The sequence below is a fragment of the Stigmatopora argus genome, chromosome 11, assembly GCF_051989625.1.
Source record: "Stigmatopora argus isolate UIUO_Sarg chromosome 11, RoL_Sarg_1.0, whole genome shotgun sequence".
Taxonomy (NCBI): domain Eukaryota; kingdom Metazoa; phylum Chordata; class Actinopteri; order Syngnathiformes; family Syngnathidae; genus Stigmatopora; species Stigmatopora argus.
Window position 1 is genome coordinate 16,028,648 of NC_135397.1, and position 124,400 is coordinate 16,153,047.

Consider the following 124,400-nt stretch of genomic DNA (forward strand, 5'->3'; position numbering starts at 1 on the left):
TAGTGTGCTGCTTACGAGTAGACATGACACATGCTAGTCAGAAGGCCTGTTGCAAACAGCACACTATACACAACACTACACACCACAAATGTGCTCCAACTGTGTATCCCTGCACTTCATCAGGAGCGAGTTTGTGGCTAAACGCGCAGACATAAAAAAAGGAACACAAATACATAGACTTGCACACACGTACAGAAATACATAATAGGGGTCACTACTGTCACCACACAATGACTTTGGAGCTTGAGACTAAGCAGGCATATTGATAGTTGCAGTTATATATAAAGGTGGGTGCAACACAGTAGTAAAATGAAAACAACCAAAAGGTTGTTTGCTTATTTTTCACAACTGTATTTCTGCTTTTGCATTGATTGTAGGATATAAATATATTGAATTAAATGCTTTTATTGTCATTATACAAGTATAATGAGATTTAAAGCTTGCACCGCGTAGTGCACAAATAACAACAACAAACAGACAAGTAAATAATCAATAATTAACAAATAAATAAATAAGCCTTCCAAGTGATATCAGCAGAGCGGAGCGGCCTTGTTCCGCCTGAAGTCCAGGATGTGTTCCATGGTTTGAAGACGTTCAGCGCCAAATTGTTGAGAGCACTACTCGCTGAGTTTCTGGACTAAACAACAAACTAACACATCAATAATCAATATATAGTAATGATAAATAAATAATCAAAAAAATAGCAATAGATAAATAAGTGCTTTACATTATGAACTAGTAGTATAAGTAGTAGTAATAAGTCTTGATTAAGTCCTAAGTGCAGAACTCGAGTTCAGTATGGTGGAAGCCGGGATGCGTATTGTCTTTTATGATGCTTTCTGCCCTTTTAAGGCACCGGGATTTGCAGATGCTGGATAGGGTAGGTCGGGGGTGTTGATGATCTTTTGAGCTGTGTTGATCACCGTCTGCAGTCTTTTCCTCTCGGCTTTTGTGCAGCTTGAGTGCCACACTGACACAACGTAGGTCAGCATGCTCTCAATAGCAGACAGGTAGAAGGTCATCAGCAGGTTGGTGTTTAGTCGCTCCTTCCTGAGTACTCTCACAAAATGTAGCCTCTGCTGGGCCTTCTTAACAAGTGTTGTGGTGTTTACCGCCCAAGTGAGATCAACAGAGATGTGGACTTCTAGGAATGTGTGCAAGAGTATACTTCATCAATTTGAAAGTCTCCACTCTTGAGTTTCCAGTTATTTCTACAACTCAGATTTTTCTCTGATAGAGTGATTGGAACAGATACTTCTTTGTCACAAAAAAACATTCATGAAGTTTGGTTCTTTTATGACTTTATTATGGGTGACCAGAAAAAAAGTGATCAAATCTGCTGGGTCAAAAATATACATACAGCAGCGCTAATATTGTGTAACATGTCCCTTGGCCATTTTCACTTCAATTAGGCGCTTTTGGTAGCCATCCACAAGCTTCTGCCAAGCTTCTGGTTGAATCTTTGACCACTCTTCTTGATAGAATTGGTGCAGTTCAGTTAAATTTGATGGCTTTCAGACATGGACTTGTTTCTTCAGCATTGTCCACAAGTTCTCAATCGGGTATAAGTCAGGACTTTGGGAAGGCCATTCGAAAACCTTAATTCTAGCCTGATTTAGCCATTCCATTATCACTTTTTATGTGTGTTTGGGGTCATTGTCCTGTTGGAACACCCAACTGCGCCCAAGACCCAATCTTCGGGCTGATGACTTTAGGTTATCTTGAAGAATTTGAAGGTAATCCTCCTTCTTCATTATCCTATTTACTCTTTCTAAAGCACCAGTTCCATTGGCAGAAAAACAGCCCCACAGCATAATACTACCACCACCGTGCTTGACGGTAGGCATGGTGTACTTGGGGTTAAAGGCCTCACCTTTTCTCCTCCAAACATATTGCTGGGCATTGTGGCCAAACAGCTCGATTTTTGTTTCGTCTGACCACAGCACTTTCCTCCAGAAGGTCTTATCTTTGTCCATGTGGTCAGCAGCAAACTTCAGTCGAGCCTTAAGGTGCCGCTTTTGGAGCAAGGGCTTCCTTCTTGCATGGCAGCCTCTCAGTCCATGGAGATGCAAAACACGCTTGACTGTGGACACTGACACCTGTGTTCCAGCAGCTTCTAATTCTTGGAAGATCTGCTTTTTGGTGATTCTCGGTTGAATCTTCACCCTCCTGACCAATTTTCTCTCAGCAGCAGGTGATAGCTTGTGTTTTCTTCCTGATCATAGTAGTGACAAAACAGTGCCATGCACTTTATACTTACAAACAATTGTTTGCACTGTTGCTCTTGGGACCTGCAGTTGCTTCGAAATGGCTCCAAGTGACTTTCCTGACTTGTTCAAGTCAAGAGTTCGCTTTTTCAGATCCATGCGGAGCTCCTTTGACTTTCCCATTGTAGCGTTTGTGGGCATTTGCATCCAATGATCCCTATTTAAATGGCCTCAGAGAAGTCACCAGCTGTAGTCACTCATAATCACTCACAAGAAGTTAAGAGGCCATGCTATGAAGCTCATTTCACTGGCACAACTTTCTAAGTCACTAAAATTGCAAATTTGTGTTGCTGTATGTATATTTTTGACCCAGCAGATTTGATCACTTTTTGTGTTAACCCATAATAAAGTCATAAAAGAACCAAACTTCTTGAATGTTTTTTGTGACAAAGTTGTAGAAATAACTGGAAACTCAAAAGAGCCATGATTCTTCACAAGTGTATGTAAACTTTTGACCACAACTGTATCATACTTTGAAATCTTTAAAAAAATAGATTTTGTGACCTCTCTTTCATTAACATGAAACCTAAGTTGTCATGCCTTAGACTAAGATAAAAGTACTGATGTACAGTAAGTGTCCAGTAGATAAGGAGTGCTTGTAATGACAGTAATTCCATAGAATCAACTGCAGCACCTGTCACCAGGCTCTAAACAGTCCATGTTGGCATTTCGCTTCTAGTGAGACCGAGTGCTGCTACACTTAGGACTACTTGCATGCTCAGGGGCAAATCAAAGACAACATTTCAACCAACGATCACACTCATGAAATTGGGATATATAATTCTCTACCCAAAAAGTAATATAAAAAGAAGATGAGCAGGTTAAAGCTTTTAGGGAAATTATGTTGAATTACAAAACTGTTTCATGTTATCACAGTCTTTTTTTGTGTGAAGGTGCACTAACAAAAATTTCAAGGTTCTCAAAATAACAAGGACTTAAAAACCAAAGAACAAAACCAAACCTGAAGAGGAAGACGCGGAGAAACGACAGGTGAATAAATGGGCAATCACAAGAACAGGTCACACAGGGGAAAAAAACTAGAACAAAACCTGACCAATCTCATATGTAATTGTAAATCTTTTAGGTCCATTCAATATCACAAGTTCAAATCTAAAGCAAAGTGATTGTCAGAAAGAACATGTCTGATAGACTACATAAATGTCTTCTCTATTTGTTGTTATTTGCTTCTTGAAAACGTTGAATTAATTCATTATTTATCCTTTTTCCACTTGCAGAAGCTTGCAGCACGATTACCAAAGACACGAGAAGTGAGGGAGGCTCCTTCTAGCTGCTTATGTCCACCAGGTATGGTTCCCTCAATAGGGTAAAATCTTCTCAATAAATGAGCTGGTGATAACCATCAGTTTAAACATGTACATTGATATGAGACAAATATTTACACAATTTTGAGTGTATCCCTTCTGTTCAGGCACAATCTCTGGTGCCTGCACAATCTTCTGTGCACGTTTATGGCGAAAACACTACAACAAAATATCAGTGGCGGGCCGTCAGGGTCTTCAAGGCCTTCTCTGCTGGCCTAAGAAATATCTGAATCATATTATATTTTGTCCATCAATACGTACTTATTATTCCAAATGGTCTGTTAGCTTCCTTTCATTGCTTTTCCCCCTGGTTGCACTGCTTCCAGATGTGTGTTTTCATATTGAAGCATTTAACCAATCACATTTCAGCCATTATTTGTTGCCAGATCAGATCTGCCTCAAAGCCTGCACAATCAGTTCTTGCGGGCTCTGCTGCATTAAACTAGACTGTTGCTTTTAACCAATCAGATTTCGAGTTGGCAACCCCACAATGATTTTTCATAGGCGTTAGCATTTTGCTGGCTGGGACATGTCATTGCTTTCACAAACTATGATTGGCTAGTAGGCGGGCCAAAGCAGTACCGAGGCAGCCGAGATCGCAAACTCCACCCACTATGGCCGACAGAACCAAAACAAATAGATTCTGTTTGCTCACAAAGCTATTTTTCAGACGGACTTTTTCAGGAAAAAAATTGACATCATTAAGAAAGGGCGGTCAACTCCGAAGCTAGCAAGCCTGTTACAGCCGGGAAAATGGTGTGTGGGGCACTTTCAGCGCGCTAACTTAGCTCCACAAGCAAATAGTATATTGTTGTGTTGATTAAAAGCTATTTTCAAAACGGACTATGCCGGAAATATGACAGGACAGGCTCGACTTTCATCATTAGCTTCGATGGCGATAGGAAAGAAGGAAGAAAGAAAGGAGGATGGATATTGTGTAAAAAGGATTTTTGGTGAGTAAAATTACAAATATGGCTATATACCTAAATAATATTTCAATTGTGGGTCAAGTTCTGATATCTGATAAGCTCCAGTGTTTGTATTTAAGCTCCAGTGTTTGTATTTAATCACAAAATGCTGCTAGGAAGTGGATTTTACCCCATTTTTGTGCATTAATTTGTTGATTATTTTTTATGTGTCGCAGCTGTAGCTGCAGTAGAGGTTTTATAGCCATAAAATAGTTTTTGAGGGTTGGATTGATACGTTGAAGGCGCTACCAGAAAATGCACCGCCCGCCACTGCAAAATATAGTTGTTTGCCTTCACCAACACAGCATGTATCTGGTAAATCATTATTCTATATACACTTAAATATCATCTTACTTTAGCTAAGCGATAGCTGTGACTGAAGAAACATACTTTTTGCCGGACTAGAATAAAGTGTCAATGCACATTCACTTGGTAGATAGCTGTGATGCTCACTGTCAGAGTTTGCTTAGGGAGTAGGGTACCAAAGAAAAACAAAAAGCGCAGAGCAGAACTATTGGGCGAATAAGCGTCACCATGGGGAAGTGTTTTGCAGGGATGGTAAGAAAGGCAGAGAGCAATGCAAATACTGAGTCAAACAAAAGTCACCCCAAAGTCAAAAGGTGGAAATATGACAATGAATATGTAACGCTTGGATTCACTGTTATTTTGGTAGGAGACGAGGGAAAAAAATGCAGCATGAAGCCAAAAAAATTAGTACAGTCATTTAAATACATTACACCCCAATCATGTTGATTATCAGCTAGAGTTTTTTTTCAGCAAAAACATGCCAAATATTTGCAACAATCCTCAAGCTTTCTAAGAGCTACTACAGTAAATCAGCGAGCACTGTTAGCATCATATAACGTGGCATAATAAAAAAATTGATGCACTTTGTCTTTTTTGTTTCAGAAAAAAACGTTAAATGTTGTATGGGATAAGAAAATTCTATTGCTGTTCTACACTCTCTTTTTCATTCATTCATTCATTCATTCATTCGTTCATTCGTTCGTTCGTTCGTTCGTTCGTTCGTTCATTCGTTCATTCATTCATTCATTCATTCATTCATTCATTCATTCACCGCTTTCAATATTACTGGAACAATTTGACAGGTTTATTTGGCACCTTCTCATCTAGAGAGCACTCTTGCACTTTGATGTTTTATTTCTGCAAATTTTTCTAGTAGGAATTTGATGAATATTGTGTAATTTCTGCGGCCAATTTTGTCCAAGGGCGGCCCATCGGCCCCACAGTGGGGGCCTGGTTTCCAATCAAGGTCGGTCCACCTGTGTGGAGTTTGCATGTTCTGCCTGGCCTGCGTGGGTTTTCTCCTGGGACTCCGGTTTCCTCCCACATTCCAAAGACCTGCATGGTAGGCTGATTGGACAATCTAAATTGCCCCTAGGTATGAGTGTGAGCCTGGGTAGTTGTTTGACTCCTTGTGCCCTGCGATCTGGCCAATCCAGAGTGTCCCCCGCCTCCGGCCCGAAGTCAGCTGGAATAGGCTCCAGCACCACCCGCAACCCTAGTGAGGATGAAGCGGCTCAGAAAATGAGATGAGATGAGATGAGAATGTTGGCCATGTAATTGGTTTTAGTGCAGTATAATAATAACAGTTTATATGGATTAAGTTGTGCTGAGAAAAAAAGCATTGCCCAAATTTAATCTGACATCTCTTGTGAGGATAAGCAGTTCAGAAAATGAATGCATGATTGAATGAATTGTAAGCATTTTTTATTTTATATGAGTAAATTTTCTCCTTTTACTTGAGTAGTATTATTTTGAAATTACGATATTCTTACTTGAGTAAGTTCTTTGGCTACTCAATCCACCTCTGATTGTGACACGATTATTACAGTTGTAACTTGGTCTGTAGCACTCAGAATTATCATCTCATTTTCTGAACCGCTTTATCCTCACTAGGGTCGCGGCGCGTGCTGGAGGCTATCCTAGCTGACTTTGGGCCAGAGGAATTACATTCATGAGCACCATGTTGGACTCCACCTGGGATGCCCTATGTCCCCCATTCTGTTCGTATCTCTTATGGACAGAATATCTAGACGCAGCCATAGCGTTGGGTGGGTTCAGTTTTGTGGCCTCAATATTATATCCTTGCTTTTTGCAGATGTGGTTCTGTTGGCTTCATTAAGCCATAATTTCAAATTTTCACTGGAACGATTTGCAACCGAGTGTGAAGCGGTCGGGATGAGAATCATCTCTCATCTCTCATTCTCTGAACCGCTTTATCCTCACTAGGGTCGCGGGGTGTGCTGGAGGCTATCCCAGCTGACTTCGGGCCAGAGGCGGGAGACACCCTGAACTGTTGGCCAGCCAATCGCAGGGCACAAAGAGACAAACAACCATTCACAATCACACTCATACCTAAGGGTAATTTATAGTGTCCAATCAGCCTAACATGCATGTTTTTGGAATGTGGGAGGAAACCGGAGTACCCAGAGAAAACCCACGCAGGCCCGTGTAGAACACGCAAACTCCACACAGGTGGTCTGACTTAGATTTGAACCCAGGTCCCCCACTGTGAGGCCCGCGCTTAGCCATACGGCTTCCCCGCACTCAGAATTATCTATAATTCTTATAAAGCGTGATTTATGGGTGTGTGTATGTTAAGATTCTCTCGCTAGGTTTGTCCAAACCGTGCATCGTAGAGAGTTGACATTTTTTATGGTAGCCAGAAACGGCTGTCGGATACTAATAGTTGATTGAATTTCTTCACCTTCTCTAAATGTGTAAACTCAACTTTTATTTGTTACAGCTGAAAGGAGAGTTGATGTATGAATCGTTTATGAGTCTTTTCGTAATGACAGGAAAAAAAGTGTTTCGGGGAGCAGGAATAGATAAATCGTGATTTATGGATGGGTGGATTTTGTTGTTGTTTTTTCTCACGCTACTTTTGTCCAAACCCTGCATCGTAGAGAGTTGACATTATGGTGGCCAGAAACGGCTGTCGGATCCAAACCATGCATGGTACAGAGTTGACATTATGGTGGCCAGAAACGGCTGTCGAATCCTAATAGACGAGTGATGGAATTTCTTTACCTTTTTTAAGTGTGTAAACTTTGAGCATTTGCAAGTATTATCGATGAGTATACCTGAGCGGAAATATGTTAGCTTGCTGCTCTCTTGCGGTGGTTTTAATTATGACACTCTGTGACTATTCCAAAATCCATACTTTCTTCAGTGCACACTGGTGTTACAATCGGGGATGGAGGACCCCAAAGCAGGCAAGGGCTGCGAGTCTGGTTCTCGACTATTTATTGAAATCGTCCAAGAGACGGGCAAAGGCACAAGAGGGGATAGCATAGGCGAGTCGTTAGTCATAGAAGGAAGGTTGGTAGCCGTGAAGTCCGTCGTGAAGTCCAGAGTGGAGGGTACAAAGGGCGAAGGCGAAGTCGTTGTCCGTGGTCGTGGGGCTGACCGTGGTCGGAATCCTGGGAGCAAAACAAGAGGTTGTAGATCAATAAATGCAGGCAAGGAGAACACACGAGAGGGTACCTAACAGTGAACTGATAAGACGATCCAGCGGCGTGGTCATGTTCTTGGTGGCTTTAAATACTCCTCACTGGATAATGACTCACACCTGGAAGCGCTTGAGCCATTTGGCCTGTGATTGGATGGCAGGCACAACCAGCTACCAGTCTAGTCTTGGGCCTGACAACTGGAGTGCTTCTTAGTCATTTCCGCTTGAAGTTATATAGAGTATTTTTTTCGTCATATTTTCACTTTGGTTTACAATGTTTTACCAAAAATAACACCCAAACATTGCTTAAATAGGTCAAATTCGTCAGTCTTTCTTTTGAAATTGACTGTTATTTTTCGCTTACTTTACTACGTGGATTTCTAAGTGACGCCTTCAATTCTATATCTGAATCAATCCAACCCTCAAAAACTATTTCATGGCTATAAAACCTTCACTGCAGCTACAGCTGCGACACATAAAAACATCAGTAATAATACATTAATACATTCATACATTTGAAATATTATTTAGGAATATAGCCATATTTTACTCACCAAAAATCTTTTTTTATTTGTACACAAAATCCATCGTCCTTTATTTCCTCCTTCTTTTCTATCACCATCAACGCTAATGCTGAAAGTCGAGCCTGTCCTGTCGTATTTCTGGCATACGTTTTTATTCGATTTAGTGCTGAAAATGTTCGTTTCCGGATGTGACAGGCTTGCTTGCTTGCTTCGGAGTTGTCCGACCTTTCTTAATGATGTCCAGCTTTTTTTCTTGAAAAGTCCGTCTTGAAAATGGCTTTGACAGTAAATCTGCAAACAAATCTATTTCTTCTCCTCCTTAAGCAATTGCGGGTTGACAAAACCACTATTAAATCAACACAGCAATATATTTGCTTGTGCAGCTCGCTCCAGATAGAGTTTAGTAGCTCTGACTAGTCTACTCTATCACTAGCCAATCATAGTTGGTGAAAGCAATGACGTACCCCTACGCCTGCGAGAAGGCAATGACGTATTCCTATGCCTGCGAGAAGGCATTGGTGTCGCCAACTCGAAATCTGATTGGTTAAAGCAACAGTTTTATCGACACTTGTTTTATGCTGCACAGCCTACAGAAGTGATTGTGAAGGCTTCAATGCAGATTTCTGACCTTGGCAAAAAATAATAGCTGATATGTGATTGGTTAGATGCTTGAATATGAAAACACATCTGGAAGCAGCGGAACCTGGAGAAAAGCAATGAAAGGAAGCTAACAGACAATTTGGAATTAAGTATTTGTGGACAAAATATATTTAAGATCAGTCTGTGATTCAGATATTTTTTTAGGCCAGAAGAGAAGGCCTTGCAGGCCCTGACGGTCCACCACTGGATATTAGTGTATGTCTTATTGTTTCTATGCTGCTTTCTAGTCTTTAGTGCTGTTTTCTTTCTTTTCCTCCCTACTATTATTTTCTTGTGCTTTTTATATTTTAACATCAACCTGCACAAAGTTGGAAATTAGCCTTTGGCTATAATCTTAAATATTTGCCTTTATATGTTCATATTGTACATTGAATTAATCAAACTCAAACACAAGTAATCATTTTTTCCCCAAACATAAATAAAGTAACTAAGTAAAGTAAATGAGAGACTAAATAAATTAAATACTTCTTTTTATTCTTACGTGGTGGAGTGAATTATAGGAAGCATAGACCACCTGGCTACTGCCAGTCATCACCAGACGCAGACTCTGTTCACTTGAATGCCATGCTTTTGATTCTTAGCATTGCCTGGTGACTGAGAGGGCAGAACTGTGGTGCCTTGATGGAGACAGGATCCTCAATGAATATGTTGAGTGCAAAGGAAAGAAGTACTTCCAGTGATAGATGATCAAACGGGGTAACATCATCTAGTACTATAAATGTCGCACCATGCAAAAACACACCACTTGTGCATACAACACTGTAAATTTGATATTATTCAAGACATATAGTAATACATAGTGCTATGCAGTGGCGGGCAGTGCATTTTCTGGTAGCGCCTTCAACGTATCAATCCAACCCTCAAAAACTATTTTATGGCTATAAAACCTCTACTGCAGCTACAGCTGCGACACATAAAAAAAATCAATAAATTAATGCACAAAAATTGGGTAAAATCCACTTCCTAGCAGCATTTCATGATTAAATACAAATACTGGAGCTTTTCAGACATTAAAACCAGGCCAGGGGGTGATTTTCCCGGGAAAAGACAGCGATGAACGTCAATGGCGTACGGGCAAACATTGCCCGAAAATGGGGTAAAATCCAGCCGAAAACAGCATTTATTGATTAAATACAAATACTGGAGCTTTTTAGACATCAGAACCGGGCCCGGAGTATCATTTCCCCGGTAAAAAGACAGCGATGAACGTTGATACGTCCATACGTGAAATGACAAAAAATGCACTAAAATTAGGTAAAATCCACTTCCTAGCATCATTTATTGATTGAATACAAATACTGGAGCTTTTGAGACATTACAACCAGGCCAGGGGGGGTGATTTTTCCCGGGAAAGGACAGCGATGGACGTCAATGGTGAAACGCCAAAAATTAAACTGGGGTAAAATCCACTTCCTAGCAGCATTTTGTGATTAAATACAAACACTGGAGCTTAAATACAAACACTGGAGCTTTTCAGATATCAGAACTTGGCCCACAATTGAAATATTATTTAGGAACATAGCCATATTTTACTCACCAAAAATCCTTTTTACACATTATCCATCCTCCTTTCTTTCTTCCTTCTTTCCTATCGCCATCAAAGCTAATGATGAAAGTCGAGCCTGTCCTGTCATATTTCCGGCATAGTCCGTTTAGAAAATAGCTTTAAATCTACACAACAATATACTATTTGCTTGTGGAGCTAAGTTAGCGCGCTGAAAGTTCCGCACACACCATTTTCCCGGCTGTATCAGGCTTGCTAGCTTCGGAGTTGACCGCCCTTTCTTAATGATGTCCATTTTTTTCTGGAAAAGTCCGTCTGGAAAATAGCTTTGTGAGCAAACAGAATCAATTTGTTTTTGCTTCTATCGGCCATTGTGGGTGGGTGGAGTTTGCGATCTCGGCTGCCTCGGGTACTGCTTTGGCCCGCTTACTAGCCAATCATAGTTTGTGAAAGCAATGACATGTCCCAGCCAGCAAAATGCTAATGCCTATGAAAAATCATTGTGGGGTTGCCAACTGGAAATCTGATTGGTTAAAAGCAACAGTCTAGTTTAATGCAGCTGAGCCCGCAAGAACTGATTGTGAAGGCTTTGAGGCAGATCTGATCTGGCAACAAATAATGGCTGAAATGTGATTGGTTAAATGCTTCAATATGAAAACACACATCTGGAAGCAGTGCAACCAGGGGGAAAAGTAATGAAAGGAAGCTAACAGACCATTTGGAATAATAAGTATTGATGGACAAAATATAATATGATTCAGATATTTCTTAGGCCAGCAGAGAAGGCCTTGAAGGCCCTGACGGCCCGCCACTGGTGCTATGCTAATTTACTCAGTAGAAACGTCTTTATTTGGATCCTCACCAATATGTGAATGCCTTTATTTTGTATTGAAAATGGATGGATGAATATATGGACAAATTGATGAAAAAATGACCAAACCAGAATTTTGTGGTAAAACAGATGAAGCCATTTTTACTTACTGTAGTAGTATAGTACATTGGAAATTTTACCATGCACATTTTCTACTGTTTATGCAAAAGTGAACTGCATATAAATTGTAGCACATGAATCTAGTAACACAGAGAGACGTCATTCCAAGGAGACTAAAAAAATAAACCAAAACCGAAAGAGCCAAGTAGCCACTCTGGGTCTCAAAGGTGCCGCAGTGTCTTGTTATTAAAATGTTTACCATGACCATAAAGCAGCGCCATAGAAACCATACATGATGCTTCTAAAGGATAGATATGAATCAATGGGCACATTTCTTATAGCGAAGTGGGTCTCATACCAACTGTTTGAAAATGCGGTCCATATTGGTCTCCCGACGGCTTTGACGGGTAGTGATGGCATTGCTTAGATTCAGCTGTTGATTCTCATCTAATTTTCTAAGCTACATGTACAGACAGATAGATAGTTTCAGTGGATTTGACTTGTGTTTGACATTTAGCTCGAGGAGAAGAGAAACCACAATACTCAAACGACTGCATGACTAAAACTATGCTGCAAATGTGTGACCGCTACCTCATATGCAGCCCAGTGGCTCCATAATTTAATCAGCCCCTTATTCACACATAATCAGTCCTTGACAGCAGCATTGGATTTAGCAGTATTTGCAAAGACATGTTCATCAATGGATATACGATCTCTCATCTCTCTCTAACAAACAAAAAAATAACGTCTCACCTCCTGGGTTGGTACCTCATTCACAAGCTAAGATCTTCAACAGGAGGCCTGAGAGTTTAAGGGCACTGCAAAGTGCTTAATTTGTAAATCATAAAGTGCCAGATTGAAATGTGGATACGATATCCCAGGGATGGCAAGTAGGACAGTAACTCCTATACACCCCTCAGATTGTTTGGAAACCTCATATTCACTCGCCATGCTGAGAGACCAACAAGCTTCAATTTTCAGAAAATATCTGTGGTACATGTTGATGACAATACAAATAAAATGATTTAGGCTAATGTATATTCATAGGTCACATCACTAAGGATGCAAAGTTTGCAGTCAGCAGTTAATCTGTCAATAGGTTTAACTGGTGAACCAAAATAAACCATAGAAATGAAATAAAAATACAATTTTACACAAAGAATATACAAATTGTGAGTTCTTGGAAAAAATATTCTTTTGATGGAACAATTTCTAATTCAGAGATTGAGATGGGCATCTGTTTTTAGTGAATGCACACTAATATACAGAGACACAGTATGAAATATAACAGTATAAATTTATAAAGTTCACACGACAGTGCACAAAAGGAAAATAGACAATGTTCATTGTACTCGCTTTATTAATGTGTGGCAACACAAAGCACAAAATATGATGAGCTAATATTGGCCATAAAGAAACCAACAAGCCCAGTGACTGCTGCCCACTCTCATAATAAATTCTCATAAAGGCAACACACATTATTTACAGATATTGCGATATATAATGTTACATAATGCAACAACACCACTCAGTGGCCACAGCTAATAACAACTATTGTTGAATGTAATACTCCACAATGGTGGCAAAGTCTGCGAGTGAATAATGACTGTCAGATAAGTTAAAAAAAATTAAGTACCAGAACACAGTGAAGCCAAAATAAAGAAGTTTAAGTTGAAATGAATCCCTCGTTCTGTGCTATATCTTGGCTGTTTCTAACACAACATACCTCTGGTGACACACATGATTTCAGGTGTTGTTTTTGGCATATATAGGAGCCACACACCAAATTCTAGAGTCACTGCCCTCAACTAAACCTCACACATTGTTCTAACCAAAATCAAACTCCTTGGAGGAATACTTTTGCTGAACATGACCCATACAACACTATCTGCACTGTCAAGCATGGCGGTGATAGCATATGCTTGGGGGTGTTTCCCTAATAAGAGGACATCTTTCATACAAATTTGGGACACTTTGACCAATTTTAAAGGATTTGTTGGTAGTTGTGTGAGGACCGTGGAACAAATTAGAGAATTTATATATAAAGAACACCTCTACTTATGAAATTTTCAACTTACGAAAAAAGTTCTGGAACCAATTAATTTTGTAAGTAGAGGTATGACTGTATTATTTGCCTGCTCTTCTTGCCGCACCGTGTGAGTGATGAGAAAGAAGGATAGAGAGCAAATGTGCTAAAGAGCTGGACTTTCGGGTTTGTTTTTGTTTTGTTTGGTGTTCTGGTGTCAGTTTAATGGCCTCTTTTTTGCTTACATAGTTCTTACAAAATTGGTATACTTGTATACATTTTCTCAGGGTCAGAGGGTAGTATTAAAGATTGCGGAACGGCTTTTACTAATTCAATGTAAAATATTACTCTACTCACGAAAAATTAAGTTACGAAAAAACTTCTGAAACGCGTTTCCTTTTTCATCCCCCAAAAATGCATGGTAGGCTGGGTGAACACTCCAAATTGCCCTTAGGTATGAGTGTGAGCGCAAATGGTTGTCTCTCAGCACCCCCACGACCCTTGTGAGGATGAGCGGTACAGAAAATGAATGAATGAATCACTAAAATCAGACAGCATCTTACGGAAGTTGCTAGCACGTCTGCCTAACAGTTCACAGAGAGTTCATGCCTGGTGGGATCTGGCCTTCCTGTGTGCATTGTCTCATCATAAAAATAAAAAATAAAAAATCCAACATTTCTGTGCATGGAAATACATTTTCAGATCTAGCAAGAAAAGTAGGAGAGTTATTAGACTCGTAAGCCATTGAATGTGATCAGTGAGTACCTTAAATCTTGCGTAGTGAGTACTACAAATGTTTATTTTTTTATTTTATTTTTGATTACGCAATTTCAGACAGGTGTGGCAATGAGACAAATGTTCTTTCATGCTCTGTGTTAGGTGCTCGAAAGCTAACCATGCTAAAAATAACTGTTTATTCCTTACCATCTTCTTCTACAGAATGTTGGTCTGGAATTATTGTTCACGTTGGATCGGCGCCTCCGTTCTTTGTGTTGTTAGCCTGGAGTAATTGCAATTGAAATATATCAAATTTTATCAAAGGTTTTTTGTTATTATTGTTGACAAAAAAATATTGGACAATAACTATAGTCATCGTTCTATCGCCCACACTAGAATTTATTTTTTTCTTAAAAGCAACACAACATTGGAAACAATATTTTGACTATTGTGTTATGGAGTGAATGAAAAGAGTTTCACATTTAAAATAGGTAATCTTACGTTTGACATTGCTTCAAAATTGTCAAATCTATTGGTCGTCTTCATATTTGATGAATGAGATTTGAATCCAAGTTAGGGAAGTCCCAATCAGAAATCGTATCGGATTTTATTGGAAATTGGGCCCTATTGCATCTTCTTCAGGGGATATAAATGGTGCATAAAAAGGTCTTTTTTCAAATGTTTTGATTTGGCAGTTAATGAGATAAGGTACATTTTGAGACACAAAATGTAAATGTCCAACAAATCACAAATAAAATAGCTCAATTTATGCCTTGGTTGACCAAGTTTATTCGCTCTGTGTTTATTTCTGTAAAATAAATTATTTAAATAATTTATTTGCAACATTATTTTGGTGCTGCACAACTGAAAAGGGGGATTTGTGAGGTTTTTTTTCTTCTGCTTTGTTGAACTCACCCTGGGCGGGCCAGTGACCGCATTGGCCTCACAGTTCTGAGATTGAGGTTTCGATCCAAGGTCCGGATTTTCCTGTGTGGGCTTCGCATGTTTTATTCTTGTGTGGGTTTTCTCTGAACACTCCAGTTTCTTTCCAGATCCCAAAACATGCAGGGTATGCTGGTTGAACACTTTAATTTTCCTCCAGGTATCAGTGTGAGCATGAATGGTTGTCGGTCTCCTTGTACCCTGAGATTGGCTGGCCCCCAATTCAGGGTGTCCCCTGCCTGGTGCCAGAAGTCAGCTGGGATAGGCTCTAGCACCTCCCATGACCTTGGTGAGGATAAGCAGTACAGAAAATGAATGAATGTTAGAATGGAATCACCCTTTTATATCATTATAATTTTGCGCTAGCTCTATTCAAACTGGCTATACAGAAGACATTTGGATATAGCACTTTTACCCCTATATAATATATTTCCTGTTTTTTGGATTGGAACACAGTATCGGCAGATGCTCCAAATCAGGTTACTTGGACTCGGTTTAACATTCAAATATATGTGATCGGTACATACCTAATGAAAATAGTAGTATAGAATAATAATTGTCATTGCCATTAAAAACATCTGAAAAAAAGTTAAACTAATAATCTACAGGGATACTCAATCTTGTACCAATATTGCCTTTTTGTAAAATTGGTGGGAGGCAAAAGAATTAGAATAATGATGACTTTATTATACATGAGGCTTCCTCTAATCTATGCAGCTGACATGGAGCCAGGGGGTCTAAGGGTCATAGTGTTGGTTATTTAAGGAGTCCCCCAAGTTCACCTTGACATGCGTGCTGACAGTAAGGGAGGAACACAGATCCCCTTTCTTTCCTCATGATAAGTTTACAGTGCAGCTGCCAGTGTGTGGCCATAATTAGAGGAATGCAGCAGCCAGAACCAGTGCAAAAGAGGAGACTGGACAGTTAGACGGACAAAGGAGGCCGAAGGTCATTCAATGAAATAAAAATGATCATGCACCAAAGCCTGACCTTTCATTAATTTCTGTTCAGTGCATTGTATTACATAATGTAGTCATTCATTCACTTCATGTAAGATAAAGGGCGCAGGGGGTGGTGTAACCTATCCCTGCCAAGTATGGGAAGCAGGTGGGGAACACACCTAATTGGTTGCCAGCCAACTGGAGGGCAGAATGAAACAGATAATCAGACTGAGTGGGAATCGTACCCAGACTGAACCACTACACCATCAGGTGGCCACATAATTTGTTCCACCAATTAATATTGTCTCTCAAAAATTGTAGAACTTGGTAGTTCGGTATAACTTACATGTACTGTACCAAATTTCCATTCCCCTCTGTTACTGATGCCAGTTACACTGAAATGCCAAATAGTCAGATGTCAGCTAGCTTTGCTACGCTCCACGCTTCCTGCAATTTACAATGCCCACTCCATACGTCTCTACTCTGGTCCACATAGAAATGCATGCACAAAATGTCGTAGATCACACTATTTGATTAGTAAATGAATTCACAAACACAAAATGAGAAATCTACACCGATTCAGCAAAATGACAACAAATGACTAGTAAAGTTTTTTGTTATTATCATTTTTAAATTAAGGGCTGTGCTAAACTGACATCCATGGCTGCCCTCCAAGATATTAAAAAAAATTAGGCAGGCTTTTTGCATTTTGATATTGTTGGGGCTATTCAAAAGATTTTTGTTGCAGTCTTTTCAGAAAAAAAGCAAATATATGGGCCAGAAATGCACAAACGCGTCTGGTAGAATTTGGTTACAGTTCATTCAAAATTGTCATCAGGGCCTAATAATTTATTCATTTCTTTTGTATAAGGTTATATTCATGAATTTCTGACTTGTTAGTGCCTGTGTTTATTGTTGGTTACAGGTTAGCCAGTAGAGATGATTTGTGCACTGCCTTTAGTCTATAGCAGGGGTGGGCAAACTATTCCACAAAGGGCCGCAGTGGGTGTGGGTTTTTATTCCAACCCATTGAGAGGGCACCTTTTCACCAATCTGGTTTCCTACAAGTGCAATCGGTGAATTGCAGTTCCCCCCACTAACTGTTTCCACTAAGCGCCATTGTTGGCTGCTGGACTCGTTGAGAATAAATGGATGAAGAAGTTGCCACTTGGTTCTTGTTTTCTGTAGAAATCTCATTGGTTAAACTGTATGTGCTATATCGGTTGGGACAAAAATCAGCACCCACAGCGACCCTCGAGGACCGGTTTGCCCATCCCTGGTCTATCGTGACCGGACGTTTCGTCGACGGATGTTTGGTCGACGGACACTTGGTCCCCGGACGTTTGGTCCAACGGACGTTTGGTCGACGGACAGTTCGTTGAAGGGACGTTTCGTCGAACGGACGTTTGGTCGAACGGAGTCGCCGCCGGACATTTTGTCGAACGGACGTTTCGTTGCCGGATTCGCTCACTCTCAAAATTATAATCATGAGAGAGAGAGTGAGTTTGTAATTGCATTGACAATGTAAGAGCATTAATATCTAAATATCTAATATCAAAATTAACAATAAATTGTGTATTATTGGAGTGCGTGTACATATTATTCGTCGCCGGATTCACTTTGCTCGCTCTCAAAATTATAATCATGAGAGAGAGAGAGACTTTGTAAATGTCAGAGCATTAATGTCTAAATATTTAATATCAAAATTATCAATAAGTTGCGTATTATTGGCGTGCGTGTACATGTTATTTGTCGCCGGATTCGGTCGCTCGCTCCTGAATTCGCTCGTATTGGCGCGTGTGTACAAGTTTTTCAAACTACGGCCCGCGGGCCATATATGGCCCGTCAGGCTTTTTAATCCGGCCCGCCGACGTTGTCCAAATTATGGTAAAAATCAATGACCTCATTCATTTCCCTTTGCCCCTACCCTTGTTTCCCCAATAGATGACGCACTAGTCTAGACCTTTGTTGGAGTGTAACTTGGAGAACAACATGCCGCTCATCACTCTCAATTTAAAGACTGCTTTTTTTCGTTGAATAATAATGTTCTTAATGTTGAAAGTAAATTTGAAAATAAATTTTAACCTTCAATTGTGTCTTTTTTTCTTACATTTCAATCCCCAGGTTTGATAAATTACATTGCGTGTCCAAATGCTCCTGGCCTGGCCGGCCCCTCTTCCAAATTTTAGTATCCAAAAGTTTGCCCACCCCTGGTATAGACAAACTTTCCTCTATTATACTATTATTGTCCCAAATTAAACACATTGTCAATAAGCTGCCATTGACGGCAGTAGACGTCTGATTCAAGTTGACTTGATGGAGCTCTAATAACAGAAATAGCATCTGCACCTCAGTCAACATGAATCGGACGTCTATCGCCGTCAATGGCAGCTTATTGATAATGTGTTTAATTTGGGACAATAATAGTACAAAAGAGGCAAGTTTGTCTATACCAGGGGTGGGCAAACTTTTTGACTTGCGGGCCAGAATGGATACTAAAATTTGACAGAGGGGCCGGCCGGGCCAGGAGCATTTGGACACGCAATGTAATTTATTTACAAAGTCTCTCTCTCTCATGATTATAATTTTGAGAGCGAGCGAAGCGAATCCGGGAGCGAGCGAGCGAATCCGACGACGAATAACATGTACACACACGCCAATAATACGCAATTTATTGATAATTTTGATATGAGATATTTAGATATTAATGCTCTTACATTGTCAATACAATTACAAACTCACTCCCTCTCTCTCTCATGATTATAATTTTGAGAGCGAGAGATTTCCTGGTTGATCGCTTTCAACAGTAAACTCTCTGTCTCTCTCTCTCCCTCATGATTATAATTTGGAGAGCGAGCGAATCCGGCGACGAAACGTCCGTTCGACGAAATGTCCGGCGGAGAATCCGTCGACGAAACGTCCGTTCGACGAACTGTCCGTCGACCAGACGTCCGTTCGACCAAACGTCCGGGCACCAAGTGTCCGTCGACCAAACGTCTGTCGACCAAACGTCCGTCGACCAAATGTCCGTCGACCAAACGTCCGGGTACCCAGGTCTATAGTGTGCGGAGCACATTCATGCTTGTTTAACGAATTTTTTCTTAGTTATTATTTTTAAAGTCTCTCGCATGAAACTCAATTTACTTGTTAAATGCAGAGCTTGCTTTAAATGTGAACAGGAGTGAGAGTAGTATATCTTTTTCCATCTTCTAAAGTTTGTTTCGAAGCAACATTTTGCACAGTTTAAAAAGCGAGGAAGAGCTTCTGTGCAAAAATTAGAATACAAAGAGGACCTAGTTCTCCCTACCGTAGCTGTTTCGCAAATGCTATGATAGTGACATTTAATATGAGCCCCTAATGAACATATCGAGTAATAGACAGCACTTTTGGGCAACTTTATTGTGAATGATGGACGTTTTGTTTAAAAGCTTACCGTAAAAAATCTATATGAATTGTAATGTGGACATGGTGCAAATACAAAGAGAATGATGGTAGTGGAGGAGGTGAGCTTCACCATACTAGTGAGGAAAACACACCATCTGGTTTCCTCATGTAAAATGTTGTAGTGAGCATTCCACCATTTGATCTCTTGCCTCCACTATTACAGATCTCCTAAACACGTCACACCATTAAGCCTCTTAGTATCTTGTTTGGACAGTGTTCACAGCCAACTAAAGAGAAAATGTTTTTATAAACCCTCATGGGCACTGTCTCACATGTTAATCGTAGGAAACGCAAATCAGCATAACACACAGTGAATTTTCTGAAATATTTTTCTCTTTCCTGCTGAACAAATGAGTGCGTGCTTATTCAAATGCAGCTCTGAAAAAGTAAATGAGTAAATATTTAGCAGTCTGAAAGAAAATTGACATTCTGCTGTTCCAAATAAAAAGCATGACAATGAATAAGTCAAGGTGAAATTATAGCTAATTAAACATGACATGCCCTGGTGCACAACACTTGCTACTGTCCAATTGCAGATCTTATGGGACAAGTGGTTCCAAATGGAGACCAGCTGGATTGCAGTCCTACAAAATTTCAATTCTACTGACATAATTTTGTGTCAGTGGTCTCAACTACATAAATATCCTTATCCTCAAGCCTCAGCTGGCTACTTGAGAGTAGTAGTCATAGTTGTTAAAATTGCAGTCGCTCGTTTGCTGGTCATGTATAACCGTCAGCGATCAAAAGGAAATTAAGCCCCCTTAGTAATTGAGAGAACAACTCATCCACAAGACACTGTGCATGTTCATATTTGATTGGCTGTATACAAGCTTGGGTCTCTGAAATGCCTGCCAGCCTCTGAAGAGAATCTGTTTTTCTGGCGAATTGTGATGAACAATGATGAAGGTTTACATTAGAATGGCTTTAGCGAAACTTCTTATGTTACCAGAAAACGCTCTTGTACCTTGCCTCATGAGGTGATGATTCGTTAGTAACTGGTAAAAGTACATTAAATTGGGTAGCTTCATATCTGGTGCATGCAGCAGACACATCACTAAATTGTTCATGTGTACATGTGGGTCTGCCCTGACAGTACTCCTCCTCTGAGCAAGGCACTAGGCATGTGATGGAGACAATCTGGTTGGGCCCGATGGAAGACAAGGGATCGGTAGAGGTTATGGCACAGTGGGAGCCAACTGCGCTCCTCTGATCAATTGTTTGATCTTGAAGGGACGATGAAGCTTAGGGACAGCTTCGTGGAGTGACTATTGAGATGGAGGTCTCAGGAAGACAACCAGATCTTCTGCCCAACTGCATAGATGGGTGCTGGTGCATAGTGGTGGTTGAACTGTCTCTGGGTGCGCATAGAAGAGCGAGTAATTGCAGTCTGGGCTTGGCAGGAGGCCCATCTCTCTCTCCAAGGATAGGAAAACATTCTGATAGAATGTCAACAGGAATTCCATACGGGCGACATGTGCTGAAGCAAAAAGTCTACAATTTCTTTCTCTGACAGGAGCTATGGTTTGATCAACTATGATGGTGTTGCCTCGAGATAGCGGAAGACCGGTGACAAAGTCAATAGTGATGTAGGAAAAAGAGCGACTAGGTATTGGCAGTGCTAGGAGCAGGCCTGAGCTTGGCTTGGTTGATGACTTGCTACAGGCACACGCATGGCAGGCAGACACAAAGGATCGAGAATCCTCCTTCACTATCAGCCACCAGTAACCATAACACGACACTGGCAGCTTATGGGGATTCTAAGGTGAGTAAGGTAAGTTAGGTGAGATGTGTGGCCCCATTCCAGCACCTTAGGGTCAGGTTACGCATTTTGTGCTTCAAGGACCTTGAGTTCAAAGTCTGTCATTATGTCCGTCACCACACAGGTTCCTATGTGGAGTATGAGGGTTAAAATAATCGAGACAAGACTTTGGGTTTCCAATGTGAAATCTAACCTGCTCAAAAACATGGCCCCCCTGGCTTGCAGAGGGTTCAGTTGGTGGGGCAATTGGAGATACTGAATTGGCCCGAATGTATGTAGTTGTTTTTTGCATTGAAATAAGACTGAAAAAGTGTCAGTCAGGCGGATGAGTGGTTAGCGCGAGGGCCTCACAGTGGGGGACCGGGTTTCAAATCCACGTCGGTCCACCTGTGTGGAGTTTCCATTCCCCCCGGCCTGTGTGGTTTCCTCCCACATTCCAAAGACATGCATGGTAGGCTGATTGGACATTCTAAATTGACCCTAGGTATGAGTGAGAGCGTGAATGGTTGTTTGTGTCCTTGTGCCCTATGATTGGCTGGCCACCAATTCAGGGTGTCCTCCACCTCTGGCCTGAAGTTAGCTGGGATAGGCTCCAGCACCCCCCATGACCATAGTGAGGATAAAGCGGTTCAGAAAATGAGAAGTGTCAGTCACCTTAAATTTGACAACGAATCACAGGGGACATTTAGAGAAACAACCTATCACACCTATGGGGAATTTAGAGTGTTGAATCACCCTACAATCAGTTTTTTTTGGATGTGGGATGAAGCTGGAATACCAGGAGAAAACTCACACATGCATGAGGAGAACATGCAAACTTCATGGAGGCATGGTGCCAACTTGGTTTTCTTTTGAAGTGTATGCCAATGTTATTGAATTTCTACAGACAACTACTTCATGTTTATATTTGGTTACTGGAAGAGGGCTCTACATATTTGGCTTTGTAAAAGGACTGAGGAATCCTGAAAGATGAAACCGACAACCTTGACTATAGGAGAAGTCGTGTGCCAAAAATCAATTCAATGCGATCTTGTATTCTTGAGTTTATGAAACTAATTTTTTAGAGGGGAGATGTTGTCAATGATGGTGTTTTCACGTTCATTCTTGGGAACGATGGAATGTTTTTCATAATTAATGAATGAATGAGTGGGAGGAATCACAGTTCTGGGGTCCTGGGTTTAATCCCTGTTCGGTCCTCCTGTGGGGAGTTTGCATGTTTTCCCCGGGGTTGCATGTTTTTTTTTCTGGTACTCCGGTTTTCTCCTACATTCCAAAAACATGCATGGTAGGCTGGTTGAACACTCTAAATTGCCCCGAGGGATGAGTTTGAGCGTGAATGGTTGTCTGTCTCCTCCTGCGATTGGCTGGCCACCAATTCAGGGTGTCCCTCGCCTCGTGCCCGAAGTCAGCTGGGATAAACTCCAGCAGCCCCCATGACCCTTGTGAGGATAAGCAGTTCAAAAAATGAATTGTTATTAACAGATTTAGTAGAGCAGCTAGCACATGAACATGAAAGGCAAATTAAGTATATTTGTGACTTTGCTTGTTTGTGGAAGAATTATTAATTATAACTCTGAACTCAGTAGATTTTTGCATGAGCAAGACTGCTTTGGATTCTAGTTGGTGTATTTCCACATAGAACTTTGTGGCTATGCTTCATTTTGTCTTGTAAAGCCATTAGCTTGTCAGGTCTCTGAGGTGAGCAGAAGAATGTTGCAGGAGCTGTATTACTTCTCCAGAAATTTGCAGTTGTCAACTAGTCAGAGCGATAATAGAAGTTGGAAAAGTTGAAAAGTTAAAGGTACTTGATTGAAGCAGTCAGGTTATAGTTATACAGTATGTGACACTCAATTAGATGGCTCTTCTGGCCTTAATATGGAAAGTTCAGTTTACTCTACACAAGACCCTTCAATTTATCACTGTAGTACTGAGAAACCATTTGTGCTATGGTCAGTTACATGACACTTTATCAATCTGTTTCTTGGCCCAAACCCAGAATCAGGGAGAGAAGCCGAAAAAGCCGAGAAGTCAAAATCTCATTCTTACATATACATTTATTGGAAGAAACACAGTACAACCCAGTTGAACACAAATATCGAATAATAATGTCAAACAGTGCTTAACTTTGAGTTATCTGAGTAAAACCACTTCAAAAGGTGAACAAATGCCTGCCTGACTTGATTCTGCTTTTCAAACTCATGTTGGTGAGGACTTTATAATGCTGTAAATACCTCTCAGTTTCACTGAAAAAAATGTGATAAAGATAAAGAATGTCCACTAATAGCAAACATATCTTCAACTTGGTAGATAGTGGTGATGAAATACATGGTAATTATTAATTTAGCAAAATCTTTTAAATTCTGTGTGTTGCTACCATTTTGGACCTTGATTAGATATAAAAGCATCACAAAAAAGGGGGTGACTAATCTTTTCAAGATGCATGATTCATCCCCTAAGCAGTTGCCAAGATAACTGGATTCTCCATTCCATGCATTTACTAGATGTACAGTAACCAAAACTGTCATTTCTTCCAGCTAAAGTTTCTAAACTAGATGAAAGCAATGACGACACGGGGGTTCGGGTCATTACGACAAGTTGTGTTTTCGAACAGCCTAAAAAAACTTTAAAAAATGAGACCATAACAGTTTCTGCCTATAACTCAGATTCAGAACTCACTTGTTCCCAGCTTGCATCCCTGTTTTCATTGCTTATTTTGAAAACAGATTTCATGTACTTAGTAGAAGGTCAACAAAATGACTTTACAGCATTTTTAAGTAGGACCACAATTGGAGGCAATGTCTGTACGGAAACTAGGTATGTTGTTTTTAGAGAGACGGCAACAGTCCTCAGCAAGAATGGACTGTCATAAATCTTTTCATTTAGAGGATTTCCTTTGCTTATCCTCACTTAGACACTCCAAAATTCAGACCCAGTTATTATTACAGGATACAGGACTGAATTTCAGACTGTGTCCAATGGAGGATCTATTTCAAAGTATGTAAGATATTTTTAGGCTCATTCATTGTTTCTTGGCTCTAATATCAACTAAAACAAATTGAAAAAAAATGTTGATTTCATAAATGGGCTAATGGGTTAGGGTTAAGCTTTTTGTAGTTGTACCCTCCATTTCAGTTAAAGTTGGGTATTTAAAGCCAAGCAGAGTAAAAGCTCACACATCTTGCAGTTAGTGTTCTGTTAACATAAAACATTGTGAAACCGATACTCTACATTTGATTTCCACAGGCCGTAAATTACTTTTTTCCTGTAAGTAACGATTGAGCTACAGCTGGATGTGCAGTGTATGCTTTTGCACATGAGAGTCTGTGCGTGTGTGTGGGTTTGCAGCAGTAATAATCAATCATATTGGCACATGCTCACAAACATCACAAAAATTGAGAGAATATTTATGCTGTAGATATAGGCAGGTTTAAGAAAAAGAACAGCTTGCCAATCATTTTGCAAATCCCAACCCTCATTTATGAATCCTACTTGCATTTAGCACCTTTACATTGCATTGTTCATGCTACACAGAGATTAAGCTATTTTATCATCACATAGCGTTTGGGGGGGTTCAAAATGAGGTTTAAACATATGAGAAGGGCCCACTGCTATGGAGATGGAGAAATCGGAGAAAGTCTTGTCACTTATAACTCTTGCCAGGTGAAAAAAATATCTATTTTTGTGGCTACACCTGGTTTCCTCATTTAGGACTCAGACAAATGAAACCCAATTCTGTCATGTGATTGACCTTTTCATTTTGTTTGTCTTAGCAGTGAACATACTATACTTCACCACACGACTGTTTATTTTGACTGCCTGTTTTGGGAAGAGAATGAGACACTCTACAGAGCCTTGGACCAGAAGGTTTACTAGCTGAGTTACAATGCTTGTCTTTGTGCCTCAAATATCTGTTTGCAGAAATGGTGCTGTAGCTGCAACCACTGTTCCCTCTAAGCTGCGCGCGTGCGCAATTGCGCACTACTCTCGTCTTCTCTGCGCAGCAGCAATCCTATGGCGCGCAGTAAAAAAAAAAAAAACGGATTATTATTATTATTATTATTATTATTATTATTATTTTTTTTTTTTACCCCTTTCTTCATGATGGCGCCGTTTAAGCGGCAGCCAGTGGCAGTAGCTCTGTCCACTTACGTTTTTCGTGTTTTACAGCATGTTTTACATGAAAAATTAGAGGGAACATTGACATGCACCTGCTTGTGGCAGGTGTGATACTGGTGTGCCCATAGCGAGCAATGATGATGTCGTGACCGGATGATTCGCCTAAAGACGTTTCGCCGACGGACGTTTGACAGACGGACAGGTCTCCGAATGAACGTTTGTTCAAACAGCGTTTAATGATTAAGTACAAATACTAGTATTTGTATTTAATCATTAAACGCTGTTTTCAGCTGGATTTGACCGAATTTGAGAGCATTTTGAGCCGTTTGGCGAATGGACGTATATGGACATTTTTTTGCCTCCATCGCGACATCATCGCGACATTTTACCGAGGAATTCACTTCCCTGGGCTCGGTTCTAATGTCCAAAGAGCTCCAGTATTTGTATTTAATCATTAAATGCTGTTTTCGGCTGGATTTGACCGAATTTGAGAGCATTTTGAGCCGTTTGGCGAATGGACGTATATAGACGTTTTTTTGCCTCCATCGCGATATCATCACGACATTTTACCAAGGAATTCACTTCCCTGGGCTCGGTTCTAATGTCCAAAGAGCTCCAGTATTTGTATTTAATCATTAAATGCTGTTTTAGGATGGATTTGACCCGATTGCTGTCATTTTACGGCTCGGTTCTGCTACATCTGCCCGCCCAAGTGTGCTTATTCCCGGGCTGCCATTGATGGTAGACTAACATTGATTTTTACAATAATTTGGACAACACCGGCGGCGGGCCGGATTAAAAATCCTAACGGGCCGTATATGGCCCGCGGGCCGAGGTTGAAAAACTTGTACACACACGATCCGGGGGCGGGGCGAGCGCGCGAATCCCGTTTCGGCGAAACCTCCGTTCGGCCGAATGAACGTTCGGTGGAACGTCCATTCGGCGACCTGCCCGTCTGTCAAACGTCCGTCGGCGAAACGTCTTTAGGCGAATCATCCGAGTACCGATGATGTCGCTCACACTGGTACTCAGTGCGCTCAGGGAGGTTGACTTTCTGCTCAGACCAACGAAAAATTAGAGGGAACATTGGCTGCAACCCTCTAAATCAGGGGTCCCAAACTTGCGGCCCGCGAGCCAACTGCGGCCCTCGGGACGATAATTTGCGGCCCCCGTCTTAATATGAAAGATCGATTTTTTTTTTTTTTTTTTTTTTTTTTTTTTTTTTTTTTTTTTTTTTTTACCCCTTTCCCCATGATGGCGCCATTTAAGTGGCAGCCAGTGGCAGTAGCTCTGTCCACTCATGTTTTTCTTGTTTTACAGCATGTTTTACATGAAAAATTAGAGGGAACATTGACATGCACCTGCTTGTGGCAGGTGTGATACTGGTGTGCCGATAGCGAGCAATGATGATGTCATGACCGGATGATTCGCCTAAAGACGTTTCGCCGACGGACGTTTGACAGACGGACAGGTCGTACTAGTATTTGTTAGTTTAATGATTAAATACAAATACTAGTATTTGTATTTAATCATTAAACGCTGTTTTCAGCTGGATTTGACCGATTTTGAGAGCATTTTGAGCCGTTTGGCGAATGGACGTCTATAGACGTTTTTTTGCCTCCATCGCGATATCATCCAGTATTTGTATTTAATCATTAAATGCTGTTTTAGGATGGATTTGACCCGATTGCTGTCATTTTACGGCTCGGTTCTGCTACATCTGCCTGCCCAAGAGTGCTTATTCCCGGACTGCCATTGATGGTAGACGAACATTGATTTTTACTATAATTTGGACAACACCGGCGGCGGGCCGGATTAAAAATCCTAACGGGCCGTATATGGCCCGCGGGCCGAGGTTGAAAAACTTGTACACACACGATCCGGCGGGGCGAGCGTTCGAATCCCGTTTCGGCGAAACCTCCGTTCGGCCGAATGAACGTTCGGTGGAACGTCCATTCGGCGACCTGCCCGTCTGTCAAACGTCCGTCGGCGAAACGTCTTTAGGCGAATCATCCGAGTACCGATGATGTCGCTCACACTGGTACTCAGTGCCCTCAGGGAGGTTGTCTTTCTGCTCAGACCAACAAAAAATTTGAGGGAACTTTGGTTCGGAGCTGAATGAACCAATCACGGTGAAGTATACGGCTCTGAAAGGCGGGACATCGGCCGGGCTGTCCAGTGCCTCGCTCACTCACTCATTCATTCCTCCAATCAGCTGGGCGGAGGAGAAGCCGTGAGGCCGATCACTCCGCTCGGCGCGCACACTCCTCCGCTGCTCTCAGCATAGAACTGAATGAGGCGCTATGATCCGTGATCCAGCCTGTGTCAGTGTCTGTAGTCATCTCCGCGATTGAAACGGAGAGCGAAAGTGCACATGCGCCACAAACCCGCGCGACTGAATGTGAAAGATCAACCCGAGACTCATTCCAAGTGGAAAAACATATTACAGAGCCCCAGAGATGTCTCTTTCAAAGCCTGCCGTGAAGAGAAAGGTCGGTGATGAGCACAGACAGTTTCAAGAAAAGTGGGGAGTGCAATATTTCTTTGTTGAACACAGGGGCACCCCGACGTGTCTCATTTACACTGAAAAAGTTGCGGTGCACAAGGAATACAATTTGAAACGTAATTGTACTACGAGACATGCTGAGGAGTACGAAAAATACCAGGGAGATGAGAGAGCCAACCAGGTTGCCAGTCTTAAAACACGTCTTCTGAGGCAACAGGATCTCTTCAAGAAGGCTACCAAAGACAGTAATGCAGCAGTCAAAGCTAGCTACGCCGTTTGTGAGTTGATTGATCCTGTGCTAAGTGATCCCAAATGGCTCATGGACTTGGCTTTTCTTGTTGATATCACACATGAGCTTAATGTACTGAACAAGAAGCTACAAGGCCAGGGGCAACTTGTCAGTGCTGCCTATGACAACGTGAGAGCATTCTGCACTAAACTTGTGTTATGGAAAGCCCAGCTCTCTCAGACAAACCTTTGCCATTTCCCAGCATGCAAGGCTCTCGTGGATGCAGGCACACCATTCAGTGGTGAGAAGTATGTTGAGGCCATTTCGAAGCTACAGGAGGAATTTGATCACAGATTTGCAGACTTCAAGACACACAAAGCCACATTTCAAATTTTTGCGTACCCCTTCTCCTTTGATGTGCAAGATGCCCCTCCTGAGCTTCAAATGGAGCTCATTGACCTGCAGTGCAACTCTGCACTCAAAGCCAAGTTCAGGGAGGTGAGTGGAGAAGCAGACAAGCTTGGGCAATTTTTGAGAGAGTTGACCCCCAGCTTCCCTGAACTTTCCCGAAGGTTCAAGCGGACCATGTGCCTTTTTGGGAGCACATACTTGTGTGAGAAGCTCTTCTCCACCTTGAACTTCAATAAGTCCAAGTACAGGTCCAGACTTACTGATGAGCATCTTCAAGCTCTACTGAGGGTCTCCACTGCTTCCTCCCTCAAGCCAAATGTGACTATGTGAGAAGAAGCGCTGCCAGGTCTCTAGCAGCAAGGAGTAGGCAAGAGAAGCCGTGTTCAGAATATTTCATGTTCAATGTTCCATTCAAGTTCAGAAAGTTAAAGGTTAAAGAGCTGTTAATACAGACATTTGAAACGGAATAAAAATAATTCATTTTCTCTACTTAGCCAGCCAGTGTATATCTACTGTATGCTAATTAGTATTATTTGGTTTTGTATTACTGATTGATTTATTTTTTATTCATCTTTAAGTTAATTTATTTAATTCATTATTTTTTGTTAAAAAATAAAGATATTTGATAACGTTGGAATGTTTTATCAGTGCTTTTCTTGTGGAAATCCGGATGCGGCCCAGTCTCACCCAGACTCGGCCTCTAGCGGCCCCCAGGTAAATTGAGTTCGAGACCCCTGCTCTAAATGTAATGAAGTGTGATAAAAAAGAAAAAAAGAAAGAAAGAAATTTAAAAAAATGTAATGTTATAAGTTAGGCTTTAGTGCATGGTTCTGGACTTATTGTTTCAAGTCAAATTATAAATCGGGGTTTTGAGACTTCCATTGAAATGGTACTCGGACGATTCGCCGAAAGACGTTTCGCCGACGGACGTTTGGCCGCCGGACAGTTCGCCGAACGGACGAAATGCTCGCCCTGCCCCTGGATCGTGTGTGTACGTGTTTTTCAACCTCGGCCCACGGGCCGTTACAGATAACATTCATTTAGGAATAACAAGGGCATGTACTGTCCCCCGCTGGACATATTTCTAAATACAAGTATGTACTACAATGTGCTGCCATTTTTTATATTTTTTATTTTATTCTTGCATTTAAAGTAGTAGCCATTTAGAGATCACGCAGAACAGTATGTGACAGAAGAAATTGAGAAAATAAAGTAGTAGTAACAGTAAGTACTACTCTAATGAAATTGTAAATCCAGAAATCCTACTCCAGAAAACTTGCACCAGCATAGAAAACATTGAGATTAATCTTTGAATTAAGGTTTTCAGCAAATCATTTTGAATATATATTACCTAAAATAATGGGAAATTATTTAAAATTAAACTAGAAGTAAAAGTGTGTTCCATGGCATTTTCAGGTATTGTTCTCTAAGCCCTCTACTCTTGGAATTTCACATGAGTCTTCTAGTGTTGTTTTTTTCAGTGTCAGAGATCAATCCCCTGCTTTGATAAATTACATTGCGCGTCCAAATGGCTACTACTTTAAACGCAAGGATAAAATAAAAAATATAAAAAATTGGCAGCACATTGTAGTACGTACTTGTATTTAGAAATATGTCCAGCGGGGGGCAGTACATGCCCTTGTTATTCCTAAATGAATGTTATCTGTAACGGGCCGTATATGGCACACGGGCTGAGGTTGAAAAACATGTACACACACGATCCGGGGGCGGGGCGAGCGTTTCGGCGGAACGTCCGTTCGCCGAACTGTCCGTCGGCCAAACGTCCATCGGCGAAACGTCTTTCGGCGAATCGTCCGGTCACGCATTGAAATTCATTATTTCGTGTTCCCAAACACGGCCCAGTGGTTGAGTGGTTAGCACGTTGGCCTCACAGCCAGTGGATTAGTGGTTAGCACGTTGGCCTCACAGCCAGTGGGTTAGTGGTTAGCACGTTGGCCTCACAGCCAGTGGATTAGTGGTTAGCACGTTGGCCTCACAGCCAGTGGATTAGTGGTTAGCACGTTGGCCTCACAGCTCTGGGGTCCTGGGTTCGAATCAAGGTCAGTCCACCTGTGTGGAGTTTGCATGTTCTCCTTGGGCCTGCGTGGGTTCTCTCTGGGTACTCTGGTTTCCTCCCACATGACAAAAATATGCAAGGTAGTCTGATTGGACACTCTAAATTGCCCCTAGGTATGAGTGTGAGTGTGAATGGTTGTCCGTCTCCTCGCGACTTGCGACGATTCAGGGTGTCCCCCGCCTCTGGCCCGAAGTCAGCTGGAATGGGATCCAGGACCCCCCTCTGACCCTTGTGAGGATGAAGCGATTCAGAAAATTAATGAATAAATTAATTACTTTTCCTTACCGCTTATCCTTACAAGGGTCGCGGGGTCCATTTATCATTTTCTCTTTTGCTTAGTTAGCGATTGCTCTAGAGATATTGAAGGAGACCTACCGTATGCATACATGTACATCTATGTGTATATATGTGCTTATATATATATATATATATATATATATATATATATATATATATATATATGTGCACGTATGTATATATATATATATATATATATATATAGTATATTTAGCGTGTTGCTAAAATATATATATAGCAATACACTTATTTATTTATATATTTATTCATGTGTTTATTTATTCATTAACTTACTTATTACCTATCTATTTATGTCTAAAATGCCTTTCCTATTTCTGCATCCTCACCGTCTTGCTACTGTGACAACGAAATTTCCCGAATATGGGATGAATAAAGTTATCCAATCCAATCCAAAAAAGGAGCCATATGTCAGAATTGCTCTTCATTTATTCATCAAATGCCCCTAATATTTCAATAAATATTAAAGAAATATGAGTTTTGGAAATAGACGGTTCTCAATTGTTAAGCCCAGGTTTTTCCTTATAAAACTTGATAAGCTGCACATTTGAGCAATTATTTTGATTCTGATCTAGAACATATGCCCAGCTCCCCATTCATCAGCAAATTATGAGAAAATTTCTTGGTTTTCATCCATGTAGCCATAGCTATGTAGGTAGGGACAATTTTGAGTGAACAATCATCATACCATGCATGTTTTAGGCATGTGGAAAGAAAGCCAGTGTATCTAAAGAAAACTCACGTAGTCACGGGGTAAATTGGAAGAATTACATTTCCTGTAACGTAAAAACAAGGAAAAAACAAAAATCTTCATAACAAGCCATGAAACTGAATCATTCCATTTTGCAGTCTGCAATCAAAAGCGTGCATTTTTGCAATCACCCCCCCAAAGAAAATAGTCCAAATAAACATTTATGTTTTTTCTTTTTCAAAAACAGTTTTTAAGAAATTTTAATTTTGAAAAATAAATGAATTAAACTTGAAGCAAAAGAGTCCATTGCATTTTTCATTTACACTGGAGTAGAGCAAGCCATATAACTGCATCATTTTGGAGCCTGCAATTAAGAGGTTGCATTTTTGCTATCACCCCCCAAAAAATCCAATGTCGTTCAGCCCTAGTCCAAATAAACATTTACTTTTTTTCACTCCTGTTTCCAAAACTGTTTTTAAGAATTTAAAATTTTGAAAAATAAGTGAATTAAACGGAAAATGTTTACCTTTTCCCCTTTTTGTTTTCATTGTCTATAATCCTTATAAAGCGTGATTTATGGGTGTGTTAGTGTGTGTGTATGTTAAGATTCTCTCGCTATGTTTGTCCAAACCATGCAACGTAGAGAGTTGAATTTTTTTTTGTGGTGGCCAGAAACGGCTGTCGGATCCTAATAGGCGATGTGATTGCATTTATTCACCTTCTCTAAGTGTGTAAACTCAATCCTTTATTTGTTAAACTCCCATTTTTCAAAAGAGATGTTTTTTGTTTAAATAGCGCAACAATTGTCTTTTGGTTCTAAACAAGCAGGTGGGATTGGCGCAGCCGGGGCTCCCTGCTTGTTAATCAATAAATTGAATATTTAATGTTTTTTTTCATTCATTCATCTTCCGTACCGCCCATCCTCGAAAGGGTTGTGGGGGTTGCTGAAGCCTAACCCAGCTGTCTTCGGGCGAAAGGCAGACTACACCCTAGACTGGTCGCCAATCAGCCGTAGGACACACAGAGAGACAAACGACCATCCGCACCCCCAATCATACTGCCACCAGCGGGAATTGAGCCAGCACCAAAGTGAACTTCTACACCACGAGGCGGCCTATTTAATGTATTTCCTTTCTAATTAAAACGGAAAAAATCAAAGATAAAAAATACATATTCAATATTTATACATATACAATAGCACATTTCCTGTTAAAAGGATCAAAAGAGGATTTTGACAAATCTTAATCTCTACAAATGATCTACTGACTATCATTTAAGGGGTCAATTTCTTAATTGATTAGATGCAGCAGCCTAGTTGCAAGACATAATGGTCCTCCGAATGAAACCGTAACTATGACGTGGCACGGGACAAAAATGAATTTGACCCCCCTGTTTTAACTCATACACAGTGTGGGTTCAGCTTGATAAATTTGTTGTTATAACCAAAGCTAGAATAGAACATGTCAAGGAAATAGTAATGTGCAGGGCTGGGGTTTCAGTCAGAGGTAGGCGTTCGTTCCGCGACACTCAGTCTGCTCCTCAAGTGTGGTTGACAGGAAGTGAATGAATATAAACCTCCTTTGGAACTGCCACATGCTCAGCCATTTATTGCCTTTTAGGATGTTATCATTAGTTCAAGCTACTGTTGATTGATTCAATGCAAGGGCAAGGGCTGTAAAAGTTCAGTACCGTAGACCATTCTTGTATTGTCTTGGATAAACTAATAGCAAACTACAGTGGTACCTTGTCATACGACCGCTCGTCATACAAAATGCTCGTCTTACGAGGGAAATTTCGATCGAATAGTTCGCCCGTGATGCGGTCAAAATTTCGAGATGCGACCAAGCCAGGTGGCCATGGCATTCTTTTTTTGCATATCTTTCATGTATAACAATATTTACGAGCACCGGATGAGTTATTCAGACCAGGAAACGCACAACGCGCATGCGCGGGGAAAAGAGGGCTTTCTGGGTAATGAAGTATACTCGTGCACACAACGCCGACAGGCAATAGCACTCAGAATAAAACTTTACCCACAATCAATACGTGGGTAAGCTCAGCTCCTGCATTTCCTGTTATTTTTATCTAATACGAGGAGTATTATATTACTGCTCGTTGGCTGCTCGTGGGAGCGTCGGGGGCGCTGGCTCACGGCTCCCCGCAGTGGCGGCCACGGTGGCAACTCTGTCATGGGCGCCGTTCGAGGGGATCCGACCGCAGATGCTACAAGCTAAAAGGAGCCGCTAGCCGGCGGCCCCAAGGCTCCCACGGGCAGTGGAGCGATCGCTGATAAAAGACTGCTGCTCGTTGGCTGCTCGTGGGAGCGTCGGGGGCGCTGGCTCGCAGCTCCCCGCAATAGCGACCACGGTGGCGGCTCTCTATCATGGGCGCCGTTCGAGGGGATGCGACCGCGGATGCTACAGGCTAAGAGGAGCCGCTGGCCGGCGCCCCCGAGGCTCCCGTGGGCAGCGGAGCGATCGCTGATAAAAGACTGCTGCTCGTTGGCAAGTGGTTGTGCGTTATCCGATTGTGAGGACATTTGTGTGCATCATTTTCGGAATATTTTGAAGGGAATAGTACGACAGCAAACAGCCCATCGATAGCGAACGTGAGGGTGGAGTGTTTGTTCCGTTTACGAGTGCGTTGTGTGGGGAAAAAAAAACGAAGCCCCCCACCCCTTTTGTGCCCCTCTCCCCTCGGCGAAATCCGCCCAATTTTAGTTAGATTAAACACTTTATTTCTATTAAACCACTAGTTATGTGTTACTTTGTTAATAGATGGGGAATTAGAAGAAATAAAACATTTTTCCAATCCAATATCCTGTTTTTGGTGTTTTTTCAGAGGGCTGGAGCGAATTAAATTTTTTTCCATTCATTTCAATGGGAAACGTCCGCTCGAGTTACGAGAACCTCGTCATACGATCTCAGTCTCGTAACGGATTACGCTCGTATGTCGAGGTACCACTGTACTACCTTTTTTTGGCTCACAAGAAATGGATATCCCCAACATCAAAATCGCATGCATTAGGATCATTTATGCAGAACACAACATAACATGAATTAACACTGACATTGAGAGTGACGTGCTTTTAAGGTTTTCACAGATACTGCTATTTATTTTTCTTCCTTATTTAAGTCATTGTGCGTAGTAGTTTTTTAATGTACAGACACTCCCCTACTTACGAACTTTCGAGTTACGAACAACGGTACATACGAACATGTCTGCGCATAGTTTTCTTTGTTTTCCTTTTTTTCCCCCCAAGATGGTGCCCTCACGCAGAAGCCAGTGACAGTAGCTCTGTATATTCTTATGTTTTTCGTGTTTTACAGCCCTTCTATCTTTTTTTAAATTACATTTTAATATTTCTTAATACATTCCTCTTTACTTTACTTTGTACTTTATACTTTTAACTTTAATGTTTTTACAACTTTCTTTGTTCTGTGAGCCTGGCTTCTTTCGGCTACTTCTTGTAGTGCTTCTTTCCGCCGCTAATAACGACGCCTGGCGCTGTGAGAGCTCACCCATCATCCACCTTCTTCTGCCCAGTTCGTTGCAGTGCGTAAGTGTGTGAACGTATCTCCAGTGCGCAAAGATCATTTTTATCATTAAATATCTCGTGCATCCATTATTCAATATGGTTGGTGAAAAGCAAAAGGCTTCTAGTGAGGGTGGTAGTGCAAGGAAAAGGCAAGCCATTTTATTTGAAATGAAAGTGGCAATAATAAAGAAGCTTGATGCGGGTGAGAATATGGTGAGCGTTGCACGGGCATACAACTTGAATCGTTCGACGATCGTTCGTTAAATGTTTTTTTCAGTACAAACCAATGCAGGTTACTTATACAAGCCTTAAAAATACAAATGCACTTATATAAACCTTCAATATACTTATATAGGCCTTAAACATAAATTATAATACAAAATATAGCACTGAATCAACTTACGAACAAATACAATTTATGAACAATCGCTCGGAACCTAACTCGTTCGTAAGTAGGGGAGCGTCTGTACACTGTTTGTCTCCAAATGCTCTATCTATAATGTTAAAAAATAATATTTTTAATTGGCAGCTAACCATTAACATATTTCAGTAAATAGTGTTTATATTTTTTCTCCTAGTATTTCCATGTGTTGAGGATATTAATCTTCAAATCATTATAGTAACGTCTTAAAGCCATACTACCCTGGAATCGGCCGAACTCGTCCGATCTCCGAAAGCTTAGCAGGAACGGGCCTGGTTAGTATTTGGATGGGAGACCGCCTGGGAATACCAGGTGCTGTAAGCTTTGATAGCCTCACCGGTCTGGGGGTCCTGGGTTCAAATCCAGGTCTGTCCACTTGTGTGGATTTTGCGTGTTCACCCCGGGCCTGTGTGGGTTTTCTCCAGGATACTCCGGTTTCCTCCCACATCCCAAAGACATGCACAGTAGGCTGACTGGACACTCTAAATTGCCCTTAGGTATGGGTGTGTGTGCATGGTTGTCCGTGTGCTTGTGCCCTGGGATCGGCTGGCCACCGATACAGGGTTCAGGGCTTTTGCTGGTGCTATGCAAAAGAACCAGTGAATTAGAACCCAGTTGAAAAATACTTTACTCATGAAATATTCTGTGATCATTCATGTTTGAATGCAGTTGGTTGCCATACATATGACACAAAATTGTTTATTGTCTATTGATAATAATCATGATAACTATCACATCTTTTTCTTTCAAATGTAAAACTTATGTGAATAAGTAAAATAAATTATTTTCTTAATTATAGAATTATGAAAGTAACTGGTACCTTCCGTTAAAAATGAAAATATAAAATATGACAATTTTAGAGTATTTTTGTATTTCTGTTGTGCAATAAAGATAAGACACCTCCCTCATTATAATATGAAAAGTAATGAATAATAAAAGCTGCAAAAACTTAGATACATTTTAGAAAATTACCTTTAAACCAAAAGTTGCTGTGCAATATGAAATCAATCAAATACCGTATTTACTCGCATATAGGTCGATTTTGTCGGGCAAAAAATTATGACTGAATTGAGAGTACAGCTTATATGCACATAAAAAACACGACATACAAAAAAACTGCATATTGACACGATGACGTCACGACAAAATAGCGCCGTTGCGTCGGCGCGTGACGTCATGATGCAAGCAAATGCGGCCGATATTTAGGTATTTCAAAATAGAGAAAAGATAAGCACATAAAACGCTAACCAAAATTTATTTTGACGTCTATGAATGAAATTCAAGAAAAAAAACGTATGTATCTTGCATAAAACGTGAAAAAACTCACGTTCCCGTCACTGCTCGCTCGGGGCATAGCCATCTTCCCTAGGTCCCGGGCAGCCATCTTAGTTAGGGCGGTGCCGTCTAAATCTAGTTAAACATGCTGTGACTGGCCAGACGCGAGTAGGCTTGATTTTGAAATAAAACAAAATTCCACTTTGATTTTCTTTCGTTGTATTTCTTGTTCGAAAGTGACAGCTATTCGAGTAATATGAACCATCGAAAGAATTGAGATATTTTGACAGTAGAAGCAATATTGTTCCACAACATTTTAAACTTCTGGTAAGAAATTTGTAATTTCTGTAATTAGAAAGCATCAGGTCATCAAGATAGACTTATTTATTTTTAAGATTGAATAATTTGATATTTTGCATTTACAAAGACAGGCATATTAACTTCATTATGATATAGACCCTAATAATGTGGTTTTAATTCATACAGTATCAAAGAAATATCACTTGTGATGATTTTTCTTTAGATTTTCCCTTCAAAGTAACACATTTGTACTCCCTATTAAAACCATTATTACGGAGGTCAAAATTTTGAATCAGGGGGTGGCTTATACGCGAGAAATTGTAAAGTTCAAAAATGTCAAGGCAATTTTCAGGGTTCGTCTTATGCGCTGGGCTGCTTATATGCGAGTAAATACAGTAAACTGAAGACATCACCATTGGCAAGCAGATTATTTTAATCCTTACTGATAGGTTCACCAATAGGCATTCCCAAATGCACGCACAAATAAAAGAGACAGGAGACTCATCTGTGGTTTTCTTGCAAGAGAGAATCGAACCGACCCGTCTTAGTCCAAGTTCATCCTGGCGTTAGACGCATCTTTTTCCTGTTTATTAGCTTCAAGGATCAAGGACCCTAGTTACAATAGACATCTCAGCTCTCAAGGGAGGGGTGTGAAAATAGGAGTGAGATGTCAATAGAAGTTTTAGCTCTCAAAACAAATGAAGGTCATGTTGAGCTGAAGGTTCTTCTCAGCATTCCAGCAGTCCAAGATGATTCCACTTTCATTTGTTTGGACTAACTAAGGAGCAAGCATTTACATGGTTGCAAGCAGATGTTCTAAAATGACTTTTCTAATGTTAATAAGCTAAGTAAAGCAAAGCGTTCTTCATTGCGAGCAAATATATAATAATGTAAGACTAATAACCCTAACATCCCCCCTGTTATTATATATTTGTACTTAATCCCATAATCTTTTTTTTATTTCTGACAAATACAAATACACTTGGGGGAAGTCCGTTGTCTCGATCTTTACCCAAATTCATCTTACTTGCATGTCTGGTCTGAAAAAGGAAGAACAAAATCATTCTCGTCCAACTCATTTTCATAATTTTCATAATCCTGGACATCAATGTAATAACCAGTAGGCTGTCTAATAAGCAGATACATTTCTTGCAATTTGGAATTTGTTAGAGCAATTGCACCAACCATTAGTCGGTCTAGCAAATAGCATAAGCAGGGGATAAGACAACACCCACACATCGTCACAGTATTAGCCAAAACAGCCATTTATATCACCTCGGTGAAGGCCATTTTTTTACATTTGCCGAAGGTCTTATCCCACCAGTCTGCCCAGGTGGACAGTTCCACTCCAGAGTGCCTCTTCGTTTCCAGTTCAGGGGCTGCAGGCCTTCAACGGCTCTGGTTAGGGACCCATTGGGTGACGTGTCGTTGAGTGCAACATTTTCAAACATTGCATACGCCCCCTGCTCCACCAAGAGCATATCAACCGTCAGAAGCATATCAACCGCTTTGGGGTCCTGGAAAGCCATGAGACTGGTGGCTGCCAGCTTCATTGCGAGCAAAATGCTGCAAATCCATCTTCTTTTTTTGGGGGGGACATTGTAATGGATGTTGTTCACCCTCCCTATTCATATTTTTATTTGGCGTAACCCAAATAAAAACAGACTCCTGCTGCAATTGGGCAGACCAACCCATAAGTTGGATCGCCATCCCTTGATGAGGCTCAACGTCGTCGAGAGAGGCCAGCCGCCGCACCGAAATTCTGAGCCACCAATCGTATCTCCTTGACTGTAAAACAGATACTGGTAAATACAGTGAAAGCACATAGTCCTGTTTCTTTTTGACAGGAGTTATATAATTTATTTGCTCCACTTCACCATCATAAGCCAAAACGTGGAATCAGTGGCACAGTTTGTCTTGCACAATGGGCACACCATGTCTCATCTACCGCACCCTGATTCAGACCATGCCCTGTAAGGTTCAAACAGGTAAAGTTAGCACAGTAAAAAATGGCTGGTCATTCACTGCTTTTGATAGGTCTGCAAAACAGCTTAAGGAGCAGGTTAAGAAAGAGGGAGACCAATTGAAAGGAGATTCAGTTTATTACCAGACTGCAAAATGGGGAGAGCTCAAACAGCGTGAACCGCTCACAGTCTGTTGTCCTTGCAGCTCTCTCCGAATGACCAGTGAGTGAGTCTTATATACAGGCAAAACTGACAGTTGTCGCAGGACTTTGGACAGATACATTTAATCATTTGCAGGGCAAAGTTTGATTAATCAGTGTCAGACGGTTGAGTGTTTGGCCTGACATGTCAACCCAATCACAAGACTAAGATTGATTAATCAGTCAGACAGTTGAGTGTTTATGCTGACATGTCAGCCATTCACAGGGAAGACTACAATGCTGTTATACTTACAAAAACTGATATAATATGAACAAGCAATTCCAAAGAGACTTTGTCTTATCTTACAGCTTTCATAACAGGATAGACACTGTTTCAATATTTTTCCTTTTCTTTACAAGCAGGACACTTTTTTTCTTTTGTAAAAACACTTTCCCCAAAGAATGGTGATTGAGGGAGTTGTTATATCCAATCATATTTTCCCTCGTCTGGTCGTTTGTTTTAACACTTTGTAAGAAGGTTTAGTCTCAATTGAAACGCTTTGACCCTTTTTGGATATGGAGACAATAAAACCAATATAAAACAGTTTCTATAGTTTATGGCATTGCTCGCTGAGCAATAATGTTTCCAATCAATATTGGAGTGGTTGCCATTTCATTTTATTACGTCAGAAAGTTGTTCTCACTTGTCTCCTCAAACGTTTCAAATGAGAGAACCTTCTTACTGTGCAAAAGGTGGATGCACATCCCACTCTCGGCTATTTTCATGTCTGCTGGTTGGCCAGCAACACTTGGTATGGACGTTCCCACTTTGGGTCGTGCTAGTGCTTCTTCTTTATACTGCAGGTTGAGCGCCCAGGCTCCTGGCACCACCGTTGGTCCAGTCCGTTTCCTGTTGAGAAGCACAGTTTCCTTCTGCTAACCCAAATTCAATGCGTTTCCTTAAAGATTTCTCTTTTTATGTAGTCAGCCAGATTAGCCTCATCATCCGGTTCCACTCGTGCAGTGAATAATGACGATTTGTATGGTCTACCAAATAGGATTTTCATATGTTGTTGTCCGGTTGAACTCGTTATGTGGGCGCAGTGATTTCATCACGAGATATGGAACCTTTTGTCAATCCAGCCAATTATTTTGTTAACACAAAATGGGTGCCTTTATCACTATAAATCAATGTTTTTTTGGAATTTCAAATCGTGCACTGATATGCCGAGCACAGGTTAAGCATGCTCTGCAACCAACGTAACCCTATAAGTTGTGTAGTGGCACCATACCAAGGCCACCATCCCCCCTCTCAAAACAAATGAAGGTAATGTTGAGCTGAAGGTTCTTCTCAGCATTCCAGCAGTCCAAGATGATTCGACCTTCATTTGTTTGGTCTAACTAAGCAGCAAGCATTTACATGGTTGAATCAGATGTTCTAAAATGACTTTTCTAATGTTAATAAGCTAAGTAAAGCAAAGCATTCTTCATTGCGAGCAAATATATAATAATGTAAGACTAATAAGCTAAGTAAAGCAAAGCGTTCTTCATTGCGAGCAAATATATAATAATGGAAGACTAATAAGCTAAGTAAAGCAAAGCGTTCTTAATTGCGAGCAAATATATAATAATGTAAGACCAATAACCCTAACACTTACAAAAAGAAACACTGTAAATTTACTTCACTTGGCCATTATAAAATTATAATGAATTTGAATTAACTTAACCCATTTTAACCTGAGTGAACATGTTTTAGATTTTTGCAATGTTTTCATAACATTTGCATAAAATGGGGAAACTCCTTGATATCAAGTAAGAAAAGAATTACAGGCGGTCCTCAAATGAGGAGAGTAGACTAAAATGGGTTAAGAACATTTTCAATAAGGCTGCTGTTTGTGCACTGGTATTTAAGAGACATTTTTAAAAAGAAAAAAAAACGAGAGGGAGTCTTTACTCGGATCTTGAAGTGGGCGGGCTCGGTGTTGTCCTGCATCTCATAATTGTAAATTTTGACTGTGTTATAGTCCTTTTATTTTCATGCTCTGTGTTAGCCACTCTATAGCTAACCACGCTAAATATAGCTGTTTGTTCCGTACATTTCTTTTTTGTCTGCTTAATGTTTGCCTGGAACTTGCGTTTACATCGCATCAGCACCGCTGTTCTTTGTAGTGTTCGGGTGGTGAAATTGCAGTTTAAATATATCGAAGCTTTTAACATTATTGTTGACAAAAATTATTTGACGATATTTATCATTTCACTGCCCAGGTCTAATTACAGTACACTTTTTCTTTTTAATATATACAAACAGAATTTTAATATAGACATTGCAAAATGTTACTGTGGCTTGTGAAAATACATACAGGTTTAATCAACACCTAGGCCTACTACTGTATGTTAATACTTCATTGTTGATCTCTATGGAGGTACTTAGATAATTCATTCATCTTCCATACCGCCCATCCTCGAAAAACGTTGCGGGGGTTGCTGGAGCCTAACACAACTGTTTTCGGGTGAAAGGAAAACTACACCCTAAACAGGTTGCCAGTCAGTCGCAGGGCACAGAGAGACAGACAACCACTCACACTGCCACCGAGTGGGAATCAAACCCGGAATAACCACTACACCATCGGGTGGCACTTAGATAATTGAGTACTTTTTAAGTGATACTTGCTCCTGGAATAATGCAATCGACAATGCTTTTTGTTCATTTTCTTTTCATTCTACATTCTCTTAAAAGAAATTAAATGCTTCAGGTGCATCTTCGGTTACTCTATGTGTCTGTTTTTAACATTTTTCCTGCGCCAGTCAAGCTTAACCTTCAACTCCTACATCAGACATCCATTACTCCATCCACAACTTCAGAGGAATAGTTACCAAACCCAGCAGAAGCATTTCAATCTTGATGATTTTAAAAGCTGGAGCAGATGAATTGCAAATACTGCTGTTGTTTCCTCTACTCCTCTCATTGACTTTCCCTAACTCTGCAACTTCCTTTTGTTGATGACATTGAGAAAAGGAAACTCAACTAAAATGACATAATAGACACTTTTCATGGTTATTTAACAATGCAAGGGCCTTTACAGTGGATCGTTTTTTTGTGAAATTTTTTTGTATCTTTATTTTATCTCCCTACCATGAGAATTTCTACAGTTTCTCTCTCCTAATTTTATGTTTTTATGAATTGTTATTTTTTTTACTACCATTTGTCCCCTTTGGGTTCTACAGTTCTTGCGCAATGAGCTCTGCATGGGGAAAAGGGGGCTTTTGTGTTCCACTAATTCCTTCCACAAGACAACCAAAATAATGTGTAACAGAGAAAAAGAAAGCATTAAAACTCACTATGAATGCAAACATCAAAAGTCAATAAAAGGAGTAGTCTGAGATATAGTCTGAAAGAGCTGACCAGGAAAACTTGCCTTGTATTTTTAGTTTTTAGCTGAATTAGTGAGTCAGGAAAATGTAACCCATGCAACCTTCTCATCATAGATTGGAAAGTTATTTTCCAACATTTAGGGAAGTTGTTGATGCATGAGAACTAAAGAAATATGAAAAGAGCTGTAATTGTGTTGTATGTATATATGCTAAACTAAACTTGGGGGGGTTACCTGTCGCCAATCCCAGCTGACTCCAGTCTAAATAATTTATAATAAAACACTGAATTGATTGGTGTTTCATTCATTCAATTTCTGAACCGCTTTATCCTCACTAGGCTCACGGGGGTTGCTGGAGCCTATCCCAGCTGACTTCGGGCCAGAGGCGGGGGACACCCTGAATCGGTGGCCAGCCGATCGCAGGGCACAAGGAGGCGGACAACCATTCACTCTCCCAGCCATACCTAGGGGCAATTTAGAGTGTTGATTCATCCTACCACCCAGGCCGGGGAGAACATGCAAACTCCACACAGGTGGACCGACCTGGATTTGAACCCAGGACCCCAGAGCTGTGAAGGCGATGCGCTAAACACTCAAGCCGCCGGGCCGCCCATGGAGTATATTAAAGTTTGAAATATTTTCACTCCAAAAGCATATGGCAAAAAGCATTGTAGCATTTCTATTGATGTGAGGATGGTCACGTGACTATTTCCTTTTCAAAATTACCATGTGACGCCTCAGCCTCACAGCTCTGGGGTCCTGGGTTCAAATCCAGGGTCGGTCCACCTGTGTGAAGTTTGCATGTTCTCCCTGGGCCTGTGTGGGTTTCCTCCGGGTATTCCGGTTTCCTCCCACATTCCAAAAACATGCATGGTAGGCTGATTGGACATTCTAAATTGCCCCTAGTTATGGGTGAGTGTGCAGGTTGTCCGTTTCCTTGTGCCCTGTGGTCAGCTGGCCACCGATTCAGGGTATCCCCTGTCTCTGGCTCAGAAACAGTTGGGATTGGCTCCAACACCCCCGCAGCTCTAATGAGGATAAAGCGGTTCAGAAAATGAGAGAGAATTACCATGTGAGGTCCCACTCATTACAAAGGATCATTTTTAGGAAGCTTGTTCTCAACTCAGAATAAAATGTGTTTTTTTATCAATGTCTTTCCCCTTCCTGCAAATGACTTGAGAAAATAATGAGTTAGTCAGCCTAATAGTGCCTTTTCTGGCAAAGTTATAATGTTGGTGCTGAAGTGATGTACAGGAAAGGCTTCTGTGTAATTACTTGTGAAGCTTGTTGGAAAACAAATCAGTGACAACAGAGCCTTTGTGCTGGATTCTGCTGGAAAAAAAGAACCCAGTACTTCTTTATTCTGGCCTAACTGTATTCTGGGACTTCATGTTCGTTTCTGTTGTAATCAGTTTTTACCCAATGCATGGGAAGCTTGCGTCTGCATCATGACTACAAAAACATATCAGGCCAAAGTATACCGGTTGCGAAGGTTTGCTGTGAGGCTCTCACAAGATTGCACAAATTCAGGCACAATCTTGCAATAACGTGAGTTTCACAGAGACATGAAGGTACCATATCATACTGTGATGGCTACTTGTGAATAAACAATGGATAAATACAACTTTTGTTTTTTGTTGTTTTATCATGAAAAAAATACTTTCATACAATACAATAGCCAGGCCTAGTCCAAATGGTATACGTAGAGGACATTGTAACCCAAGGACTCTGTACTGAATTGTTTTCTTATGTGTGGAAATTTGGTAGCATCAGAAAAAAATAGTGACATAGAATTTTTCAAGTTAGCAATTGTCGATAGACAGTATTTTGTAACCATTGAGACCCCTACACATATTACCAAAAATAACTAATTTTAATTAAAGTAAGGTATTCATTTTATTAGGACACTCAGAACTCCTTCACATACAACTATTAGGTCATTTTGTGAGTTAATGACTGCTGCATTCAGAAAACAAACAAAGAGCGGTTGCAGAAAGCGTTTTTTTGCTAGTTTCACCATCATGTCATATTTAATTGACAGACCCTATATTAATTAAAAAAACATATTTAATTACCAGTTTTTGTAGGAGGACAAGTGTAATGAGAGTAAGCAAGAGGAAATTATTGATTATTGGCATGTAATATTTTTCAATTTCTGGACACATCTGAATGGTGCCATTACATAAGTGGAAATAACAGGTGTTGGCAATATTTGGTTTGCAGTAATCCTGCCAGGGGTGATGGCAAATTTAGCAGACATGATGTGACTGTAGTCCTACGACATCCTGCAGTGTTGTGTGTTTATGGCATACCATTTTGTATTCATGTTTTGTCCACTACTCGTTGCACACAAAGCTGTTCATCAGGCGCTGCGTTCTGTACTATATTTGAACCCTGTACTATATTTGGCCACTGGCATTCCTTTGGATCAAGATGCTCTGGATCGAGTCTCCTGGGTAAATAGCCCTATCCAGTGGCGGTCCGTGCATTTTCTAGTGACGCCCTCAGCAAAAACTATTTTATAGCTATAAAACCTCTACTGCAGCTACAGCTGCAACACATAAAAAAAATCAATAAATCAATGCACAAAAATGGGGTAAAATCCACTTCGTAGCAGCATTTATTGATTAAATACAAATACTGGAGCTTTTTAGACATTACAACCGGGCCAGGGGGTGATTTTCCCGGAAAAAGACGGCGATGAACGTCAATGGCGCACCGGCAAACATTGCCCGAAAATTGGGTAAAATCCAGCCGAAAACAGCATTCATTGATTATATACAAATACTGGAGCTTTTTAGACATCAGAACCGGGCCCGGAGTATCATTTCCCCAGGAAAAAGACAGCGATGAACGTCGATACGTCCAAACGCGAAACGGCAAAAATTGCACTAAAATGGGGTAAAATCCAATTCCTAGCAGCATTTATTGATTAAATACAAATACTGGAGCTTTTCAGACATTACAACCGGGCCAGGGGGGGATTTCCCCGGGAAAAGACAGCGAGGGACGTCAATGATGAAACGGCAAAAATTGCACCAAAATGGGGTAAAATCCACTTCCTAGCAGCATTTAGTGTTTAAATACAAACACTGGAGCTTAGATACAAACACTGGAGCTTTTCAGATATCAGAACCGGGCCCACAATTGAAATATTATTTAGGAATATAGCCATATTTTACTCACCAAAAATCCTTTTTAACTGTACACAATATCCATCCTCCTTTTTTTCTTCCTTCTTTTCTATTGCCGTCGAAGCTAATGCTGAAAGTCGAGCTTGTCCTGTCGTTTTTCTGGCATAGTCCGTCTTGAAAATGGCTTTAAATCAACACAACAATATATTTGCTTGTACAACTCGCTACAGATACAGTTTGGTAGCTCTGGCTAATCACTAGCCAATTATAGTTGGTGAAAGCGATGACGTATCCCTACGCCTGCGAGAAGGCAATGACGTATCCCTACGCCTGCGACAAGGCATTGTGGTGTTGCCAACTTGAAATCTGATTGGTTAAAGCAACAGTCTTATCGACGCTTGTTTAATGCAGCAGAGCCTGCAGAACTGATTGTGAAGGTCTTGAGGCAGATTTCTGATCCTGGCAACAAATAATGGCTGAAATATGATTGGTTAAATGCTTCAATATGAAAACACACATCTGGAAGCAGTGAAACCAGGGGGGAAAGCAATGAAAGGAAGCTAACAGACAATTTGGAATTATTTAATTAGTATTGATGGACAAAATATAATGTACCATACCTGTCAACTTATACGTTTTTCCCGTATTTTATAAGTTTTTTGATCATTTCAAATTGTGTACGCCATATAACAACTTTTGAACGGGATTTTTTTTTAAGTACGTTTTTTGTAAAACGGATCTCGTTTTACGCATTTCGGCTCTAATCCGGATCGTCTCGGTCACTGGTAGCAGACGAAAACGTCATCGTCAACTGCTAATATTGTCATGCTTTAAGCATGATATGCGCACACGCATTCCCCTTTCACACGAAACAGGAAATGATTAAATCACGACAATGCGGCGCGACCATAACACTTTTACGTGCACCCTATGTGAGTAAATATGTGCCGCGTTGCATTTGTACGGTTTTCTATTGCTTAATACGGGGAATTCCAATCATTAATACGGGGAGGAATTGGCCCAGGTTGACAGGTATGATGTACTATTCAGATATTTCTTAGGCCAGCAGAGAAGGCCTTGAAGGCCCTGACGGTCCGCCACTGGCATAAATACTCAAACATCTGGGGGAAAGGCACATTAAAATTTATTAACACTACAGCCAATTTTCAGCATAATATTTTCTTGTCATAATTACATAAAATTCTTAAGGACTTCACTTAACAATTGTTTAATGATTAATTGAGGTACATGTATGAAGTATAACCTCTGCACTGTGCAGTGTTTGTAATTTGTCTCCTGCTTTTTACTTGATGTAGCAACATCAACAAAATGTTCCTGCATGAATACTGCTTTCATGCAAAGGACTTTTTTGTGTTTCTGAGAGTCATGCATTAGTTCTGGACATCTACCTAATGTATTTTCAATGAGTCTCAGTTCATGACTAGAGCCATTTTCAGTGCCATTGCATATATATAGTTATAAAAAGAATACTTCTTAAACTAAACCCCCAAAAGAAAAAACGACTTTCACAATCACACTGTAAGTGCACAGAGTAAAATGTTGGATCTAAGGCTTTAAATAAATTTCAAACTAAGTGATACTTCCGCTTTTCTAAATATCCCTTTGTCTTTCTTTTTACAGGACCACCAGTAAGTAAACAAGACACCTTTTGTGATCCATGTGTGGTAAAGTAACAAAATCTCTCAATTGGGTTTGAACTGAGTGAAATGATTATATATATATATATATATATATATATATATATATATATATATATATATATGTATAAATATATATATATATATATATATATATATGTATAAATATATATATATATATATATACGTATATATGTATATATATATATGTAAATATGTATATATATATATGTATATATATATATATCTATATCTATATATATATATATATATATATATATATATATATATATATATATATATATATATATATATATATACATTATCTACATATAGCCTTCGATCAAACTCTAGGACTTCGGTGAGTGGGTCTCAGGGGTTCGGTGGAGTCTCTGCCGTGGAGGTCAAGGACAGATCGAAACATACACTATACATGATAACATGCCCTATACACAATAACATGCCCAACTTGACCATCACTGGCTGCAGATGATCACATGCCATTGTTTGGCTTGATTGGCCAATCAGTACATTTGCCAGTTACGGGTGCAATCCTTGGTGTGAGCTGAGATAAACTGAAAAAAAATATTTTGTTTTATATATATATATATATATATATATATATATATATATATATATATATATATATATATATATATATATATATATATATATATATATATATATATATACATACCATATTTATTCGAGTATAACGTGCACCCATAATTTGTGACTAAAAATCGTCATTCACCAAACAGTTGATTCCATTCTTCTCTAGCGAGGATAGCGCTCTCTCGGCGGACTCGTGTGAGCAGGTGCTCCCGCTTTTTTTACCCCTTTTACTCTATAAACTTGCCGAAGGCTATTTGGAGAGGGCTGTTTTTTGTAAAAGAAGGTCTCCGAATGTAACGGCTGCGGAGGGGACTTTTCGACCGGTGGAGGGCAGTTTTTACCGGGATTCGTGTACAACGCTCACCCGAACATTACTTCCGTTTTTTTGGTACAAATTTTTGTGCGTTATACTTGAATAAATATGGTATGCAAAAGATCCATTACTTTTGTTAAAAATCAGATTTTTGTTATTTGCGTAATAACTTAAGACAGTGTGCATGTATGTATATATATATATATATATATATATATATATATATATATATATATATATATATATTTATATATATTATATATATGTGTGTGTATGTATACATATAGATATATGTATATGATTTTTAACAAAAATAATGGATCTTTTAAAACACAAACATTCATGCGTTATTGTCAACACTGTCGACCAAATTCTTTTTTTAGAGTTACAACTAATCTTTTTTTAACAAATTAACCCCCAAAATATACAAATGCGCTGTCTTATGTTATTATGCATCAAGACATGAAACATGAAAATTTGACGGAAAAATGTTTTTCATACTGTTTTCAATGGCAAAACAACAAACATCTCATCTTGAAACATTAAGTGGCTGTTTACATATTTATATAGCCCCCTGTTACGTCTATGGGGAAACGTCGGGGTGAGGATACGAGGAATAGGACCCAATCGCAGTGAAGCAGGCGAGGACGAGTGAAGTATAGCGCATAACAAAACTTTAATAACTTAGGCAGTCTTTTCCTTTTGGCTTCTGTCTGTCTCAAAAAGAGCGACAATTAACAGTGACCTCAACATTTTTGTCCAAGGTAAAACAATCAGAATAGGCCAATAATTTAAATACCAAAGAATGACTATTGACTCTCAACTTGTCTTTAAACGACAGATTAAAACACACTCTGAATAGAACTAAATTCAATTTGTCCAATTTTAAGTTCATTAGAAACAATCTAACTCCTGAGTCAATAACACTATATTTTGACACAATGATCATATCACACGACTTCGTGCCTAACAAGTTGGTCACCGTTTATAAGGAAGGTTTGAATGTATGTGTTGGACAGAAAACCAAAACCCACCACCACTGTCAGATATTAAAAAACACAACCACATGAACTGGGAGAATACTGTTAAATATGCAGATTCCACCTTAGTTTACAAAATCTTTCATCACATTGCTCCTCCTCCACTCCAAGATTCTGCACAAAAAATATCCAACACATCAACAAGGGCTGGCTCTAGAGGTGACTGTGTAGTTCCCTTCAAAAAGAGTGCATTCCATACCTCACATACCTAGAACTCAATACCAATTACCATACGTGAACTCCCATCCCTGAACCTCTTCGCCAATCATCCTAAAGCCTGGCTGTTAGACGAACAAAATTGGGATCACAACGCTGTCTTAAACTGTGCTACTTCTGTGTGTGCGTGTGTGCCATTGTTTACCTAAAACCTGCACAAGGGACTAAAAATGGAAATTAGCCATCAGCTACAATCTTACATATTTACACATATATGTTCATTAAGATGAATATTAATATGTTCATTAATATGTGCTGTCCCTCATTAAATAAATCAAACTATAAACAACTGTATGATGACGAACAGTGGTCCAAAGTTGTTGTTGTGAGAAAGCCAGTGGGAGGCCAGCTGCGTGTAGGGAGATTGTTAAGCGGAACGCAACGCTACCACCACAATTCTAAAATAATATTACGGATACAGAAAATGTATTTATGTTTTGGGAGATAACTTGGATTTTGTTTTCGTATATTGGAACAGTAATTTGCATATCAATGGGTTTCCTAATCTGAAAATCTCATATCTAGATGTACCACTGACAAAATTTAACACACTGGAAGAGAGCTTTACATGTATGAGAAAAAGAATGTCATATTCATAGCTGGCTGCCAATTTTCTTTGCCAAGTAAACACAGTCACTAGTATTATTGCAGCAACGAAGGAATTTAATTATTTCAAAACTTGGCTTCAAAACTACCTTCACAGCCAGTCATATAATTTTTTTAGAAAGTTACTGTCAGGTTCACCAATTGACATTCCCAAATGCATGCACAAATAAGAGGAAAAGACAATATTCTGGAATTTTCACTTGCAAGCAGAACGACCAATGGTACAGCTTCCCATCTCCGTTCTGACCTTACACACTATCTGTTTTTTTTAATACATTCGAGCAGTGGCGGGCCATCGGGGCTTTCAAGGCATTCTCTGCTGGCCTAAGAAATATCTGAATCATATATTATATTTTGTCCATCAATATTTATTAAAAAATTCCAAATTGTCTGTTAGCTTCCTTTCATTGCTTTTCCCCCTGGTTGCACTGCTTCCAGATGTGTGTTTTCATATTGAAGCATTTAACCAATCACATTTCAGCCATTATTTGTTGCCAGGATCAGAAATCTGCCTCAAGGCCTTCACAATCAGTTCTGCAGGCTCTGCTGCATTAAACAAGCGTCGATAAGACTGTTGCTTTAACCAATCAAATTTCGAGTTGGCAACACCACAATGCCTTGTCGCAGGCGTAGGGATATGTCATTGCCTTCTCGCAGGCGTAGGGATACGTCATCGCTTTCACCAACTATGATTGCCTCGTGATTAGCCAGAGTTACCAAACTGTATCTGTAGCGAGCTGCACAAGCAAATATATTGTTGTGTTGATTTAAAGCCATTTTCAAAACGGACTATGCCAGAAATAGGACAGGCTCGACTTTCAGCATTAGCTTCAATGGCGATAGAAAAGAAGGAAGAAAGAAAGGAGGATGGATATTGTGTACAGTTAAAAAGGATTTTCGGTGAGTAAAATATGGCTATATTCCTAAATAATATTTCAATTGTGGGCCAAGTTCTAATATCTGAAAAGCTCCAGTTTTGTATTTAAGCTCCAGTGTTTGTATTTAATCACTAAATGCTGCTAGGAAATGGATTTTACCCCATTTTAGTGCAATTTTTGCCGTTTCGCCATTGACGTCCATCGCTGTCTTTTCCCGGGGAAATCACCCCCTGGCCCGGTTGTAATGTCTGAAAAGCCCCAGTATTTGTATTTAATCAATAAGTCCTGCTAGGAAATGGATTTTGCCCCATTTTAGTGCAATTTTTGCCGTTCCGCGTATGGACGTATATGGACATATTGACATTCATCGCTGTCTTTTTCCCGGGGAAATGATACTCCGGGCCCGGTTCTGATGTCTAAAAAGCTCGAGTATTTATATTTAATCATTAAATGCTGCTAGGAAGTGGATTTTACCCCATTTTTGTGCATTGATTTATTGATTATTTTTATGTGTAGCTGCTGTCGAGGTTTTATAGCCATAAAATAGTTTTTGAGGGTTGGATTGATTCGTTGAAGGCGCTACGAGAAAATGCACGGACCGCCACTGTTACCATCATATCACACATGACTGCCTAACAAGTTGGTCATCGGCCGGCAAAACAACACTGATACCAATTGAAAGCATATATAAGCAGGCTTTGAAAGTATTGTACAGGAAGCCAAAAAAACACCCTCACTATTAGATATTAAAGAAACACAAACGCCTGAACTGCAACAATACTGTTAAATATGCAGATGTCACCTTAGTCTACAAATTCTTCCAACACAAAGCCCCTCCTCCACTGCAAGATTTTGTACCACAAATTCCAATGCATCAACAAGGGCTGGCTCTAGAGATGACTGTGCAGTTCCCTTAAAAAAGAGTGCTATAAGCCAAAGCACCTTATCTGTCCGCGCCGCACATACCTGGAACCTAATACCAATTAACACACGTGAACTTCATCCAGTAGACATGCAGCAAGCCTTTGTTCTTGTTTTTTTAAGCACGGGGATGGTCGAACATGTAGATTAAGGCTGGCTTTACCATAAACCCATCAGCATTCCCACACATGATGAGCGTCAGGCGGTCCTTGTGAACCTTAAACCCTGGCACTTTCAGGTCATCTTTGAATAAGAATGTCCAGGAAGGAATCCTCTTCCAAAAAAGGCCAGTCTCGTCCATGTTAAAAACTTGCTCCGAAAGATAACTTTTTTTTTCAAATATTTGAGGGAAAGCTTCTCTACATACCGTTTTGCTACCTCTTGGTCTGCCGAGGAGGCTTCCCCATACAGCAAAACACTTTGTAGACCATACCTCTTCTTACATTTTTCAAACCAGCCTTTACTTGCAATAAGACCACGCGACACTGGTACGAGGCTGCGGTTCATCTTCATTTTCTTTGCCAGGAGCTAAGCTGTCCTAAAAGGTCATGGCTTTGCTTCTAATCATGTTTGTATGCAGAGGTATCTTCTCCGTACAGTCCGAGATCCAGACCTATGGGGAATTTTCTGTCTTCTTCTTCCTTAATGTAACTCGGGGTAGATTCATTTATGATGCCTTAGATGACGCCGGATGACTAGGGGGCATTTTCAACAGCGATTCTTTCTGTGCACAATGCAAAATCTAACCCAAAGAAAAAACTCCTTAGCTGTTTGTATTATTCGGCACGTCATTTTTCTCCGACGGTGAAATTTTGCTTCATCTTCTGCACTGAGTGCTACCCATTTCAGCGCCGAAGATGAAGCGATGCCCTGACTTCCGCCATATTTCATCTTCTGTCTTCCGCTTGCAAGTTTCAGTGTGAATTTTGACATTTTTATTAACTTTCCCCCCCATATTTACCGTATATTCTGCATATAAGCCGTACCCTTATACAGTGGTACCTCGTCATACGACCGTTCGTCATACGGAATGCTCGTCTTACGGGGGAAATTTCGATCGAATAATTCGCCCGTGATGCGGTCAAAATTTCGTGATGCGACCAAGCCAGGTTGCCATGGCATTTTTTTTGGCATATCTTTCGTGTATAACAATATTTACGAGCACCGGATGAGCTATTCAGACCAGGAAACGCACAACGCGCATGCGCGGGGAAAAGAGGGCTTTCTGGGTAATGAAGTATACTGGTGCTCGCAAAAGTATCCCCGGTAGCAACTCTATCATAGGCGCCGTTCGAGGGGATGCGAACACAGATGCTACAAGCTAAAAGGAGCCGCTAGCCAGCGCCCCCGAAGCTCCCATAAGCAACGGGGCGATCGCTGATAAAAGACTCTGCTCGTTGGCTGCTCATAAGAACATCGGGGGCACTGGCTCGCAACAGCATCCCCGGTAGCAACTCTATCATAGGCGCCGTTCGAGGGGATGCGAACACAGATGCTACAAGCTAAAAGGAGCCGCTAGCCAGCGCCCCCGAAGCTCCCATGAGCAGCGGTGCGATCGCTGATAAAAGACTGCTGCTCGTTGGCAAGTGGTCGTGCGTTCTCCGATTGTGAGGACATTTGTGTGCATCATTTTTGGAATATTTTGAAGGGAATAGTACGACAGCAAACAGCCCATCGATAGCGAACGTGAGGGTGGAGTGTTTGTTCTGTTTACGAGTGCGTCGTGTGGAAAAAAAACCGAAGCCCCCCGCCCCTTTTGTGCCCCTCTCCCCTCGGCGAAATCCGCCAAATTTTAGTTAGATTAAACACTTTATTTCTATTAAACCACTCGTTATTTATTACTTTGTCAATATATGGCGAATTATAAGAAATAAAACATTTTTTTCAATCCAATATCCTGTTTTTGGTGTTTTTTTCAGAGAGTTGGAACGAATTAATTTGTTTCCCATTCATTTCAATGGGAAACTTTACCTCGAGTTACGAGAATCTTGTCATACAAGCTCAGTCCCGGAACGGATTAAGCTCGTATCTCGAGGTACCACTGTAATTGCCTTAAAATCGTTGAATTTTACAATTTCTCTCGTATAAGATGTCCCCGTTATTCACAATTTTCACCTCCATATTCATGGTTTTAATAGGGAGTACAAATGTGTTAGTTACTATGAAGGGAAAATGTTAAGAAAAATCATTGCATTGCTACACGCGTCTGGACAGTCAGATCACGTTTAACTACCGCTAAAAGGTAACATGGTTAGGCCATGAGCAAGCAATGGCAAGCATAAGTGAGTTTTTCACGTTTTATGCAAGTACGTTTTTATTTTCTTGAATAGACGTCAAAATGAATTTTGTTTAGCAATTTATCTGTTTATCGTTTCTCAATTTTGAAATAAATGACCGTATCAGACGCGTTATCGTGTTTCGTCTTTGTCACCTTGCAGTTTCGAGCATGTCAAGTCTAATTTGTGCATATATAAGCCATACCCTTGATTCAGTCATCATTTTTTTCAGTTACAAATACAGCTTATATACGAGAAAATACGGTAACATAAAAATAAAAAAACATGATGTACTGAAGCCGCGAATGTTGAAGCCACAAAGAGGTGAAGGATCACAGTAGAAGCAAATAGTAGACCGCCGAGTTGTACTGGTTTATCTATTATGTGAACATAAAGCTTCACAAAATCAGTCAAATGGATACAAATCAATAAATCTTTCTAATCGTTATTATACTCTTTGGATAATGGAACACAGTAAACTTAAATATAGTTTATGTTCATATCAATGATATTAACTCCTGGTTTTCAATCCAAGATTTAAAAAAATACCTCAAAAATACAAACAGCTAGCTTTAAAATTAAATAAATAAATAAATAAAATAACAAATAAAAGCACTGGAAGTCACATGGTGCAAAGCCGGGGGAAATGTAGCATCTTATCTTTCAAAAATCACTGTAACTGTACTGTACTAACTTTCAGAAAACTTCAAAAAAAGGTCTGGAAATGTACTATACATACATTTGATTTAATAGGTAAGTTTTGATCCAAGATTAAACCTTCAGATCATACCACTTCATCAGTGAATCATATTAACAAAAATTGGTCAAAACCTGCCTGTTTGCTGCCCTACTCATACAGAGAAAAGCTGATTAAACATGAATTCACTGTAAAGGACCATGCATATATCACTTCCCTTAGTGAATGATGGTAGCTTTTTTTCACTTGCAAGTCCTGTTTGGACTTCCCTCCAATTAGCCTTACATCCTCCCTCAAGACCTGTTCTTACTACAAAGGATTTATTCAAGGTTGCTGGGAAAGAATTGGCACTTGTTGGTCCACAATGTTGAAACCATTGAAAGCCATTGTATCCAGATCTTTATGTTGTATTTGGTAGAGGCTGCTTTGCTGATTTGGGATGTACCTAAATTGAGAATGTTAAAGTGGCCTGCTGTCAGTCAGGCCTCACAGTACAGGGGCATGTGGACATTAAGAAAATTGTGCATGTTTTTATTCAAAAAACAACACTTGCGCGAATTTTTGACACAAGAGTATTTTGTTCTTAAATCAAATTGTAACAGAATAAAATCCAGGACTGTTGTCCGTTTACCTGTGAATCTGAGATGGATTGTGAATCTGAGATGGATTATTTTTGATAATTGATGAAATCTATATTGATTATTTTTTTCTGGATTGTTCACTACATTTTCATGATTTGGTTTCCTTTTTGTACCATGATTTCTCTTACACATTTTTCAGGGTCCTCCTGGACGAGCAGGCTTTCCGGTAACTTGTCTTTTTATTTTTAACACTTGTCTTTACATTGCATGAGTGCATAGCAATCATTGTGGTTTTTCTCTCTTTATTCACATTTTATTAAACAGATTATATACTAAAATATACACACACACAATAAAATAATTAATTTATAAATATTATATACATATATATATATACATATATATATATATATATATATATATATATATATATATATATATATATATATATATATACACACACACAGTATTTTCACGACTATAAGGCACACTGCATTATAAGGCGCACCCTCAACAAATGACACATTTTAATTTTTTTCCATATATAAAGCACACTGGATTATAAGGTGCCCTATCTATTTTGGAGAAAATTTAAGACTTTTAAGTGCGCCTAATAGTCGTGAAAATACGGTATATCGTATTGGCCTGAATATAAGACAGCTTGTAACCATTGAACGTAGATAGACCAGTAAATAGACTGCTCCGCCTTTCGGCTCAGCTCTTTATTCACCACGACGGACCAATGTAGAGTTCACATCAATGCAGATGGTGTATCCATCAGCCTATCAATCTTTTGATCCACTCTTCCCTCACTCGTGAACAAGACCCAACATGCTTACCGTATTTACTCGCATTTAGGCCGCTTTTCTCGGACCAAAAAATGATGACTGAATCGAGGATACGGCTTATATATAAGAAACTGCAAGTTGACGGCACCGCGACACGATGACGTCACATCAAAATGGTGCCCATGCATGCGCCCTTAAGTCATGACGCAAGCAATTGACGATACGGTCATTTATTTACAAATAGAGAAAAGATATAGAGATAAAACACTAAACAAATTTTATTTGAAACTCATGAAAAAAACATCTTGCATAAAACGCAAAATGTTCCCGTCACTGCTCGCTCGGGGAACGGCCATCTTAATGAGGTCGGGGCGCAGCCATCTTAGCAAGGTCAGGGCACGGCCATCTTAAGGAGGTCGGGGCGCAGCCATCTTAGTGAGGTCGGGGCGCTGCCGTCTACATTTTTTTCGCTAGACGCAAAGCCTTGATTTTGAAATAAAACAAAATTTCACCTTGATTTTTTTTGTTTTACTTCTTGTTCAAAAGTGACAACTATTGGAGTAATATGAACCATCGAAAGAATTGAGATAGTTTGACATTAGAAGCAATATGGCTGCCACAACATCGTAAACTTGTGGTAAGAAAATTGTAATTTCTGTAATTATAAAGCATCAACTTCTCATCAACATAGACTTATTTCTTTTTTCAAATTGAATAATTGATATTTTGCATTTACAAAGACAGGCATATTAACTTCCTTATGATGTGTTTTTGATTCATACAGTATCTCAGAAATTGGATTGGATAACTTTATTCATCCCGTATTCGGGAAATTTCATTGTGACAGTAGCAAGAAGGTGATTAGACAGAACAACAACGCAAAAGCACAAAGTACAAAGCAAATGAAACTAAATGGGATCATTAAGAATCAGCAAGTCAAATCATTAAGACAGAAAAACATCAAGAACACAAAACGAGCAAGAGTGGACAGAACTACCGCCGCCAGCTGCCACTTGAACGGTGCCATCTTGGTTGCGGTAGCTAACACGGATACAGACTCAAAAATACGTTGTAAAGTTGGACAAAAACTGGAACCACACACAGGAAGTCTTCCACAAGATGGGGAACTTCTGCAGACTGTGACCGAGGTAGAAAATATGCAGAGTCACACTTCCAAGTTCCTCAGTAGTCTGGAGCTGAAGACAACAGCAGCAGAGCAGGACTCCACTTGGTAAGCGCCGACAGCTCTTCTATCTTATCCCATGATGGAATGGTTGGTCAGAAGCGTTGCTTCTTCTCCCGGCACTTTTGTCCAGCTCCGAATTTCGAGCGGGATTGAGGTGTTGCTCCTTCTGCTGCGTATTGTAACAGCTAGTCCCATGTATGACAGCGTAGGCATGGCTGATGGTTCGAAAAAAGAAGTGGCAGAAAGAAGCCAGGCTAACAGAACAAAGAAAGTTGTAAATACATTAAAGTAAAAAGTATAAAGTACAAAGTAAAGTAAAAAGGAATGTATTAAGAAAAATTAAAATGTAATTTAAAAAAGATAGAAGGGCTGTAAAACACGAAAAACAATTAAGAGTGGACAGAGCTACTGCCACTGGCTTCCGGGTGACGGCGCCATCTTGGAAAAAAATATCACTTGTGATGATTTTTCTTAAGATTTTCCCTTCAAAGTAACACATTTGTACTCCCTATTGAAATCATGAATATGGAGGTGCAAATTGGGAATGAGGGGGGCGGCTTATACGTGAGGAATTATAAAATTCAAAAATTTCAAGGCAACTTTCAGGGCGCGGCTTATACGCGCGGGCTGCTTATATGCAAGTAAATACGGTAAACAGCTCCACTTGGGGAAGGACCTCATCCTTAACCCAGAGAGGGCATGCCACTTTTTTTCCAACTGAGGACAATGGTCTCAGATTTGGAGGTGCTGATTCTCATCCCTATGGTGGGCCGGCGGATGAGTGGTTAGCGCGTTGGCCTCACAGTAGGCAACCTGAGTTCAAATCCAGGTCGGTCCACCTGTGTGGAGTTTGCATGTTCTCCCCGGGCCTGCCTGGGTTTTCTCCGGGTACTCCGGTTCCCTCCCACATTCCAAAGACATGCATGGTAGGCTGATTGGACACTCTAAATTGCCCCTAGGTATGAGTGGGAGCGTGAATGTATATATATATATATATATATATATATATATATATATATATATATATATATATATATATATATATATATATAAATGTATAAGGGTACGAAATTTTTTATATGCAAATGAGTGACTCGAGATACAAAAAAAGATCCAAGTTATGAAATCCCCCAAAAAGTAAATGCATTTCCTTATCCGTTATTTTATTTTGGAAATATTGTCATGCATGCATTTATTCTCACTTTAGAACATCGGTACCCTCTACTGGGCTCTCGTTTCATCGCTCTCATTCTATCTCATATAATAACAATAAAAGCGTTCAATTCAATTTGGTTTCTCACAACAACCACTATACATGTTTCAATATTCTCTCTTACATACCTATCAATCTCGACTAAATGCTCCCCTTATTAATGATTGCAATTCCCTTGATTAAGCCATTAAAAACCGTACAAATGCAACGCAGCATATATTTTCACTCACACACATAGGGCACAGGTAAAAGTGTAAAATGTATTACAAAGTGGACGGCTTTCGGCCCTGTTTGAACGGGCTCTTGCCGCCATCTGCCGGACAAAGACGGGTATTACGTCTCCCATAATAACGGCTGAACTATTTCAGTGGTGCAGGGCACATTTTCATATGCTTTATTCATTTTAAGACATTAATAAATCATTTCGTTATAATTTTCTCTAACTTGTCTGTTTCCTCATCTTTCATACAAAATTGGGACAATTTTAAAGAGTTTAGTTGTTAGTTGTGTGAGGATCGTGTAAAAATTTGAGAATTTACATAAAAAGTACACCTCTACTTACAGAATTTTCAAGTTACGAAAAAAGATCTGGAACCAATTAATTTTGTAAGTAGAGATACGACTGTATGTAAATATGCAACACTCCGCCCAGTTACGACCAGAGAAATATTACACGAGGGAGTTTCGGGTAGAGAGACAGTGCCCATGATGTTCTTATGAGCAGCCTCTCGCGTCCGCTGTATGCTCGTATGTCAAAATTTGTCTCGTATGTCAAAATTTGTCTCGTATCTCAAGATAAATATTTGCCCAAAATTTTACTCGTATCTCAAGATAAATATTTGCCCAAAATTTTACGCGTATCTCAAGATAAATATTTGCCCAAAATTTTACTCATATCTCAAGATAAATATTTGCCCAAAATTTTACTCGTATCTCAAGATAAATATTTGCCCAAAATTTTACTCGTATCGCAAATTGCTCGTATGTCGGGGCACTCGTATGTCGAGGTATATATATATGTATGTATCTCTCTCTCTCTCTGTCTCTCTCTCTCTCTCTCTCTCTCTCTCTCTCTCTCTCTCTCTCTCTCTCTCTCTCTATATATATATATATATATATATATATATATAATAATAATAATAATAATAATAATAATCGGGCATAGGCCATGTCGTCATTACCACAACACAAAAGCCTACTTGTCATCACACGCAGAAACTGCGTGTGACGAAATTGATGGTGCTTCTCCATAAGCTACGTTTAATCGGCAAAAGACCTAAATAAGTGTAAGTTACGGACTTGTAATTTGTCATTCCGCTGTTGTGGATACAGGTCGCTTACCTCTCGATTACCGCACACTGTCTGCCACTTACCTTACTTCAAGTCAGCTAGTAGGAGGCAGATCACCAACCAAACATCTATTCATATACCGCAGAAGGGAATGTGTGTTATGTTAGCGCGAGTTTAGTATATTGATAGATCTGTAATACAACTTCAGGAACTGGTTAAGAAAGAGTGAGTAATTTAATAGGAAATAGGTTTATTACCAGACTGCACGATGGGGAGAGAGCTCAAAAAGCTGTGAACACGCTCACAGTCTGTTGTCCTTGCAACTCTCTCTCTCTGAATGAACAGTGGGTCAGTCTTTATATATGAAAACAGGATAAAGTTTCTATGACAGCGATGTAGGACAGAGTTTATGCAAACAAACTTTGGGCTAATATGGTTAGACATTTCCGGGTTTTAAGTTTGTGCAAACAAGATGTTTTTATAGCTCACACAAACTGCCGCAGCCTATCTTACATTGCGTGATGCGAACAAACTATTGCAAACCGAGTTTGCCACATCGCACAATACAAGCTTTTAATTGTAAACCCTGGTAGCCAGCCTATCTTACATTTTGCGATGCGAACAAATAATTGCAAAGCCAGCTAGTTAGCCTATCTTACATTCCACGATCTTAATAAACAATTGTAAAATTGTAAAACCAGTTTGGACACATGGCGCGACATGAACAAACAATTATTAAGCCAGTTGGCCAGTCTATCACACTATATATATATATATATATATATATATATATATATATATATATATATATACATACATACATATGAATACCTCCAGGTACTGCTTGCATTGTCGTGTATTATAACAAAGGTCTGGGAAGGTCTGTGTGTCCCTCCATGTATATGCCTCCCCAGACCATCACGTACCCACCACCAAACATGTTTTGTTGAGCGATATTGCAGGCAACATAACATTGTCCTTGTCTTCTCCAGACACTTTCATGTCTATCACAGGCTCTAAGGGTGAACCTGCTCTTTCCTGCCTGCGAAAAGTACAAGTGGCCAATTATGGTCTTCTTGAGGAAATGCCAGTCTAGTGCTGGGCAGTAAGCACCGGGCTCATTGCAGGAGGTCGGGCCCTCATGCCACCTTCATTAATTCTGTTTCTGATTGTTTTGGTAGAGATATTCGCACCAGTGGCTCTCTAGAGGTAATTCTGTAGAGTACAAGCAGTTCACAGCCTGTTCGGCCTTGCACAAAGGAGCAGGTATCAATCCTGCTGATTGGTTGAACACCGTCTATGGCACTGTCCACCTCTCCGAGAATAACCACCAGTCTCGTAATATCTCAATTTTCTGGACATTGTGCTATTAGGCACATTAAAACATGTTGCTGCAGCACATGAGGATGGGCCATCCTGGTGAAGTTGGACAAACTGTGCACCTTCCGTCGGGTAACTGAATCATCTCATACTGCCAGTAGAGATAATTACTCAAGCCATTACCAGCATTAGTGAAAAGTAGCCAAAAAAGAGAAAAACTTGAAATGACCTCTACATGTAAAAACAGTCCTGTTTTGAGAGTTTTCTAATTGTTGTCACTGTAGTGCACTTGTTGTTAATTCCATAAACACCAATACAAGCTTAAAGTGATCAGTGATGCCCTCAGCTGCTTAACCAACCAGAAAACCATCATAATTCTGTTCATACCCGGCCCAATAAAAAATGTTCCTTTAATATTTGTGAGCAGTGAATATTATTTATGCCATTCTATTGTGTAAAGACTAGTATTACCCCATCATTATCATCTCTAACCTTAATTACTGTATATCTCAACGTTAGTTTTGACATTAATCACCCAATTTATTAAGGGAGTTTTTCCACTCATGAAACAATTTTGCTTGTTATTTCAGAATATTGACATCATGATTTATACAGGCGTTACTTTTGGAGTGATCTTTTGAGGAAGGAATATATGGAATTGCTTAATGCAGAAATGAAAGATATTTTTTGTTCTTTCTCTCGGTGAAGCGCACATAACCGATTGGTTTGCAGCGACTTAAGGGTGTACCCCCCTTATGCCCGTATGTAGCTGGGATGGTCTCCACCACCCCCACGACCCTTGTGAGGAGTAAAACGGACTAGAGTTTGTTATACAACACCTACTATAATACATATTGTTGTTAAGTTAGAGAGGCCCTCCAACCCATGCACACGTGACCACCATCAACGCACAAAAACAAGAAAATATTATTTGATATTTCATTAATTTTCCGTATCACTTATCCTCACAAGGGTTGTGGGGCTGCTGGAGCCTATCCCTGCCAACTGTGTACAGTAGGCATGGTTTTGATGTGTGGAAGTAACCTGAGTTCACAAAGAAAACCCACACAGGCATGGGGAGAACATGCATTCTCACGAGAAGGTCAGAACCCACGTAGGATTGAACACTTCAGAGCTGTGAGTCAGCCATCCGATCCACTCCCTCACTGTGCCGCCCTTTATTTGTTCCCTAATTTTATTAAATTCACTTTGAAGCCACCTGATGGTGTAGTTGTTCACTCGTATGACTTCGGCGCATTGCCCCTAGGTATAAGTGTGAGCGTGAATGATTGTTTGTCTCCTTCTGCCCTGCGATTGGCTGGCCACCAATTCAGGGTGTCCCCATATATATATATATATATATATATATATATATATATATATATATATATATATATATATATATATATATATATATATATATATATACACTTTCTTTTTTTTCTGGGTCTCTCTCCCCACCTTTTTGCATGTGACTGATGTTTTTCTTCCCAGGGCTTTAAAGGACAAGCAGGGCGAAAGGTAAGTTTAGGTCATTAGATACTATATTTATGTGGATGTAAATTTTTACTGTCACTTGCTAACTTGGTTTTACATCTTCCTATCTGCTGCAGGGGCCACTTGCACCACTGTCTTTTGTTAGCAAACTAAAAAATAATCCAAATAGCAAAAGAGCGTTCATTAGTTATGATATAGTTATTGTTGATAAAGTTGATAACAAGTATAGCTGAGTAGAAGACAGTTAAAGCACATCATTTGAACCAGTGATGGAAAAGTGTAGATTGAAAATAGCATCGCAGGACACGCTTTCCCACATTGGAAATTCGTTGCAGTATGAAATATTATTGTATCGCTCCATCACTTAAAGCTCTCTGTGTTCTGATTTAAACCTCACAAAACAAAAAGCAGGCGTCCCGTTCTAAAGAGAGAATGTATTTTTCATTTAGCATTTTGTGAAATGACACTCGACACCCCAATTTTCAAACCCTGTGCTTGCTGTACAAGTGTTTAACAAGTCTAGGGAGTCTATGTTGTCGAAAACCATACTGAAAATCTTATCACGTCAAGCTATTATATGTATCTGCTACTGTAAATAAGAACATGCTATTGTCCACCCCTTGCTAGATTCTCTCACTGAAGGTATCATATTAGCCTTGGAATATTGTGTTTACTTAATTTACTATAATACTAGACAAATGAGCGGCCCTGCGGCTTGAATGGTTAGTACGTCAGCCTCACAGCTCTGGGGTCCTGGGTTCAAATCCAGGTAGGTCCAGCTGTGTGGAGTGTGCATGTTCTCCCCGGGCCTGTATGGGTTTTCTACGGGTACTCCGGTTTCCTCCCACATCCCAAAAACATATATGGTAAGCTGATTGAACACTCTAAATTGATCCTAGGTATGGGTGTGAGCGTGAATGGTTGTCCGTCTCCTTCTGCCCTGCGATCTGCTGGCCACCGATACAGGGTGTTGTCCCCCGCCTCTGGCCCGAAGTCAGGACTCCATTTCGACATATTCATCAAAATAAGTGATGCTCAAACTTTTTTGCTCAAAGATCTACTTTTCAAGGAGCCAACTTTACGCGATCTACCCTTTTTTCCGGGCCAATTACAAAGCTCAGCAGTTACTATGTCTGCTGATGCCAGTAAAAACCCAAAGTAGTGTAGGCAGGTAATAATCACCAATTCCGATCCTCGAGGGTACTTATTGAATCTGTTTTCCATATCTCCCTTCTCCAACACACCTGACTCAAATAACCAGGATCGTTATCAAGCTTCTGGAGAGCTTGCTGATGAGTTCGTCATTAGATTCAGGTGAGTTAAAGGAGAAGGGAATGGAAAACAGACTGTATATGGGGCCGTGGAGGACCAAAGTTGGTGACCCCTGTTCTAATCTAAACTGTTTGAACATTCCAGAAATATCAACATCGAGATTTATTTAAAGCAGGGACTATATTACAAAATGACTGTTATTTTGGACTGCATTACAAACACATCCATATTTTGTATATTTTAAACTTTTTATATATGACTGTTTTGCTATACCATAATGTGTCCTGCAATTGACTTAACAGTAGAGTGTACTTCACTTCTTTCACAAAGTCAGCAGGGGTCGGCTACTGTTAACAAGTGGTCTAGAAAATCAATGTAGTATTGTAAGAGTTTGCACTTTTAGCGGCAGAGAATGACCTGCATATTTCTCGTTAAAAGATGGTGAATACAGCACAAAAACTTGATACGAGACATCATGACTTATTAGATACTACATTTTGATTTCCAAACTATTGAATAGTTCAACTTTTTAATTTATAAAGTACAGCTTATCTGTTTAACAGTCTTACTGTGTTTTATTTTCAAGGGAGGCCCAGGAGAACCAGGTCTTTCTATTATTGGACCAAGAGGACCTCCTGTAAGTTTTCTTTTCTTGTCCTATACTTTTGTTATTAATCATTTCAATTATACCAATTCAATCATTATTTTAAAAAAGCAACAACTGAGTACTCAAATTCAAATGAACTAAGATCGCATAGATGGTTCCCTAAACGTCTCATCAGCACAAACCCAAGGAGCACACTTACCTCAGAACCTACAGGCAGCATTAAGTCTGCAGTTGATTAAATCTAATTAGTTGTCATTTAGACCAAAAAATAAATGACTATTGGACTCTGAGGCTCGATGAGTATATATTCTTTGAATATGATTGCCAAATTTCATTCTAATCTGTCCACAAATAATAACCTTATATATATTTTCTAGGGTGGCCCAGTGGGGCGAGTGGTTAGCGCTTCGGCCTCACAGTGGGAGACCTGGGTTCAAATCCAGGTTGGTCCACCTGTGTGGAGTTTGCATGGCCGCCCTGGGCCTGAGTGGGTTTTCTCTGGGTACTCCAGTTTCCTCCCACATTCTAAAGACATGCATGGTAGGCTGATTGGACACTTTAAATTGTGTCATTGGGCCCTGTGATTGTCTGGCCACCAATTCAGGGTCTCCCCTGCCTCTGGCCCGAAGTCAGCTGAGATTGGCTCGAGCACCCCCCACGACCCTAGTGAGGATAAAGCGGTTCAGAAAATGAAATGAGATGAGAGAGATGAGATATATTTTCCACCTCCTCAAACTGTCTCAGGGACAGTTTCTTACCAACAGCTATTACCATACTCAACTCGAATTTTTCACCGAGGACCTAATCTAGACTTAATTAATGCATATCAATAAGTAATGTTCTCAGAAATGTACTTGAGTCTTAGCACTGTAAATTCTTATCTTGCACTTTGATACTTTCACTAAAACTCCATAGCTACCTCACGTGCTGCTAACCACTTTAGTTACTTCTTTACCTCACTTCATTATTATCATTCATTCATTTTCGGAACCGCTTTATTCTCACTAGGGTCGCGGGGGGTGCTGAAGCCCATCCCAGCTGACTTTGGGCCACAGGCGAGGGACACCCTGAATCGGTGGCCAGCCGATCGCAGGGCACAAGGAGACGGACAACCATTCACTGTCACACCCATACCTAGGGGCAATTTAGAGTGTCCAATCAGCCTACCATGTATGTTTCTGGAATGTGGGAGGAAAGTGGAGTACCTGGAGAAAATCCACGCAGGCCCGGCTAGAACATGCAAACTACACACAGGTGGACCTAGCTGAATTTGAACCCAGGACCCCAGAGCTGTGAGGCTGATGTGCTAACCACTCAAGCCACAGGGCCGCCCCACTTCATTATTATTGAATATAATTTTTCCTGATGACTTATTTATGCATGCACTTGAAATCTCAGTGTATTTGTACAATGACAATAAAGGCATTCAATTCAATTCATGCTAATCAAAGGACAATGGTGCAGATGTGACCAGGATGCAACTTTCTCTGGTAGGATGCAAAGAGATTCTAATGGATATATCAATTCCCCAAGTGTTGTCTGAAATACACTTAATTATGTCATCAAAAAAGGGAAAAAATAAAATTAATAAAAGCTAATTTTGACGAGAAACGAATAATTTTTTAAGGGTCCTCCCATGAAAAGGGTCTCAATTGGATCTTGCCTGGATTGATTTCTGTAATATATTTGTATTGGATATATGGATATCAATCTGGTGTGTGATGTTAGACAGATAATGGAATCGGAGTAAATTTTTAGTTTGTGTCCTCAATCTGAAGAACAGCACAATTAACAAAGCTATCTTAAAAAAACATCAATAGTACCAGATTTTTAAAAGGGTTATTGTCAGGTTCCCCATTAAACATTCACAAAAATATGCATAAATAAAGAGGAAAGACACATTTTCACTTGCAAGAAGGACGACCGTTGAGGACAGCTCCCCAACTCCGTTCAGAGCTTACACTTCTTTTTGTCACTTTACTCTGTGACTCTGATTACATGGACATCTCAACTCAAGAAGAAGGGGGTGGATTACACAATTGGGACGTCTGAGTGTGTTTATCTATGTGCATGCATGTGAATTGAATCTTTAGCCTAGTACGTGTACCGAAACACATTCATGAAAGTCAAAACAGATGAGAAGCGACGCATCAGGAAGCCTCTTGGAGCGTCCGTGGTAGGGTGCAGATGATGTGCTCACTGCAGGTCCTTGAGTCAGCCTTGACTTAGGCATGAGTACTTTGCGGCGGAATGAGACCTCTTTGTATAGACTAAACAAGGCTTTCAGTAGCCCTGCCATCGGCTGGCCACCGATGCAGGGTGTCCCCCGCCTCTGGCCCGGAGACATCCGGGATTGGCTCCAGCGCCCCCGCGTCCCTAATGAGGATAAAGCAGTACAGAAAATGAGATGAGATTATTTTTATTTTTATTATTTTCAATACTTTGAATTTAAACCACTAGATGTGGTGGACATCAACTAGTAAAATAAACAACCTTTTACCGATGTATTGCTTTATCTGGACAGCGTAAGGCTCTTGTATTTCCTGGCATCTGGGTTCTGGAACTCAGGTTTATATTGGCTGGACTAAGTTCTTTATTCAAAACTGGATTGAATGGCCTCCTAATGACAAAATGAGTGTATGTAATTACAGACAAAAGAAAAATTATTCAATTATTCATTTGGTTTGAATGTTTAATTTGGTCGTAATTCAAACAATGTAAAAAAGGCAACAAGTCCAACTAAAAGTCAATGTCAGTTTTCCAAACTCAAATTGATTATTGCTATTGAGATTATTTTACAATGAACTTTAAATTCATTTTGAGGGCTTGTCTTTGCAATAATGTTACTCTCCTGTATTTCAGAGCAAAACCAAAAATCAAAACTACCTTAATTTAGAACGGCCATCTGTTTTTGTTATTAGTGTTACTCTATATCTTTGTGTGTGCCCGACCTTCCTGGATGGTAAATAGGCATCTTTAATGAATAACAGTCTATAAAGGAAGTTTCTCACAATAGCAGCCAAGTCCAGAACACAGAGGGCCAAGCCTCCATTAATGCTTAGAAGGTGGTTTACCACAGGGAAAGGATATCATGAGGGAATCACAGTTAAGCAAAGTGCATATTCTAAATCTTAAAATGACTTTCCATGACACTTTAAAATCTAACTAAGTCTATGTATTAATTTTCAAAAACAGTGTTCCATGTCCAATTGTTTCAACAGAGCATACAATGTATTAAGTATTTAATTGTGTTTACTCTGTTAATGTATATAGGGAGTTTAACTTGATCTGGAACTTGCATTTAATTATTTAGATAAATACTATTCTTGAGCAGTACAATTTAATCGTGGTTAGTGAGTCTTGCAACCTTTTGACATTGAGAATCGCAAAGCACAACTAAAAACATCTGTTAAAAACACAAGTTGTCTTATAGGTAGGTAGAAGACTATTTCACCACTCCAGCTATTCAGATTGACGTAAACAACTGTTCAATGTTGTAAAAGAAAATACACAAATAAATGACTAATTCAATAAACACTTTGTTTTTCTCTCCAGGGTCAACCTGGAACAAGAGGATTTCCAGGCTTTCCGGTAAGTAAAAATATGTTGTACATTTTTAGATAAAATAACATAAATTGTGTCCAATATTCAGTAATCATTATCATTTTATTATAGGGTCCAATTGGGCTGGATGGCAAACATGTGAGTTTATGAGAAATCTCCTCGGGATCAGAAACCTCACTCAGAAATTATTCATTCCTAACTTTACTGTTCCCATAGGGGCAGAATGGGCCTAAGGGTGACATGGTAAGCATTTTTTTTAAAAATCTAAGATAATATTGGAAATGTTATTTCATCATTATTCGCCGATTTGGAAGGGAACTGAGACTCATTTGCACATTGCACAACATGCAACTGTGGGTAAGGGGCCAGCTGAAAAATGTTAATGTTGTGAAAATTTCAATTGTTTGCAAAAACACAATATTTCAATTAATGTAAAAACATGATAATAACAGTTTGATTTAAATTGTCCTTTTATTTTTTTTTACATTTTATAACGATTTTGCGCAAATCGCATTCACTCCTGAATGAAAACATAACTCCGGAAATTGGACAAGGGTACTCCTGAAATAGGGTCAACGGATGTTGGCAGCTCTGTAGTAGTTAAAACCTGAACAGGCCTTAGATAATATTGGGTTGCAGTGTTCCTTGTTTTGCTTGATTACCAGTCCTTGTTTTGTTGTTAAGGTAAATTTAGCACCTGCTTTTCTGTGGAAAGAAAAATGAATGCCTGGCTTATCTGACTTGGAGAGAATGATTATGTAGTGAGCTGCATGCATCAGAAGAAGTGTAGATCTTTCCCTACATTTATTTAGCCAAGGTATCCATTTGACATTTTCTGATATCCCATGGCGGTCTCGTGGTCTAGCAAGTCTCCCATTTATTTGATTTATTCTCATTTATAAACAGATCAAATAAGGATTTAAGTGTAGTACGGACAAAGGGAATTTTCTATTTAATAATTTAAATTTGATCTGATCATGAATAAGATTTCACTCTCTACTGTAGCGGAGTTATAATTTTGACCATTATTAATTTTGGAATTAAAATTGATACCCTTATGTTATATCTGAATGAATCACAATCAAATGTGGCTTCCATTTTCTAGGAATTCATCAGATAGATAAAAAAGTAGTTTGGGACTTTGGATTTTTAACCCCCTTTGCTCCATTTTTTTCTGAAATGATAAGAATGAAATTTGGTAGGTATATTCTCTCGATAATTTATGCATTGATTCCAGTTTTTTGTCTATTAATGCCTCTGTAGGTTCTGAATCGCCCAGTAGAGGTGGCTAGGGAGTAGTACGTAGTTTCCTTTTCAATGTTTTTCCTCAACCAATTCAGGGTGTTCCCCGGCTACTGCCCATAGTTGGCTGGGATTGTCTCCAGCATACCTATGACCCTTGTAAGGATAAGTGGAATAAAAGATTAATGATTAAATGAATGTTATTTCAGTCTTATTACACCATTTGCCATGTCAGGGTGGATGTGAATATTATTAATGAGAAAATCTAATCAAGCGTTCTCAAACCATTGCATCCACAAATAATGATTTCAGTGGCTGCCAAAAAGCTAATGGGGTCACATAGTGATTAGAATGAAAGCCAAAAGGTTGGCCAAAGCCAACATGACATTCAACCATTTCTTCATCTTCCGCACTGGTTGTCCTCACACGGGCTGCAAAGTGCTGGAGCCTATCCCAGATAACTAAGGGCAGCAGGCGGGGGACCCTGAATTGGGTGCCAGCCAGTCGCAGGGTACAATGAGACCAACTTCCATTCTAGCTCACACTGATATTGCTACGTCTATGGCGACATCGTGGCGAGGAAACGTGGAAATGAACCCAATTGCAGGGAAGCGGGCAAGGACAAGGGAAGTAGTGCTCAAACGAAACTTTAATTACTTAAACTGGAGGCAAAGATAGTAACAAAGACGTGGTACCAAATAACAAAATCAAACCTGATGTGGGAAAACACGGGGAAGAGAGGAACGAGGCACTTGGAACATGGAACGAGGAAGCGTGGAAACATGACAGGTTAAAGCAGACGATCTGACAAATGACAAAATTATCAGTGGGGTTTAAATAAACAAAACAGAACTAATTATCAATGACGCGCAGCTGCGCGAGAGGAACAGCAAGTCAGGAGGGACAAATAAGAAAGGAAAACGAACATAAGCACACACGGGGGAAACAATGATATAACACCAACCCAAACCTAACAGATACAAGAAACCAGGGCTGCTTACACTTTTTGGCTCCAAGATTTAATTTTCTGTTACGGTCGTGGGCGGAAGGCTCCGAAGAAGGCAGCTTAGATCGTGGCGATTTCTCTTTATTGTAATGACAGAGCGAAGGGACAAGGAAATCGGACCCGTGAAGTCCGTGGGATAGTCCAAGACGAAGGTACAAAATCCATGAGGCGAGAAACGTGGTCCTAGAGCAAAACAAGAATTCGTAGATCAGATAAAAAGAACAGGAAACATGTGAGAAAGTACTAACAGTGAACTGATATAGATGATCCAGCAATCGGGTCAAGCTCTTGGTGTCTTAAGTAGGTCGGTTATGGTTATGAGTGATGTCTGGTGTTGCTCGACCTGTCTGATTTTGGACCTGTGATAGGTTGACAGGTGTGTCCACCCACCTGTCTAGCCCTGGGCCTGAAATTTTCAAGGAGCAAACCCCCCGTGAATTACCTTTTTTTCTGGGCCACCCACAGAGCTCAGCTTACCAAGACAAAATTGAATTGAATTGAATGCTTTTACTGTCATTATACAAGTATTTCACTTCTATTCATTCATTCATCATCCATACCGCGCATCCTCAGAAGGTTGTTTCTTATAACTTACGTTGATGTATTTTCCATAACCACGAATGTACAATTCAACCTCATTTGCATAGTGTTGTATTTGTATGTGCATGCGGTATGTAAAAACACCAATGCAAAAGACAAGAGAGAGTTGTGATGCTGCTCTTAAAAGACTCATATTCGCTCGGCACAAGTTGGTAGCATGGGGTGGAGGGCTCGCTCGACAATAAGTTCAGAGGAGGGCAGCAGAGAAAGCTTACCACTACCAAAGGGTGCTGAATTGAAGCATAACACATTTGAAGTGTCCGAGATCAATGTATCATTTAACAAGCAGCTGTCACAGCTTGTTTATGTTAGGCAAGACTATCGGCATCATCCTGATGAGTGTTTAAAGAGCCAGTTATGCATATTTAAAAAAAATAAACGTCTTGCACATCCTTCAATGTGAGTATTGCGGTAGGTACATTGCAAACGAGACATTGTTCAGGCCCAAAACAAATCAACAGACTGGATCAAATCATACTGTCATGCGATCGACATAATGAGCACCCCATACTTGGAATGTTCCACCAGCCCATTGTGCATGTTTTTAGGAAACTGGAGTACCCAGAGAAAACCCACACAGGCACAGGGAGAACATGCAAACTCCAGATAGGATGTTCGTAACCCACTGAGAATTAAAACCCTCAATCTGAGAACTGTGAGGTGGATGTGCTGACCAATCTTCCACCGCGTCACCTTGAAATAACAATTATTGAAATCATTTTGCTTAATTCTTCATGATGCCCAATGATTAAGTTGTCTTCCTAATATTTGAAAGGCTGGGTGGGTGACTATTAGACATACTATTACTTTCCAAGAGTAGCATTGGTGTGGTCACCTTTATGGATTGTGATATACGTGTCTAGCCTCAGATCCCTTCCTTGTATTATATTTATCATGTGTTTGCTGCACCCTGACAGCTTACGCCAGAGGGATACAAAGTGAACATGTTTGCTCAAAACACACTTATGTGAAACCAGATTTAAGACAGTTATTTGGTGATGTCTTTCAGGGTCAGCGTGGCCTTAAAGGACTTCCTGTAAGTCATGAATACGTACATCTCAAAACACTTTTGCTCAGGAGAAAAAGAACGAACAATGCTGCCTTGTTTCCTCACTTAGGGAGAACCAGGACCGAAAGGAGAGAAGGTGAGTTATAGTTTGTTTCTCCAATGCAGTAAATGCATGTATGTGTGTATTCTTCCTGCCCTTAGACAGCTTGTATAGGCTTCAGCAACAACGTTAGTTAGAATACATAAAACATAAAGGATAAAGAATAAATGAATATATGTACACCAGTGGCAGGCAGTGAATTTCAAACCGAGGCCTTCAGTGCTGTCTGAATCAATCCAACCCTCAAAAACTATTTTATGGCTATAAAACCTTTACTGCAACACATAAAAAGGCATCAATAATAACCTCATACAATTGAAATATTATTTAGGAATATAGCCATATTTTAACCCACCCAAAATCATTTTTATCTGTACACAAAATCCATCCTCCTTTCTTTCCTCCTTCTTTTCTATCGCCATCGAAGCTAATCCTGAAAATCGAGCCTGTCCTGTCGTATTTCTGGCATAAGTTTGTATTCGATTTAGTGCTAAAAATGTTCGTTCCCAGTTGTGACAAGCTTGCTTGCTTCGGAGTTGTCCGACCTTTTTTAATGATGTCCAGCTTTTCTTGAAAAGTCCGTCTTGAAAATGGCTTTGACAGTAAATCTGCAAACAAATCAATTTCTTCTCCTCCTTCAGCCATTGCGGGTTGACAAACCCGCTATTAAATCAACATAAAAATATAATTGCTTGTGCAGCTTGCTCCAGATACAATTTGGTAGCTCTGGCTAGTCCACTCTATCACTAGCCTATCATAGACTGTGAAAGCGATGACCTACCCCTACGCCTGTGAGAATCATTATTACAGACAATGTTGAGTGGAGAACCAAGAAGCTAATTAAAGCAAAGGTTACATGTCTGTTAGAGCCAGTGACCAAATACCTTACTTATTTTCCACCATAATTTCCAAATAAATTTCTTAAAAATTCTCCAGTTTCATATCCCGAATTTCTTTCTTTCACATTCTCGAAGTTTGCACAACGCCTGACCAAAAGACAGGTAAAATCTGTCCCCGAAATAAATGTTACCAATTGTTTTTGATGTCCTGAGATAGTCTGAATAATAAGCTCGAGCTACTGGAAATGAACTTTATTTGGAGTAAATTGATAAATGCCCATTGGAATAATTTTGAAAATGAAGCCAGATAGAATATCTTTTATCACGGTTTTAACATTGTGTAATTACATATGACACATTCTCAGATACAAAAAGTACTAATTGTGGAATTTATCATTTGGTGTTCATGCATTTACTTTGCAATAATCATATCTACTTAAACCTTTTTATTTTCTCCAGGGTCTCTGTGGCGACTATACACATCGGGTAAGAAAGCTTCTTTTTAATATTTTTTCGTGATAAAAATTTTAATTATTTCGAATCACTGCATGTATTGACTGTTTAATTCCAGAGCTGATAATGTAATCTCTCACAATATATTGACTGTAGTTGTGGACAGGAATGCCTAAGCAGAATATTTACTTTGCAAGAGGAGAAACTGAAAGGAAGCCATATATAAAAGTGAAAAGTAGCTCAATGATGGGTAACACATGTAAGTAGTTAAGTAGTTATTTGGATTGCCATCTCGTGAATTTGACTTCTTGAGAGAAAACAAGGTAATTACCAGCAGTCTGCTGGGGCATGTAGTTGGAGAAGATAACGACCTGTATGAGGCTGTGCCAAGAAAAAGATTTTAGTGAGCAGAATTTTCGATCCATATAGTCAGCAGATGAAAAAGTATACTTTGGAAATGAGTCCAAATAAAATAAATGTAAACCTGTCATACACATGACAGCTTAGGTACAATCTGGAAGCATTTAACTATATATAATTCTAAGCACAAATAGAAAGCGTTTTTTTCATTCTGTGTCCTTCCAAATAAATATTACAAAACACAGCCACCGGAGAGGAAGTGGGTTTATGTTTGCAACCCTGGATAGAGTTAAATAGCTAGTACATATTTTCAAAGGTCACACAGTAGCAGTTTTCATCCATGTTTCCACCAAGTGCTACAGTACAATTATAAAAAATAAAAAAGCCTGGCTTGTGCTACTGTATGTGAACCAAAAGTCAGTAGGAAAAGTAATACTATGTAGTAAACAAGATAATAACAAATGACCAACATTTTTTTCTTTCTTAGCATGTGCCTTTTTACAAGATAGGTTTGAATGTTCTCTTTTTTCTTCTTCTAAATTGTATTTATCTCCTTTCTCGCTGCTATATTGACATTCAAATCCTTTGTTTGCCATTCTGTTGTACACTGTATTCCTAGTTCATGAGTGTTGAACTAATTTATGTTATGGGCCACATTGGAGTCATTGTTTCTTTGGGGCGGCCTTTATGTCTGCCTACCAGGACTGTCATATTTAAACAACATTGAAAGCAATGAATATTATCTTATTTTATTATATGTATTTGTTCATCTTCATTTTTTTTCCGCTTATCCGAGATCGGGTCGCACGGGCAAGAGCTTCACCAGGGAAGCCCAAACTTCCTTCTCCTCAGCCACTTCATCCCTCTTTTTGGGAGGATCCCTAAGCATTCCCAGTGTGTCTTAGGTCGGCCCCCGTGGCCTCCTCTCGGTGAAATGTGCCCGGAACACCTCACCAGGAGGCATCCAGGAGGCATCCTAATCAGATGCCCAACCCAACTCATCTGACTCCTCTCGATGCAGAGGAGCAGCGGTTCTATCCCGGATGACTGAGCTTCTCACCTTATCTCCTGACAACCTGCAGAGGAAGCTCAATAGACCTTCCCGGGGAGGTTGAGAAGTGTGATTCCCCTATAGTTCGAACACACCCTCCGGTCCCCCTTTTTAAAAAGGGGAACCACCATGACAGTCTTCCAAACCAGAGGCACTGTCCCCCGATGTCCAAGCGATGTTGCAGAGGTGTGTCAACCAATAGCATCCAGAGCCTTTAGAAACTCTGAACAGACCTCATCCACCCCCGAGGACTTGCCACCAAGGAGTTTTTTTATTACCACCTCAGTGACTTCAACCCCACAAACTCCCCAGGCTTTGCCTCCTCATAGGAAGCATGTCGGTGAAGATGAGGAGGTCCTCAAAGTATTCGGCTCACCAATTCCCAACATCCCGAGGAAAGGTCAGAAGCACTCCCTACCCACTATACCACTCTGTTGATGGTGCACCACTTTTCCCTCCAGAGTTTAAGTACGATCGTCCAACCAAGAGCCCCCCTCGGAGCACATTTTAATCTTCTACCGGACTACGGCTGATCAGATCTGCCTCCTGATTCGTTTGTCATTGTGTTTTTTCTTGAGTTTTCGGTGCATAACATAATTTAGACTTGGTAAGTTTTGTGTTTAGGGTTACTGTACGTATGTTTACTCAGCTGCCACTTACAATTACACCCCATTGGATAATGTCTTTGCATTTCTTATTCATTTGAATAGCTTTAAAACAATGTTCTTATCTTTTTTCTTTTTTGGATACATACATTTCACATGACTTTGACACCTCTAGTTTAACCCTGCAAATAGCATGTCGGTTTCACCAAATTCAGATTATAAGATTATACTTAAAGTGCAGAAAAGTTACTCATATTTTTGTAAAAAAAATCTAAAAGTTGTTTGACCGAGGGATGCACCTGATGTTAGGGTACTCCAATATGGGCATGGAAAGCGAGCCACAAAGCAAAGCAATGCCCTGAAACCCAGGTACTCCTCAGACATTAAATGCTCTCGACCAAAAACAAAATAAAGTGAAAGTCAATGTTGGACTTTCACTTTAGATGTTTTTTTTTACCTACAATGTATCAACAGTGTTACTGTGATCCTTTGGCACTTTGCGGCTTCACTACATCGCAGATTTTTATTTCTGAAGTTTAAGAAATAACTACATAAAAATGTCAAAATCCATGTTGAATCTCGCAAGAAGACAGATGAAAAATCTAATCTCATCTCATTTTCTGAACTGCTTTATCCTTACTAGGGGGGGTGGAGCCTATCTCAAACAACCATTCACGTTCACACTCATATCTAGGGGCAATTTAGAGTGTCCAATCAGGCTACCATGCATGCCTTTGGAATGTGGGAGGAAACCGGAGTACCCAGAGAAAACCCACGCAGACCCAATATGCAAACTCCACACAGGTGGACCGACCTGGATTTGAACACAGGTCCCCCACTGTGAAGCCGACGCACTAACCACGCAATCCGGCGTGCCACCACGGATGAAAAATGGCGGTGAAAAATGGCGAAAGTCAGGGGCCGCTTCTTCGGCACTGAATTGGGTGGCACTCAGCACCAAAGAAGAAGAATTTGACCGCGGAAGAAAAATGACATCCGTACATTATAAAAGGCCGAGGATTACAAGATCTTGCCTTCTCCTGTTTTGTTGCGAGTGGGTTTCCCATCACGCACATTACCACTTGGATAAAGCCAACACTAAGCCTTTTCTAGCTTTGTTTGGATTTTGAATCATCGCTTAAAATGCCTCTTAAATGTCCTGTGGAATAATTATTGCCGAAGCCACCGCTCCCTCCCAGTTGCGGAGCGAGGTCTTAGGCTGAAAAGCGGAGAAACACGGTGTGCCCCGCGACCCGGCCCCGGCCGGAACAGGCAGCGACATGGTACATGGAAGAGTCCCCCAACATAACTGATGAAAATGGTTGTCTTCTGGGGCTAGTTTTTTGAAAGAGGATGCCATCCTGGACATTCTTGTTAAAAAATGAAAGTGATATGGTTCACCCGGATCGCCTGACGCTCGTCATGTGTGGGGATGGTGCTGGCTGGCTTCATGGTAATCAACAAGTTTGACCATCCTCATGCTTTAAAAAACAAGAATAAAGCCTTGCTGCTGGTCTACTGGATGAGCAACCAGAAAGCCTCGATCACGAAAGCCTTCAAAACTGTTTCATCCCGAACGCAAAGCTGTACTTCGCTGAAAGGACTTGGACTCAAACTCCCATTAACCCGTTTTTTTTGCACTTATATCAAGCGGAAAGGAACTATTTTCACTGTGAGTACAGTATTCAAAGTATTTATTTTTTAAACATAGACCTTATAGCTTATAGCTGTTAAGACATTATAGTCTTTTCATATGCTTATAACTAATATTTATTAAACACACTTCTTGATAATTGTACTTGTGTACTTGTATTTTTGTATAGGCACAAAAACATGTAGTCTGGTACGTGGTAATAATAGGGGTGACCCTACTGCACGGCTTTTTGATTATCGCGGCCATGTCTGCTCTAAATTATCCGAGAAAAACGAGGGATTAGTGTACTACTATTTAGAATCCACTTTGACTTAATTTGTGTTCATTTTACATAATGCATGGGATAACAAAACTTGCCTACTCTTTTCCTTTCAGTCTCCATGTATGTACAGTAGTGTATATTTCCATAGAAAATTTTTAAATTAGTCGTGTCAGTACTGTTATCTCTTAAACTTGTATTTGATCATGCTGATCATCTCAACAGAGGCGACGTATTGTACAGCCCTGTGCTGGATTGTTGTCCACAGTAAGTCTCTATTCTACACTGTAACCGTACTGCCATGCTCTCTTTGCGGCATGATTGGCACACACCTGATCGCTACTCAACTGCAATCTAGGGGTCTGGGGATTAGAAGGTTTCTCCAAAAACTAGTCCTCAAAAAGAATGTTTCATGATTTGTAAGTAAGTATACTACATAATATTAGTTGAAAATTGAATTAATTCTTAAAGATAACAGACACTGTATACCAGGGGTGCTCAAACGTTTTTGCTCTAAGATCTACTTTCAAGGAGCCAACTTTCCCCAATTTACCTTTTGTTTCCAGGCCACTGACAAAGCTCAGCAGTCATGTATGCTGATCACCCAACACAGTGTGGACAAGTAGTAATCATTATTGAACGAGAAATGGCAATTTTTCATGGGTCAAGTCCTATAACAAATTTTACTACATACATTTCATTCAATAGGTTGATGAAATCTTACTGTCATGCGATCGATCGATGTATTGAGCACCTCTGCTGTATAAAAAAACAGCATTCCAGGCCCAGAGTTTGCTGTGACTTTCCATCGTTGACCTTGTTTCTTTTGTCTCCCTTCATTCCTTGCATTTCAATTTAATGTTGTGTTTCTTTGTTTTCCTTTGATCCTCCTTTCTTCCCTCTCTTCAACCTCTTGGTCTACCCTCTTTCCTTCCCGTGGCCTCCTGGTGACCTTTGCCCTGTGACCTTTTTTGCACTGTTGGCCACCTGTGCATTGCTTCCCCTCCGCAGATGTTGCCTATCACCGTGCGCAACATGCCCTCAATAAGCCCTCTAACCCTAAAACGCCTCAAGGTACAATTCTTTCTTTTCCCAATATGTCCGTTGCTTCTGTTTTTTCTACGCAAGCTACCTACAACCGATTGCAAAAACTCCCCCATCTTGCTGTATTAACCAAATGCTGCAGTTGCTGTTGCTAATGAATATTGAAACATTTTACAGGCTAAAGGTCTTTTCTGTCCATCATAGTTATATTAGTAAAAGTACAATGACATTGTATTCATTTTCTGTAATACTGTGTCTTGAAATTCTTATCTATTTATTAGTTTATTTATTTATTTATTTAGTTTTGTTTTTTATATATTTATTTATTTATTGAATTGAATGCTTTTTATTGTCATTATACAAATACAATGAGATTTAAAGCTTCACCACAAAGTGCACAAATACAACAACAAAGTACTCCAAGTGAGATCAGCAGAGCAGAAAGGCCTTGTTCCATCTGAAGTCAAGGATGAGTTCCAGGGTTTTGAACACATTCAGGAACAAGTTGATGAGAGCGCACCACTCGCTGATTCTAAGGACCTCATCACTGGGGCATTTCATTATCCTCTGTGATCATCCCCACTAATGTATCATCCGCAAATTTCACTATGATGTTCTCAGGGTGCGTGGGTCTGCAGTTGTGTGTGTAGAGCGTGTTGAGTAGTGAACTCAGCACACAGCCTTGGGATTGGATCTTATCCCAGCAGACTTCGGGCCAAAGGCAGGGGACACCCTGAATTGCTGGTCAGCCGATCGCAGAGCAAAAGGAGACAGACAACCACGCACACAGCCTTGGGGCATTTTATAGTGTCCAATCAGTCTACCATGCACGTTTTTGGAATGTTGGTAGAAACTGGAGTACCCGGAGAAAACCCTCACAGACCTAGAGAGAACATGCAAACTCTACACAGAAAATCCAACCTGGATTTGAACCCAGGACCCAGAGCTTTGAGGCCCACGTGCTAACCACTCAATCCGCCGGGCCACCCGTCGATTCACAAAAAAGTCCTTAATCCAGGAGCAGGTGGAAGGTGGGAGTCACAGTCTGGCCAAGTTGGGAATAAGAATGTCCGGTCTTATGGTGTTAAATGCTGAGCTGTAGTCGATAAAGAGCATTCTGACGTAGCTCTCTCTTTTCCCCTAGCACCCAATAGTGTAGATGTTGCTTGTACTACACAGTACACAAATAGAATTGCAAAGCAAGCGGCCTGGTGGTCGTTCCGGGGTTGAGGGTTCGTTCCCAAATCGGTCCTCACTGTGCAGAGTTTGCATGTTATCCCAGGGCTAGCGTGGGTTTTTAACATGGATGAGACTGGCCTTTTTTGGAAAAGGATGCCTTCGTAGACATTCTTATTCAAAGATGAACTAGAACGTGCAGATTATTAACAAGCCTTAATCTGCAAGTTTGACTGACCTCATGCTTTAAAAAACAAGAACAAAGCCTTGCTGCCTGTGTACTGGATGAGCAACCGGAAAGCCTTGATTCCAAAAGTCTTCACAAAGGACTAGTTCTTAACTGTTTCATCCCAAACGCAAAGCTGTACCTCGCTGAAAGATGGCTGCACTTCAAGGTCTGGACTGTGCAGGAGGACTTGGACTGAAACTCCAATTAACCTTTTTTTTATCCATATCAAGCGTAGAGGAACTACTTTCACTGTAAATGCAGTATTTAAAGTGTTTCCTTTTTTATGTATAGATTATATTTAGATATTAATACATTAGTCTTCATATGTTTATAACTAGTATTTGATAAATGCACTTCATGATAATTGTACTTGTGTACTATTTTTGTATAGGCGCGAAAACAGGTAGTATGGTAGTAATAATAGAGGTGATCCTACTTTGCGCTTTTTCGATTATCGTGGCCATGTCTGGTCTACATTTTCCGCAATATTTGGACATGAAACGTTTGTTCAAATAAAATTGATCTAAAACGGGCTTAAAATGCATCATTGTCTGTCACTTTAAGGCAGACTGTCAGATCTGTTTTGACTTCCCAAAACATACAATAAGTGAGTTTTAAATTTAAAATATTTACACAGACGATTCACCATGTCCAAGAAGAGACCTTCAGTCTTTCTATTTTAATGGCTTGCTTTGCACCCCAGCTAACCTCCAAATGCGCAATCCCCTGCGACAGGATTTTTTTTATGGTGTGAGGTTGTTGTACTGTGGTGGCCAATATGATGAGACACTTTCCACTATGGAAGATTTTAACCCAATGTCTTTCAGCAGGGTGAGCAAGGTGTGCAGGGTCCCCCAGGACCACCAGGTCATCCTGGTCTTCCAGGAAGTCCAGGTCTGAATGGTGCTAGTGGCTCACCGGTGAGTAGAGTATGAGCCTAAAAACCAGAAAACACTTACACTACACATATACACCTTACATTAAGAGAGCGCGACGGCGATTTGCCTGTCTGTGAGTGCGTGTGGGGGAGTGTTGTCGTGCCTGGATGGAGAGCACAGCAATTCCTGCCTCCAGAGACGGGAACAAGGAGGGTTGGTATCCCATGGAACATTGGAACGGGGACAGACTGGAAAAGGCATTGGGGTGAGAGTTGTGGGCGTATTCCAGCCAGGGCAGTTGGTCGCTCCAGGTGGTCGGCTGAGCATGGGTGTTGCAGCGAAGTGCTGCTTCCAGCCGCTGGTTAGTCCGCTCACATTGTCCGTTCGTTTGAGTGTGATAACCAGAGGAAAGGCTCACCGTAAAGTTCAGCGCTGAGCAGAAAGCAAACCAGACACGGGAGGTGAATTGGGGACCCCGGTCTGAGACAATGTCTGGAGGTATTTCGTGCAGATGGAACACATGCTGCACGAGTAAGACTGCAGTCTCACGGGCTGAAGGGAACTTGCGGAGCATGACGAAATGTGCAGCCTTGGAAAATTGATCAACAATAGTCAGAATGACTGTGTTGCCCCAAGACGTAGGGAGGCCTGTGACGAAGTCAACAGCAATGTGTGACAAAGGACGGCTAGGAAACGGCAGTGGATGGAGTAGGCCAGAGCTCGGCTTGGTGGAAGACTTACTGCAGGGAGACACGAGGCAGGCTGATACAAATGAGCATGTGTCTTCCCTCATTGTTTGTCACAAGAAGTGTTGGTGCAGCACTGCCAGCATGCGATTGACTCCTCGGTCGCAGGTTAGGCGTGAGGTGTGGGCCCATTCCAGTACCTTCGAGGAAACCAAGGTCAGGACACAAAGGTTCTTGTGTGAACGTGGTCTGGTTGGAAAACGCGGGATAGTGCATCGGGTTTCCCGTTCCTAGAACCCGGGACATAAGATACAGTAAAATTAAATCTACAAAAGAACATGGTCCACCTGGCTTGGGGAGGGTTGAGCTTCAGGGCTGACTTGATGTATTGTAGGTTCTTGTGGTTGGTCCAAACCACAAAATGCTGACTTCCCCCTTCCAGGTGGTGCCGCCATTACTCTAAGGCCAACTTCACAGCGAGCAATTCCCGGTCCCCAATGCTGTAATTGCGTTGTGCCGAAGTCAACCTACGGGAAAAAAGGCACAAGAGTGCTTCTTCCCATCCCCCAGTTTGCGCTGAGAGAGGACGGCGCCGCCCTTTTGCTTCCGAGGCGTCGACCTCCACAATAAACTGCAGTTTAGGGTCTGAATGGGAGCAGAGGTAAAACAGGACTTGAGATCACTGAATGAGGCTTCTGCTGCTTCTGACCAATGGAAGGCGGACTTTGTGGACATGAGTGCTGTGAGGGGTATGACAATACGACTATCGTGCCTGATAAAACGCCTATAAAAATTTGTGAATCCCTAAAAGCGCTGTAGCTCCTTTCTTCCACCCAGGCAGGGTCACTGAGTGACAGCTGCCACCTTCGATGGGTCCATCCGCACCTGCCCGTCGGCAACAACAAACCCAAGAAAGGTGCTCTGCGGGACATGAAATTCGAACTTCACGGCCTTAACATAAAGGCGGTTCTTCAGTAGGTGTTGCAACACCTGGTGCACGTTCTCCTTGTTTTCCGTAACGGTGTGAGAAAAAATGTCGTCTAGATATATGAACACAAATTGGTCCAATATATCTCGGATATTTATGAGGGCCTGGAACTGGGGCATCACAGCAACCAAAAGGCATCACCCACTGAAAATGGGCCAGGGTGGTGGTGGAAGCCGTCTTCCATTCATCCCCCTCCCGAATGCAGACTACATTTTAGGTGTTGCAGAGGTCCAACTTGGTAAAAATTCAGGCACTATGAAGCTGTGTAAAAGCCGAGTTGATGAGAGGCAAGGGGTACCTGATGTTGACGGTGATTGTGTTAAGGTCCCAGCATCTCGCCTCTTGTGTCCCTGGCTTCCCTTTCCTTTATTAACCAGCTGTGTGTATTTTGTGATAAGAACCCTTGTCCTTGTTGAAACACGAGTGTTTGATGACGTTTTTGTGGGAGTATTACCTTGTCTACCTTGTGTCTCATGTTTTCCCCGTCACGTAAGTCATGCTTTTGCCTCTTCGTCGGTGTGTGTCTTCCCCAGTTTAGTTGTCATTTTGGTCTATGTGGACCCCTTCTCCCCGAACGCTTCCCCAGACAGTGAGTCAGCAAGTTTCGCCACCTTTTTCCCTGCCTCTCATTCCTGGTTCTGTCCTCACCACGCACCTGAGGCGATCTTGACAAAACCTGTGCTAGGTCGTGATAACAGTCCGGTACCATGGCTAGGTCCAGGGGATCTTGCCTTGGAGGGTGTCACCTTGGGACCCGACCAGTCAACGACCTGATTGTGTTCTCTTAACCAGGGAAGACCAGAACTATGGGAGTCTCTGGGCAGTCCAAAACATAAAAGCACGCCATCTCTTGGTGGTTGCCAGATAAACGGAGGAGAACCGGTTCCATCCGCAACTCCAATCTTCCTAAGGGCTGCCCGTCCAGTCCAGTGGTTCTCAGAGGTCTACCCAATGGGCGAGTCCCGATGCCTAGTTGGGAAGCCATGGAGCGGTCGATAAAACTCTCATCTGCTCCCCCGTCGACCAGAGTGGTGACCTCCTGAGTCTGTCCCTCCCAGGAAAGAGATGCCGGCAGCAGAAAACGACGGGAGGATTCACCAGTGGCTAGGATCACCAACACCTCCTTTTCCATTGATGAGCCCTTGCTTTTACCGGCCGAACTGGGCATGTCTGTATAAGATGACCACTCTCACTGCAGTAAAGGCATAAAGCCGAGCGAAAATGATGGGAGCGCTCCTCCTCTGAGAGACTAGTGCAGTCCAGTTGCCTGGGCTCCGACGTCATCGCGGGAGGCGGGGTTACCGCAGCTGAAAAAGATGCTGGAAACGGTCGCTGGAACTCGCATGTGGGGCTTACATGTGATCCCTTTCGCCGCTGCCTTCAGCATTCTCGGAGTCTACCATCAATTCTGATAGCCTGGAGGGCGCTGTCGTTGAACCCACTCTCAGCGGCGAGGGTGCGAAACTTGACGGAATACTCTGCCATGCGTTGGACACACTGGCGGAGAGACATCAGGTGCCCTGCTGCCTCACTGCCGCGCACTTGGTGGTCGAACACCTTACGCATATCCGCCGTGAAGTCGGCATAGGAGGAGCATATACTCCCACTCGGTGCTAGCCCACAACAAAGCGAAAAACAGCCCATGAGGTAGCCAATCCTGGCTTGGTCCGTGTTGTACGTGAGACCCTGTTGCTCAAACACCAGGCTGCACTGAACAAGAAAAGCCCAACATGCACCGAGGTTGCCATTATACGGGGCGGGCGGTGGGATTAAGGATTCGCAGGGCGGCGGTTACCGCGTGAGCTGGCGTGGCTGAGGTAGGTTGTGTCCTCTATGCATGCGGCAACGGCGTGAACTGTGCCTGCAGTGAACGTAGTGACTGGGAAATATGACATACCTTCGTCAAGAGGAAATGAATTGCCTGAGTATGCTGATCCAGGAGTGGTGGTGACTGGTTGGTGGGAACTCGGTCGGAGCCTGCGAATCCATGCATCCAACACAAGCTTGACGTGGCGTATTTCTGTTGTTTCTTGAGTGTTCCAGGGGCGGGCGAAGGTACAAAGGGAGCAGCGTAGATGAGTCGTTTGACATAGTGTGGAGGTCGATAGCTGAGAGGTCTGTAGAGAGGTCCAAAGCAAAATTACCAGGTGCAGGGTCGTAATCGTCATCGTGGTAATGTCCGTGGTCGTTGGTCCTAAAGCAAAATAAGAGGTCAAAGATCAGGCAAGCGAAGCAACGAAGTAGCACGAGAAGGTATTTAACAGTAAACTGTGTAAGAGGATCCAGCGGTGTGGTCAAGCTTGGGGTAGCCTAAATAGTTCATTGACAACTGATGAGAGACACCTGGCACTGCTTGGCCCTGTGATTGGCTGGCAGGCTCAACCAACCACCCGTCTGGCCCTGAGCCTGACATATATACTCTACTTACAAAATATTTGACAAATAATAATAATTTGCTTTCAGGGTACACCAGGGCAACCAGGAAAACCCGGAAAAGATCCAAGGGTGAGCTTTGATGTAGTCAATTATTTCCCACTATTTCTTTTTCTGAAGTGACAGTTTTTTATGTGTTAATAATTATAATACATTTTGTATTCATCTGCAGCTCTTACCAGGACTGAAGGTAAAAACAAACCTGAGCCTCTGAGTAAAAAAAAAAGAAAAGAAAACAACCGCTAGTGTTCTCTGACTTTTAGTGTTGAGTAAAATTGTTAGTAACATTACTTTGAATGGAATTGCGAGTCAGTATACAGTAGCTGTTATCTCTGTATTTGTTGAAGTTGAAATTTCCTTCCAGGGTGAGCCAGGTATACCAGGACATAAAGTGAGCTCCATTTTTAAATTTCATCTCTTCAATACTTTTTGCATATTGTACTTTAGTGTTTGATAGGATGAAAACTGATTGCTTTTTCTGTGTTTATCGCTACAGGGTGATCGAGGGGATGTTGGTGCAACAGGTCCTGAGGGCCTCAAGGTACACAGACTTCATTTTATTCCTGTGGAATGACAATTAATTAGGTTATGACTTATTATGAAATGACTGCATGTTTTGTCAGAAAATAATTTTTAAAAAAACATAGGACTGTCATCCTTCACCACTTTGCGGCTTCAACATTCGTGTCTTCCATACATTGCGTTTTTTATCTTAAGTATCCATATTAAAAATGTTGATAAAAATCTCAAAATTCATAGTGAAATTTGCAAGAAGAAGAAAGTAGATGAAAAACGGCTGTAGTCAGACCATCGCTTCTTCGGCGCTGAGTTGGGTGGCACTCCGCGCCGAAAACGAAGCGAAATGTCACCGTCGAAGAATGACGCGCCGATAACATAAAAGCCCGAGAACGGCGACGTCTTGCCTTTTCCTGTTCCGAATGAATTTCGCATCACACACATAACCTCATGAAGAAAGAGTACTTTGTTTGGATTTCGTATCGCCCTTGAAAAGCGTCTTGGACCATCCAAGGTATCCAATGAGCCCAAGAAAAACGAGAGATGATGACAGTCCCCCAAAAAGTGACGTTGCTAAAGGCGCACAATAAGAACGCCCATATACCTTTTCCAAGGATACCAACTGAGTGGTAACCATTAGGAATAAAAAATAAACCAGGATTATGAAGGATTTACACTGTAGATAAGGCCATGAAGCTGGCATGACAGGAGAGGACGTAAACACACTGCTCGAGAACCACTCAACCCCCCCAACTGATGAAGACCTCGTTGAAAAAATGCCATCGGGGAGTGAGGTAGAAGAGGCAACGGAATACGATGAGGATGAAGAACATGGTTTTACTTTAAGGAATATGCATGAGATCTTTAATATCCCTCACAGTTTATAACAATGGGCACAGGAGATTGATGACAACATGATTGGAGCCATTGAATTTGGCAATCGTCTTGACAGTGCCTTGTGCTTGTAAAAAGGCATATTTGCACAAAAACAGCGTTCACAGCTCCCCATCATCATCTTCCTTGTACGCCGAAAACCTCTCGCAAAAGCTCCTCCTGTTGAGCCTCCTGAAAATTCCATCGATGATCCAATGCCTCTCGAATCTGAAAAAGAGGACTTGGACACAAGCTCCAAATAACGTGTTTATTTTCATTGTGAGTACAGAATTTAAAGTATTTACAATTATTATATATTCATTCGTTCATCTTCCATTCCGCCCATCCTCAAAGGGTAGCGGGGGTTGCTGGAGCCTAACCCAGCTGTCTTTGGGCGAAAGGTGGACTACACCCTAGACTGGTCGCCACTCAGTTGTTGAGCACACAGAGAAACAAACGACCATCCAAACCCCCAATCATACCGCCAACAGCGGGAATTGAGCCTGCGCCTGCCTCCCTAATCTTTTCAAGTAGGATAACTTGTACAATTGGTGGTTGACCAAATACTTATTTGCCCCACTGTAGTCATCTCTCATCGCTCATTTTCTGAACCGCTTTATCCTCACTGGGGTTGCAGGGGGTGCTGGAGCCTATATTTATTTATTCATTCATTCGTTTACCGTACCGCTTATCCTCACAAGGGTCGTGGGGGGTTATAGAGCCTATACCCTCCAACTATGGGCACCGGGTGGGTGAAAAACTTAATTAGAGGCCAGCCAATCGCAGGGCACCAGGAGACAGACAAGCACTTACGCTTAGACTCATACCTAGAGGAAATTTAGAGGGTTCAATGAGCCTACGATGCATGTTTTTTGAATGTTGGAGAAAACCTGAGAACCTGGAAAAAACCTACGCAGCCCCGAGGACAACATGCAAATTCTACAGAGGAAGGTCCAAATTTGGGATTAAACCCTCAATCACAGAACTGTGAGACTGACACACTAACCACTTGACCTCCGCGTGCCCTGATTTGATCTACTAAGGGAAAAAATACAAATCCATCTGACCCTCATCTAATTTTCTGAACCGCTTTGCAAGTGGTGCAGGAGCCTTTCCCAGCTGACTCCGGGGCAGAGGCGGGGGACACCCTGAATTGGTGGCCAGCCGATCGCAGGGGACAAGGAGACGGATAACCATTCACACTCATACTCATACGTAGGGGCAATTTAGAGTGTCCAATCAGCCTACCATGCATGTTTTTGGAATGTGGGAGGAAATCGGAGTACCCGGAGAAAACCCACGCAAGCTCGGGGAGAACATGCAAACTCAACACAGGTGAACCGATTATCACTCAAGCCGCCGAGGCGCATTTCGTTGGTTGAGTTTTAATTAATTATTTGTTTGTCTTTAACTATTTAAAATGTTCATCTTTTGAAGGAGAACTAATATTCTTTTTTGAGTACAGTAATACCTTGACATAACATACAAGTGTCCTGGCATACGAGCAATTTGAAATACAAGTAAAATTTCGAGCAAATATTTACCTTGAGATACGAGACACATTTTGATATACGAGCATACAGCCAGGTATTGGCCAACACGAGAGGCTGCTTTTGACAACAACATGCGCACTGTCTTTACTGTCGCAACTCACTCGTGCAATGTCTCTACGAGCACTGGGCTTTTTTTCAGTGTTTTTTTTCTCCCCGTTAGTCAGTGCAGAATGGCGGAGCTTGTACGGGAGGAGTATACTACTTCTCGTTGGCAAGTGGTCGTGCGTTATATTATTGTAAAGACATTTGTGTGCATCATTTTCGTAATATTTTGAAGGGAAGACAAAAGCAAACAACCCTTTTAAAAACTGCAGCTGAGAGTCAGGGTGGTGGGGCAAATAAAGCCAACCCGGGAGAAGAAAGGTATAAAAATGTAAAACAAAATTAGAATTAGGTTTTGTGTAAGGTTAGATTAAATTTATTTTTGAGTGTGTCTGTATTGTAATCCAAGTTTATTTAAATTTGTTTGTTATGTTACGAGCGTGTTCCCGTGCAAAAAGTCTCTCTCTCTCTGACCCTCTCTCTCTGCCCTCCGTCTAATATTAGTACTATTAAACATCATAACCAATAAGTTATTTGTTACTTATATGTTCTCCCTGGGCCTGCGTGGGTTTCCTCCAGGTACTCCGGTTTCCTCTCACATTCCAAAAACATGCATGGTAGGCTGATTGGGCACTCTAAATTACCCCTCGGTATGGGTGTGAGTGCATTGGTTGTCCATCTCCTTGTACGCTGCGATCGGCTGGCCTCCGATTCAGGGTGTACCCCGCCTCCGGCCTGGCGTCAGCTGGGATAGGCTCCTGAATCCCCCGTGACGTAATGATTATAAAGCGGTTCAGAAAATGAGATGAGATGAGACATAGGCACTTTGTTTTAAAGGATGCGCTGCTATGGTTGTGCTAGCATGACACACAGGATAGCACATAGCATGCTAGCATATGTTTTAAAAAGGGCAACAGGAGCAAAACTGAGTTTGATTTTGTTTTATTGACGTAATGTATATTCGCGAAAATATAAGTCAAAGTATTCAAACATCTACAAATCTGTCAAAGTCCTCATCTGTATCCGATATGGAGAGTTGGCCAACAATGCCAGGTTCCATAACATAGCCAGGGTCAGCATGTTTGTCGTGGGATTTCGTAATCGTGATTTGATTCCACTTTTGACGAAAGCTCAAACTACAGTGCTCGCCGGCACTTTCGCCCAGGCATCAACAATCCATTCCAAAATGTCACGTAACTCGTGTGATCCTGCCTGCCTGTCTTTTTTAATTTATTGCACAAACAAGGCGCACTGACCGATTGAGCGCATCGACCATTTTAGAGAAAAATGTAGACTTTTAAGTGCTCGCTATAGGTGTGAAAATACGGTAATTAATAGCAGAAAAAAATCGCAAAGTAGTCCGCGATAATTGAGGGATTACTGTACAGCACCAAGTCCAACCAGCATCTGAATGAGCAGAAGGCCACCATCGACATATTTACCCATTTCCCTGCCAAGAATCGCCAATTACAAAATGCACCCACCCCAATGTCAACTACTACTTAGCTGGACATTTAAATATATGCTGATTATCAGAAATTAACACAGTGACCTAGGTCTTTAAAATTAATGGAATTGTAGTCATAAACATAATATTAGATTTTAAGATAAAATGGACATGCTCATCGGTATTACAGGTACTTTTTTGAGTAATTTAATTATTTTTTGTAACAGTATAATTGGTTATCATTGAGTATAAATTTACTACATATTCCATTTTTTTTTTAAACTTTTCTCTTCATGGAAAATGTTCATTCATCTACACCATGCATCCCCGTAAGGGCTACGAGCCAGATGGGCCAGAGCCCATCCCAGCTGTATTCAGGCGAAAGGAAGAGAAGCACACCCTATTCTAGTCGCCAGTCAGTCGTAGCGAACACAGAGAGACAAACGACCATCCGCGCTCATCATCATGCTGCCAGCAGCGGTAATCGAACACGCGCATTTCCACACCAAAGTCAGGTGAGTGGAACCTCTACACCACGAGGCGGCACATTTTTTATTTGGACACTTTATATAAAAAATGCAATGTACTGAAGCTGCGAAGTTGTGAAGGATGACAGTAGAATTTTAAACGGAAAAGAAACAACGAAAATATACAATGTCCAAACGGCAACCAAACACTTTCGGTGCAACTACAGTGGACCTCTTCTCACAAATGCCTTTAAATACGAAACTATCATGTTACAAAACACTTTGGTATGCAAATGATGGTTCCAATATTCAAAAACAAGACAAAGTTCAAGTTACCAAACAACTTCTGGAACCAGTACATTTTGTAAGTAGAGGTACGACTGTAGTTACTTTAGATTATTTAAAATATTTCAATATTGCACTTTGCTTTTCCTGGCATTGGCTGTTAAGGATAAGCGGTTCATAAAATGAATGTATGAATGTTTAAGTGCGAGCGTGTCAATGAGAGGAGGTGGAAAACATTTGGCAATTGACAAAACATACAAACACATGCATCTAAACACAACATACACTTAAAATTCATTCATTCTTACCCTGTATCGCTTATCCGCACAAGGGGGTGGGTGGGTGCTGTAGCCTTTCCCAGCCAACTACAGGCAGTAGGCTGAACTGGTCTCCAGCCAATCACAGCAATTTAAAATTATGAATTCAAAAGAATGTAACTTCCTTGGGCCCATGTTGAAAAATAAAGAATAAACTTGCTTTAAAATAACTGGGAAAACTCACAAAACACTGTATTAGAACTCCATTAGTTGCGTGGCTTGGTCTGTGCTTGCTACTGTAACCAAGGAAATTTCTCGAATATAGGGATGAAATAAAGTTCCAATCCAATCACGAACAAGAATCGAAAGCAGATAAAAAGCATCATTGGGGTGCAGCTCCCTCCTAGGAAGGGAGGCCAGCGGCCAAAGGGAGAGCAACTCTATCATGGAAATTTCAAAATAATCAATAAAGGACGCTACAAGATCATTTAATTTGGATGTTTGTTTTTTTTAAGACTTGCGTTTTGTAACATCATTTTTGTCTGTGTGTGTGCCGTGAGACAAAATGTTCCCATTGAGCACTTTCGTAACCTGAATATTTGTTGTATCTAAAGATGTTCGTAAGTAGTGGTGTCACTGTACTTAGGTGTGACTTAAAGTGGTAATTAAAATGCACTGAAAATCTATTACAGGGTGACAAGGGTGGCCAGGGAAACCAGGTGAGAACATTATTGTTTTTTAAGGTGCTTAAACTTTGAAAAGGAGATAAGGTATCAAATTGATTTAATTTTCATCATGCTAATCACCTCCTAGGGGAAGACAGGCCCTGAAGGCCCAGCTGGACCAAGAGTAAGTATTGCGTTCCAGCACAATGCAATTTCTCCTTTAAAATATACTTAATTGATCAATACGTCAAGAACGAGATAAAATGTATATTACGTAATAGGGCCCTCCAGGTCCGACTGGTGGACCAGGAACAGATGAAATCCCCAATAATGAAAATGTATGTTCCAATGATTTCATTTCATTTGTCCAATATACTAAAACATTATATACTAAAATATCCTTTAAAAATATTTGTAACTAAAATCTGCCTTACAGGATATTCGCAACATACATCTGATGGTAAGATTTTATTGTAAATTATCAACAAATATAAGCATAAATTATGATTAGATAAATGACTTCTCCTAACCAACCCTTAGGGCCCGCCTGGATTACCTGGACCTCCTGGGCCCCCTGGACACACTGGAACTAAAGTAAAAAAAATAATTACATATTGGAAACATACAGGAAATTATTATTGTTTTTGTAAATATTATTATTTGTTTTTAATACGGGTGGTTAGCACGTCGCCCTCACAGCTCTGGGGTCCTGGGTTCAAATCCAGGTCGGTCCACCTGTTTGGAGTTTGCATGTTCTCCCCGGGCCTGCATGGCTTTCCTCCGGGTACTCCGGTTTCCTCCCACATTCCAAAAAACATGAATGGTAGGCTCCAGCACCCCCTGCGACCTTAATGAGGATAAAGCGGTTCAGAAAACGAGAGATCAGAGTTTGTGATTTCGCACACAACCATAAAACATTTAAAATAATTTTATAGATGGCCCGGTGGTTAGCGCGTCGGCCTCACTGTTGTGGGTTCGAGTGTTCGATCCCAGGTTGGTCCTCACAGTGTGAAGTTTACATGTTCTCCCTGGGCTTGAATGAGTTTTCTCTGAGTACTCTTTCCTCCCACACCCCAAAAATGCATGGTAGGCTGGTTGAACACTACATTGGCTGTCCACCGGTTCAAGGTTTTCCCCGCCTGGTTCCTGTAGTTGGGATAGGCTCCACACCCCCTGCAATCCTTTTGAGAATAAGCAGTCAAAAAAATGAATGAATGAATAAATAAGATTATCCATTATCAACTGAAGAGCAGATTTTTTTAACAAAAAGAAATTACGAATTACATACATTTTTTGGTGGTTGTCTCGTGATAAACTTAAAGAAAGTATGTAATGAAATTACACTTTCAATTGGGGTGTAAATGTTTCAATCTCTATGTCTGGTTTGTCCAGTCTTGTGCTTTCTTGTTGATAGCTATATAATTTTACCATTAGGGTGAAGTTGGCCTCACAGGTCCCCCTGGTTTTGATGGAGAGAAGGTAAGACAACTCATGTTACCTTAATGCAGTGCTTCTAAAATATGTTCTATTGCGCCCCCCAATTGGAAGAATTAAATGTTCCCATCCTCTGAAAAAAACACCAAAAAACAGGTTATTTCAGTGGAAAACATTTTTATTGGTTGTAATTCACCATTTACTAACAGTAACAAATAACTAGTGGTTATTATATTTAATACTAAAATGAGACATTATTCAGTACAACGGAGAGAGGGAGAGGGAGAGGGAGAGGGAGAGAGAGAGGAGGGGGGATGGGGAGAGGGAGAGGGAGAGAGGGAGAGAGACAGAGAGACAGAGAGACAGAGAGACAGAGAGACAGAGACTGTCTCTGACAGAGAGAGAGAGAGAGAGAGTGAGAGAGAGAGAGAGAGAGAGCGAGAGAGAGAGAGAGAGAGAGAGAGAGAGAGAGAGAGACTTGACGGATGCACTCGTAACATAACGTAAACTTTAAATTTAACTTATAAATTAACTTAGATTCCCGTACATATACACTTTTTAAAAAAAAGTTTTAATCTTACCTATCTGTTTTGTATGCTCGTCTATAATCTCAATGCAAATATTTGCTCGGAATTTTTCTCGTATGTCAAATTGTATGTTGGGGCACTCGTATGTCAAGGTATTACTATAATCTATGTACACCTTTGCATAATATTGTATCCTAAAATTAAAGACAAGAAACAGAATATAGAACAGCAATGGAGCCTAACTTTATTAACATTTAACATGTTTGTCTGAAACAAAAAAAATACTTAAAGTACATCCATCAATATGGTGCTAATAGTCCCAAAAGTCCAAAATATCTATGAAAAATGTGACAAATGCACACAAATGAGATAAAATTATAAGAACATTATTTATTAATGTATTGAAATGAATAACAAATATGCAAAAACATTTCCTATTCGTGCAGATTTATGTGTAAGGAGGAAGCAAATGTCAGGCAACAAAGCACACAAACACATGCACATAAAAACACATCTAAACAATTTGAAGTTATTTATTTAAAACAACTAAGCGTTAAATAGAACTCCAAAAGAGTAATAGTCTCTCTGCCTCATCGTTCAGTACATAGAGGCCATCTCAAATGGTTGTTGTTTTTAATGCTTCCTCCTGCTTCAATATCCTGATGGTAGGTGGGTTACGGCTGCATCACCTTGCAATATCAGTCATGGATGAATAACAGACCTATTCATTTTATTCGCACCAGTAATTTTAAATAAAGAACAAAGTTCCTTTAACCATACTCAAAAAAAAGAAAAAAAAACTTGTTAGAACTCTGTTTTTAGACAGCTGGTAGGCCAGTGAAGTGTAGGGAGATTTCAAAATGAAATAACGGATACAGGAAATGTATTTAACCATCCGGGGATTTTGTAACTTGGATCTTCTGTTCGTGTATTGGAACACTAATTTTCATATCAAAGGCTTTCGTAACATGAAAATGTGGTATGTGGAAGCGTTTGTAAGTCCAGGTACCACTATAATTTGAATATCATAATTTTATAACTTTTTCCTCCCAATATAACTTAAAACTCCTAATATTACGCGAAAAGCAGTTTTGTGTTCAAACAGACCTTACATTGCCTAAAGTTGAAGCCGGAGAAACCTAATAAGTAAAAAAAATATTAAAGTTGTTCGCCAAAAGAAAAAGACCTTGCTGTAGTAAAAACTGTTCTACTTTTAAGATTCATTAGTAATAGAAAATTTTGATGTCTGTGATTATACTGAAAGTGATCACCTCTATCTCTCTGTCTCCACTTTGTTGGATGCAGAGCCATGGGCATTTGCTGCTACAATTGATTACTCGACAGGTCTTCATACAATACATTGATAAATTAATCAAACTCTGACTTCAAAGGAAGAGTCATTCTCATCAGATCTATCACACCGCAGCAGGTTTAGATAGTCCTTCCGGTGAACAAAGAACTATTGGGGTTCCTGATCGATTTGAATTACCAGGCACCTTGATTTTTCTGCAGTGCGGTTTACTATCATAGTGTGTGTCATTTGTTTCTGGATTCACTATGTATATGCTGTATCACATACAATATATATTTTATCTTCTGTATCTGTGTCTTTATTTCCTGTCAGGGCACAAAAGGTGAACCTGGGGAAGGAGGAAGGTCAGAGATGGTATGTTAGGTTTGAGCAAAGTATTGTATGACAATAGTTTTCTGAAAGAAAGCTTTTAAATTGATCCTAACTTCCCACAAACGCAATTTGACATTGTTGTTTTTCTTTGTTTTTAGCTCTATGGTACTCCAGGTCCCCCAGGGCCAGCAGGACCAGTTGGCCCAGTAGTAAGACAATTTCAAATTGAACAAACTATAAATGATATTGATATTGATGTCATAGATCACATATGTCAAAGTCAAGGCTCATGGGCCAGATCCAGCCCGAGAATGAATTATCTATGGCCCTGTGATGATATTTGGTATTAGTCCCGGCTCACTAGGCACAGCCTCCCCCTGGTGTTTTGCATGTGCCAATACTACATTACCCACAATGCAATAGTAGCACAGCAAGCGGGCATTGGTCTCATTATTGATCAGCTCGGCAGTCAAAGCAGATGCCAACTATCCCCCTCCCTAAAAAAATGGCTAAATGGAAGATGGATGTGCAGCACAGGGGGTTTCAAGCCGGGCGGGAGGCGCAGTACATGTTCACAGAGGTAAAAGGCAAACTTGTGTATTTCTGTGTGGAGAAAGTGTGGCAGTCATTAAAGAATATAATCTAAGAAGAACTAAGAAAAACAGAGAAAAAAAGAATATGGACATGGAGGAAAGCGTAAATAAAGTGGAGGAATTAAAATGAGGTCTTAAAGCCCAGCACGCTCTGTTCTCAAAAGCCCTTTTACAAAGTGAGAATGCTGTCATGGCCAGTTTTATTGTGCCAGAAGAGGCCACAAATAGGCCCAGCCATTTACAGAGAGGGAATTGGTAAAAATAAAAACGTTATGCTGAATGTTTGTGACGCAGTGTGCCCAAACAAAAGGCAACTATTTTCAGATATCAGCCTGAGCAGAAACACGGTTGCTGAACATGTAGACCAACTTACCACCAATCTTAAAGAACAGCTTGTGGCAAACAGAAAATATTTCATAGCAGATTTCCATTGCTGCAGATGAGAGAACTGACACAACTGACATTGCCCATCTGTCAATTTTCATCTGGGGAGTGGAATTCAGTCTGAGCAAAACAGAAGAGCTTTTGGCATGATGACCTATGCATGGCACAACAACAGGACATAATCTGTATGAATAGGTATCCAGATGTGTAAATGAGATGGGGCTGCCTTAGGAAAAATGTGTGGCATTGACAACAGACGGAGCACCCGCGATTTGTGGACACGTAGTGGATTGGTCGCAAGGATGTGTGAGAAGATGTAGGAGGAACTGAGGAATCCTGACCCGAGTCGATTCATGATATCAGATTAAAGCCTGTCTTTTGTAATGGAATCTAAGTTAAACAAGTGTATAAACATTTACATCTTTCATATGATAATATAGATGTTTGACGATTTCAACTGTTCAAACGCCTGCTCAGCGTCGAGGTGCCAGTGTTTTTGTTCTTGTTTGAGAGCAAAGTGCCACATTGGCTACATTCAGCGAAGCCAACGCAAGTTTCTCTAGCATATTCAACAATCAATTTGAAGATTTTCCAAAATTCACTCTTACGGGTACCGGTGCGTGTTTAGTTTATCCTTAACTTCTTGCGGCGTTCACGTGATATGCGCAGAGCATGCCGAACCCGAAGTAATGATTAGCATTTTAGGCCCAACCCGAACCGAATTTTGTTTTGGGTTCGGGCTCAAGATCTTACCTCTAGTTTCAGTGCCCAACATGCTTTAGAGTGGCTCACATTATCTCAATAATACATACATTTACATTGAACATTTGTAGACAATTTTGGGTTAAGTGTCCAAGCACATTTAGACAGTGAGCAGTTGGAGACCGGATAAACCGCTGACCACATCAGTTACTGGATTACCCGCACTAACAAATGTGTCAGAAAGTTCGTAAAATTTCTCCTTTTTTTCTAATTTGTGCTGTTGAAAGAGTGGCTGCTTCCTCCTTACCCTCCTTCTCATTGAATTATTCATATATTGCCGAGCGTTGCATTAACTCCGGCTCCATTGAGAGTTCGTTTTGGTGCCCCTCGACCAACTCATCAATGTCCTTCTTACTGGCCACTGTCTCCATCACCTGCCTACATGACACAATTTTGCTCACCGCAGGCTGCAGTTCAGTTTGAGGCTTGACTGTCGAAGGCACTCGGCCGAAGGCACTCGGCCACAGCTTCCTCAAAGCGAGGATGGAGAGTTGTTGTTGTGAGAAAAAGCCAATGAGAGCCCAGTAGAGTGGGGTGAAATTGTCAAGCAAGAAGCAATGCATCTGCGACAATTAAAATAACAAATACAGGAAATATATTGACATTATCGTAACTTGGATCTTGTTTTCGTATCTTGAGGCATTCATTTGCATCTCAAAAGTTTTCGTAACCTGAACATTTCGTACATAGAGGCATTTGTAAGTAAAGGTACAACTGTATACAGTATAGTATGACTGTGACTACAGATGAAATTATTCATAATTGTTTTTTGTCATTTTTAGGGATCACAAGGGCCTTCAGGACCAAAGGTGCAGTAACTTTTACTTGGACCCAAGCACGCTTCAGTGCGAAAAGCTCTATTATTATTCTAGTTAGGGCCCGAGCACACTCGATTGTTCTTCTTAGGATAAAATTATCACTAATTGCAAACTAAATCAATTTTTGGAGCACTTAACATTATTAAATGTTGACCGGATTTGGCTAATCGATAGATCTTGGTGAAAATTTACAAGTGTTGGTGGATTGGAGAAAATTGTACAAAAAAATGGTTCTGCAGTGCCACCTCCAATTTGTGAAAACTACATTTTACTCCCTTTTTTCCTACGTAGAGTTTCCAAAATTTAGTGAATCGATACTTTTCCCCAAACTGCACAAAAAAGACCCTAGCACCTGTAGAAGAGAGCTATTTTGTGTGTATGCTGTGATGAATAGCTTAGGCCGGCTTCTATTCGCAAATTATTTAATTCTCTCAAGTGGACAGAAGAAGGTACAAACTTGATTCCAAGACAATAACACAAAGTGAAAACAGAACATAGAATAATAACACAAGTCAAAACACATACAGAAAGAAGATTTGGACGAATACAGACCAGTCTGGGCCCCCCTCTCCTTCCACCCTTCAGTGGCGTTCAGGTTGCAGAGAGGGCCATGGTCTTAAGGCACGTCCACTTTTAAGACTATATCCAAATGAACAAGTGGGTGAAACTGAAGTCATGTCCTGTTCCAAGGAGATGAGTTGAGAAGAAAAGGTGTAAACTTCTCTTGCTCATCACAATACCCAGAAACAGAGCAACCATTCCATCTCCTTTTGGGCCCCCCTACTGGGGTAACTGAATTAGTTATGTAAAAGCATGAATTCCACAGACATTCAGTCTCCAAACCAAAAGATATCTAAGAACCTACATATAGATACACATTATCATAAACAGTATCATGTTTGTGTGTTTCTCGCATCTTTTATTCAAAATCAGAACACTCATCATTTTATTTTTGAGGACTGTGGAACACATGCCAATATTATACACTTTTACATGTGACAATGCTCAGCTTCTCATAGACCCGGATGATGAATAAAAATGATAAAATGAAATAAAATGAAATGATAAAAACAATCCAAAAATGTCAAAAAAAGATATATTTGGGATATAGATAGTACTTCTGGACGCGCTGTTTTTAACAGTCTAAAAGTCTCTCTTCCCTTCGCGCCGTCGGCTCTATCACAAACAAGTGGAAAGAGGTTTGGCCCCTGGATGAAAGTTCAATTGCACCAGTTTTTGAAGGGTGCAGATTTTAGAGTGAAGGAAACTTACTAAACCTTTACGATTATGATTTGTTTCCTGGTCTTGCAGGGAGAGCCAGGGCTCGGGATCAGGGGAGAAAAGGGAGCAACAGCTCAGAAGGGTGACAAGGGAGACAGAGGTCATCTTGGACTGCCAGTGAGTGCTCAATAAGATTTTTCGACATTTCATTGAGTAGAGGTTGGAGTGAAAGTTGTTAACTCATCTTTTAACCATTAATAATTTACACATCATTACTTTTACTTTTGGATTTGTAGTATCAAGTGTTTCTTTTTACATTATTGAGAATTAAACCTTGTACAGTATTTAAATAATATTTAAAACACCAGCTATGATTACAACAAGTGCACTCACAGACTTCAATTCGACTACATTATCTCACAATGTAGACTACAAGGTTGCCACCTAAGGTTTTTATTTCTTATTGTTAAAAAATATTACTAGAATTCATTATGAAGCTCTGTTTGTTGTATTATGTATTCTGAATGTAACTTGGGGAATTATTATGGTCAGAAACATTTTATTAGGAAATACATGATACAAATTTAATACATGTAAGTAAAACTCCTATAAGCACTACCACCACGCTTACTTAACTCCCATTACACTTTTATTTGTCACATTCTGAATGTATTGTTGAAGTCACTTGAGTCATAGCTTCACTTATGCCAACCACCTCCACCATCTGACCCACCCCACCCCCCATGTTCCCCAACACCTCTGCTCTCTAACCGTGTACAACGCTATGCAGGGGGCTCATGGGTTAGACGGCAGACCAGGTCCAGTGGTGAGTGCTGCAAAAGTCATACTTCGGCCCCTTTCTTTCTTACCTCTCCCATTCCTTGCTTGCTCGCTTTAATGTTTGCCATGTCTGCTTGTCTTGTCTGTCAGGCATGCTTTACTCCCTTTTGCGCTTGTGTCATGTCAGACTTAGCTGACAGAGCTTTAGTGAAAACAAGGACTGTTCATACTTGGGTTGACACTTTGATACAATGTTGAGTAGTCACTGTAGAGCTTGGCTATGCCTTCATTCATTTGCTCATTCATTCATTATCCTCACAAGGTTCGTAGGGGATGCTGAAGCTCATCCCAACTAACTACCGGCACCAGGTGGGGAACACCCAACAAAATGTTGAAATTATGGGCCCAAATTTTACATTTTCATTTGGGATATACGTACTTATTTTGGTTGGCATCATTTCACACATGGATTGCTGTGTTTTGAATGATTTGTAAGATACAATACATTTCTAATGTCCAACCTCTACACTCTACAGTGAGGTTATATGGTTATGAAAATTAATATATTATATGAAAATTGAAATTACTCACATATAAGCTGCAAACTTTACATTGTATCAAAGTGTCATCTCTTTACTGTTCAGTATGGACTTAATAAAAACATTTAAATGGTCAAAAAAATAAAGTAGTAGTCAATAAAACTAAAATAGCACAATGTTCCTTTTGATGTTTTTTGGGGTTAAAAGGCCACAACAATTAATATTTATATTATATTTTGTATTCTACCCTGGTGTGATTGTGATTTACATTTATTTCATGAGCTCATACAAAGGGAAAAGAGGGAAAGTAATACAATTACTCACAACATGATGAAAAAAACTACAGATTTCTGTGCAAGTCAGTGACATTATGATTTGTAATGTCTGTCCGAAAAGTTTGCCTTTTAAAGAATTCACTCTGCATATGCTTATATTTTAGTGCTTACTGTCAAATATTTTCCACTCTTGCTTCAGAATTGAGTGTCTGTCAATGTAGATTCCGACTCAAGATTAATTCGCACAATTGTTAAACCAGCAAAATTGAAAGAATGACACTTTAGAAAGGATGAGCACGTGGAGATGCCCGATGCTGCATGTTGAGGTGTTATGCAATTCTGCTTCTACAACTTCCATCCAATACAACTGCCTATGGAATGACTGATGTTTTTACTCTTGAATTTTGACTCCTATTCAGGAACTGCTGACATGTGATTCTTATTCTTATTCTCTTTCTTTACCTTTTTACAGTCGGGACAGCAGTTCAACAAGCTTTTGTAAATATTTTCCCAGAAACAACTTGCCCACTTCTTGTTTTTTGTATTTTTTACAATATGTCACATGTCAGTTCATCAAACCAATTTTAATATCATAATGACACATGCTAGGAAACGTAAAGCACAGTCTCTAAATGATAAGTTTATCTAATGAACGGGTTGTATTACAACCTTATTTGGCCCTGTGTGAAAAAGTAATTGCCTCCTGTGTTGTAATGCAAAAAGGTGTTCCCAACTACAGGTTTGGCATAGCTGAGTCACATTTAACTGGTCACAACCAGACCTCTTTACCTCAAACCACAATAGTAGATATCCCTTTTGTTTACTCAATAATTCACTTATATAGAGTATGTTAGACAAAGTAACATAGGCTACAAAATCCCAAGAGAAATGTATAATGTCACAATCCATATATTATGAAATTAATATATTATTTGAAAATTGAAATTACCATATTTACTCGCATATAAGCCGCTTTTGTCGGAAAAAAAATTGATGACTGAATCGAGGGTACAGCTTATATGCGCATAAAAACATGATGTGCGAAAAAATTGCAAGTTGACGACGCCGTGACACATTGACGTCACGAGAAAATGACATCATGGTGCAAACGAATGCGGCCGATACTTTCATATATTTCAAAATGGAGAAAAGATAAACAGATAAAACTAATGAATGAATGAAATTCAAGAGAAAAAAAAACGTACGTATCTTACATCAAACGTGAAAAAAACTCAAGTTCCCATCACTGCTCGCTCGGGGCACAGTCATCTTACCTAGGGCGGTGCCATCACAACCTAGTTAAACGTGCTCTGACTGGCCAGACGAGAGTCTGATTTTGAAATATAACAAAATTCCACTTAGATTTTTTTTCGTTGTATTTCTTGTTAGAAAGTGACAACTATTGAACCTATGAACCATCGAAACAATTGAGATATTTTGACATTAGAAGCAACATGGCTGCCACAACACCTAAAACTTCTGGTAAGACAATTGTAATTTCTGTAATTAGAAAGCATCAGGTTCTCATGAAGATTTATTTCCTTTTTCAAATTGAATAATTTGATATTTTGCATTTACAAACACCTTAATAATGTGCTTTTGATTCATACAATATCTCAGAAATACCATTTTTGATGATTTTTCTTAAGATTTTCCTTTCAAAGTAACACATTTGTACTCCATAGTAAAACGATGAATATGGAGGTGAAATATGTAATTTTCAGGGTGCGGCTTATATGCGAGTAAATATGGTAGTCTGGAAAAGTTTGGATAGCATTTGCTAGGAAGTGGGGCTCCAGCGAACCACTGTCTGAGCCATTATCCACAAATGGGGAGAACTGGGAACTGTGACAAACAGATATGTATTAATCCAAGAGTGTGATGAGGGTTAGGGTTAGGGGGTTAGGGTTGCAGGAGATCACAAAATAACCTGGAAAAACATTCAAAGAACTGCAGATCTCGAGGGCATCAGTTAAGGTCGGTGCTCACAACTCCAATATAAAACACTCCCCAAAAATGGAATCCATGGGATGAACTGAAAGGGTTGCCTCACAGTTTCCAAAACACATCTTGGGAATCCTCAAGTCTTTTGGAGAAATGTTCTCTGACCTGAGGAGACAAAAATTAAAGTTTTTAAAGATGTGCTGCCTGTTAAATCTAGTGTAGAAATGACATAGCATAAAATGAACATTATCACACCAGTAAAGCAGGATACTGTTTTTAAATTCACCAGAAAGTTCACCTCAGAATAGATAAAAAAGAACAAAAAGAAAGTCTTGAGTGGCCAAGTCAAGGTCTGGATTTAAATTCAAAATGAGATGCAGTTGTGTGACCTTAATAGGCAATTAGAAAACTCATCAATATGCCAGAATTTAAACAATTCTGCAAAGAAAACTGCCAAAAAATACATCCACAGTGGTATCAAATATCGATTATTGCTCATGTTTGATTTCATTTATTACTACAAAAGTGGCAGAGCTGACTATTAGGTTAAGGGTCAATTATTTTGATACATAGGGTCAGATGGATGGGCTGCCCGGTGCCGCGAGTGGTTAGCGCGTCGGCCTCACAGCTCTGGGGTCCTGGGTTCAAATCCAGGCCATGTCCATCTGTGGGGAGTTTGCATGTTCTCCCCGGGCCTCCGAGGGTTTCCTCCGGTAACTCCAGTTTCCTCCCACATTCCAAAAACATGCACGGTAGGCTTATTGGACACTCTAAATTGCCCCTAGGTATGGGTATGAGTGTGCATGGTTGTCTGTCTCCTTGTGCCCTGCGATCGGCTGGCCACTGATTCAGGGTGTCCCCCGCCTCTGCCCCGGAGTCAGCTGGGAAAGGCTCCTGCACCACTTGCAAAGCGGTTCAGAAAATTAGATGAGGGTCAGATGGATTTGTATTTTTTCCCTTAGTAGATCAAATCAGGGCACGCGGAGGTCAAGTGGTTAGTGTGTCAGTCTCACAGTTCTGTGATTGAGGGTTTAATCCCAAATTTGGACCTTCCTCTGTAGAATTTGCATGTTGTCCTCGGGGCTGCGTAGGTTTTTTCCAGGTTCTCAGGTTTTCTCCAACATTCAAAAAACATGCATCGTAGGCTCATTGAACCCTCTAAATTTCCTCTAGGTATGAGTCTAAGCATAAGTGCTTGTCTGTCTCCTGGTGCCCTGCGATTGGCTGGCCTCTAATTAAGTTTTTCACCCACCCGGTGCCCATAGTTGGAGGGTATAGGCTCTATAACCCCCCACGACCCTTGTGAGGATAAGCGGTACGGTAAACGAATGAATGAATAAATAAAACCATCTTTGATTAAAAAGTATGATATTAATATGGGTTTGATCAAATGAAACGTGATACATGTGGAAAAAAAAATAGGATGGAGAAAAAAAAAATCATGGCTCTGTATTTCTTCTTTTCCCCCCTAAATACATTTGGTTCATTATAAAAGCTTCTTGACATGCTTATCAGAGATTTGTATGTCAATATACCGTGCCCTAAAATTATTGTTTTCTTATGTTTTAAAGGGTCTGGTTGGACCAGCAGGAGTAGCAGGGCTAGCAGGACCAAAGGGAGAGAGAGTGAGTTACAAATATTACTTTAGATTTCTATTTCAGAGAAGACATACTTTTATGTCATTACAGGGTGAAAATGGAGACGGAGGACTACCAGGACCAATTGGCCCACAGGGCATTCCTGTAAGTCACCTTCTCTCTTTTTCTTAAAATGTTGATAATTATATCTTATAGCCACTATAATACATATAATAAATACAATGGTCCCTCGTGTATTGCAGTTAACGAAATTGAACAGCCCCCCTGAGAGAAAAGTGAAAAACTGCAAAGTGAGATTCCCCATAGAATGAAATAAAAACAAAATTTAAATTGACCTAGACAGTATGTATTTAAATTTACATTCGCACATTGCGAAGTTTACTAATCTGTTTACAGTAATTACAGTACCTTATGCATTCATTATCACTTTTATTTGGGGCGCTGACAGTGTTAATTTTTGACAAATCATGGTCATGGGCAGTTGCTGTCTTAATTTTTTTATTTTCCTGCAAAATTCCCCGGCACAAGGCCATAACCCCGTCAACACAATTGCTAAATTTGGCATAAGTTAACATCTGCGTTTTTTTATCATGTCCAAAAGTTTCACCTTTTCACTATTGGTCAGCATCTTCTTCCTCATCCTCTCCTCATGAGAGGAAGCTTTCTCTTTGGCAGCATTGTTAGGGCTTAATGACTGAAAGACAAAAAGTATATCTAACCCAAATTTGAGAGAATGCAGACTGGCGAGATAGAAGTGAAGAAATGGCTGGGCGATGCAGTGGCAGTGCATAGCCTATCGGCTCACGGTATTAATCCACTCTTATTGATGCTCTCGTTGGTCAATCTCAGAGGTGGAGAGAAAAGCCAAAAAATTCACTGAAGTTGGAAGTCAAAATATTACTCAAATAAATGTGAAACTAGTCATCCCCAAAATTTACTTAAATGCGAGTAAAAAAAACATTCACGGAAAAGAATACTCAAGTAATTAGTAACTGCCTACAATGTCAGATTTATTTTAAACAATGCTATACAGTATTACCTTGACATACGAGTGCCCCAACATACGAGAAATTTGAGATACGAGTACAATTTTGAGCAAATAATTGCTTTGAGATACCAGATACATTTTGAGTTTTCGAGCATACGAGACAGCCAGGTGGCTGAGACGTGAGAGGCTGGTTATGATTACAGCACACGGTCTTTCTCGGCGCATCTCCCTCGTGTAAAAACATCTACGAGCACTGAGCGGAGCGCTGCATTTTTTCAGTTTTCTTGCATTAGTCAGTTCAGAATTAAGGGAAAAACATTGGGTCCAAAGCAAGCAGGTGCAATGAAGGGTAGTTCGAAGAAAAGGGGCATGATGACAATCGATATTAAGCACGAAATAATCGAAAAACATGGGAGTGGTGTATGCGTGACGGACCTGGCTCACCAATACGGGAGGAGGTTTCTTTTAAAAACTCCGGCTAAAAGTGGAGGTGGAAGCGAGGGAGTTGCGGCCACCTGACTGTCTCGTATGCTCGTATCTCAAAAATTGTCTTCTATCTCAAGGCAAATATTTGCTCGGAATGTTATTCATATTTCAAATTTTGGGGGCACTCGTGTGTCAAGGTATTACTGAGTTCACTAGCTTTGTCAGTTTTTTTACGTATTTATTTTAGAACTCAAAGAACACAACACGGCTATTGTCTGCCATAGCCAACACCAGAAAACCGAACTAAACAAAACCAAAAGCATTACATCCAATTATCCCGCACATCTCGCTCCCTCTTTCTCATCACTTACATGGTTTGGTCCCAGACATCATAATAATACAACCTCAAAAGTAGAACCCGTTTTTTTATAATACGTACACATGCACGCAAACACACAACAACTTAAGATAATGTTACGATATAATGTTGTCTGAAAATAGAGAGTTCTGGGCAATAGGTGCCCAGTGGAAATTTTCAAAATAAAATAACGGGTATTATTTGGACATCTCCGTATTATATCTATATAATTTTGTTCTCATTTTCCCTCTCTTTAGGGCCTTGTTGGATCACAAGGAATCAAAGGGAACCGGGTAGGAAATAAATATATTTGTGGTTATGAAGATTTTGGAACCAATGCACAGATTCAACTAACACAGAGTGAAAATAGTTTCACTAAATCATTGAAGCAATGTTTCAACACTGTACGTGGTTCCTTGTGTTGTTTTATTAATCACAGCGAGTGAAGAGTAAACCAAAAAGTAAATACAAGATTTGGCGTTCTCAGTCTACCCCCACCCTGCCACAAACATGAGATATATTTCATTGTATTGGGAGACAGTATAAACTTTACAAAACTTCTCGAAAATGCATATTTGAAATGGATTACTATCTTGACATTATCGCATTTTTAAATGTCCATCTTAAAGGTCCAGTTTTGCAAGTCTGATTAATATTTAAGCCACTTAAATGAGTTGTGACTGCTTCAAAGAATTACAAGTAGGTTAAGTACTGACTATCCAAAACATAAACACTAATCAGCTTTGATTAGGAGACTTTATGAATAATGCATGTTGACATGCATTATTCATAAAGATGCTCTTGATCAAAATACACACAATGCACTGTGATACAGTATAATGAGAGTACCTTCCCTGCCTGTGTGAACTTAATAAATTAAAAATACAATTCAATTTTGGACAGGGATCATTCAGTTTTGTGTGGATACAATAAGAACTTCCTGCAGATTTTTAGGCCATATTATTTTATCGTATAATCAAGACAATTTTATCTCTGAAAAGGCAAATGTAAGTAATTGTAGAAACAAAAGGCAACTTCTCATTTAATTAATTTGATTAATAGATTATTTGTAATGATTTCCTATTTCCCTATTAATTATACTTGTACTTACTGTTATGTATTTTAAATGTGGTTTTAAAGTGGGAACAACCAAGATATTTTGTCCCCTTGTGAAGTACCGTATTTTCTCGCATATTGACCGCCTCCGCATATAAGCCGTACCCTTAAACTTGCCTTAAATTGTTGAATTTTATGATTTATCTTGTATGAGACACCCCCTGATTCGCAATTTTCACCTCCATATTTATGGTTTTAATCGGGAGTACAAATGTGTTACTTTGAAGGGAAAATCTTAAGAAAAATCATCGCACGAGGTATTTCTGAGAGACTGTATGAATCAAATATGCAGCATTGCACATTCCAAAAGGGGGTAGCGGTCTAATTTTCACCGAGTCTCTGGGTACAATACTAGGATGATACACATTACGCAGGCATCAAGGCTGATATTTTAATGATTGACTGCAAGACCTTCGATGAACCTTAACAAATATTGTGATCTGGTGACATAGTAAACACTACAAACACGTTTATCAAGGCTACTTGCGTCTGGCCATCAGAGCACGTTTAACTACCGGTAAAAGGTAAGATGGCAGTGCCCTGAGCGAACAATGGAAGGCACAAGTAACTGAGTTTTTTCATGTTTTATGCAATATAAGTTTTTTTCTTAAATTTCATTAATCTCATCTCATCTTCTTCCGCTTTATCCGAACTCGGGTCGCGGGGGCACCCGCTTCAGCAGGGAGGCCCAGACTTCCCTCTCCCCAGCCACTTCATCCAGCTCTTCTGGGAGTATCTCAAGGCGTTCCCAGGCCAGCCGGGAGACATAGTCTCCCCAGCGTGTCTGAGGTCGGCCCCGTGGCCTCCTCCTGGTGGGACGTGCCCAGAACACCTCCCGAGGGAGACGTCCAGGGGACATCATGATCAGATGGCCGAGCCAATTCACCTGGCCCCTCTGGATCCGGAGGAGCAGCGGCTCTACTCCGAGGCCTTCCCTCATTACCGAGCTTCTCACCTTATCTCTAAGAGAGTGTTCGGACATCCTGTGGAGGGAACTCATTTCAGCCGCTTGTATCCGGGATCTCGTTCTTTCAGTCACGACTTACAGCTCGTGACCATAGATGAGGGTAGGAATGTAGATAGACCAGTAAATAGAGAGTCTCACCTTTTGGCTCAGCTCCTTCTTCACCACAACGGACCGGTGCAGAGTCCGCATCACTGCAAACGCCGCACCGATCCGCCTGTCGATCTCCTGTTCCATTTTTCCTCAATCATGAACAAGACCCCAAGATACTTAAACTCTTCCACCTGGGGAAGGACCTGATCACATACCCAGAAAGGGCATGCCACTTTTTTTGACAGAGGACCACGGTCTCAGATTTGGAGATGCTGATTCTCATCCCGACCGCTTCACACTCGGTTGAGAATGATTCCAGCGAGAGTTGGAGATCACGGCTTGATGAAGGCAACAGAACCACATCGGCTGCAAAAAGCATGGAGGCATACTGAGGCTTCCAAACCGGACCCCCTCAACGCCACAGCTGCGCCTACATATTCTGTCCATAAAAGTGATGAACAGAATCGGTGGCATAGTGGCGGAGTCCAACCCCAACTGAAAACGGATTCAACTTACTGCCGGCTATGCGGACCAGACTCTGACACCGGTCATAAAGGGACCGGACCCCGCGTGAGAGGGGTTCCGGAACCCCATACTCCCGGAGTACCCCCGACAAGACTCCTTGGGGAACACGGTCGAACGCCTTCTTCAGGTTCACAAAGCACATGTATACTGGTTGGGTGAACTCCCATGCCGCGCCCCCTCCCCGAGGATCCTGCTGAGGGTGTAGAGCTGATCAACTGTTCCACAGCCGGGAGGAAAAACCACACTGCTCCTCCTGAATCCGAGATTCGACCTCCCGGCGGACCCTCCTCTCCAGTACCCCTGAATAGAACGGGGGGAGTGTGGTACTCGGAGGATTCGCCGAAAGACGCTTGGTCGACGGACGTTTGGGCGACGGACAGTTCGCTGAACGGACGTTTGGTCGACCGGACAGTTCACCGAACGGACGTTTGGGCGACTGGACAGTTCGCCGAACAGACGTTTCGCCGCGGGATTCGCGCTCGCCCCGCCCCCAGGTCGTGTGTGTACATGTTTTTCAACCTCGGCCCACTCGCCATTTACGGCCCGTTAGGATTTTTAATCCGGCCTGCCGCCGGCGTTGTCCAAATTATAGTAAAAATCAATGACCTCATTCATTTCCCTTACCGCTCATCACTCTCAATTTAAAGACTGCTCTCTTTGACCTCATTCATTTCCCTTACCGCTCATCACTCTCAATTTAAAGACTGCTCTCTTTGACCTCATTCATTTCCCTTACCGCTCATCACTCTCAATTTAAAGACTGCTCTCTTTGACCTCATTCATTTCCCTTATCACTCTTAATTTAAAGACTGCTCTCTTTTGTTGAATAATAATATGTTCTTAATGTTGAAAGTAAATTTGAAAATAAGTTTTCACCTTCAATTGTGTCTTTTTTCTTATATTTCAATCCCCAGCTTTGATAATTTACACTGCGTGTCCAAAAGCTGTCAAATTTTAGTATCCATTCTGGCCCGCAAGTCAAAAAGTTTGCCTACCCCTTAAACACATTATCAATAAGCTGCCATTGACTGCGGTAGACGTCCAATTCATGTTGACAGGTGCAGATGCTATTTCTGTTATTAGTCTACCGTCAATGGCAGCCAGTAGACTAATAACAGAAATATGGCCCGTGGGCCGAGGTTGAAAAACATGTACACACACGATCTGGGGGCGGGGCAAGCGCGCGAATCCCGTGGCGGCGAAACGTCCGTTCGGCGAACTGTTCGGTCGCCCAAACGTCCGTTCGGCGAACTGTCCGGTCGCCCAAACGTCCTTTCGGTGAACTGTCCGTCGCCCAAACGTCAGTCGAACAAACGTCTTTCGTTGAATCGTCCGGTCACGGGGGAGGGTGATTCACCGATAATCTGAACACACCCTCCAGTCACCCTTTTTAAAAAGGGGAACCAATCCAGAGGCACTGTCCCCGATGTCCACGCGATGTTGCAAAGGTGTATCAACTAAGACAGCCCCACAACATCCAGAGCCTTTAGAAAATCCAGGCGGATCTCATCCACTCTTGGAGCCTTGCCACCGAGGAGCTTTTTAACCACCTCGGTGACTTCAACCCCAGATATACGAAAGTCCGACCCAGAGTCCCCGGAACTGCTTCCTCATAGGAAGGCATGTCGGTGGAGTTGAGTATTCGGCCCACCGATTCACCACATCCCGAGTCGAGGTCAGCAGCGCCCCATCCCCACTTTCCACTGTGTTTATGGTGCACTGCTTCCCACTTCTGAGACGTCGGATGGTGGACCAAAATTTCCTTTAAGCCACCCGCAAGTCGTTCTCCATGGCCTTACCGAACTCCCATGCCGGGTTTTTGCCTCAGAGATGATCAGAGCCGTGTGCCACTTGGCCACCCAGTACACGTCACCTGCCTCCGGAGTCCGAAGGGCCAAAAGGGCCCAATAGGACTCTTTTTTCAGCCTGATGGCATCCCTTTCCGCCGGTGTCCACCAGCGTGTTCTGGCATTGCCGCCACGACAGGCCACCTTGCGGCCACCCTGCGGCCCCAGACAACATAACTCCAAGGATCACTGGGACACACAAACCCCACCACCACGATAAGGGGATGACTCATCGGGGGGAAATTTCATTCATAGACGTCAAAATACATTTTGTTTAGCGTTTTATTTGTTTATTTTTTCTCTATTTTGAAATAAATGACTGTATGTCTAGCATTATGGCGTTTCGTCTTAGTCACCTTGCAGTTTTGCGCATGTCAAGTCTAATTTGTGTGCATATAAGACGTACCCTTGATTCAGTCATCTTTTTTTTATTGCAAATCCGGCCTATATGCGAGAAATACGGTAGGTAATTGGCCCTCATAGTTGAAAAATTACGATTACACCCCATTTCAAAAAGCTAAACAAACAGCAAGAGAATCACTGAAATTGGAAAAGTCAAATGACATAAAAATGTTGTTTGGTCGTTTGGTAGTTGTTATTGAACACTTAGTGTTTACTGAATTATATTTAAAATTGTGTTTTGTATGTTTATTGACCTCTATGTGAGACATGTGTTTTTAGTTTGACCTTTGCCTTTATTCTACATTGAATGAGCTAAATAATGTGGTTGTGTTTTTCCATCATGTATAAGATGACTGCTTTACTGTACTTCAAAAATAATGTTACTTCCTATTAACATTGTCATTTTCTTAATATTTCCATTCCCATCAATCAATTATTCACATTTCATAGGCTTTTTCAACACATTCAACTGACTTCCAGGGAGAAATAGAATGTAATTCAAATGAGCATTATTGACTTGGAGAATAAAGAACAATGGAAAAAAGAATTGCCAATTCAATCACAAGTGACCAGCAAGTTGAAGGTGTTGAAGATTAATCTATGAAGGTGTTTTACTCTTGTCCTATCTTCCTTTGTATCCACAGGTCTTCCTTTCCCCCTTTTCCTTCCCTCCGCCTTGCCCCATGGCTCTTTTTCTCGCAAGGGTTGCCTTCTCTCCCTCTCACAAACCATGGCCTCCTGCTCCTCCCGCGCCTGCATTCTAATTAAAGTCCTGGGTTAATATTCCTCCTCTTACACTTCCTTTTTTGCCTATTCCTTCTTAACAGTATATTTACCATGCAAGTGTTCATAAATAAACACTTGACCCTTTTGCATACTCCCCCAAATGGCCTCTACCATCATTGCATGCTTTTAAAATGTTTTTAATATTTCAAGGTAAATGGTTACAAAGTAAACCTCCTAGCCTTAAACTGGGGAAAAAAAAATTGGTCCCTTGTTATTCCATCCCTATGTTTCCTTTTCATGTTGTGTGTCCATTACGTCAGGTTCTAAGTGCTAAAAGAACAGAAGCAGGTTTTGATCATAAAAAGGTAAAAAAAAATGTGGTGCATGACTTATTAGGACATCCCCTCACAGTTCTTAGATTGAGAGTTCAATCCGCGCCGGGTTCAGACCATCCTGTGTGGAGTCTGCATGCTCTCCCAGCCTCCCATTCATGTTTTTGGGATGTGGGAGGGAACCGGAGTACCCAGAAAAAACCCTCGCAAGCCCGGGGAGAACATGTGTAAATTCCACACAGTAAGGTCTGCTTGAACACCTCACTCAAAAAATGAATGAAGGAGGAAAAAAAATCTAAAATTATTTGGTTGCAAAGGAATGCGCAAGATGAACATTCTTATTAAAAGTATTTTAATACTATAATATATTGTATCTGTATTTTATGCCCGCATGCCTCTCATAGTACAGTAGTAATTCCTGGAATTTCACAGATAATGTAGACCAGAAATGGCCGCAATAATCTAAAAAACGCGAAGTAGGATCACCCTGTTATTACTACCATACCTCATGTTTTCGTACCCATACAAAAATACACGTACACTAGTACAATTATCAAGAAGTGTATTTATTAAATTTTACTTTTATAACCATATGAAAAGACTGTAATGTATTAATATCTAAATATAATCTATAAATATTTTTTTAAATACTTTAAGTACTGTAATCAGTGAATCCACTTGATTCAAAACAAAACAAAAATAAAACTGGTACATGGGAGTTTTAGTCCAAGTCCTTCTGCACAGTTCAGACTTTGAAGGGCAGCACCCTTTCACCAAGGGACGGCTTCGCATTCGGAATGAAACAGTTTAAGAACCAATCCTTTGTGAGGGCTTTTGTTATCCAGGCTTTCCAGTTGCTCATCCAGTAGGCAGGCAGCAAGGCTTTGTTCTTGTTTTTTAAAGCATGGGGATCGTCGACCTTGTAGATTTTGGCTGGCTTTCCCATGAAGCAGCATTCCCACACATAATGATCCGCACTTTTAGTTCATTTTTTAATACTAAGAATGTCCAGAAAGGCATCCTCTTTCAAAAAAGGTCAGTCTCATCCATGTTAAAAACTTGCTCTGGAAGATAACCAATCATTCTATTAAATTAAGTGAGGGAACTCTTTCTCGACGTACCATTTCACTGCCTCTTGGACTGCCGAGGAAGCTTCCCGATACAGTGAAACACTTGTAGACCATACCTCTTCTTAAACTTTTCAAACCAGCACTTGCTTGCAATAAAACCATGAAGCTCACTGGTGGGACTGGAATGAGGCTGAGGCTCATCTTCATTGTCTTTGTCAGGAGCTAAGATATTGGTGTCACTTTGGTTCTAATCATGTTGGTATCCAGAGGAATCCTCTTTTCCCTAAAGTCCAAGATCCAGACTGCTGGGGCATTCTCCATCTTAACGATGATTTTATTTCATTCCTAGTGGTTACCACTCACATGGTGTTGTTGGAAAAGGGAATCGTAGCCGTCTTCCGAATGTTTGTTTCTTCCTTCTTGATGTAACGCACGGTAGTTTTATTAATGATGTCTTAGACGACGCATGATGCTTAGGAGGCATTGTACATGGCGCTTCAAAATCCAAACAATGCCGGAATATGGTCAGCGTAGTCTTTCTGTGCGCGATGCAAAATACAATCTGGAGAAAAGGCAAGACGACGTTTTTCTGGGCTGTTTGTATTATCCACCGCGTCATTCTTCTTCTACGGTGAAATTTCACTTATTCTTCTGCGCTGAGTCAGAACCATTTCAGCAACGAAGAAGAAGCGGCACCCTGACATTTTTCTTCTCCTGTCTTCCGTTTGCGAGTTTCAGCGTGAATTTTGACATTTTTATGAACTTTTTTATGCTTAAATAATATTTCAAAAATGCAATGTACTGAAGCCGCGATGTGGTGAAGGATCATAGTAATGTCTACGTGATAAAAAAAATAGATCAGAAAAGATTACTTTAGAAAAACTTGTCTTTAAACGACAGATAAAAAACAATGAATAAAATTACATTCAATTTATCCAACTTTAGGTTCATTGGAAACAATCTGATTCCTGAGTCAGCAAAACAGTTTTTGACACAATTATCATATCACACATGACTTATTGCCTAACAAGTTAGTCATCGGCCTGCCAGATAACACTAATCTAAAACCAATTGAAACTGTTTATAAGGTAGCTCTGAAACTATTGGACAGAAAACCAAAAACATTCTATCATTGTCAGATATTTAAAAAAATACAAAAATAAACACAAACGCTGTTAAATATGCTGATACCACCTTAGTTTACAAAATCTTCCATCACAAAGCTCCTCCTCCACTGCAAGAATTTGTAAAATAAAATTCCTACAGATCAACAAGAGCTGACTCTAGAGTTGACTGTGTAGTTCCCTACAGAAAAAGTTCATTTCGCCAAAGCACCTTCTCTGTTCGTGCCTCACATACCTAGAACTCAATATCAGTTACCATACGTAAACTCCCATCTCTGAACCTTTTTGCCAATCATCTTAGAGCCTGGCTGTTGGATGAAAAACATTGTGATCACAACGCTGCCTAGAACAGTTCTACTTGTGTGTGTGTTTGTCTCATCGTTTCTATGCTGCTTTTCAGTCTTTTATCCTGTATTGCATTGCCTTATTGATATTATTTTCAAACTGCACACTTTATTAAATAAATCAAATATTTCCCTTTATTAACTATAAACATGTGCTGAATTTTGAAAGCAGTTCTCTCAAAAACACAACACGCGTTTGCTCACCAAAGTCTGGTTCTGGCTATGATATCCTATTCCTAACTCGCCAACTAACCTCTGCACTGATTTCATGATTTCCCGTAATTTCTAGAAATTGAAAACAAAAACCTTCAATCTTCAAGTGATTGAATTGAGATATTCCTAATTTTGAATTAATAAAAACATATGATGGGTTCAAAAGCAGAATCAACAATTTCACCACAAAGGAGGACTAAAGTTTGTCATTGTTTTAATACACTTGTTTGCAGGGAGAGAGGGGCAAGAAAGGCAACAGGGGGGCCAAAGGGGATAAGGGAGACCAAGGCGCACCTGGATTAGATGCCCCATGTCCATTGGTATGTCAGTAATCTGTGTATAACTAAGAGCCAAAAGAAAAGGTCTCCCTAAACAATTTTTTTTGGCTCTGCATTTCAATCATTCCAAACGACCTCAGGTCTCTTTTCTTTCCCTAAGGATATGACTGATAGGAATAATTCTTCATATGAGTAACATCCAATTGTATGTGTTCACAAACCTCCCTTAATTGGCTTTATAAGGCATTCTAATTTATCTTTGGTCAATATATCCCAATCTAATTGAGAGCCTTTATGTTGATAAATGTGCAGAGATATATGGCTACAAGCACCCCCAAAACACGGTCATGCATATTCTCAAATCAGGTTATCTGGTTCCCTTTAAGAGATGTGTCATCAAAAACACTGATGCTCTCAATTCAATGAATTATGTTCCTGTCAGTCTGGGTTGCCTGCATGTTAAGGTAAACCTGCACCAATTTGCACAATGGACAGAAGGGTGAATCCGAGTGCCCCTACAGCGGACAATAAATGCTAAATTACCGCGGTGGTGGCTACAAAGCTGGTTTTTCAACAAATAATTTCACAAACAGGGTTTCCGAGGCTTTAAAGGAGAAAAAGGTGAACCGGGCTTGCCAGGCCTGGATGGGCTGGATGCCCCTTGTCCTGTGGTATGGTGCTCTCTCTTTTCCTCCACAGTTTGCATTTAACTACCATTAACATTCATTAGTGCCATAAAATACATTATATCAATCTTTCTTGAGTAGATAATCACTTATTTACTTCTGTGACTTATTCCACTAACCTGCTGTATATGAAAATAAATTTTACATTTAAGGAGTTTTCAAAAATATCTTTTATTCTCTTATAAACTCTATAACTAATAGCGACTGACACATCACAAAGTTCTATTATAAATCACCAACTCTATTGTCAGAACTTTTATAACATTAACTAATCAGTGTTTAATCTTTTATATCAAGCGTGGAGCATCATTTTTTTCTAGGTAACCTTACCACAGTTTGTGCAAAATGTAGTTAAATTGGATGAACTCCTTCCACAAATAAAAAAAAGACCTTTTCCTTTATTTCTTATTTCCGTTCTTATTTTTTCCTATCTTGTTTGAATTTTGTTTTTACTACTACACGTGACGTTGCAGAAATTTTGTAAAATAAATATTTTCATAGCCACTGCCTTAAGGGTTTATGAAAGTGTCATCTGCGTTTGTGTTTTTAGCCAAAAATCTTGACATTAACACATAGTAACTCAGATTTGTTTCTAATAACATTTTATTGTCAATAATTTGCTCAAAAAATTTACAAAAGGACGTAATCAATTTTTCTTTTGAGCGTAGTAGAAAAAAATACACTCAAAGTAAAGATATTTTCTAAATGTAATGCACATGTAGTTAAGGCCATGTGGCTGGTTCTGTGGAAAATTGTAAACAGTTGAAAGAATGCAGTTCTAAAAATACTTAAATTGATTATTAGTGACATCATAATGTGGGAGCAAGTAACTTTGTTAAACAATCCATATACAGTGGTACCTCTACTTATGAATGTCTCTAAATATGAAACTTTCAGGTTACGAAACACTTTGATATGCAAATAACTGTTTCAATATACGAAAACAAAATCCAAGTAACGAAATCCCCCAAAACTTAAATACATTTTCTGTGTCCGTTATGTTATTTTGAAATTGTCCCATGCCCTGCTTGGCATTCTGATGACTACCTGTTGGAGCCTCACAACAGCAAACTTCATTTGTCATCACAGAGTTTTTTATTTAAAATTATTAGTGCAAATGAAATGAATGAGCAGCCTCTGTTAAACATCGAGGAAAAAGAGAAAATAAGAAAGTGACGTGCGGTTGACTGATATTGCAAGGCAATACAGGCCGTAAACCAGGTACTAACATCGCTACGCTATTGAAGCAGATGGAAGCATTAAAATCCACGACTCCTTAGCATGGCCTCTCTGTACTGAACGACGAGATGGAGAGACTGTTACTCCTTTGGAGTTTTATTTAATGCAAAGTTGTTTTTAATTAATAATTTGCAGTTGTTTAGATGTTAATGTGCACGTGTTAGTGTACTCATGTTACCGTTCTCCTTACACTGCACTGTACTCCCTCACAAATACAAAATGTTTTTCATGCTTTTTATTCATTTTACTACATTGATAAATAATTTTATCAATGTTCTCATTTTTGTGTATTTCTCACATCTTTCATACAAAATTGGGACACTGATCATTTTTAAAGGGTATAGTTAGTATTTTTTGGAGGACCGTGGAATGAATTAGAGAATTAACATATAAAGTACTGCTCTACTTCCGAAAAATCCAAGTTACAAAATAAGTTCTTGTTTGAGTCATAGGCGGAGGGCCTCGAACCCGGCAGGAGTGAAAACTCTGATGGTGACAATATATCTTTATTGTGACTTAGCAAGCCTGGGCGAAGGTGACAGAGGCATGGATCAGGCAGGTCGGTAAACGTGGCGCGGAAGTTGAGAGCCGTGAGGTCCGTAGGAGAATCCGAGGCGAAGATACAAAAGGCGCGGGCGTAGGCATGGTCCTAGGCTACAGGCAACAAGAACAAGAAATAGGACGAGAAGGCACTGACAGTAAACTGATAGAGACGATCCGGTGACTGGCTGGCTTAAGTAGGTCAGTGAAATTGTTTGCTGGCACCTGTTGCTGCTCCACCCTTATGGCTAGCCCTGGCCCTGACAGTTCTGGAATCAATTAATTTTGTAAATAGAGGTACAACTGTACAAAATTAGTGACCAAAAATGGCCTCTGGATCAAAATTTTGAAGCGCACAACATCCTCTTCGCCTTTGGGCTGCCAAATAAGCACTTAGCAATGGTAAATCAAGTTATGTTATCATACCAAAGTTGCATTTCAATCATAAAAGAGAGATACTAACAAGTTACACACTAACAGTAGCAATGATTGGAACATAGAGCATGTGTATTCGACAACCTGTCTTTCATACTAAAATTTGAGTACACGCTGCGCTCTTTAGTTAGTGCACTAAATATTTTTTTTTAGTATGGTAGGTTAGCAGAAAAGAGCTGAGTTCAAAAAATGAGCAAAAAAAAGGGGAGTTTCACCACAGAAGGGAACCAACCATAGTTTTATTCAGAATAATAACTAACAACATATAACCAAACTAACTAATGTGTACCAGTGGCACCTCCATTCACCAAATTAATTGGTTCCTGAAGGGGTTTCGTAACTTGAATTTATATCTTCCCTCTGTCTATAAATGAAGACAACATTTTACATTTAAAAGCCCACATCCGTTCCAAGGTCCCCAATAAACCAACTAAACCTTTTTCAAAATGAAAAATATGTGAGAAATACAAAATTATTTATTTAAGCATTAAAATGACATGCAAAAACATTCTCTAATGTCTGTTGAAGGCTAGTGCGTAGATCAGAGAGAGTAAGGCATATGTTTGGGAAGTGAAAAAATATACGAACACACGTAGCACGTAAACACAACTTAAAATTATGAATACAAACAGATTTTAACATTCTTTGAGCCCATGGTGAAAGAAAAAAGTTGCTTTGAGCACACTGGAAAAACTCACAAAACACTGTGTTATTCTTCATGACGACGAAGAGTGGTCAAAGGCACACAAAAAGAAGACATAGTTCCCTCCTAGCCAATAGAAGCCCAGTTAAGTGTTGTGGGATATAGCCAATGGGAGAGAAACTCTTTCATCCCAAAAATAAAATACAGAATCCAGCAAGTCTATGTACATCTGATTTATTTGAGATTTCGTAACTGGACCTTTGTAAGTAGAGGTACCGCTGATCTGCATTGACTACATTTTAATTTCAATTACCGACCAACAAATTTACATCTGTAAAGATGTTATCGTTGCCCCAGGCAACATACCCTTTTGCTATGGATGTAGCATCAGAGTGCCAATTTGTTCTTATTACAAATGTGAATATACCATACGTGAGAAATATAGGAAAAATTCAAAAGTACATCACCTGTCAAGGAGAAATTGCAGCTACTTTGTTGCCTGTTGACAATTTTTATTTCTCCATTTTCCAATTGATTAAAGCCATGCTTCATTTGATTTTTTTAAAATATTTTTTTCTTTTTTTGCTCTAGTTGTAGACAACACCGCTAATTCCGACAGTTTTTGAAAGTTGTAGCAACCTTAGTTTAAATAGTCTATAACAGAGATCAGGAACATTTTTGACAGAGAGCCTAAAGTATTCATATTTTCAAATATTATTCCTTGAAAGCCATACTCAGGAAACATACATGAAAATGTGTGTATTTTTTAATCATTTCACCCAATAAAAGCAATCAATTCAATTCAATTATGCTGTAATCAATGAGTATCAATAACAGTATGCATGCAGAAGAGCAATAAAAAGAAAATGATAATACAAAAAGGCGCTAGACGTAGTGTCAACGCCACAGTGCTGATGTGACGCTCGCATTGGTGCCTTTGGGACGCTCAGCTTTCTCACCGGCGGTTTCCATATTTGAGCTCATAGGTTAGCAGAGAACCATATGCACCAAACAAAAGAGCCACATATGGCTCCCATACAAACCATAGGTTCCCTACCTCTGGTCTCATTTCATAACCTGAAAATTTCGTATTTACAGGCATTCATTCGTAAGTAGAGGTACCACTATATCACTTAATGAGCAACTATCTCATTTGATGTCAGGCAGGCTGCTCCACTCATAAAAAGTTGTTGTCCAGAGAGAGCCAAATGCTTTCATCAGAAGAGCCATAATGTTCCCAGCCACTATTAAGATGGTTTAACGATGCTTTGACTCATGAGATCCTCAACATATATATATATACCCTCTTTAACGATTTGATACCGTCATATCGCACATCCCAACTTTAAAGTTTTCACGTCACTCATAAACCAACTTAAATTAGCATGAAAGTTGACATCAACTTTTTTTCTCTGCCATTTTCCCCTCAGCAAAAAAGGATTTTGGAATGAAATTAAAGCACTCAGGATGATCTTTGGAAATATTTTTGGTGAACATTTATAAAGTACTCATATCTTGTGTAGTTCTCACTCTTGAACATTGCTGTATGCAGTAGGGGATGTGGTGATGTGTTTTCTAATGTCTTACTTCAATCACTTCCCTGCAGCTCTGATATAATTTTTATCACTGGTAATTGGATTGGATTGGATAACTTTATTCATCCCGTCTTCGGGAAATTTCATTGTGACAGTAGCAAGAGGGTGAGAATGCAGATACAGGAAAGGCACAGTTACACATAGTTACAAGTTAGACAATACAGTCGCAAAGATCACTAATGGTATCATGGCACACCACTTGTAATTGTAGTGTTCCTTATCTAATCCATATTGTACTGTGCTTTATCATTTCAGCTGGTATGGTATGAATTTTCGTACATTTCCTAAATTTTAACATTCAAAGACAAAACACACAACTATCATACTTTGCAAAACCTTGTAAGTGACAGGGACAAACACAGTTTCCTGAACCTCTGGATACAGCTGCATAAGTTTCAGTTCAATTTTGAGTTTTGTGTCACTTTTGAGGGTTAACTACTTTTCAGTCAAATGATGCCTTTGTCAATGTTGCGTTACTTTTGATATGTAGCTCAATTTGTTAAGTATTCACCTCTTTGTTTTGTTTTATTTTTTTCCAGGGAGATGATGGCCTACCTGTACCAGGCTGTTGGAATAAAGTAAGTTAAAGTTTGAAACTTAACATGATGTTTCTAATTTCCCTAGTGGCATTGTTTGAACTAACATTTTTCCTTTTGCTTTTCCCCCGCAGTGATAACTTGGGAATGGCTTTTATGGCTTGATAACTGTACATAGAATATTTATTTTTATTTTTTTTACTTTTCCCTATTGTAACCTATTATTATTAGAAAAGGTCTTAAAAATAAATGACACTTTTTGTACAGATGTTTTTACTTTAATGTATATGACAATTTAAGTGACTCCATAACTATATGTTTAGCTTTTTTATGTTTGGGAACAATTATTTTTAGAAGTATCATATGCACGATATTTGTGCATACTGTAATGCGGATAATGCTTTTTAATTTATTGTAGCATGTTGTTTTTCTGGACAAAACATTGCTAAACTGAATTGTGCAGAAGTAAACATTCTTATAGGCATTCTGAAAGTTTTTGATAGACTTGAAAGTCATGAATAGAAAATATAATAGATAAAATAATGTTTATATATATATATATATATATATATATATATATATATATATATATATATATATATATATATAATATATATATATATATACTATTTTTAACACAAGATTACTGTGTTAGTCTGCACTCATACGCAGTTGTCCTCTTTATTTTTTTATTGAAAATACGTATAACAAAAAATAGATGACATTTATACCAAAATCAAGAATGCCACAGTATAACTCTGTTATGTGTAATTGTTCCAAAACATATTGGAAAAATACTACACTGCAGTCAGAAACAGTACACTGACAACAACCAAAATGCACTCCATGTTTCTAAGATATGCCGACTGTATAATAGAGTTGCTGTTTTTTAACACACCATTCCATGCTTTATTAATACTGTAGGGATCGTAATTAACTGTTGCTTTGTCTCTTTGTCGATATTAAGCATATGTTGTCCGACATTAATATTAATACCCACTCTTTAAGCGTAATGTTGCAATATATCTTCAATCATCCAATTACGTTTAAAGTGACCTAGTGATGGAAAAATATTTCATGTGCTGATTTGTGTGTATTTTGAGCTGTATAGCAGATCTCCCTGACAAGGTTTTGTTTGTGTTTTGCTTTCCCTGTCTTTAATGACGTTGCTATGAGACTCTTTGACTTGCCAGCAATAGAATATTCATTGTCCTGGCCATAGTACCTTGCATGAACTCATTTTTCCTGGTGAAAGTCACAAAGCAAGCGTTCAGTTTCATGTAATACTCGTGTATGTTCTAAAATTTCATTCATGGTTCCATAAATAAAACCAAATATGTTTAAACACTTGCACTTACATGAATTGCTCATTTGTAACATGCTTGATAGTTATTACAGCATTCTCCCAAGCTTGATGGGCTTGTTTGCCTTCTTTAATCGACTGATTTATAGTAGTAGCTGTGTGGCGCACTGCATGTACTTAAATGAGGTGAGTTTTGAAATGTTATTTAATAAACATGCAGAGCTTACTGTTAAGTGTAAGCCAAATTAAAAATAAAATCATATGAGTTAAACACAAATTCAAATCACACACACTAATATTTTTAGCTGAATCACTGTCTAAAATGTTGGGAAAGTCGTTTACTTACAGAATTATAAATGATTTTAAAAGCCTGCTCAATCTATATTAAACTGGATACAATCCAAAGAAATATTTATATTAAAACTTAGTGTTTGCAAGTATTCACAAATTATAAATTTGATGCTTGATATTCTAAAATTCCATAGCTGTGACAGTGGGATATTTACTACTCTGTTACGTCACCTTTTATTTTAACAACAATAGAATAAACCGTTGAGAACAGAGGACAGTAATTGTAATTCTTGTTCATGTCCAATTTAATTTGCATAAAAGTCTGGGGACCATTGTCATTTTGTAAGTCAGTATATCTATCTATAAATATTATTTCTGAGAATGTGTGTGTATATGTGCGTTAGTGTGTTTGTCCTTTTAACATCGGACAAAATGGAGACAACACCGTACATCCAATTTGAATGCGGTTTTGAACAAAAAATTGCAAATGTACGGCTTTAGGATGTTACCGTGTTCGATTTTTGAATTTGGGCCCGTTTTCTAATCGATTTTTCTAACTGGGAGTCGCATTTTAAGGTCAAAAAGTGCAACTTTTGACTCATTTTTTCAGTACATTCAAAACTTTTAGACAAAAAATTACTTTGTTTATTAAAACCACCGTGAAGACACAAATATTTTAAGCCGATCTTTATCCAGGTCAATGGCTGCACGTAGCTAAGAATTGATAAAAACCCTCGATTTTGAACATTCGAGTGTTTTCTCAAAATCAACCTATTACTAAGTTTGGCACGTTTTACGGCTGCATTTTACATCTAACATGCAGAGGGGCCCGGCTTTTGTTACTTCAATTGGTGCTTCATGTCCAGGTGAAGATCAAGTGTTGGTTTCCGTTTCAGCTCCTTCAAAAAACCAATTAATCCAGGCACGGTCGGCAAGTTTGAGGGTAGCCTTTTACAAGTTTGGGTCAATTTTTCCGGTACACGCAAACCAGCCGGACCAATAATTCTCTGCTTTTCCATAGCACAATACAGAGACAGACATTGCATGCATGTCTTATTCCAAGTCTTCTGTACTGCAGAGCTAAAAATCGATAAAAACACTCGATTTTGGATCGAAAGTGAAGAGGCTTTGCCGCCCAAGCAGGTGGGACCGGCAAAGACGGGGCCCTCTGCTTGTGCTATATATTTCCAATATTGTGTGACCGTAATTTGCATAAATAGATGTACAAAAAAACTTTGTTAAGTGAGTATTGTTTTAAGAGATGATCCTGTGCCCACATGGCAGTAACACAATTTCTAATGTACTATAGCTTAGGGAAATTAATATCACAGCCAATGTATCTTTGGTTTCGGCCTTGCTGCCTAGACACAAGTCATTGTGGACCAAACTCTGATGCCCTTCTCACAAGGATCAAACAGTGCCAAACCTCTCTTGTTCCAAAGTCAAAAAAGCTTTTGTAGACTCTTTGGCAAGTTCTCATGGATCCTCAAGGTCCTTGGTGAGGGTGTAGCCCAGTTCACCATTTGCACTGTTAAGTAAAACCAATCATTTTTTTTTATCTAATGTCAATATCAGTAATGACAGTTTCTATTATAAAATCATGCACAAATTTACAAAACACTTATTATTTGACAAAATTGTGTTGATATTTTAGGGTCAACACCCCTTCCAACTGGCCAAGAAGTAAGACCACGGAAGATTCTATGCGGCCACCAGGAAGAAACCATAGGCATGCAATTCTTTTGATTTTTTTGTAGAACTTGGAGTTGCCATGTCATCTTTTGCTTATGAGGATGGATACAGAGCCAGTAACATTTCAGGCATGAGCATGATTATTTCAACATGACAGAAACATGTTAGAGCAATAGAACTGCCAGCACTGACTCATGAGTATATGGAGACATCCCCGCTGATAGGAAATATATTCCTGTACATGATCATCAACTTAGAATCTAGTTAAAGGAAGGCAATTCAGCACTTTCTGTTAGTTGTTTAGAAATTAATGATCAACAACTCACTGGACAGATACTGCAAGATGCCTTAAAAGAAGGAAAAGAAAGGAGGAACCTGAGGATAATTCTTTCTGCAAGAAAACCATTTAATGCAGCTACATATGATATATTATTTAAAAGAGTGGGTACTATTGTACTTGTTTTGCGACTAGCTTCGAATCATGGGTAGTAACCTGATGATGGTGATTAGGTTCCATTGGCGTGTTGTCATACTCAAAGCTATAATAGTAAGTATTGTCCAATATGAATGAAATGATTGTACATATAAACGTATTAGCGCTTTGTATATGCAGTAGATTCTGAAGTAACCTCATACATTTTAATGCATGTATGTTATATGTACTATTCAAAATAAGTAGCATTACAAATGCATTGTTTGTTACATATCCATATTGCAGCTACTTTACTGTAAATTGCTGTTCTTATATCTTGCAATAGATTTTAAGGAATCTGTGTGAAACTGGTTATATGTCGAGGGAAAAATAACATGTCATGTAATCATGTCAACTTTTATTAGTAATTAACACGCACGTAGATATACTTGGCAAGTCTTGTTTCTTCGAGAAGCAAGTGGATAAAAGCATTCCATAAG

The 124,400-nt window shown here is 40.2% G+C and overlaps 1 protein-coding gene and 1 pseudogene across 1 annotated transcript; both read left to right on the forward strand.

Moving 5' to 3' along the window:
• Positions 1-35,988: 35,988 nt before the first annotated feature.
• LOC144085198 (5S ribosomal RNA) lies at positions 35,989-36,108 on the forward strand (annotated as a pseudogene).
• Positions 36,109-63,066: 26,958 nt separating this feature from the next.
• On the forward strand, positions 63,067-120,721 carry col13a1 (collagen, type XIII, alpha 1). The gene is made up of 30 exons (XM_077613277.1): positions 63,067-63,087; positions 64,922-64,972; positions 68,498-68,533; positions 68,618-68,644; positions 68,723-68,749; positions 72,364-72,390; positions 72,473-72,499; positions 73,762-73,788; positions 78,696-78,758; positions 80,961-81,053; positions 85,149-85,190; positions 85,291-85,308; positions 85,483-85,509; positions 85,615-85,659; positions 91,251-91,277; positions 91,372-91,407; positions 91,505-91,561; positions 91,660-91,683; positions 91,764-91,817; positions 92,658-92,702; positions 94,809-94,850; positions 94,967-95,017; positions 97,330-97,356; positions 98,677-98,763; positions 103,696-103,749; positions 103,813-103,866; positions 105,752-105,787; positions 114,484-114,570; positions 120,206-120,244; positions 120,337-120,721. The coding sequence occupies exons 5-30, from the start codon at positions 68,747-68,749 to the stop codon at positions 120,337-120,339; spliced, it is 1,095 nt and encodes a 364-aa protein (XP_077469403.1). The 5' UTR covers positions 63,067-63,087; positions 64,922-64,972; positions 68,498-68,533; positions 68,618-68,644; positions 68,723-68,746; the 3' UTR covers positions 120,340-120,721.
• The last annotated feature ends 3,679 nt before the right edge of the window (positions 120,722-124,400 follow it).

What these genes read in the sequence shown, in the direction of transcription:
- col13a1 (XM_077613277.1), top strand. An exon ending in AAGGAGGAAGGTCAGAGATG is followed by an intron (nt 94,851 to 94,966) that starts GTATGTTAGGTT and finishes CTTTGTTTTTAG; the next exon opens with CTCTATGGTACTCCAGGTCC. An exon ending in GAGGTCATCTTGGACTGCCA is followed by an intron (nt 98,764 to 103,695) that starts GTGAGTGCTCAA and finishes TATGTTTTAAAG; the next exon opens with GGTCTGGTTGGACCAGCAGG.